Below are 124,425 nucleotides of genomic sequence, written 5' to 3'. Positions count from 1 at the left end.
GAGAACTGGATGCTCTAAGAACGTACCTAATCTGATTTATGGCATAAATGAGACGTAAACCTCTAAAATGTCGATAATGTGAAAGCGCAAAGAGCTAGTATCTGACATGTAGGAGTGCAGATACAGCAAGACCCTTTCAAATCTACTAAGTTAAAGTCCTGTCATCCTAGTATACTATGAAGATGCCATACAAATTCTAGCCTTATATTCTAATTTCTACTTAATTTCTACCAACTTACCATGGCCTAGTGGTAATGCTTATAAATTACAATCTTAAGGTCATGGGTTCGAGGGTTGGTACGACCGTGGTTTCATATCAGTAAAAAAAAAGTACAAATTAGGACCCTCTCCTACTAAACCTAAGCTGCCCGGAAAAAAAGAAGGAAAAAACCTCCTATCCCCTGTTATGCCATATTGACCGTTCCATAAGAGAACTGGATGCTCTAAGAACGTACCTAATCTGATTTATGGCATAAATGAGACGTAAACCTCTAAAATGTCGATAATGTGAAAGCGCAAAGAGCTAGTATCTGACATGTAGGAGTGCAGATACAGCAAGACCCTTTCAAATCTACTAAGTTAAAGTCCTGTCATCCTAGTATACTATGAAGATGCCATACAAATTCTAGCCTTATATTCTAATTTCTACTTAATTTCTACCAACTTACCATGGCCTAGTGGTAATGCTTATAAATTACAATCTTAAGGTCATGGGTTCGAGGGTTGGTACGACCGTGGTTTCATATCAGTAAAAAAAAAGTACAAATTAGGACCCTCTCCTACTAAACCTAAGCTGCCCGAAAAAAAAGAAGGAAAAAACCTCCTATCCCCTGTTATGCCATATTGACCGTTCCATAAGAGAACTGGATGCTCTAAGAACGTACCTAATCTGATTTATGGCATAAATGAGACGTAAACCTCTAAAATGTCGATAATGTGAAAGCGCAAAGAGCTAGTATCTGACATGTAGGAGTGCAGATACAGCAAGACCCTTTCAAATCTACTAAGTTAAAGTCCTGTCATCCTAGTATACTATGAAGATGCCATACAAATTCTAGCCTTATATTCTAATTTCTACTTAATTTCTACCAACTTACCATGGCCTAGTGGTAATGCTTATAAATTACAATCTTAAGGTCATGGGTTCGAGGGTTGGTACGACCGTGGTTTCATATCAGTAAAAAAAAAGTACAAATTAGGACCCTCTCCTACTAAACCTAAGCTGCCCGAAAAAAAAGAAGGAAAAAACCTCCTATCCCCTGTTATGCCATATTGACCGTTCCATAAGAGAACTGGATGCTCTAAGAACGTACCTAATCTGATTTATGGCATAAATGAGACGTAAACCTCTAAAATGTCGATAATGTGAAAGCGCAAAGAGCTAGTATCTGACATGTAGGAGTGCAGATATAGCAAGACCCTTTCAAATCTACTAAGTTAAAGTCCTGTCATCCTAGTATACTATGAAGATGCCATACAAATTCTAGCCTTATATTCTAATTTCTACTTAAGTATCAAGAAAATGTCCCATATGCATATTTCTTTTTGGTGCAAAGGAGACTTCAACAATTATATTACTTCTAAGTAATTACACTTGAAGAATAATCCAACCCCACTATCTCCCAGGAAACAAATCAGTGAACTCTAAGCCAAGAAATCAAGTATCCATATATATCTTCATCTTCTGCAAGCTTATCAAGCACATAGAACTCGCAAAACCTTAAGAAAATACAAACACAAAAAATGTTTAACTCTTGGCATGTCATCTCATGTTTTCTCTTCATTAGTATTATCCTCAAAGTTTGCTTAGCAGACAACGACAACCTCCATGATATCTGCCCTGCAGCCACCCCAACTTCAAAAACTTGTGACGCTGCGACTTTCATCAACGGCCTTCCTTGCAAGGACCCAGCAAATATAACAGCCTCCGATTTCAAAACCTCATACCTCAAACATCGTGGGGATACCTTTAACTTCCTCCTATCCTCTACAAACATAGTGACTGCAGCTGAATTCCCGGGCCTTAACACCCTGGGCCTCGGATTGGCCCGGACAGATTTGGAGGTAGATGGTATAGTGACCCCACACTCTCACCCTAGGGCTGCAGAGATACTCTTTGTAAGCAAAGGAGTTGTGACAGTCGGGTTTATTGACACCAGTAACCAGGTGTTTCAGAAGGTTCTAAGAGAAGGTGACGTGTTCATCATCCCAAAGAGTATGCTTCATTTCTGTTTCAACGTTGGATATGAGTTTGCCACCATTTTCTCTGTCCTCAACAGCCAAAATCCAGGTCTAATTGACATATCAGGTGCCGTGTTTGGTTCTAGCTCTGAGGCGGCCACAAAGATGAAGGAAAGAGTTGTATCTCTTTCTTCTCTAAACAAGGCTGATGCCACCAGCTCCCAAACAACATTTTCACACCAACATACAGAATTATAAGATGGGTTTAATTGCTTTGAATTTTCGTCATCTTGCTTTTCTTTTCCGGGGTGTGCTTGCGTGAAAGTGAGCAACTCCAAATGTAAAGTTAAATTATGACTTGATATTGTATGGTTGCATCTTCATGCCTAATTAGTAATTACATTCTTTTTCAGATATAAGAGAAGGTCACGAAATTTTTACTATACTGTTTCTTCTATACTAATTCAACATTCTCCAACTTATGGAAAGCAACGGTCCAACTCTGGTAAGAATATCTAAATAGGGGTTGATGTGCAGTCACATATTCCCTAAAAGGCTTGGTGAAACAGCTAGAAATTCTCCTTTACCCTCAAAACCTCAAGTAGGGGCATGTTGTGGTTAATTCGATCAAAAGACTCAGTTTCTTTTTCCTAAATAAGAGTCATTCTCCTTGTACAGGAAAAATGTTCAACCATAAGCGCATATACTAAGCGCTATGGATCTTTCCATGACAAAGAGCTCCATGCATTATGGTTACAACAAAGTATAATCCTTAATTTGGTAGAACGTTCAACACTTTAGATTCCACCAGTGAGTTTCAACAACTTCATCTAATCCTTCTAATGTGGATCTTTGAAGATCAATAATCATAAACTTCATCCAACAGGACAAACACTCTTAAATACTAGTGAAAACAACAGAGTGGAGGTTGCCTTCTCAATCAGAAAGCCTCTCTAAACTTTGTTTTTTCCCTAATAGAAAGTTCTCTCACAACAGTCCCCCTACCCCTCTCACAACAGCCAAAAAACACTAAAACATTGAAAATTTCGCAAACTAGGGAGTGGGGAGAAACAGAAGAAGCATAGTCACCAATCAGTTTTTTTTTTAAGCAGACACATAGGTTATGTTTTCTTCGCTAGGTCAAGTCTTGTCTAATTTTTCTAGTTTCGGGTCTGCTCTGATTCTTCTGGGTCAGGACTGGTCTGAAATTTTCTCGTTTGGTCTGGGCTGAATGTTTCTTGTGAACACTTTTTTGCCTTTTCTGGCTGGTCTGAAATTTTCTTATGGACTGGATTGGTTTGGTCGGATTTTAACAAGAATAAGTAAGAATAAGGTGAAGAGAACATAGCCTAAGGCTTACATCCACCACTCAAATAACGCAGTTCTAATCCTTTAACTCCAAGCTCCAAAGATGACCAATAGTTAACAACCACAATCATCAATAATAATGGAACCCACCTGACAAGGCATGGGAGATCATGTTGCACTCAGTCTTAAACTTAGCTAATCAAGAGTTCAAGACTACCAGAGGTCTGTTCTTCCTAAAGATTTGCAGAGAGTAATATTTTGGAGAGTTTAAAGGCCCTAAAGGAGATATATTTATGAAATTCATAAGTAATTAATTTAAATAAAAGCGACCAACTACTCCCATAAGCAATAAGAACATCTCCATTCAAGAATTTCAACTAACTTGTCTTATTTAGAAATGAATTAACATTAAAGGCCAAAGCCATATGTACAGCAATGTCCATAAACTCAGACATACTTGATCAAAGGCAATGACAAAGCTTTCGTCTTTTTACCAGAAAGAAACAGAAAATACATAGTAGAATTCTCAAGGTGAATAAATCAGGATGATTCACAATGGCATATGAACCCAAAGTTATTCAAAGGATGATTGAAAAATAAACGAATTCCGATTGATTCTACAAGAAATCGGCATATGCTTTTATTTGAAACATACAAGCTACTTCAACTAAAGAATGAGAAGTTTCTTCTACAAACAAACCACCTGAAACCACACAGCTGTAAGGTAAAAACCGAATAGACTAACCTCTGCATCAAAAGATTATGTCTTCGTCCTTCTCAGCAGCCAAGAAATTTTGAGCTGCATTGACTGATATCCCTCTCTGCAAAGAAATCTTTTCCACAACCTGATCTTCTGCAAAAAGTCTAGCAGCTGCAAGCTGTTTCTCAACCTCCTTCCTCTTGAAACCCTGAATCTTCTTCAATCTGAAAAAGTCTTCTCTTTCCAGCTCATCCAACTCTCCCTTAATGTAGCTGATGGTGTTTTCCAACCTCGGTTTCACAACGTTTTCAAGGGCATTCACCCTACGATTAGTAGTCTTGATAGCTTCATCAAGTGTTAAAAACGAAGTTTGAAGAGAAGCTAGTTCAACAAGAACCTCAATGGCTTTTATATAGGCACCGCGGCACAGCTGCACTTGCTGGCCACCTCTAGCCAATCCAGTAAGATCATTTTTGGTGTCTCCCTCTGTGAAGTACTCAAACTTGGGAAGTTTCACCCCAGCAACATTTTCTTGGCGAGAACGAACCTTAAGAGATGCATTTTGGACATTCTCAAGGACAACATGTTTAATATTATCTCCAGCAACATACTTGGCTTCAGTTAAGGAAAAAGCAGATGTTTTCATAATATCCCCCATAGATTCCTTCGTGGAGACTATCTTCTTAAGAATTGCACGGAACTGTACAGTCAAAGCATCACTCTTCTTCTTTAACAGAGCATGGCCTCTTGTAGCACCAATAAGACGGGCTTTGATAACCCCAAGCACAGTAACAGTTGGCACGACATTGAGGCGCTGTCCTGAACCCGACATCTTGAATTTTACAGAGATTCAAACTCCACAAGATTCAAAGGACCTACATTGTTCAAATAAAAGGATTGAGGGAAAAATAAGCAAAGGACTCAATTCTCGACAACACTGTAAACCTTTCGACTCTACCAACAACATAATCACCCAAGATCTATACTTGCATTCTTATCTTCTTCCTTAATCATATCTTCTAGTTAAAATTATGGGGGTAACATACATCTACGTTCAAGGGCTAACTGTTCCTGAAATCATCATCACATGATGCTTGATCAAACCCAGAACTATCATCATCCAAATTCAAACATATACATTGTCGACGAAACGAATAACATTCAACGTTAGGATATCCAATTTCACCTCCTCCTAACAATTCGATCAATCATGGGACCTAACTAAAAAACAACAAAACCAATCAATCCCAAAACAAGAACTAATCATCAAACCCCAAATCATTAACAATTTATTTTTCAATTCCCTCAAATTCTAACCATATAATATTATTTGAAACTAAAAATCTCAAACCCTCAAGTTAATCAATCTGTCACATCGAAGGCACTAACCTTTGCTGCAAACATTGAAAAATTGAAGACCTTAAAAATCAATCGCGCAAAATTTTACATCAGTTGATCGGTAATTAACCCAATAATATTTGAGATCAAACCCATAAACATCAAATCATCAAAATTCAAGTTTCGGAAGAACCCAGAACACAAAATCAAAAAAGGGGGCAAAATTAGTTGAAGTGAGATGAAAGAGAAAAGTACCTGAAGATAGGGTTGAATTGGAGATCAACGGTGAGTTGATAGCCGGCTACCTGAGAATTGACGCGATAGGATCCGCAGTTTTCTTTCAGAAGAGTCGCAGTTAGATCGGTGAAGCTCTAAGTTTCGTTGTAATTATACTCAAATTATTGATTTACTTAATAATTCATCTTTTGTCTGGTGTTTTCCTACCTTTAACTTCTACTGTTTTCATCCATTGTGCCTCAATCGTACCCAAATTTTTTTTAACTGTTCCGTCAATAGGAATTTTTAAATGGGTTGGGTCTAAAGATGGTTGTGGGCCGGGCCGGCCGGAAGCCGACCTGACCCGGTACGAAAAAAACACGCCCCGGCACGAGCACGCAAAAGGCACGGCCCGGCACGGCCCGGCACGGGCACGAAGTCGTGGGCCGTGGGCCGGGCCTGGGCCTTACTTTTTTGGAAAAAGCACGACAAGGCACGGCACGACTCGACCCGGCACGACAAAGCACGTTAAATTTAGTCAAATTAGCCTAGGCACGACGGGCCGGCCCGGCACGAAAGCACGTGGGCTTGGGCCGGGCCTGGGCCTTATTTTTAATTTTTCGGCCCGGCCCGGCACGACACAAAACAACGTGGGCATGGCGTGGGCCCGACACGGTTAGGCCCACGACCCGTGGGCTCGGCACGAAGCACGACCCGGCCCGGCCCACAACCATCTTTAGTTGGGTCCACACTAATTTATTATGGACCATAATTTAAAGGATTTTTTGTCATTTAACACCTTAAAAAAATCAGTTTTTGTAATTAAACACCTTACTTATTTTTTATTATATTTAAACACCTTAAAAATCTAAAAATTTATAAACCAACACCGCTTAACGATTTCCATAAGAAAAAAAACGTTGATTTTTAATCATGCTATAACTTCCAAAGCATAATTTGATGGTAAAAAGAGTTGTTTACCACAATATCATGCCTTGGGAACTTTAGCTTAGTTAAAAACTAATGATTTTTCTAACAAAAATTGTGAAGTGGTGTTGATTTCTAATTTTTTTTTGTTTTTTAAGGTGTTTAAAAACAATAAAAAATAAGTAAGGTGTTAAATTACAAAAACTAGTTTTTTTTAAGGTGTTAAATGACAAAAAATCCTAATTTAAAATAAAGTCAACAATTTATTCCTAATTTATTTTGGCATTTTATTAGGATTATTATTAAAAAATATATCATATTAGTGTCGTTGATACATGCTGTGCTTGAATAATGTGATTTTAAGTCACAATTCGCTTTTAAAAATATAGGATTATATGGTTTGAAGCTTTATAATCTTTAATAGTCTTTTAGTGCTTTGGAGTTTCCTGCTTGGTTGTCAAACTTTTCTCATATTGTGTCTATTTGGCTTGGCCTCGTAGACATAATCTAGTTTTGCGCTTATTTGTTCAATTCAATTATTACTTCTAGCAAAAAAAAAATACATAGGGTTACTATACTTCAAAAAATGGTTACTATGTCTAAGAATTTTGGTGTTTAATTTATTATAGTTAATACTCCGTATATGAACAATAAATGTAACTATGAGTGTAAAAATGGTGTTAGAGAAAATTAATGATTTTGGGTCCACGCTAATATTATTGTGGACCAAGTCTACGCAAGAATAATCCTTCAAGTCAAAGGGAAAAAAAGTTTGTATTATCTGTAAAAGAAAAAAAAACCTCTATTGTCCCCCCAAAAATAAAAATTTTAAAACTTGGTCCGGAAATTAATAGTCAAAAATTCGTGACGGGCTTGTGCTTATTTTTCATAAATGAGGCTTTTTTTTACAGTCGTAAATGAGGATTATATGTGCCTACTTTACGTGTTATATCACTAAGCGCGCTTCCTACATTTTAGGGGTTGTTTGGTTGACAATTAAAAATGTGAGAAGTGGAAATTTATGGTAATTTATAGATAGGGTAGTTGTTTGGTTGACAAAAAAAATGAAGAAGTTGTTATTCATGGGAAGGTGAAATTCCTACAAAACATGAGAAATAAATTACCTAGTCCATATTCATGGGAATTTCTACTTCCTATGTTGTAAACCAAACAGCTTAAGGAAGTCCCCATGAGTTTAACAAGAGAGGTAATTTTCCTTGAATTATGGGAATTAAATTCCCATATCAACCAAACAAGCTGGCCCTTAGTTAATCTTTTTTCTACGAAGTATAAGCCAATTCTTGAAGTATTTGATATCTTCATAAATTACCTTATTTGCCTCTAATTGTTCAATATTTAATTTTTTAAAAGTAAGTCAATTCAAGTACTCCGTATTCTTTACTTTAATTCGCTTAGATTAATTACACCTCCGTTTAAAATACTCGTAACGTTTTGACTTTTTATACTATTGTTGGTAATTTATATGTCAGCTAAAACATAGTCATGTGATATCTTGTTAGATTTGTCTAAATGTGTATTTTCAAAATATCTATTTTTTATAATTTTTGCTTGAATAAAATTTAAGATATTAACGATCAAAATTGTGAATTGATATGCGTGAAAATGACCAACATCTCAAATATCTAAACGGAGGAAGTATTTACTTTCACGACCACGCATGCATGCATAAACATTGTTTTTTTTAACATAAAACTGAGAAATATTATTAAACTACTTAAAGTATGTTACAGCAGTTATACATACACCAAAAGAGCTCCCACTTCGCTTAACTGTATAAAACGAAGTAGCAGGGAACAAAGCCCACCCAAAATAAAACTCTGTTCCAAAGTGTACCATAAACACACATATTAGCTACCTTATTAACATTCATTACAAAAGAAAGGATCTCCCCACAGATCAGATTACTCATTCAAGAACTTGTTAAGAGAGCAAACCAACAGAACCAGAACTAATTAGTGGAAGACCCACCCACAAACCTATCAATTGCAGCCTTATCCTTTTCAAAATCATTGATAGCCCTTGCTGGAACTTCAAAATGGGTGACATGTCCCACAACCATCTCCATTGCCATTGCTGCCAAGTGATGAGCAACCATGTTTTTGTGCCTTGGAACGTGTTTGAACACAATCACCCAATTCTCATTAATCTGGTTCCTCGCATCTGAAATAACAGCAGCTAGCTCGTGATGTGGATAAGGATTCACACCCGGATGTATCCAGCATAAAAATTAAAGATTCAGCATCAGTTTCCACTTCAAGCTTTGGCACCTTAAAAGCCTTTGCCATTGTAAGCCCCTCCCTCATTACCAAAAGTTCAGCAACCAATGGAGTTTTGGCATTAAATTTGCTTGAGAATCCAAGATACCAATCTCCATTTTCCCTTCTCAGCACGCCACCCCCTCCAGCCTCATCTATTCCCTTCCATGCCCCATCAGTGTTGAGTTTCATAAAACCAGGAGCAGGAGGAGTCTAAGAAGGACGTGGGTTATATATCTCATCCATTCTTCCTTTTCCTTTATCTTGAAAATACCAGAAGTTAGATGCCAATCCACATAAAAGGAATTATAAATAGAGAATGATGTAACCATTTTCTTCTCAAAGACTGCCATGTTTCTATGCTTCCAAATATGCCAGCAAGCTGTAATAAAAAGAAGTTTCCATTCACGTACTAGAAATTTTCAAGTTATATTCAATCCAATCCGTCCAGGAAGAGTTGCTGAAAAGATGGAAATTAAATTTATCTGGAATCTTTAATCTTTGGAATATATAATTCCAAAGGATTGCTGAAGACGCACAATCTCTGAAAATATGAATGTGAGTTTCCGATGATTGAGAACATCTGCTGCACATGGCACTTATGTCAGGAATAAAATAGTTTAGCTTTTCCGCAACAGGAAGTATTTCATTAACACAATTTCACATTAGAATTTTATATTTAAAGGGAGCCTTGACTTTCCAGAAACCTTTCCAAGGGAAACTATTAATGATAGGGGAGGGAGTACAAAGTCTGTATGCTGATTTTATGGTGAATGACCCTTTTTTGGATGGGGTCCACCTGATGAAATCCTCCATATTTGAGGATTGAGGAAGTGGGGTGGCTAGGATTTGTAATTTAATATTATTTGGTAAGAGATATTCTATATCCTTAAGATACCAAGAACCATTCCTAATTATATTACACACAAACCAATGAGCTTTATTATTTGGCACATCAACTGCTAACATTGTATAAATCGGCCCATCACCAACCCAATGATGATACCAAAGCAAGGTCGATTTACCATTACCAATTCCTATTTGAACACCCTTTTTTAAAATATCCCGCCCCTTTAGGATATCCTTCCATAACGGAGAGTTATAAGCTTTAGGAGTAACATCAAAAAAAGCTGCATTTCGAAGATACTTATTAGAAACAATTTTAACCCATAACTTTTGTGGTTGAGTTAAGATTGTCCATCCTAATTTAGCCATAAAAGTTAAATTCCAATCCTTTAAACTTCTAATACCTAATCCTCCCGTATTCATTGGTTTAGTAATATTATGCCACACTGTCCGTGGAATGTATCTAGACCTATCCACTTTATTCCATAAAAATTTTATATAACTTTTCTCCAAAATGTTTAAGACAGTAACTGGCAAGATGCAAGTTTGCATAGAATAAACAGGGTAAGAATTAAGGACAGACTTAATCATAGTGCATCTACCAGCCATATTAAGAAGCTTTGCCTGCCAACCTCTTATTCTATCTGTAGTTTTTTGAAGAAGATCAGCATAATTACTAATTTTTAATCTGTTTGCACTAATCCGAACTCCTAAATATTTCCCAAAGGAAGTACTGGATTTTAAATCATATCTGGACGCCAGATCATGTCTAATAGAATGGCACATCTTAGAAGGGAAAATAAGGGAAGATTTTTGTGGGTTTATACGTAACCCAGAAGCTATTCCAAAATCCTCCAAAGTTTGCATAATACAATCCAAAGTGCTAATGTTTGCTGAACCAAAGAGGAAAACATCATCTGCGTAAAAAATACGGGAAAGAGAAATAGATTTTGAAACCTTTAAAGGAGTCCAAGATTTACCCAAAACCCTATTTTCAATCATCAAAGACAGTCTTTCTAGACATAGGACAAAGATATATGAAGATAGAGGATTCCCTTGACGAATCCCCCTTAACGGTCTAAACTCCCTAGTGATTTCCCCATTCAGAGAACTGAAATTTTAGCATTAGAGATACAATTCATGATAAGATCAATCATAGTGCCTGGGAACTTAAAACCAACTAAAGTATCCCTAATAAATCCCCATTTCAGACTATCGTAGGTGTAAATTTTTTAAAATAAACATTGTTGGTTATAAAATAAGTGTATGGTGCAAATTTTTTAAAACGATGTCAATGCACAGCCCACAACCAATCTTTGAGCCCATGTGCCGTATCGGGTTTATAAGGGGTTCGTGCGGTACCAGATGGATTTTGTGCTATGATTAACGACCATCGAGCCAACCCCGCATATATCCATCTCCAGGTAAAATTGAAGGCTCGTGTAGAGGTGTACAACCCCAACATATGTCCATCTCTAGGTAAAATTGAGGGCTTGTGTAAAGTCGTACTTTCTCCGATTTTATATAGTTGCAACACTTTGCTTTTCATGCTTGTTAATGTATATTTTGAACAATTAATACATTTAATTACCAATAAGTAAAAAATATTAAAAAAAAATTATAAAAAAATGATTAATATACATTAAGACGAATGTGAGAAGATCCCGCATGAATATGTTTTTCTAAAGTATAGACCATAAAAAATAAACAAAGTAGATTACGTGAATAGTGCAAAAAACAAAGTGTTGCAACTATTGTGAATCGGAGTAAGTACATGACAACTGCCTTTGAAGTTGGGCCCATTTAAGAAGGGCTCATACATAGTTTAATTTACAACCTACATATATTAACTTGTATCCCAAACCTTTAAATTATGGGTTTTGAGTACTATGCCCCCGCATAACAGTTTCATCTATTTTTTTCATTTTTCACATGGTAAAAAACAAGTGTTAATTTTTTTTAGAATTCTAGGCTTTGTCAAATATGGAGTAACTAGATTAGATCCCGTGCACGCACGGATTTTGATGATTTTTTAACAAAATATATTACTGAATATCTCCCAAACTACTGCGCTCCCCCACAAGGCAGGTATGTGCGCGCGCACAGACCTGTAGTTGCTGGCTTGCTAATTTCCTGTTGTTCTGCTCGCCATGGAGCTGTTGGGTGGTTGGTGTCAAGGCTTGTTGTAGCTGCCCAACGCAAAGTATCGTATAGCACATAATGAAATCGTCGTTGCACGCATACAACATCGCATAGCCAATCAATAAATCTTATAGCACGTGACACAATTGTAAAGCACATTCATTAAATCGGATAGCATTTCATTAAAATTGTAAAGCACATCATTAATTAGTCTAACACATACACATATTGTAAAGCACATTTGTTATCGTCTAAGCATAATATCACATTATTTAACACGATAGTACTCCAAAATGACCATACGCAATAAAACGGAGTATAAAAGACACGTTTAAAGTAAAAACGGCTAAAATGTACGCAAGACGAGAAAAATATACGATTAATGCAAAAACGCGATAAACGTACTAAAAATGATAAAACTAAGTAAAAATAAGAATAAAATGCTAATAAAATTAAATAAAATCCTAAGCTAAGGGCGACATAAATGTGGCTCATCATAAACTCCTACCAAAACCCAAACACTATGAGATTAAAGTCCTAATCATATCAAAATTTATGTTTGATTAAGTCCTAACTACTATGTACATACGTAGTATATGATTCTTATAAGATTTGATAAGTTTTTATGATTATTATTATTGATATGCATCTTTTGCTGAATATGTAGACTATAGTGCATGGTAAATTATGATGCATATTTATACGGAATAGATTTAAAATTTGAACAGTCACTCGTGCACGTACCACACAAGTTTAATTAAAACATCCTAACTTATGTTGAGATTGAAAGACTAATAAACATGTCGACTAATATGTAATCTCTTTTCGTTAAAAAATTTAAATACGGTAATGGGTTATTTATTTATGTTTGTGGGCGAGAAAATTAAGTGCTATATGTTAAGTCATGTAAAATAGATTCAATAATAAATTATACTCCGTAGTAGAAAAGTGAGTACAATGTTCATGAGATGGGATTGTGTCAAATTCGTTTTAATTTTGTTGTGTAGTTATTGAAATTTCTATTTTTCATATGTTGAACTTTCGCCTATAATTATAATATTTTTCTAACACATATTAATAACAAAATCGTGCATCACACGGGCTTAAATCTAGTCCTATAAATTAAAAACATAGGAGTATATTGTAAACCAAAATTAACAATAATCTTTCACAAATTCTTGTTTATAATGGGTGTACAATAAATATTGTACACCGGAGTAAAAGTTGACTCAAAATGCTTAAAAGTTACATTTATATATGTAAAAGTTATCTATTTTTTAATGATAAATTTTTTCATTTGAATAAATATTATTTATTCAAAATCACTAATAATGTATAAATTAATCATTTAACCCTTTAAAATGTTTATCTATCAACTTTTTTATTTTATAATATAAAAGTTACAGAAAAATAGGTTAAAGTTACGAAAAACTGCATAAAAATTATCTTGATGTACAATAAATTTATTGTACACCTTGTGCGCGCAAGACCTTTTGATAATCTTTTACAAAATAATTATTGTGCACTTTAATTAATTGAAACGAAAAGCCTAAAATGAAGGGAAATTGTCGTAAAGATAGATGTTGATGTTTGTAGTTTGGAAATTGAAGCCGAACAACTTAATAGTTATGTAAATTGTAATCGAGGTGACTAGGTGAGTCAATCAACCTTCCAATTGAGGTAGAGCAATTAGAGGGGGAAAGCTACTTGTTAATCCACATTTAGCAAGATCTTTATGGATCTTTAAAAGCACTCGATCTACACTTTATAATTATGAGCAATGTGAGCCCATGCCTGTTTCCCTCTCTCTGTTAATTTTTGACCAATCTTTCTTTTTGCTTGATTGTTTTTTTGTGTATTAGAGAGTCACAAAGTCAAATCGATAAATGATATAGACGGGATTTTAATATCAAGTGTTGGGTATCATCCTTTGACCCTTTCAACACTTTACTAACTAAGCTAGCTAGTTGATATTCACTCTAGTTTTTTTGCTTGATTGTGCATTTTTTACAATTTTGATTATCTTGTGACTTAATATATAGATGCCCTTGATTTTCAGGTACAAATTAAATTCTCGAAGAACACATGTGATATTTTATTAACTGTTAGACTTGTTAACAATCTCCTATCGAACCGACTTGTTATATATTAGGCATAATGTGACTCTTAAGTAAATATCATGCATACGATCTGATAAAGTACCAACTTGTGGTTGTCTGGATATCAGAGTTTATTTAGCGGTGGGAAAAGCGTATGGACTAAGAGGAGAATTTGTTTTATTCTACAATTTAACAATAAAACAGGTCATAATCACTTGCAATATGTCTAATTTGAGAAGACAAACAATCAATCTAACATATGCATAAATAAACCAAAATTTGAAATTATTTTGTAAACACACACAAAAAAAAAGAAAAAAATCAACGATTCCTGACAATTGTTCCTTCAATTTAAACATTACATATTTACACCCTATTCTAATATAATGTTTCATATTCATTAAATTATATATATATAAAAAATTGTCTCCACTTGCACATAAAGTTGAGATAATATAAAGTTTTGTAACATGACTTCCATGCACGACATCAGGACGGAAGCTTCATCTCAATATTATACAAACAACAAAATTGAAAAATTCAAAGACCAATCTTATGCAAAAGTGTACGTCGAATTCAAACAACATAATTTCTTTCGACTTTCCTTTTGTGAAATTGAGAGGCGGTGAAAAAGACTCTAGCAATAATTCTTAAACAAAGACATGCATTAATTTACTTGATATATTGCCACAAATTCTCCGTTACAGGATTTTGAATTAATGGGTTAGACATATTGAGAAATATGGGGATAAGGATTACTCTCCCTTATCGTGCTCTTAACTAGCTAGTGGGGATTGATCATCAACTTTTAGATTGAAAAAGAGAATTTTTTTTCACTAGGACAAGCTTTAATTTGCTAGGTCGCACGTGCACCACATGTAGTTAGTACACATCGTGTTATTATAAGCATACATCAAAATTCTCGTTCTATCCTCCATATTTTCATTTATTTCAGAAAATATAAGTTTTTATAAGAAAAGTTTAAGAAAAATAAGAGATACCTAACTACTCAATTAAAATGAGTTTGGATAAAGTTTAATAAGTTCATTTATGTTTAAGACAAGACTCACAGTATGATTCAGTGGAGAGTTGAATAAAATAATAAAAACAATACAAATTTATAAAAACTACCTTATAAAAATGGATTTTTGGAAGAAATTATCTTATAAAAAAAATATTATAATTAACCACCTTATGAAAATATGAAAGAATTGTAAGATACTAACTTTGCTCGGATTTTGAATAATGATTCAAAATTTCGGGGTTGATTTTATTAGATGCATTTCGCATGATCTCTATTCTATAAGGGAACTCCTGTGGTCATTAACGTAAATGACCTTTTGGTGTCCCCCTATAAAATATACTCCCTCCGTTTCTTTTTGTTTGTTACGTTTGGAATTTTGCATGTTTATTAACGTATAATAAAGATTCTTTTTCTTTTTTATTAAAAAGATAAACCCAAGTAAAACCTTAATACACTAATCATCATAACAACCAATAAGATTGTTTATTTATCAAAATGAACCAATAATGAAAAAGCACACAAATTGCTAACTTAACATACTTAGGAAATTGTAAAGAAATTTAATGAGTTGAAAAAATTAGACCAATTAAAATTAAAAGTTGTCACAAAAAATGATAGTATAATAAATTTATAAAAGGAAAGATTCTCCCACGTAACAAACATTGTGAAACATACCAAAAAGAATACGTAACAAACAAAAAGAAACGGAGGGAGTACTATAATATATACCCCCTATTTTACTATAAATTGTAGAATTAAATGGTTGTTGAAATACATTAATTAAATACTCTGTAATAATCTCTATGAATATTCAAAGAGTATTCATGGGAGAAATATAATAACGGAATAATGTACTCCCTCTGTTCTTAAATATTAGTCTCATTTTGACATTTTCATTCGTTTCAACTCCATCTCAAAACGTAAATATTTCCAAATACATACCTTAAAAAATATAAAAATTTGATATTGTACTACACATTGAGACGAACAAAACAAGATCCCACCTTAATATATTTTGAAATTAATACGTATTGGAAAGAAACTATAAGATTATTTTCAATTGTAAGTTGTGACAAGATTTCAAAGGGACTAATAATCAAGAACATAGAGAGTAAAGAATTTCAAGCACTCATCCAAAATCAAGGAATGTATTATCCTTTTAATTTGAGTATCCGAAGTAAAAATTTGGACCCTTAAATTACTATTTTCTCAAGTTTTGCAAAAGATTTTATTTGTTCATAAGTAGACCAATTTCGCTAGTTTTTAGTGAAAGTTTGTGGATGAAATTGATAAGTTTATGTATGAAACTAGATTAGATTCCGTGCACGCACGGATTTTGATAATTTTTTTCACAAAATATTTAACTGATTATGTTCCAAACTACTGCATAGTTATAACATTTTTAACATATACCGTTTAAATTTATTCATTTAATGTGCATATTTAAAATGCTAATATGGTAACTTTATCAAAATATTGAGTGATATATTTTTCATTATTAATATAACGATTTGACTAAAATATTACAAATGTAGAATAATTATTATTACGTCGTATCTATTATTGCCATAATTTATAAACTAAAATTTGTTTCCATACATAAATAGTTTATAAATAAAGGTAGAGAATAAAATAAAATAAAATAAAATAGATACACTTTTTTTGGGAAAATGGTTTTTGACGGGAAAAAATCGCACCAGGAATTGGCACGTGTCATTCCTGATGTCTCTTTTAGTATATAGTAATAGATGGATAAAATTTTACTAGTTTTCCATCTACTACAAATAATCTTTTAAGTTTTATTGACTACTATTTGATTTTATGTTTTTAAAAAAGTTGTTTATGTTTATGCATCTTAACGGAAGCACTCAGGTCTTGAAAAAAATATACAAATTATTTTTGTTGGGTGTTACCTCTGTTGAAGAGTTTAGTCAAAAACATTATTGTAATATTGATTATGTGATACATATAGATTGGGTGGAGGAATACATGTGGTTAAGCAAACACAATTACAAGTAAATAAACAAACGACACACACGATTTTACATATATGTTTATTTTCTTAACTTTGGTATTACGTATTACTACGTACATTGTTGCAATATGAAAATATTTTGTAATGGAGATGATGTGAAATTTTTGTATACAGGAATGAACTTTGTGAAAAAAAGTTCTATTGTTTGAGATTATTAGATATGCTAACATACTTTGACGTTTTAATTTACTTTTGCAAGCATGGCGTGGGTAAGAGTAATTAAATGACATGTGAGATGCATATTATAAAGTCAATTCAATCCCAAAATTTTGAGTCAACATTTATAATTCTGAAAAATATATATAGTATCTGACAACATAAATTTTTTATAACGTAGTTAATTAAATAAATAAATTATAAGGTGTTTTTTCGCAAAACCATGATTTTATAAGATAATGTTTGATAAATTTGCGTAATAATTATATGGTATTAGATTGAAAGGTATTAAATAAGTTTGAGTGTTGAAGTGCTAATTTGTGTGAATCTGAAATAATCTTAACAACAGTTTATGAAGTAATCGTAGAAAGATGACTTGAGATATAGCTAGAAAAGTCTTAATATAAGACTTCATGTGAATAATTTAAAGTTAACATAAAGCCAAACACGAACATAATATGTTTACTGGCCTTACCCGAATTAAGTAGATACAAGCTAGCTAGGTTGGGCCATGCTAAAATGATAGGGTCAGCGATAATTGATATCGGTTATAAGAAGTAATTTTAAGATTATAGCACACCAAATAGGCAAATATCCATTTGAAGTACTCCTTACCTTTTTAACCGATCGTATGATACATCTCATAAACCAATACAAGCTGGTGAGTTGGTTAGTGGGTACTACGATTTGAAGGTCACATGAACGAACTCATTAACTGTAAAATGTTTTGAGTTAACTCAAGTATAGACTTGTTTAGTTGTGCTGACTAACATGTGATAGATGTTGGTTAACTACAACCCCTTATTTGTACCTAATTAAATAAAAAAATGTGATGAAATCATTGACATATATACACTACAAGAAATTGTACCATTAACGACTGAAAATTCCGTCGCCAAAGGTCAATAATTGTTGATTAATGACGAGATTTCCTGTCGCGAACCCGTCATAAATAGAGGGCCGTCGTTAATGAAAAATCCCGTGTTAACCCGCCGTTAACCCGTCGTAAAAGACATTTGCGACGGTTGTTCCCGTCTTTGTTTGGTTGTTAGCCCCGTCGCAAAAGGCTTTTGCGAGGGGATTTTTGACCCTTCATAATTAGGTTGTCGTTAAAAATACAAATTCTTGTAGTGACATGAGTATGGGAGATATCTTTCAAAAAAGGACCCCTCGCACCTAGGCCCCTACCGCGTGACTTCTCGATTATTGTGGAGAAGGGAAGTCGAAACATGTCTTTAAATCAGTTTACAAGAAGCTTTTGTTTCTCATAGGATTTGATGACCCCTGAACAAACCATACATTTTAAAATTAGACCCCCTTGTTTTTACCAACTGAACTACGCGCTGGATGGCATGGTATATCTTGATAATTTTCCTTTACTTTATTTCTATTGAAGTTTTTGAGTAGTTATTAAAATTGAGGCTGTAGGAGTGAAGTTGCCCATAAGAGCATCTCCAATAGTAAGCTAATTTGATAATTAGCTTGTTATGTCACATAAGATTTCAAGCTATTTTATTGTCTAGCTAATTTGTGCTCCAATGGATAGCAACTAGCTTGTTAATTAAATTAGTTTCACTTGTCCCACTTGTCAATTAATTATTTGACAACTTTGGTAGCTAGTTGTCAAGCAAATTAGCTTAAACAAGCTAATTTGCTTGGCCAAGCTAATTTATTATTTGCACTCCAATGGTCTAGCTATTAGCTTGAAACTTTTATAAATTTCAAGCTAATCCCTAGCTACAACCATTGGAGATGCTCTAACGTTCCTAACCGGCTAACCCTAGACAATCTTTCAATCCCTAGTACGGAGCACTTCAATTTTGGACTTAAAAGCTCATAAATGTAGTTTGACCAAAATTCTAACTACTCCGTATATTTCTCGTTTAACTTCATGTTCGAATACTCCCTTGAATACGGTACTTCGGTCTTCTTCTTTTTTTTTTGATAAATCAATATGAATAAATTCGATCTATTTGTGGATGAGTGTGCAATTACAAATTCTTATTTAAAAATCGTCTACAATATATATTGTAAATCGGGGTTAAACTTTAATTTAAATGTGTAAAAGTTACACCGATACGATGCAAAAGTATATTTTAGTGGTAAAATATTTCTCTTTAATAAAAATTATCCCTCTAAAATTTAAATCACTAATAATGTATACAATTAATTATGTAACCCCTTTAAAATGTTTATCCATCAAAAAAAAAAATTATAACATTAAAGTTAAACAAAATATGTTAAAAGTGACCAAAAATTGGATAAAAGATCTCTCTCAAAAAAAAAAAAATTAGATAAAAGTTAACGTACTTGATGTACAATAAATTTATTGTACACCTTATGCGTGCAAGAACTTTTGCAATATCTAACACTTATTGTAATTTTATACACAATATAAAATAGTATATATCAAGCAATCCATTGACCAAGTGAAAATGATTTCACCTTACAACCAAAATTAAGGTCGAGAGTTTGATCCCTAGGGTGCTTCATCTTACCTTACAAAAATAAGTTATTCTTGTATATAAACAGTTGGATCAACTCGAAATTGGAAATTAAAGAAAACAAAAGTTACATCCCGCGATGTGTGATTATCCAAATCTAAAGTTATGCGAGGGGTAAGCGCGGGTCGCCAGGTCGGGTACTCGATAATTGATCGGGTACCCGATAATCAATTATCGGTTCTGATCTGGATATGATATGTACAGATTGGTTAAGACTTGGATATGATTTGATTATATCAGTTCTGATCTGGACATATTGATACTCCGGACATGATTCTGATCTGGACATAATCCGTACAAATCAGTTCTAATCTGGATATATCAGTTCTCATCTGTACATATCGATTCTGATTTAGACATGATATGTAAATATCAGTTTTGATCTGGACATATCGGTTCAGATCTAGACAACATTTTATTTTTATAGAAAAAATAGTAATAATAACAATGATATAATAATAATAATAATTATTATTATTATTTGACTTTGCTATAGCTAGAGGAGTGGGGGCCCAGCTTGTATCTCGGCTTCCCACTAACTATTTGTAAATTATTTGACTTTGTTAGCATTTGATTTATAATAATAATAATAATAATAATAATAATAATAATAATAATAATAGTAATAGTAATAATAATAATAATAATAATAATAATAATAATAATAAATACTAATACTAATACTAATACTAATACGTACTAATAATAATAATAATAATAATAATAATAATAATAATCTGAACTGAACTTATTTTTTCTGATCTGATATGAAATTATTTTTTCTGATCTGATCTGATCTGAACTTATTTTTTCTGGTCTGATGTGATCTGATTAAATCTGAAATAAGTAATAAGGTCCTGAAATAAGGTGAACTAAATAAGGCCTAAATCTAAATTGATATTTATTGAACCGAACCGATAAGTTCGTGTAACCGAACTTTCGTATCGGATATCGATACCCTATATGATATCCAATTCAAAAAAGTTAGACTTTATTATTCCGAATATAGTATCATTCATCACCAATTATCAACATTGTCACATGATTTCAACTATATTACTAATAAAATAATTTTTACTCAAATATAAAGTGATTAATAAATTATTTAGCATTTTTATTTTTAGGGGAAAAATAAATTAAGTTGATAAAAAACAAAAAAAAAGCTTATTGGATCGTTATCGCGAATCTATTACTCTTAAAATGATATCCGTAAACGTACCGAAAAATAAATTTTCGAATTGACTACCCTATGTGGAATATCACTGTGGGGAGATCGGATAAAATCTTCAAGGCACGAAATAGAACGCTTTCCTAATAGTATTTTATCGACCCACGAAGGAACAATCGGGTTCATGATAACACTATTTAGATACAATGAAGAATCAATTGATCTTGTGTGTTCTCACAAAATCAATCCAACAAGAATTTGTGTTTATCACTCAAATGTCTCATTTTCAAGAAATAATTTGAAAGATGATTTCTCAAAAGTATGCAAGTATCATTTTTTATGTTCACCCTCTCGTAAATGTGTCATATATAAGTACTCCTTATGTATTCATGAAGAGTCATCGTTGGAAATAATATCCAAAGGTTACATCCAAGCAACCATCAGTCCATCACAAAACCGCTCATAAACGAACACTTTCTCAATTCGCCCGACGGGCGAGCAGAGAAAGTCGCCTGACAGACGGGCTTCGACCGATCGGGTGCGTGTGCAACATTTAATTTCTCAAGAAATTCGCCAGATGGGCGAGCTAATGCAACGCCAAAACCACCGTTGCAAACTTGCAGTATCCCAAATAACCGCTGCATCCGCTTGGAATAAACTCTAAACATTATACTATCTCCTCAACTCCTAATATAATACACACTTCACATTTAACTCATAAACCCATTTACTCTATAAATATTCCAACTCCCTAATCAATAACCATATAAATTCGAGTATCCATTTTTCGGACCATATTGAATTCCGGGTTTTAAATTTTTCGGATAATTTTACTCCGCCCTAATTTAGCCTAAATTCAACCAAGCTGTTTGACATGTATACTCTCATAGTCATATGATTCTGCCGACTTGAATAATAAATGCTAAAGAAAAAATTAAAAATTAAAAACCAATAGATCCAAAAAAAACTCAATCACAAAGTCTACAAGACAGAGAGAGAGAGAGTGAACTCAGTTGGGGGAGACGAGTCGAGTAGTGAGCAAGTCTCTCTCTATCTTTCTCTCTCCTCCCGCGTTAAAGCCAGCTGGTCTCTCCTGTGGATTCCTTGGTGGCGTGCATTGTGGACCTTTTGGGTCCCTCTCTATCTCTTTCTCTCTCCTCCAAATATTTCTATTTTCCTTTTTCTTTTTACTATTTAATATTCCCACCTTCTTCACTTATTCACTCTCTCCCTTTCCTCGTGCCCCCATTCATTCACTCACTCACTCTCCCCCTCCCTCTCTCTCTCTCTTCCCCCCTCCCAAACTCAATCATTCCAAAACCCAAAAAAAAGGGGCTTGTTTTCTTGTTTGTTTGATTTTAAATCATAATTTCCCTCAAATTACGCATCAAGATTCAATTTTGATGAATACCCAATTCAATTCAGTGTGAGAATTAATCTGGGTTTTTATTAATTTGATTTTTTTGGATGGCGAAAACAGGGGTTGTTTCTGAAGGAGATTCAATTAGGGTACTTGAGTTGAAGAAAGAGCTTAGATTATTAGTTAAAACTATATTAGAAGAAGAAGATCATAATTATAATAATAATAATAATGATGATTATTCCACAAATTCGTCTTGTTCATCATCTGTTATTGACGCCATTGATAAAGCGAAAGATCTTCTTTCTAATTTAAAAGAGATGAAAATGAAGAAAACGACGTCGTTGCGGTTAGATGATGGCTCTTTCTCTTCTTGCCCTCCTCACTTTTGTTGCCCTCTTTCTAAACAACTCATGCGAGATCCTGTTATCATCTCCACTGGCCAGGTTTGATTTCTATTTTTTTTCTCAAAAACCCAAAAATTTAATTTAATTGATTTTTCATGATTATATAATGCTTTGATTATTCTTGTTCCCCAATTAATCTTGATTATATGATTTATTCTTGTATTATTAATTTGATTTTGATACTTTTTGTTGGGTATTTGCTTCCTTAGTGTCATTATCAATGTGGAAAAATGCTGATTCTTGTCAGAAGTAAAGTAATGGTTAGCTTTATTTCAATGCAAAGGACCTAATTCTGTCTTTATGAAATGAATTATGCACCATTGAGTCGTATGGTATCTTCAATTTTTGTCATTTTGGGAAACAGTTTCAACTTTCAACCATATTTTTATGTTGAGCAAAACACAAAACCTTGGTTAGTCACACTAATGATTAATGTTTAGGGTGTCGGCAATGATTAAATGTAGTCGAGATTAAACCTCAATAGGACCAAACCAATTAAATTAGTTGACATCCACGATGCTAAATAAGTACCCTTACTCTTAGGTTGATTGCACATTTGTTTGTTGCTGACATAGTGACACCCGGAAAAATGAATAAACGCTAAATGGCTAACGTGTTCTTCATAGAACATCACACGTAATTAGTTACAGGATTAAGAAATTGCCTAACTCGAAAAAAGAATGCATTTGTTTAGAACCCTAATACAAGAATGTCTAAGAATTTGTCCCCTGTAGTTCTTGATATAATAATGTTTTATTATCTTAATTCACTTTTGTTGGCTGATTATATGTTTAAAACTTGAATGCCTTGTAACTTGGTCACCTGTAATTCTGGCTTTATTTTATTCCTTTTGATTTAATAATGTAATTTAGCTTAATCCACTTTAGTTGATTAGCAATTTGTCGTTGTTCGAACTGAACTATGTACTTTATTTCTGACGCAAGTATGATACTATGCAACTTTAATCTTTTAGTATGACTGTGATACTATTGTTTAAGACAAATCCCTTTTGTTCTCAACTATTTGAAGAATTTGGATTGTTAATTGTGTTTTTGTTTGATTGCAAACAGACTTATGACAAATCCTTCATCCAGAAATGGCTGAAAGCAGGGCACAGGGTATGCCCAATTACACAACAAGTCCTCTCACACTCACTCCTCACTCCAAATTACTTGGTGAGGGAAATGATCAGTCAATGGTGCGAAAGCCGTGGTATTGAGAACCCGGATCCTGTTGGGTATATAAACGAGGACGGAGCCAACGAGGCTGACCGAGACTATTTCTCATCCTTGATTGATAAAATGTCAAAGTCAATAGGCGAGCAAAAGGCGGCCGCCAAAGAACTCCGCCTCCTTACAAAGCGAATGCCCTCATTTCGAGCACTTTTTGGCGAATCAACCGAGGCTATACCTCGGTTATTAAAACCCTTAACACAACAAAGGAGAGGTTCCTTTTCGTCGGGGAGTAATGAGTTGACTCACCCTGATCTCCAAGAAGATTTGATCACGACTTTATTGAACATTTCAATCCATGATAGTAACAAGAAGCTTGTTGCAGAAACACCCATGGTGCTTAAATTACTAGTAGACGCGTTACAGTTTGGAACACCGGAAACAAGAAGCAATTCAGCTGCTGCCCTCTTCACATTATCTGCTCTTGATTCAAACAAAGTCCTTATTGGTAAATCCGGTGCGTTGAAACCTTTGATTGAGCTTTTAGACGAGGGACATCCAATGGCTGTGAAGGATGCTGCCTCGGCTTTATTCAACCTTTGCATTATTCAGGAAAACAAAGGAAGGGCCGTTCGTGATGGGGCGGTAAGAGTAATTTTTAAGAAGATCAAGAATGGGGTACATATTGATGAGTTATTGGCAATATTAGCAATGTTATCGACCCATCAGAGGGCCGTGGAGGAGTTGTCTGATCTCGGGGCAGTCCCGTGTTTACTAGCTAATTTGAGGGAAAGCTCGTGTGCTCGGAATAAAGAGAACTGCATTGCTATTCTCTACACAATATGTGTAAATGATAGGACTAAGTTGAGAGAGATGCGAGATGAGGAACGCGCGTATGGGACATTGTCACAACTAGCACAAGATGGAACTTCAAGGGCTAAAAGAAAAGCTAGTGGTATACTTGATAGATTAAACAGAGCTCATAATCTCACTCACACTGCTTGAATCTTGATGAAGCAAACATACCAGAATCAACAAACTGTATGTAAATTTTGTACCTTCTCCTGAAATCTTTGGGTTTTTTTCTCTCTTATTCTTTTTTGAGTTTTGTAAATTCTTGGATTTCTTTGTTTTGTTTTTTTAAAGAATAGATTGAGCTATGAACTACTCCTTATAAAATCTGTGAATAAAATAAGAAATCATTTAATACCTCTGACTATATATTTATGTTTTACTGTATGTAACAAGTTTTGGTGTACTGGTTTGTATTTTAGCTTTGAAGGAGCTATATATATATTGATTATTGATAGTTGTCCTTTTGCTCTAAAAGTAAACAAGTGTACCCTCATTTAAGCATTCAGATGGGTTTCTTGCCAGATTCTTAAAGAAGATACCAAATTGGTTCTTTTGAGTATTAAATGTTTGAAGATGTTTTTGCAGATATCATATTATTTCGACTTTTGCTTTCTGAAGGTGACAATAGAGCCAAAGGCTTAGTATTAGTATTCATTTGTTTTTAATGTAAGAAAATGAAAGAATTGGACCCTATTGCCATGTTACATACTCGTACATAATACACCGTTTTAAACTGGTCGTTACCTTCTAACCTAGTGTTGGGCTACGATGACGTTACAATTATAGAGCCCTGAAAAAAAGGACTTGATAAGGATCAAACATTCAAATCCATGATCTTGGGTAATATAAACCAATGCCTTAACCACTCATCCAATTTTGTTTTAATGTATATTTAGGGAATTGTTATTTACAAACTTTTAGGAAAGAATGCCTAAAGGTTATACCACTTTTATGCACCGGAACCAATTAGTTATGCACTTTAACTAATTAGTTAACCACTGAAACCAATTAGTTAAGACTGAAATTCAATTAGTTAATCAACGAAACCAATTAGTTATGCAACCGAACCAATTAGTTAAGCACTTAACCAATTTAAACAATGAAACTGATTAGTTAAGCAATGAAACTGATTAGTTAAGCAATGAGATCAATTATTTAAGATTTTATGAGTTTTAGTTAATAATAAGTTTAATTAAAAATAATAACTATTCGACTCATTAATTAAACTATTTGTCTTTATACCTTAACTATTTTGTTATTCTATTAGTTATGATTTTATTACTTTTAGTTATGTTTTACACTAGTTTAGTTAGTACCAAAAAAGTGGCCCATTATGCGGCCTTACACAAAAATTTCTATTTATTATTTTATATCTGAATTTTGGGGCACTGTTCTGTCACTCATCCTACGCGCTCTCAAAACCGCCAATGTTCAATCTAACCTTGAGACTGAGGTTCAATTACCACTAGAGACATCTTAAGCTTGCAATTCCCTTAACTCCCCCGACCGGGTTAGTCAATTACATTACTTAATGAAAAACCCTAATTTTCGAGCAGCTTCAAATCGAATTTTCGGATCGGTTACAATGTTAATTGCATTGAGTGGCTACAAGTAGAATAGAGATAGGAAGATAGGAATCAAGTATAATGTGTTAGTAACTTAGTATTGAATGGACACAAGTAGATCATGTATAGTATAAGGTGTTTGTTTGTGGTCCACTCAAGCCCAAAGGTGTCACTTCCACTTCATGTACTACGTAACACATCAAAACAAGTATTTTATGGAACTGTTGCCGCCAAACTTTATATATAAAAAAAAAAATTAAAATTTTAATCGTGATACTGTTTGATAATAGAAAAAGGGTGATTCTCTATTTTTTGTTTCACTATAAATGTTTTAGACTTTTTAGCGTAAGAAGACACAATTTCGGTATTAGACTATAGTATAAAGCAATAGTGGAGATTATCGTGCCGCACCATGATTAACAACTTAATTTATTTTCTTAGCATGGACAAATGTCATGTACAAAAATGAGTTGAATTATTAGCGCGGTTCAAATATATACGTGGTTCAGCCCAATAGCCCATACAGCCTACTTTAATTGGCAACATATAATATTTCATTTATTTATTTATTTATTTATTTATTTATTTATGTTTGGTAAGCATAATACTCCCTCCGTCCTTTAATATTCGACCCACTTTGACTTTTTGCACTATTCACATAATTTACTTTGACCCTATTTTGTTTTTAGTATATGAAAATAAATGTTAGTATATAATATATTGTTGGCTTCATCTTAATATATATTTTCAAAAAATTAATATTTTTATAAGCTTTTATAATATGTAGTTAAGGAAATTGGTGGTCAAAGTTGTGCATTGACAAACGTATCCGGTCAAAACATGTCGAGTATTAAGGGACAGAGAGAGTATTGTTTTGATTAGCTTTAATGGAGGATACAAATATAGTAAATTGTGTCATGTGCCAACGTATGGTGATTCTGATGAAGTAATCAAATGTGCACAAGGTAGATATGTCATCCCATACTATGAAGTACGTAGTACTACGTATTATGTACGGAGTATGGTGCTACATAACCACAATATATACCTTCCATCAAAAAGATTCATAACCACAATATATACCTTCCATCAAAAAGATTGGAACTTGTAAAAATTAAGAGTTCAATTTTTGAACATGAGAACATTGGAAGTTACTCTTAATACGTACTAAGTAGAAGTTAAAGAATAACTTATTAGAAGACTAGCTCAAACAAAATTAATTGTTCTTGCCAAATAGGACCATTATATTGGAGTGTTACTATCATTATTCTAGTTTTGCTATAGAATAAGAAGAAGAGTTATTTAAGAAGACAAAAGGTCCAGGGTAGTTATAATAGCAATTACTCCTTAGTCCTTACTAAGAGAGATGGAAAAACAGAGTGGTCCTTGTATCTTTAATCCAACTGTTGCGCCACTTACCTGTTTTTAAACAGGGAGTACTACTCCTTATAACACATTACTCTTCCAGATATTTCTCTCTACGGTACAACATGACGTACTAACACGAGGGCAACTCATATCTGAGGGTTAGGCGGTAATTTCACAATTATTTTGAAATTTTTTGAGTACCATATTTGATAATGAACACAATTTTTGAACTTCTGAGTACCATTTTCGAATTTTTATTTGAACTTATGAATACCATATTTGAACTTTTAAGTTCTGATATATTTTTGTTGAAACATATCTGAGATTGGAATATAGTTCCAAACCTAATCCACATATCAGCTGCAAAATGTATAGGAATAATTTAATTTTGTGAGGCCTCGCTTTTATAGAGATATATTTGGAAGCAAATGGAGGCCGTTTCTAGGAAAGATCAGCGTTAAGCATATACTCCGTATGATAATTATCCAAAAAGTTCCAACAAATTTAAGAATTGAAATGTGAAAATTAGAGTAATAATGCATGAAGTGGGAGTGTTGAAATGCACAAACAAAAATGTTGGGATAAATAATGCATTGTCCGAACGAAGGAGCCACAAAAAATTTGGATTTTGTTTGCGCATCAAAGAATGCCGACAATAATGAGGTGGAACTGCCTGCTTATTTGGACCCCAACCTCATTACTCATTAATTCATTATCTTCCCATGCATAGTCCAATTTTTAATTAACAAGTATGGTAAGTGGGCAGGAGATAATGAAATATCAGGCATGACATGTATTATGCCAGTTAAATACGGTCAGATAAGTATTCCAAACGGATTTAAAGTTATCCTAATATATAATAATAATGTTATAACGGATGTAAAGAAAGATTAAATAATGTAATAAAGAACGCAAAGATTTAACGTGATTCACTAACAATGTGTTAGCTACGTCCACAGGCAGAGGGGAGGAAAGTTTTATTGATCTTGATGAGTACAGATTACATAATACAACTAGGTTATGACATATAGAGAGTTTATATAGTACTCTCTAGACAGGTCCGAATAATAGGCCCAAAACAGATCACCCTAGTCTAGAATAACAGATACCGTAAAGAATAACAGATATCCAGATCCCCGTGCTGGGGCGTTGCAGTAAGGGGGCTTTACCGATTCAAGGCATTATTCTAACAAATAAATTAATGTAGAGTAAGTCTCTTATGACAACACTATATACATGGGACCGTTGATATTATCATTAGAAAACATAATTATATTATGACAAAGTATAACTATTTGATTGAAAAGTATAACTATTAGATAGAGACTTTAGTTTAATTAATTGCATAAGTATAACTATTCAGTAAAAGTTGGTTTTATATCTAAAACCGTCTTTTATAAATTTGTGTTTGATGTTTATCCTATCCGTAAAAGAATTTTGGAAACGGAAAAGCTCAATGGAGATCGAAGAATAAGATGCTGCTCCACTTAGGTTCTAAATGGCACTCCCCTAATCATACACTTGATAATGGTCCATTGAAAATAAATGATTATATAATACTATCTCCGTTTCAGAAAGTTCTTTACAGTTACTATTTGCACGGACTACAATGCAATATTTAACTACTAATATATTCAATTTTGTATGTGGAAAAATTATAAAAAGTTGATATTTTGAAAATACATACCTAGACCAATCTAACAATATCTTACATGTACTGTTTTGATGTATATAATAGGAAGAATTTACGGTCAACGTTTTCATATTTTAGATTACATATTCCAAAGCGTAAAGAACTTTCAGAAACGGAGGAAATATATCTTTTGATGCGAAAATGATTACTCCGTACTAATTAAGAAAATAGAATAATGGATGCATGTAGTAGAAGTTAATAACAAGACAACAATACTAACGGACGAATAAATACATCATAATTCATAACTCAAATTATTATTAGTACTTATTGTTTGCACTAAAAAGGGGCTTATTTCAAAAGAAAATAAAAATAAATAAAAGGGGCTTAAAGGAATTTAAATAAAATTTCCAATGCTTTCGGATTGCAAACTTGCGATTGACTTGCTTCATTTAGATCCTCACACTAATTGTTCTATTATTGAAAAGAACGTGCCCAACGTGGAATGTCAATATGTACGTTTGGTGAGCTCTCCACACATTGCAAATTAATTTTAAGATGAAATCCTAATAAGTTTGTATATAGTCAAACTGTCCTCTATTGATATCCTTTCGGTTACAAAGGATGTAAGAAAGATAAATTAAAAATGTAGACAAAGAATATAATACTTAACTTGTTTTATTAACAATGTGTTAGCTATTCTATCAAAAAAAAAACAAAAACAATGTGTTAGCTACGTTCATGTAAAGAGAAAAACTTTATTGATTTTGAGGATTACATATTACAAAATACAACTAGGTTTGACCTATAATTTTTATATGCTATTATCTAAACATATGCGGAAAGACTCACAAATCAGGCGTAAACAAATAACTCTAGCACAGACTAACAAATAGCACTTCATGGGACATTCTAACACCTTCCTTGCTCCTCGTATACCACTACACCTATATACTACTCCCTTTATCTCTAAAAGATTTCCGCAAAACACATTTTTCACTTTACTAAGGGAGAAGACAAAAGAAAATTAAGGGATTTAATTGGTATCATGTGTTTTTGCTAAACTAAAAAGAAATTGAGTCATTCTTTTAAAGACGGAGAGAGGCGTATACAACCGATATGTTACTTCGTTTTTGGTGCTCCATAACAAGGATTTGTTAGAATGAGGATCGCAAAACGAGAAAAGACAACCAAAACAAGCTATGTTGAGATGACCATTCTTTACCAAAACATGGTTTATGCATTCGTGTGTACCCTGTTTCTAAATGACCATATAGTTCAAATACAAAGAACATATTGTTCATATCAAAAGAATATATAGCAAATGAAAATATAGTTCAAATCCAAAGAACATATAGTTCAAATATTTCACTAATACATGTACGTTGAAATCATTCTATACGTTCATTAGATTCTCAACGAATATTCAAAAGGGTGCACAATGAGCATTGTGCACCCGAATGTATAATTCAAATTGCGATTAAATTCTTTACCTCAATAGAAAAAGGGAAGAGAGTTTGGGATGCATATGGAGACAACGTGGCAATTTATTAGAGATTTTCTCATTTCTCACTCTACTAGTCTATAAAGAGTCCGATCATTGAAAGCGTTTCATCAATGTTCCACATTATACACCTTGTCACCACTCAAAGAGAAAGAAAACAAAGGAAATGAAAATACACAAAGAAGTGGCAAAAGAGACAAAGGGTCTACCATGTGGAAGAAGGCACAAGTGTTTACATAAACAACCAACATTATTAATTGAGGATGTTAAGTTATAACCCTAGCTAGCTAACTTAGTCTCTTCCCTTTATCATTCATCTTAGGACATAATATTAGACAAGGTGGGCAATACTTTTATCATTTTTGCCTAACTACAATGTCTACTTATCCAAAACCTTCCTAACAATATGAACCAATGAAGATAGCATAAATAATGGACTAATGGAGCATCTTTTGATGTGGAATTGTGGATGAATTATTAGGGATATGGTCATAACATGATAACAATGTGATAAACTGTATGACAAAAATTAATGACCACGTAGAATAACGAGTGGAGGAAAAAATGCTAGAACTTTATTTTCAAGTAAAAGATGATAGTTAAGTGGTCAGATAATATGAAACAGGCAACGCCAGTTGAGTGATTAACACTACAAGTAATTATACCATTAATGACGGGAAATCCCGTCGCTAAAGGCCAATTATCGTTGATTAACAACGGGATTTCCTGTCGCGAACCCGTCATTAATGGAAAATCCCGTTGTTAACCCGTCATAAAAGACATTTGCGACGGTTGTTTCCGTCTTTGTTTGGTTGTTCCCCATCTCATAACCTTTTGTGACGGAATTTTTGACCGTCGTTATTAGGTTGTCATTAAAGATACAAATTCTTATACTATAAATAATACTATTTCATACCAAGGGTAAAATTTCTAACAAATAGATTTGAATTATTGAATTATTTATTTTGCTTTATTAAAGAAGGTGGGCTTTGTTGTCGAGTAATGAGTGAGGGGAATTTAGGTATCTAGTTATTTGGTATTTCAAACTGATAAATCAAAGCCAGCACATAGATCCTTAATTACAAATTTATAATTACCTTGGGGAAAATTTAAAAAGGAAAAACAATCCAATTTGGAGCAAGAACAAAAATCCAATAATGTTAGGATAAAGATTAAAGACCCTCATGAAACTGACATTGTTAAAAGACAGATTCCTCATTATAAAATGGAGACAAGCTAAATTCTGTTAATCAACAAGTATAGTAGAGTTGTTAATTATATTACTCTAAGAAAGGAATTTTATACTCCTTGATAAACAAGTTAACAAACCATGATTTCGTGTACACTGTTAGGGTTATTTGATCTTAGATATTGGGTTATACTTCGTAATGAGTAAAACTTAATGCTACATGCACATTCTCTCCTACTCTCCTAATTATGTGTGTCAGAGACAACTGTAACAATAAAGAGAACGGAGGTGTATAACACCCTATTTTGTTCACTTTATTTCAGGAAAAATAAGTCAGACAAGTTCAGTAAAAATAAGGTTTATATAAACACAATTTATAACAAAATTAAGGTGTAATAAGTTTTAATAAATTCAGGAAAAATAAGTGAAATCAGGTGAATAGAACACACAGTTAACCTGATCTCTTCGCCGCTTAGGAATAAGGTCCTATCAAGAATGGACTAATGGGAGCTCCAGCTTACACTGCTTGGACTCTAGCAGATAAATCATTGTGATAGTTTCAATTCTAGCTAGAGAGGTCTTATAATTTGGATAATATACACATGGGAAGACAACAGTCCCATAAATAAACATTAAAACTAAAATCAATGTACTTTGCAGAAACACAATTAGTGGGTCAGGTCAATAATTGGGTCAAGTACCTCATTTTCACATTGGATCCTCTTCCTGTCTTCCATATTAAGGATCACAGGTTTCAGGAACTGTTACTGTTATCTGTCATTCTTTACCAGTCAGATTCCTATCCCCAGATGTAAAAATGACATTGAAAAAAACAAGTGTTGGATATTCATTTAGTGAGTAATTCCAGTTGGTTTCGGGTTGGTTCAACTTTAAGTCGAGTCATATTCAAGTCTATAGGTCGGGTTTATATCGATACAGTCCATAGTTTAGACCTATCGTTAGGTTACCAATCACATTTTAGTGATTTTTATAAACTAAGACAATAATTGATCCAATAATGTTGGCATATAAGAGATCCATCATTTGTTGTATCCCATAAACTGTCTTTTTCCTAGACTGCAAAAATGAGGCATGTAGTGTGAGAACTGAAGATCATACCTGCAGATAATAAACATCAAATGAAATCAAAGAAGGTGGATCATATCTCAGAACACTACCAGTTACAGTCTTACAGATGATGTCAGAGGTTTCAGAAGCAGTAGATATTGCAAGTTATACATGCACGTGAACCAAATTGGTCATCAAATCAACATTATATCATTATATGGGTGCTCTATTATTATTACTTGGCTTCCATGACTTGGATCCTCGTAACAAACTCTATTCGAATACAATCACAATCTCAACCACCAAGCCCCCGTTGTCCCACCGGTCAATTTTTACACATAAATAAGTTTTAGCTGATCTAACTCAAGATATCACCAAGATTTCGGGGAAGGAAAACCGAATCCTACAGCTTCTTTGTGAGATGAGAACACTAATCTTACCAAACTTCAATCATTTCCTCTATCTACTAACTATCTAAGGCTCTGTTTGGTTGAGTGTAAAAAAATTTCAGTGTAAAATGATTTTCATCAAAAACAAAATTCCAAAATTAGTTTTCCGTTGTTTGGTTCCATGTAAGAAAATTCACGAAATGGAAGGAAAATGAAGGGGAAAGTACGTAGGTAGGGAGAAGAGTGTACAAGAGAGATAAGGAAAAAAGAAGTTCCTTCATTTTGAAGGGAAAATGGTTTTCCATCATTGGGAGAGCGATTTTACTCCAAAGGAAAATGAGTAAAATAGTTTTACACTCCTTGCAGACCAAACAATGTAAAAGTGAAAATAGAGGAAAACGATTTTTCAGAAAATATTTTACGTTATACCAAACGGAGCCTAACAGGTACTGGAAGAAAATCACTGCAATTTTTTTCATGAGTAAACTATAAAAGATACAAGTTTTGGCCAAAAATGTAAATTTGTAGATCAGGATTTTTATAAATCAGATTTCTCTGTTAAACCAGCAAACAACTCCAGTATATAACAATGGAATTTTCAATAACAAAACAGGAATTAGAGGCCATTCACTCTTGGTTTTGCACCCAAGGGAAAATTTTCATTTCATGTTTTCCCAATTCGGGTCACAAAAGTTTTCTGACTGTACAGGATACAAGACTACAAGCTTTACAATCCCCAGTCCTCAACTATGTCTCACAATAACTGTACAATTTAAAAGATAAATATGATCTTTCAATGACAGTATCACACTAAAACGTACAAAGAATTGCACCGGTAAAATGTGATTTGTAATAAGACCAGCATGGGAAGATCACGTGCCACTGAGCTCGGGTCACTTTTGGTTCAGACCAGATCCTTGTGACATTGAAATCAAAAAGTTGGGTTAATCACTTCTAATCTGTCCTATAAGCCCACCCATGATCATCTAGATATGCCTGAACTGCTTCTTTAATGGCGAAATTTGGTATCAACTGGGATTCATCAAGTGGTTCACGCGTGATTGGATCAAACTTGCCCACCTAAGAGATCCATTGAATGTCAACATCATGACAATATATGTATGCAATAAAAAAACAAATTTAACCCCCATAAAAGAAACGAACTGAACCTTCTCAAGATGGTCAAGGAGAACGCCTCTCTCATAAGTGACTCCACTCGGTGTAATGACAGGATCGCGGAATATGTCAAGTGTGATTCTACAGCATAAGTAATCAGGCACCTGAAAAAACATGATTAGTGTTTTGTGCACTAAAAACCGCCGAAGGAAGTACTCAAAGACATCTAAAAAAACTGCCATACAAGTGTTTAAGTACCTCAGAGGGGATGTCCTGTTCAGCAGCTTTCCTAAAAACACCTTCCAGCGCCTTTAACTGATTCATAAGGCCAACATCAGCTTCGTTAATAAATCCTTCCAACTTGGAAGAATCCATTATATGTTGCTCCTTAAGAGCCTCATCACATGCTTCTCTGAGTGATATACAAAATGGAAACCAAAGTGAACTTCAATATAAATTATGATACATAAAAGAAGTGATCAGAAAAAGCTAATTTAAAACATTGCATACTTCAACGTCTGCAATTCCCATGAACGGTGGCTAGATTCCTGTTCCCACAATAAATATCTTGCTTTTGCGAGCTCCTGCCAGATCTCCTCTACCATATATCCCTTTGGATTTGCACCTCTTCCTAGATCTAAAGCCTGAACGTCCAGAATACTCAGTATTTTCAGTGAAGTTACAGAATACTAAGTCAATAGCACGTAAAGTTTGATAACTTTATTCATATGAATCATATCATAAACACAATTAACAGGAAAAGAGAATCGCAGAAAAAATCATCAGGACCTGTAAGTCATGCAGCAAATAGAATGATCAACTGTTGTCAACAATCATACAGCACCGACAACTACAGAGTCAATACCTGTTCTAAGAATTATTGGGATCCACAAGTTCCTGAACAAATTACTCAACCACACAGCACAATCTAAAACCTCCAATTCTCGCTACAGCCACCCCTAATGACACCAGGAGCAGGATACATCCTGTCATACGACCATATACCCAAACTTTCAAAGTGGTTGTATACCTTGGGAAGTTGGGTACTTACATTCACCTTGACAATCTGATAGACTGAAAGCTCCTCCAAGACATCCCTCCCCAAGAATAAAAGGGGATAAAGGTGTAAAACACACTTTTGGTAAAGAAGTGATTCTTAACTGTTGAGAACCGCTTGAATGAATAGAAACTAACAACTACTGCAAGTCGAGCAACCAACAGTTATGCAAACTTACAGTCCCAAAATGAAAGCAAGTACTTTTTGCACAAGGACTTAATCTGCTACAACATCCTTTTGTCCTTAACTCCACATTTGAAGTTGTAAATATTATCCAACTAATGATGCACAAAATTTTCTTCCACAGAATAAAGACCAAGACACGTGTCTACCTCAGCAACTTACAGTACCTATTTACCATATCCACCATGAGACGACCTCACAGGATCTGTAACTTCCAAAAACCATTTTGATATCATCATCATAAATTCGTAATTGTTTCCATTCTGGACACATAATAGAAGCCTCCAATTTCGTTGAAAGCAAGAACACAGCCAATGTCCAATAAAAATTAAGTATACAATAGAAGCCTCCAATTTTGTTGAACACAAGAACACAGCCAATGTCCAATAAAAATTAAGTATACAATAGCATATGAAAACAGCCCTACCGAGAGTAGTGATTTTATGTTATATAGTTATTACCCAAACCTTCCCTGCTTTATGTACCCAAACTTGCCACAAGAACAATCTTGAAGTCATAACCACATATATATAAGTCCAAAATCCAAATGCTCAATACATAAAAAGCTGATAAAAACAGAACAGCAGAACCACATAAAGATTGTCCTTCCAAGAATGACAATACTACCAAATCATTCCTTGCTCTTCATATCGACACCAAACTATTGACCAAAACTGAGAGGAAACATGGCATCAAATCTCAACAGTAAAAGGAACACATAGAGCATCCCAAAGGACACACTTAAAAGGAACTCCAAACCATTAAACATTCATGTAATCATTGTTACTGATTTATAGAGACAATTATACAAACATCCTAGAACTATTAAATACTTCAAAAGTTCAAAACAGCTTAGCACAGATACTTGACCTGTACAAGTAATCAATTAGACAATGGATTACATCTTTGAAGACCTAGTAGCTAGAGTGGTTATTGGACAGTGTAATTCAATGAGTATAGGGTTAGGATTAAGGTAATGGACATGTTCTTTGTTAGAAAGGGTCATTAGTTCATTACAGGGTTAAAGTGATAGCCCTATAATTTGTAAAAGAAAATATAGACAAGGTCAAAATAATTAAATGTATAGTTACATATTCAAATGTACTAACTTTTATCTCCCTCCTCTTCGTTTTCTTGCTCGTTTATTAGCCCTCTCACTATTGACCTGATATTGACTCGTGTCCAAACTTGACAAAAACCGCATCATAAGAACGACCCTTTTTACCCAACTCGCCCAATAACCAGGTAGAAGTCTTACGACCCCCAACATCAATAGGAAGATCCCAAAAAATCTTTACCAAAGAATTTGAAAAAAAAGAGCCTTCATATCAAACCATCTTAGAAAAATTGCTCTTGCAGTGATCACATGAGCACTAAAACAAGTCCACAACCACCATTACACAGTACAAATCTAATACAGACCTCACACACGTTGTGAAAAGGTCGAAGATATGCACGGTTTTTCTTTCAAGTGTTACCTAACCCTAAGGCCCTATTCTTTTCATTTTTCACCTAAGTGACCTAACAACAATAAGTTTCATGTCTTACAAGTCCTAATAATTCATAACAGGTGCAAATAAATTCACACAAGGGTTCAAAAGTGTAAGTCACAACTAAAAAATAAGTTTACATAAGGGCCAATAAGTTAAACGTTTTCAGGTGCAAATAGCAAACCTTGAAAGAGTGACATGTACCAGAAGACCCTCAAAAGAATATATAGGGACATAGGGTAATGTTCTCAAAAATCTGAAATAAACATATACTCCCTCCGTATTTTTTTAGGAGTCACATGTTGACCGGCACAAAGGAAACATAGTTGAATTTGATATAATAATGATGCAAGTGGGGTAGTTGACAATAAAGAAATATATAAAAAAAACAAGAGGGTGTAAAAGTTACCAAAAATAGAATTATTTATGATTTCAGGGGGGTTATAGAAATAAAAAGTAATAACCAATTAGGGAGTGGGTGTAAAAGTTACCAAAAATGGAATTGTGACTCCTAAAAAAATACGGCTTGAAGTAGTAGTTGCGACCCCTAAAAACATACGAAGGGAGCATTTCATATAATAATTTCAAATTCCAGTTAGAGCCAAGAGCACATTGAGCAGAGCGGTCATGCAAAATTGCAGAGAGGGCAAAAGCTAGACTAAGTTCATTCCCGGGAACATGTGAAAATAAGATTAATCCCAAAGAACCAATTAGTTTAAAAGCTGAGCAGCTTACGAATAAAACATGAAAATGTCTTCCCACTTTGTAAACAACACTATCGGAATGGTATTTACAGTTGCACTTGTCACCTGTGTTGCTCCTTATTTTTTATATTTCATATACCGCTCATACAAAGATAACAAATCTGAGATGTGAAGCAACAAACGATCAAAGTCTGTAGGCCTGGAGTTGAATAGGTAAAAGGCGCTTCAAGGCCTTCAACTGATGGTAAGTAATGAGATTATAAGGGAAGGGGTAGAAAGGAAGAACAGTTGACCGACAAGTAACTATCATAGAGTTAAACCATATACACATCATTTAAGAAAAGCCAATAACATACCTTCTCCAGTTCTTTCACTCCTTCCTTATACTCTGTTCTCTGTAGCAACGCAAGACCCAACATATAATGTGCCTGTTATTGAAAAAAAGATGACGATAAATGATAAATAAAATCAACGAAAAAGCTCAACAATGTCTCTGATAAAACCCCTCAAAAAAAATCTCTGATAAAAACGTAAAACATATATTAAACAACAGAAGTCCATATCTCTATCTCCAGCTACATGATCTATCCATGCCTAAGGATAAATATTCACGAGTGGTGCAACAAGTCACAATCCACCGATCTTTAAGGGTTTAAATGGCAAAGCCCTTGACTGTAGAAGGAAGGATGAATATGAGAAATAAAAAGCAACATGCTAGGGGCTTCCAGTGGGAAGTGCCAAGAATTAATCAATGTGTTCTCAGTGACTCAGCCACCTGCTTCAGCTATCTTGGGTCTAGACAAGCCAACGCATAATTTTTTTATTTGAATCTTAACCCTTTTCCGGATGAGTAGAAAGGGATGTGGGGTGGGGGGTGAGGATGTTTCAAATGATTCGTAATCAATCAACCTGCAAACCCTTTGTCTTAGACAGTTCTACTAACAAAAATATATTTACCGTATACATGAAATGAGGCTATCCATGTCTTTGCCCATTGATGAACCTTGTTTTCTATATCGATAACTTAAATCAAATTTACATGGATAGCTATTGAAATAGATTTGTAGCACCGGAATGGTTACATAAGACCCTATCCACAAAAAAACAAGTATAATTGGTTTTTCTTTAGTAGACAGTTTATTCAACTTTAAGATTATATTTGTTAGTCATAAATGGTACTCCCTCCGTTTCTAAATAAGTGTCACATCTCCTTTTTTGGCGTTCCCTTATAAGTGTCACATTTCTATTTTTGAACATATACTTTTCCCACTTTTCCATACACTTTTCACACTTTTCCATACACTTTTCTCACTTTTTTATAAATCATGATTATTTTTACGGATTTTTCATGAAATACCCCCGAATTTTGCCGTAATTCACCAAATGCCCCTCGACTTTCAGAAATTCATAAAATACCCCTATTCCAATACTAAATGTACTTAATACCCTTATTTCAAAACTTAATCCACCAAATATATTTAATGACGTCATCAAACCTATAATCAACCCATTATCGTCTCATTAACCCAACTAATCTCTAATTAACACCCATAATCAACCCACCCATTAACAAACCAAATTAACCCACCCATTAACCCACTAATCCACCCAGAAATCAAGATATCATATCCAACAATAACACCACCATATCTCCTTTTTCACCCATGTCTGCCGCCAGCTGCTCCGCTACCAAACTACAATAACAACACCATATCTCCTCTTACCTCCTTCCCTAATTAATTAACCCCTTCCCTTCCTACAGACCTTTCCCCTTCATCTCTAATCCAAAATTCCAAATTCCGAGTTTCCAACATAGATTTTAAGAAATGGGCTCGGCCCGTCGGAGTTGGTTATAAAGGTCATTGGGGAGAGTGGGCTCAGTGGTGGAGTGGCGGTAACAATGGCAGTTGTGGTGGTGGAGATTCGGGTAGGTGGGGAGAGCCAATTGGATTGAACATAATTATCAGCTTTTCTCCAGGGAGGGATGTGCATACCCTTCTTCTTAAGGCTTTGATTTGCTGCTTCATAGAGAATACAAAAGGATTGATTTGTAGGTCTTTGTTGATCTTGCAACCTCGAATTCTGACCTCAAGTCTATGTCAATTATCAACTCTCTCTCCTCCCACAATTACATCCACATCCTATTCCGCAAATTCCCCAGAAATTCAATCAATTGATTGCACAAAATTAATCAAAATAATAATAAAAAAAATCCAAACTCCTGAATTCCAGGTAGAAAAAACGAACAACATAGCAATTACGTACAGCAAAGGGATCTCGACACACAACTGTAGATTTTTCGCAATTACATCTTCAGTATATGATTTCTTACCAAAATCTCTAATTTTCAGGCATAAACTACTCGTATTTTTTATTGATCTTCCCAAATTCATCTTTAATCCACAATTCCAAGATCCGAGTCTCCGACATAGGCAATTCCGAGTTTCCGGAATTTCAATTTCTAATTCGCACAAAAAATTGGTTGATTTTTGCCCAAAAAATTGATTGATTTTTACCGGAAAAATTGATTAGAGAAGCCGGAAAATATGAGAACTACCGGAAATCAGACAGTTGTTTGTGTTTATAATTAATGGTGGTGGTCGAGCCGAAGGTGTATGGGGAGACTTTTACGGCGGCGGCGGAGGAGAGGAAGAGGAAGGCGAGGAGAGAGAAAATGGGGGTGGCTGCCGGTGAAATCGTATTACAGTGGGTTAATGGGAAAGGAAGAAGGAAAGGGGTGAGAGAAAAGAAAAAGTAATTAAGGGAAAAATGGGTTAATGGGTGGGTTAAGTGGATTAATTAGGGTTGATGACGTCATAGGGGTATTTGGTACATTAAGTATTGGAATAAGGGTATCTTATGAATTTCTGAAAGTCGAGGGGCATTTGGTGAATTACGCCAAAATTCGGGGGTATTTCATGAAAAATCCGTTATTTTTACTTACACATTCTACACTTTTCCACTTTTCAATCCCCACATCCACTTTTTTTTTGTACTTTATTCAATTAAACAATTATCTACTTTATCCTTTTCCCAAAAAAAAACATTCCCAATCATTAACTCTTACACACTTTACAATTTTATTAATTACCGCGCCGGAGCCCAAATGTGACACTTATTTAGGAACGGAGGGAGTATATGTAATCCATTTGACATTAGAAATACACCGCAACCCCCTTATCCCAGAAAGATAGAGGCGCTGGAATAATTAAATGTTAAAAACAATCTTGTTCTAACTATAAATTATTAGTGGTAAGTGTGCCACACCAATGACTGGTGCAAAGAAAATAGAAAGGGGAACAGAAAATAGGTCAAATAAGTTTAATCAAGACAAAAGGCAAGAGTTGAGTCAAAAAATAGAAGAGAAAACAAAGCTTCATGTGAATTTCAATATTGAAATCTGTAGCACTACCAAAGAAGATAGCTGGGAGTCTGGGACATCAAGCCACCTCTATGGACAGCATAAAGGAAGTTGTTCTACTAGCCATCCCCAACTAAACGAGAACCGCATTGTCCATTCTTCTTCTATTTATAAATCTTAAAATTTCCCACTCAAATCTTAGTTCTGAAAGAAATTCCTTTATTTCAATACTTCTCATAGCAATTTGTGACTTGATCATGCCAGAACTCCTAGGCAACACTTAAGGTTGCTCCACAAGTCAGACAAGCTTAGTTGTACTTTAAAACTATGTGGTTGGACATGCCCCGAATTTCGAGATGCTCAACCCGAAAAGCTGTAAGGCAGATTAACCCGTGTTATGGGTCACTGAACTGAACAGTTACTGTTAGTACATTCAAGTCCTTGTTTATCAAAGGAGGAAAAACAAACTCCCATGAAAAGCATACTAATAATGCATAATGCCCCACAACTAATTTTCTCACTGAGATACATATTCCCATACTGTGTCCACTACTTGATAATACTGTATATAGGGTGACCATTTTTAAACTCAAAATACACAATTACACGTTACACCCTCACAATCCCATCTACCAATGATTAAAAAATGCTCTCATTTTCCAAATCCCACAAGGCCTACCATAATATTCCAGTTAGATAGAACTCATTATGCACAATCTTCAACGTTATGGAATGTGTCCCTTCCAAATGAGTGCCAATCTATTACTGGCTCTCTATTTTCAGCTCCCCACCCTTCAAGTTATTTTGAAATAATGAGCAGAACAAAACCTACCTAACAATGCTGAAGGCAGACGAACTCTAGGCAGAAAGAACAGCTAAATCTGAATGGAAAACACTAAAAATCTAAAAGCATTCAACAGGTTGATCTCCTCAGAAAGGGGAGGGTTTCGGATTTCAGGCTCTCCTGTGACTCCTTTCTGCCTCCAGCTTATTGACAAAATGCTGAAGCCAACGAAAGTCTAGGCACAAAGAACAAAAAATGCATCCAACCAAGCACTCAGCAGGATCTCCTCAGGAGGACAGGGGACCTGACTTAGGCTCTCCTGTCTACCTCCAGCTTACAGACATACACAAAGAGATTCAAGAATTTAGATGTATCTTAAATCTGCTAGTGGAACCCCGAACCCTTGGTTTTTTAACCCTCGGAAGATAACCTCTTAGTAAGGAAGCCTGGTATTAACGCCTTAGTTCTCAACCCATATAACATACAACATTCACGTATGGAATGTTCAAGTTTCTTGTAAATCGTAGCAGACTATAATTGCAGTAATAATAATAGAATAAAATACCAAAATGCATGCTTTCTTTCTCTTACCCTCCTCATCCAAGCAAAACCCTTTATTGTTGAAAGTGTTGACTCCATGATCTAGTGTTCTCATAGATGTCCTACCATGTATCTAATGAGCTGTTTCCTACTTTCTATCCTGCATAACATGTCCATAAAAGAGCATGGGGAACACCAAAGAACGAAAGGAAATAGCTACATGACTTGATGATTGTTTAACACAGGACAAATCCTCCCTTCAGCATAAAGAAGAGAATAAGTTCAGTCTTTTGAGGCAAGGGATTTAGAAAGTTATACTGACACTGTAAACATAAACTAATTATACTCCCTTTGCTTTCTAATCAAAAGGGACTCCATAAACCCAACAAAATATTACGCTTGACTCCATTCTCTTCCCTTTCCTCTCAAAGGACTTTCAAAAGCATCCAACTACTGGAACCCCCTTATAAGAGTAATATCTTGTCTAGTGTAGTGGAGGAAAGCGAACAACCCAAAGAAAGCATTCAACAATTTAAGGCGTTAACCCATCCATCTCTGTGTCACCAACAGCAATAGTTTGGAGTATATAGGGCAACCTATGGGAAAGTCATTTGCATCATCTATGAGCCTCTCACTACAAGCACAGAACATCTTTAACTAATTGTTGCAGCGCATTACAAAAAGTAACTCCCAAATACAGCACAGTGCTTTCTTGTCTAGGAGCTACCAGCTCATCTTGTTCAAATAATTTACTTGCCTTCGACGGTGACCTCTCTAAACTCCATCTTTCTTTTACATAAGAATAACATTTTCATTAAAAACTCACAAAGGGGAGAACAGCAAGAGGACAAGGTTCTCCTAGGAGAAACAGCTAATTTGTTTATTTAATTCTTTGGCTTTCGGTGCAAGATAGATTGCCAATCAAAAGCAGGATGCAAAATTTTGGTACCCAAGATAGTTTAGACAGAACTTTGTAAGGAAATTCCCAGGGAGTGCTGCACATTTGAAGATTTTTTAGAAATATTTCTTTTCTGCAGCTGTGTGGAAAGTTCTGTTATAGTGGTTACAGCCCATTGCTTCTTTCTGTTGGGATGAAATGCTTCACTACGTTGTTACCACGCAAAATATAGAATACTTCCAAATATGCAGAACACTTCTTGCCAAAAGTATTTGCCTAAGTGGGAAGAAAGGAATATCACAATCTCACCATAAAACTTAGCCTAAAAGTTGCTAATATTGTTCATTTTAGAGATGAGGCTGCTAGTTGGCTAGGTGACATGCAGGGGAAAGCGTCTTTTTTTGTTCACCTCAAGTTGTGAGTGTTAGCTCAAACCGCTTGGGCAATGAATCCTAAAACTTAAAGGTCCAATCAAAATGTCTCTTGGCAGCTAATCCATACTATGTATAAATCTCACTTTCCTTGTTGCTTTTTGTTTTGAAAAGAGGTGAGTAACTAAAAATATATTTCTTGTTACTCAATTCCTAATCACAATCACTCCTTAAAATGACTCGAGTTTACCAAAGTAACACTTGACCATAAACAATACAGAAATACAATAAGAATATAGATCATACACCCCAAGCTTCTTTAGAAAAACAACTTCCATCCACTTCCCCCCACGAGAGTTCAGCTGATTTCCTAACCAACACATCAACGATGAATAAATTCTAGTTGTGTTCCAAAATCCTACCAAGACAAGTGACTCGTTTAACATTCCAAGAAGAAACAGAATATTTCCTAACTTCTTTCTTGGTGCAATGTCACAAAGTCATAACCAAGGCAAGTAAAGTTCGAGTCTTGAGAACACTATCTCATTTTCCGGAAACAGAATTCCGAGACAAAATTACCACAAACTGCAAGCCAGCCATGAAAAATGAAGAAAAGAAGCTAATTACTGAAAAACCATTTAACAACCTTGACAGAGCCATTGGCAAGTAGTATTGCTTTTCGACAATCTTCTTCAACTCTTTCCCAATTACTACAAGAATAAAAGGAAAACTGCAATCAAAACAAAAACGAAAATGGACGATAAAATCACCAAAAATTAATGAATTTTAACAGATACATACTCTTTTTTCATATGGCATAGTGCACGATTGGTCCAATAAATCGGGATATTAGGGCATAAAGCGATCGCCTACAAAATTCCCACCAAATTCATCAATCAAAATGTTCCAACCGAAAAAATATCGCTTTGATTTTTCAATTTTGGTGTTCAATGAACGTAAAACATGATCTTGTTTATAAAAAAAATCAACAATAAGAAATGAAAAATCAAAAGAGGGAAAATGAGAGAAATACCTCAGTGTAAGCATCAATGGCAGCTCCAAACCTGGATTTCTTGAAGCAGTTATTGCCGTCTTGTCGCAGTAGCTCCGCCTGTTTGGCCACCGCAGACAAGGCCGCCGCTGGTGACATCTTAGTCTCTCTTCTTCAGTTTCTGTATATAGAGAGCTTCGAGATGATTCCAGGATGCAGGAGAGAAGACTAAAAGTTCTGACCCAGAAAATGTGAACAAGACCGAAACAGATTTTAAAGAAATGAAGAAAGAAGTTGGAGAAACGAAAATACGAATAACCGGAAATGAAATTGTGATACACTGATACGTGATTACGGATTTACGGGTGTGTCGTAGACTTGTGGTAGTTTCCAATGTCGAATTGTCGATGTTGTTTTAAAAAATGGTAAGAAAATTTTACGATATTCACTCGGTCACTTTCTTCCTTATTTATTTTTCCAATTAGATCGAGTTATTGGATAGATTGAGGTCTGATCGATACAGATTAAAACGGATAGGTTTATATAGGATCATTTTTAACGAGTCAATAATGGATATGTTGTAGTGGATTGTGTATCAACAGTGGACGGGGTAATAAATGAGTAAGGAAAAATGAAGAAAAAGTTGTTTATAAATACAAGTAATATGAAATTATACACATAAATTATTTATATCAAAACTGTTTCAAAATTATTGGGCTATAAGTTTGACTCTATATCGATCTTGTTCAATAAGAGCGCTATTAACTTAACCCTAACCCTAAATTCATCGTGCTACTTTATCCAATAATTAGGTCTAATTAAGTAATTAGGAGTATAATTATGTATATAGGGATAGTAATATCTATCAAGCAAGCTCAATTGGTGGAGTTTTTCTTGGGAGTTGGACTCTCTTATCTTCCCCATACTTTCAAACTTTTAGACGCATAACTGGGTTGACTATCGTGTGATAGGTACCAATTTACTACAGTTATTTATCTTAGTAAAAAACAATAGTATTACTATATATTTGTATGTTCACCCCATTTTCCAAATATAAGCCTGGTTTCCTCATAAATATTTGCTATCAACCTATGCTAGAGTATAGTCAATCTAGTCAATGCAACCATTGATCAAATAGATTGTTAGAATATGATTTGAATCGGTCAAGTCTATTATAACACTCCATTTTAAACGACTTTTCAGCGCTTTTTTCGAAGCGATTTTTTACGAGATCTTTAAGACTCATTCTTGACTCACTTTATGAAGCCTTAAAAAACACGAACCAAAAAGCACCTTAAACAATAAAACATGGAAAATAAAATAAAAATAAAAGGATTTATGATTATTATTCTTTTGCCTTGAAAAATAGGCCCAAGTAGCTTATTTTTAAGATAAAAGGGGAAAACTCATTAATTAACTAATTAGTGTCACGTCACTATCCCACCTCCTATTAGCGGACAACATAAAAAGTGATTTGTTTAAAAGTTAGGAATGATACATAGGAGGGGCACCTACCTAGGGTTATTTGACTCTTGAGAGATATGCTAGTTTGGAGAGTACTTTGTACTTAAGGTGCAAGACCTTGATGGGTATAATGGTTGACTTATTCAAGTAGTAGTCTTATATACACGCGATGTGTGCGAACTATATTAAAAGCAAAATTATGTTGTATAGAAAATATTATTCGTAAAGTTTTTCTACAGAAAAAATAGCCATCAAAATAATTGAGGGATAGTTTTTATTAGGGGTGCAAATGAGTCGAGACTCTCAATAAACTACTCGGTTTCGGGCTCGGTTAAAGTTCGTTCATATTTGTTTATTTAATAAATGAGCTGTCCTTGAACAACTTTTGAAGCTCGTTTAATAAACGAGCTTGAACATGAACATATGTATGCTCGTTTATTTATGTTCATGAACAATTCGTTTATTTATGTTCATGAACAACTCGTTTATTTATGTTCATGAACAAAGTCATCTATTTGCGTTCATAATCAAAATTTCCATACATAATTGTATGAGCATAGATAAAAACCGTATTCCGAATTTAATTTTAACAACCAAAAAAATAAATCATAAAATAAAAATATTTTGATTGGTAACAATGACGATCTCCTTTGTCGATTCATGTTAACCGACCCCAAATCATTTTGGGAATAAAGCTTTGTTGTTGTTGTTGTTGTTGTTTTTGTAGAACAAAAATATTTTGAATTGAAATGGCTAAATTAGTGCACATTCAAATGGTTAAACTTTAAAGTGCACAACTCGTTTATGAATTCGGCTCGGTTAATAAATGAGAGGTTCATGAACCGTTCACGAACACTAAATCTCTTAAACGAACCGAGCTTGAACATATATTTGAGCTCGGTTGAAAGCTCGGGCTCGGGATCGAGCTTGCCTAAATTAAATGAACATGAACATGAACAAGGTAGTACTCGGCTCGGCTCGGTCGGCTCGTTTGCACCCCTATTTTTATTACGGAGTATATGTGTTTGATTGAACTTTGTTAAAAACTTTAAATCAAAATATTTATTTGTGACAATATTATGTCGCATAATAAAAAACTTAAAAGGAAAAATAAATAAATCATGTGATTAATAAGGAGTATATTAGGGTTGTGATTAAGTATTTGATTGTGACTTTCCTTTTTTATTTTTGACCTTTTGTCTACTATGTTTAAATCTAATTGACTAATTTTTTTTTATGCCTTTTTATTTTATTCACAATTAATGTTAATATAATTTTAAAGTAGTGTTAAATTGATTGAGTAATTTCCTTTTATGCCTTTTTATTTTACAATTAATATAAATATTACGGAGTATTTGTAAGTAACTAGTAAGGGTGTTTTGGATTATTCTATAGGGAACACCAAAATGTCATTTACGATAATGACCTCAAAAGTTCCCTTATAAAATAGAGATAATTGAATTGTTAACTTATTTCTTGCAAACGGCCCGAAGTTGACTTATTTCAATTTTTTATGTTTTTTTTTTTTTTGAAGTAAACAATTTTTTATGTCATAACTATACTAATTTACAAAATGATTAGACTATAAGCTTGACCCTATAATACTGTAATAACCATGTCCAATGAGAGTCATGTATCGTTCCCTGATGAATTGTAAGGTGCAAATGAAATTCGATTACTCGCAATATTATCTGAGCTCAATGAAACTAAAAATAGATAGAAAGACGTCCATCAGAAACATGAACATAATAAAGCTCGAAAACTTAGAAATTTGTCACTCAAAATAGTTTTACATAATTGTAATGGATCACCAATACATGACGGTGAGGATAGGATAGCACCAATTTCTAGTAAGTGAATCTTGGGCACAAATTTCCCCATTTATTAGCACTCATTAATAATGCAGTAGAGTACATTATACGTAGTTTCATAATTAAGTATAATTAAGTAGTGTATATTGTAACAGACAACAGCAACATCTGTTACATATCAGTGAGTCTAGGGTGCCGGCCATGGCTTTCAAGCTTTCATAGCAGAGCAAGAGCAAGGTGCACGTGGGTGAAACCCGAGCTCCGACATCTTCTTGTGTGACTCAGCATAGTGTGCGAAGAACACCTTCTCATCCTGCATATATACATGCCATTTTAGTTAATTAATTAGAGCCCTGATCATTTTCTACTGCCAATTTTTACGATACAAACTATTCGACTCATAAATTTAACTATTTTGTTATTCTATTAGTTAAGATTTTATTATTTTTAGTTATGTTTTACACTAGTTTAGTTAGTACCAAAAAAGTGGTCTAACCGTTATACAAAAGTTTCTGTTTTAACTATAAGGACGTAACATATTAATTAGTTAGTGTTTCAGGGAAATTTCTTATGTACAACCGGTTGTGCAAGGGAATACTAGCATATCATGTTAATTACTCGTAGTACACACTACTAGGATAGCCGAATATGAAATGTATTATGTCATTACTGATCGGTGGAGTATAAAACTAATCTTGGGTTTCAACCATCAGGTTAAGCTTTTGGTTGAGTCTGTCATATGACAATTACCTTTGCATACAGTTGAACATAGCGACGGAAATCAGGATCCTCAGCGAGAACTTTATCCGAGGGGAATTTCACCAGTCCAGGAATGTCAGGCTTCCTCAAGTTTCTGATCACAGAACGAATAAGATAGACATTTTTAAGACAAATTAAAAGGAAGTAAATAATTCCTATGTTTACACAAACTAACAACTGGATTGTTGAAAAGCTACAATATATCTTACACATAATAGGAATTGTCGAACTTCAAAGGTTGTTCGGTGAAAGGACCATCAAAACCTGACCTATCCTTGTGTGCTCGACCCTGTAAGTTAAGTTCACATAAATTTCAATAATAAAGTAATCCAATAAAATTAAAATGGCATGGTATAAGGATTATACAGATCAGAAGTTGGTTACCAGTGTGTGAGCTCCAGATAAAACAACAATATCCCTATTGTTCAAGCCCATTCGGTAAAATATATCTTTCAGATGATTGGATCCTACATGGAAAAGAAGACATTAATTTATCAAATCCATGAGCTTAATTTGTACAATTAGTAGGTGAGTTTAATTTATTATTTATCGTGAATATAATGATACGGCATACCCTAATACGGGTGCCTGGGACTCATATATATAATAATATCGTACAGTAGTACAATTACGAGTATACCCTTAGTATCCTATATTATTTATGTATGTACCTCCATTGGGATTTGGAAGAGCTCCACTGTCTTGTTCATTCGGGGCATCCTATTGTAAACAATCATATATAATATATATATAAGGGTACAATTCATTTGAAAGTTAATTAAGTTGATACATATACATGTACGTGCTACATTTACCGGACGGCCGGAGACAAAAGGGATAATCGGACCTCCAGTAACTTCAACTGCAACCATACCAGCTAGCTGTCAATGAATAAAAATATTAATTAGTCGTCAAGAACTACGTACACGTACACGTACTAGTAAGAAGTAAAATTAAAGAAAGTCACCTGGTAAAGGTCAGCATAAGTAACCTTGGGGTACTTGACCTTCACTTGTTCTGAGACACCACAAAGTGGTAATTAAGTTGTGTTAGATACACACACGCGTTACGCGTACTATACAAGCTTAATTAATTAATACGTAGTACTACGTATTTGTTTGGCTCACCGCAAAAATCAATAGCATTTTTAACACCATTGTTGGGAGGATTGCTCAACTCATTCCTAATCGAACCATTTGGACCTCCTGTCTTTGTTTTCGCGTCATAAGTACCCGCATCATGAAATCTACAACACCAACAACCAAGTAATTAAGAGAATAAGAGCCTAATTATGTTGTTTCGAGTTTGATAGATTGATTTAATTAAAGGAAAAACTTATATATTTACGTTAGATCGTCAGATAAACAAAGAGTTAATTCTTCAATTCATAATTAAGGTAACATTAATTAGATATTAGAAACTCTGATGTTCAACCAAAATGAGCATTATTAAAGAACACAAGAATTTAACAAGAACAAACATATAATTAAGGGGTGAAAGGAAGATTACGTACGCTAAGCGAAGCAAGATTGGAGCAAACTGCTTATCGTTTTGCAGAAGACAATGAAGATGTCTACGAGCTCCTTCAATTTGTTTCAAGTACTCTTCATCCACAATCTGCTCTGCTTTCAACTGTGCGTGTGACATGGTAATCAATATTCAATATGGAGTACCACGTATTATATTATTGAAAATTGAAATGCTAGGAATGAATTATAAAATATGGCTTTGTGGTGGTCTTACTTATACAAGGCTAGCTCATATAAAAATAAGGCTTAAATTTTTTATTTCATGTTCAAACGTGCCACATTTTGTACAAGTAATAGAATATATAATGCAATAAAATAAAATAATTGTGTGGAAGCATCGAATTCCATTAAAATAATTGTATAGAAGCATCGAATTGTATAAAAGGATCATGAATTCGTGAGTCCCTTACTGCAACACCCCAACACGAGATCTCGCTTTTCCGCATCTGTCTAGAGAGTACTATATAAACTCTCTAGGTCATAACCTAGTTGTATTCCGTAATCTGTACTCCTCAAGATTAATAAAACATTCTTCCCCTCTGCCTGTGAACATAGCTAACACATTGTTAGTGAAGCGTACCACGTTAAATCTCTGCGTTCTTTATTTACGTTATTTGATCTTTCTATGCTTATGTAGATATTTAATATAATAATAATCCATATTATTAAGGGCATCAAATTATTCAAAGTTAAGTCTTTTAAGGGAACCGAATACAATTTTGTCAAAAACTTTGTAAAAGAAAAGAAGACAATGCAAGGGGGGCGTTTCGATACCCCAATATGGAAGAATTTGAATTTGAATTTGGACCAATTTTTGGTATTATATTGCCCACTTGATCATACACATACCGGTACCCAATATGGAAGTATCATATTCCAATCGACATTACACTTTTGAATATGGCCATACCGATTACCGCCATACACTTACTATTAACTATTTAGGCATTTTATGTCTGTGTCAAAGCTTACAACTTACATCTAGGTAGATACAGACATTAAAGAGCCTTGTTTGATGATCAATTGTTGGGTATTTAGTTATTTACTGCATGTTAAACAATAGCTAACTAAATTGATTAGTGGTATTACTCACATAAGTAGAAGGTGTGAGTCAATCTACTACTACCTCCGCTTTAAACATTTTTGCCCATTTTTATTTAAGTTTTACCCTTTTTTTTTTATTTTTATTCACATTTTATCAGCTCTCACCCTTTAACGCTTGGTTTGTGCACCTGTTTTAAACAAAAGAACATAGGGACAAAAACAAACAACTTGGATAAAAAAAAAAAGAACATAAAATTTAACAATGAGAGTATCTGCCATAAATTAAGTCTACATTTTCAAAAACCTTCGTTACTCTCCTTTGCATACTAACTCTCTTATTCTAGAAATTTCAAAAAATCTAACCATAAATTAAAACCCTAATTTTCATAAAATCATTAAAGAAACCTTCAAATTAATTTTATCATCAACTCCTAATTTACCTTAACTACAAGCAAAATATATATGAAAAATGGGAGAGGACAAGTGTTTAGAAAAGTAACTTGAGAACAGGCCCGGTGGTGGCCCTGTGCAACCTGGTCAACAGCACAGGGCCACCCAAAAATAAAGGGCCCAATCGAAAAGTCCAACTACCTATTAAAAAAAAAAAAAAAAAAGAAAAAAAGAAAATGCTCTTAATTGAGAATTGCGAAACAGACGTTAGGACTTAGGCATTCAATTCAACTTCTAGGAAATCGAAAATCACGGGCTTCATGGCATTGAAAAATGAAAATCAATCACCTCACCAACTTCCCAAATTTAATTTCCTACTTTCCTTCCTCAATATTCAATCTCCATAACTCCATTCAATCACCATGATTCATCTCCCCTAATTTAATTTTCTTTCCTATTCCAAAATCTCAATTCCAAAAATATTGTTTTCAATTTTCAACTGAAATTTCACATCAGATTATCAATTTGACCGAAAAAAAAGATTTTGCCATCAATGGAACCGATAATTTCGCAACAAACGGCTAGATTTTCCCCCTTTAAATTCTTCTACTTTTTTCAAACAAATCATCAATTTCATATTTTCATTCGAAGAAAAAAATTATCAGATTTAGATTTGGGGATTCATTGATTTGTTGAAGATGAAGAACAAGATTCACAGAGCCAAAGGTATTTTCTTCTTAATTTCGTCATTTTACAATGGAATTTCCGATTTTGTTATTTTACAATTGATTTTTTTTGATTTTTTTATTTTTCAATTGAATTTCCGAAAATTTTACAGTTCCTTATTTTAATTCGTTATTTATCAAAATTTCGTTACTTTCGATTTATTTTCTTTCAGAATTTCGTTCTTAATTTCGTTAATTTCGATTTATTTTCGTTCAAAATTTCGGTATTTTCGTTCTTAATTCGTTATTTTCGATTCTTAATTTGTTATTTTCGTTTCTTAATTCGTTATTTTCGTTTTATTTTTGTCAAAATTTCGTTATTTCGTTATTACTGACTTTCGTTATTTCCTTATTTCCTTCTTTTGTTTTGAAGCTAAAGAGTAAAGATTAGGAGAAGCCGATAAGCCGATAATATCAGGTTGCATCGGTCCATCTTTTACTTTTAGTAATATTTTGCTTATCGCACTTTTTTTAAATATTAGGGGCCCCATTTTTTAGATTTGGACAAGATTAGAACAGGGCCTCCGAAAAGTTCAAGACGGCCCTGCTTGAGAAGCTATGAATAAAAACGAATTCAAAAGAAAAAAAAAATGGAGAAATGTACCGGATTAAAGTCGTAAAACAACACATAATTCAAACCTAAAGAGCATATATGACTAATCGACAATTATAATAGAACATAAAATGTAATGAAAATAACATATATATATATATATATATATATATATATATATATATATATATATATATATATATATATATATATATAATATATATATATAGAGTTCAAATTTAAAGAGCATATGCATTGCAAACCCTTTTTTTAAAAAATAAAATAAAATAAATTCATACATGAAAAATCATACGACATCTATAAAATTAAAGATCTGAATCTATCAAATATATAACAAATCGAATTGAAACTCATTTTCAACAAAACTACAATAGTTGCATGTAAACATCTTATATAGGCTCTTTCACATCGTTGTTTGATACAACGTTCAACGAGGGGATCTTTTGATTTGTTGTAGTTTAATTTTGAAATTAAATATGATTCAATTGATTATAAACATAGAGTTCACATTTGTCACGACACCACACTACTCTTCATCAACGAATCATTTTTTCCTGAAAAATGAAAAATTTCCCTCATGCAAAATAAATCTACAATCCTATAACCTAAGAAAAAAATTCTCCTCAAAGGAGAAGAAAAATCTTGTCTTTCAAAGGAGGAAAGTTCCCCGCACAAAGAGGAAGCTAGCACTTTAATTTTGTGTTTCCTTTTTTTTTTTGATTAGTTTTGCTTTCAGGTTTACAATAATGCTTCATCTATCCTTGTTCGATGAGCATTTCTCCATAGAAAGACATCGGTTATTCTCCTCTTTTTGCGAGAGGATTTTTTTTTTTTTGTTTTATAATGTCCATGATAGCAGATCTAGCTGAAAGACTGACGTAAAATTGGTTCATTGGTAAAATTCTGTATGGGACCATAACGCGTGGAAAATTTACAAACATGTTAAGAAGAAATAGATGAAAATCATCCTCACAACTGTAACCATCGTTACATGATCACTCTGAGAAGGTTATGTATTCCAGCGACTTGAGTGAGAGATGTGCCACATTGCAAGATCTCAACTTATCGTAATTTTTTTTTTTTTTGACATAGGCTCAAACTTGCATTATATATGTAATGTTTTTTTTCTTCTTGCATATCGTAGTTATGATGAAGAAAATATTCATTTGATTAAATTTGCTTTTTATTTATTACAATCAAATTTCCTTTGTAAATAACTTATGACTTTTAATAATGAACTTACTTTACTATTAAAAAAATAGTTCTGAATAGTTCCATTCCATTGCGCATGTATTATGTATACGTTAATTTGCATGTTCATCGATACATGATTATTATTAAGTGTAATAGATTAGCATTTTAATAGAAGTACATAATACATTTTTGTATGGAATACAAGTATATAGCAAGTACATAATTAATAATTAATAATTTAATATGAGTACAACTCCTGGGAATTATTTAACTTAGCTTTTAATTATTAGTCCCAAATACAACGTGAAGACAATTAATTAAGGATCCATTATACTACATCTCAGATTCTCAGTCTAGCTAGGCTGCGATTTCAAGCTTTCACGACCGGGCTTGGTGGGCGAAACCCGAGCTCCGACATCTTCTTGTGTGATTCCGCATAGTGTGCGAAGAAAGTCTTTTCATCCTGCCATTTTATAACATAAGTACTCTTAATCAGTTCATTTTACGTACTAGGGAACACATGATGTACGAAAAATAATGATTAAATTGATTTTGGCACACCTATGCAGTACTTAATTGACATGACTAATAAACTATATAAGTTGTAAGTTGTAAGAATAATGTATTACCTTAGCATAGAGTTGAACATAGCGACTGAAAGCAGGATCTTCCACAAGAACTTTGTCAGTGGGGAATTTCACCAGTCCAGGGGTGTCACTCTTCCTCAAGTTTCTGATCACCATATAATAATATGATTAATCAGTTCAGTTATAATCTTTTGAATCAACTATATTAGGATATATGATAAGTACATGCATTAATTTATCTGGATTTCAGTAACATAAAAAAAATTTAAATGAGATCTTACACAAAATACGAATTATCGAATTTGAAAGGATCCTCGGTGAAAGGACCATCAAAACCTGATCTATCCTGATTTGCTCGACCCTGTGTATAGTTTAATACGTATATAAGGAATAAAATTTTGAAAGGCCCCAACTTTTAATGAAAAGTAGAGGGTTTTTTTTGTTAATATGAGACGCATCGGAGGGAGTAAATAAATAAATTATCGACGTACAAAATAAATAAATTATGGACGTACCAGTGTGTGAGATCCTGATAGAGCAACGATATCCCTATCGTTCAACCCCATACGATAAAATATATCCCTAAGATGCTTGGCATCTACAACCACAAATGAACAATCCACATTAATTATTACCTTAATCATATAGACTACTACGTAGTAATGGATAAATGTTATAGTATTACGGAGTTTAATTGTTTTTTCCACAAAATGAAAATAGTCATTTTGGTAAATAAATTATACGTAATAGCTAGTTTGGTAAATAGATTTTAAAAGTATCCATTTTGATAAATAAAATTGTAAAAGTAGCTAGTTTGGTAAAAGATCCGTGAATTAGTGTTGTCAATTAATTTGCTATGTACCTCCATTGGGGTTTGGAAGAGCTCCACTGTCTTGTTGACTTGGCGCATCCTATATATTTTGAACAAGGTTTAGGGTGAGGTTATAGTAAAAAAAATACTTGGAGACAAAAATTACAACATAATTCGTTAATCCATTTAATTTGAATTAATGTTCATGTTAACGTGTGCCACTTACGGGTCGACCCGGGAAAAATGGGATCTTAGGGCCTCCAGTAACTTCAACAGCAATTACTCCAGCAAGCTGGTCGAATAGAATAACAAAATATGAGAAAGTAATTAAGAAGTGATCGAGCCATACTTTACGCAGTTACCTCGTCCTGGAACTTCTTAACGTTTATTATTTATACAGACTCTAATATAATTTTAACTATTAATTAATATATTCAATTTCGTATGTGAAAAAATTATATAAAAAAATTGATATTTTAAAAAATATTTCAATAAGAATCTAATAAAATCTCACAAGATAATACTTTGATAAATTTGACATTTGGTTATGAGTTTGGACACAAATTTCATGAGTTAAGAACTTTCATAAATTAGGGGAGTTATTCATATTAATGACTAAGAAAATTTACCTGGTAAAAGTCAGCATAAGTAACTTTGGGGTGTTTACCCTTCACTTGTTCTGAGAAAGTATGAAATTAAACAAGTTATTTATGGTATATAGGCAAATGCCTTCACGCTCAACCGCGCGCGCACATACACAACATAACAACTAACATGAAGGGAAAATAGCATAATGTAGCTAGGTTTTAGTTAGATGATTTACCGCAAAAATCAACTCCAACTTTGATACCGTTGTTGGCAGGGTTGTTCAACTCATTCCTAATCGAACCATTTGGACCTCCTGTTTTAGTTTTGGCGTCATAAGTACCCGCTTCATGAAATCTACACCACCAAAACCAAATTAGAAAATGCTATAAACAACATTTACAAAAGAGGGGTAATTAAATAAAAAATAGTTTTAGTTGTAACATGCGCATAATTGTTAAAGAAGTGAAGAAGAAAACTTACGCTAAACGAAGCACAATGGGAGAAAACTTCTTGTTCTTCTGAAGAAGATCAAGAAGGTCTTTACGAGCTCCCTCAATTTGTTTCAGATATTCAACATCTACAATGCTCTTTGTTGTTGCTGCCATGGTGAACTCTTAATAATTTAATTAATTAAGCAAACTTTATATTGGAACACAATATAATTGACAAACTGAGGTATACAAATATGGCTTCATCGGTTGGCTATTTATATAACTTATGAATTTTTTTTACTCCAAGTTGTCACGTGCTTTGTAACCATGTGTACAAATTCATATTCATATTATAATTTAAAATAGTGTAAGATAATGTTACATTTTTCATGGGCGGCTCTCGATAAAAGCATCCAATTCTGTTAAATAATTTAGAAAGTTGGTCCAATTATATACTTGCACTCCGTATTGTTTATGTAAAGGTACAGAATTTCTCAAGCGACCGGTTTAATACGCATGTGAAAGTGAGAATGAAAATGATAATAAATTTAAGTATTATTTGAGAAGAAAATAAACTATCATAATATTTATGGAAATGAAACTTATCTCAAATTTGGTGTTTTTTTATAAATTTGCATTTTCAGCCAAATTAACCGAATAATAACAGATGGTGATGTAAATCTATGAAAGAAAAAGGATAATTTAGAGTGAATTTATAATGGCCAATGGAAATATTGATTTTCCTTGAGATTTTATATACAAATTCATTTCTTATCGCTTTTATTTATGACCATCTATCAAATAGACTGCGAATTATTTTTACCTTTGTAAACAAGAATTACGAAGTACACATGCTTAGTGCCTATATTAGTTTTTACCGGCCTGTTAAAGTAAAGTAAGTTTCATAAATCGTTTTGGTAAAAAAGAAAGATTCCCTTGATAAATATGACTCCATTCTTTGATTTTTCACTAATCTTTCACCGACCCGTCGTTTTAATTGACTTTTCTAACAGTCAACCATAGTAGTTGTTGACTTTCTTTTTAGGGTAGGGAGCAAAGTGGAGTAGATCAATGGAAATAACCAAAGTAACAATATTCTAGAAAGGAACAAATTAATAAAGCAGATGTATCTTTGTTATGCAGAGTACTTCCTCCGTCCCTTAGTACTCACCGCTTTTCTTTTTGGGCCGTTCTTTAATATTTGCACCGCTTCTATAAATGAAAATTTATACCAATATTATATTATTTCTCACACTTATTTACTAACCCCACCTACACCCCTATTCCATACAAAAAACCTTTTAAAAAATCACACCCCAATCACCACTCCCCACCTCTTACACATTCTCACTAATTATATTAAAAAAACATCCCACTATCTATCAACTAACACCTATTAAATTAATAGTGATTGATCGATTATTTCACTACAAGAAATTTGTATCTTTAACGACAACCTAATTCGGGTTAAAAATCCCGTCGCAAAAACCTTTTGTGACAGGGCTAACAACCAAACAATGACGGGAATAACCGTCGCAAATGTCTTTTACGACGGATTTACGACGGATTTACGACGAGATTTCTATTAACGACGGCCCCCTTTTATGACGGGTTCGCGACAGGAAATCCCGTCGTTAATCAACTATTATTGGCCTTTCGCGACGGGATTTTCCGTCGTTAGTAGTACAATTTCTTGTAGTGTTTTATTCTTTATTAAAATTAGAAAATTAAACAAATTAAATACAAAAAATTATAATATAATTATTAAATCACCAAATAAACTAAGAGAAAAAATATCATTAAAAAAGGAAAAAAATAATTACTCAAATAACTATTACTTCGTATGTACTTTGAATTACAATCACGTGCATAATAAATTAGTAATAAATAATTGTAAGACGGATACTAAATTATTGTAACTTAGTAACACGGTTGTAGTCGAGTTGTAGGTTAAAGCGTAAAATGTCACTTTTTCATGACGGTTAAAGTTGTAGGTTAAAGCGTAAAATTTGATGGAGGTACTTCATGCTTGACGTTAAATAATGAAAATGCATGGTCTTTTAAATAAATATTTTTGCATCGTCCTTATAAAATAAAACAAGCCTTTAACTTAAATACTTCTTATTCTATTTTATTTGGGTGGCTTGGATGTATCCTAGTATTTCCGGTTAATCATAGTCGACGATTATATTATAAATTTTGTTATTTCCAAGGTTTTTTTTTCCTATTTGACATAAGCTTAACTTGTCTAAATAAAAAGTTTACAAATTACAACCTAAAACTCATTAGCAATGTTTAGGGAGCTAAAGAAGACTCATATACATTCAAAGTTGCTTATATGAGTTCTGTTACATATACAAACCACTTGCAAATGCCAAGAGAAATTACGGAGATAGTGGCCACCTCGTCCGTTGGTCGTTGAATGGTCACATCGTGCACATCCACATCCTCATTGCCTTTCCACTTGTGTTGCGGCTCGGGTAGGTAATACCTCAAAGACCCCTTAACTCTCTGGAACTTATAAGACGAAGAAAGAGAAGGATGGTATAAACACGAAATGGTTGACCTAACATTTTGAGCAAAAACTCACACACAAACTAAGCCACAAAAAATGGCCAAGTACCCAAATATTTATACTCAGAGTCTCACACACAAACTACACAAACTGAGGCCACCAAAAATGACTAGATACCCAAATAAATGGATACTCGGAGTCTCTCCCCTTTGACAAGGAGAAACTCAAGCTGGACAAGCTATTAACCATCCTAAATCCAAACTTCCAATCCGTGGACTATGGACCATGGTGCACATAGAGCATGGTGCACCATGTGCAACAAAAGAACACATGTGCATAAACAAAAGAACATGACACTACGACAAAAGAACATGCAATATAATTTTTTACTTTTTTGTTATAAAAAATCACAATTTATTAAAAATATAAAAAAAAATATGTCCATGTTCTTTTTACGTAAACGGATGTTCTTTTAATTATATACTAATGTTCTTAAGGTGCACCATGCTCTATGTGCACCATGGTCCACCTTCTAAATTGCGTCCAAACTTCCCATAAGTTGTACAGTTTATCTAAGAGCATTAATTTGTAATCTATGAATTTGAGGTAATTAACATCTTAAAATGGAGTTATCAGCTGGTTTAAATCAGGTTTTGAATAATTATTGTTAACTCTTTTGAAAATGGCTTCAAGTTTCGAACCATACAAAAAGTTCAGAGTAGGTCTTCAAGCTGTTACAAACTTACAATGAGAAATTGTCAATCAAGAAGTCGAAACTTTCAGCAAACACACTTTGAGAAAGCCAAACAAATGAGGAAATTGGATGACATGATGAATACAATCATACAATTTGATTGATCTCAAAGGTTTTTATTTTTTTTTACAACATTGCATAATCTACATGCTTTCGCGCGATTAAATTAGAAAAAGAATAAAAAGCACCCATTTAGTGTACAAACATTACATTCAACCGGATCATTCTCTACAATTCCCAGCCAAAGCTGAAGCTTGATCCTTGCATTCTTCCTCACTGTTTGCAAGCGAAAGATGTTCTCGAATGCTTTCTACAAGATGAGGTGCCTCCTCATCCAATTTCAAAGATAGCCGCCTCAAGCTCTACAAAACAGTTCCACTTCTTATCAGCTTTGTTTTACTAAATAACGATAGTGGTATGAAGCCATTACACGAGTAGAAAGTAGTCATACCTCTGTATCCCACAAGCGATCATGCAACTTCCGTGGAATTATATGGATGTGTGTCTAAAGATGCCACAAAAAATAGCACATAACTTAAATCATTTGATAATTACAACTAGAACTAATAACTTAATCGAACAAACTAAAAACACTCACTTTAGAAATAATAACATCTGTTGGCCCTAACTAAAACAGTCACGTTTTTGCAAACCAGGGGTTGATGGATTGTAAAACTTGTGTGGTCATTAAAAACATCAGAGTGAGGTTTAACAGCATTTTACTCACATGGAATATGACTTGGCCAGCAGCAGCACCGTTGTTGACCACAAGATTGAAGGAATCTGCAAGATTCATATCCGGTTATGTCATATTCGAACTGATAACCTTGATTTTTAGTAACAGCAGAGAATAGCCATATATTTGGCGTTAGAATCACAGTACTTCCCAAGTAGATTAGAACATATGCCTGTTAACTGGATGCAGAAGGTGCACATGATCTAAAAATAATAGAATTATAGTATGAAAAGGATGATGTCACTATATTCATGCTGCAGCCAGCATGGATGACATGGGAGAACAGAAAGAACAATGAGCCAGTAAACTAAGGCCTCAAGTGGTGTCACCTAAGCAAGGAAGATCAAGCAATCCTAAAATCAGAGTCTGTTGCAAGTACAGGATTCAATATTTTCCAGGGACATCCTGCCACAAAATTGAAAAGGATGAAATGGCTTAAGCCAATCTTTTCAAAGAACCCATCAAATCTTCTGGTAGGGAATTTTTCTTCCTTGAAGGATATTTGGCTAACACCCCATTGCATTAATGACAAAAAAGCTTGCATTTCATCCAAAATAAATAAAAAAATAAAGGGAAATTCTACATGCTAACCTTGTGTTTTGCAAAATTCTAAAGTGACCTTGTGATTTGCAAACTCCCCAAACGTGACACTATGAGCAAAATATATTGTTCAATCCTCTAATGTCCCCGTATAAGAAAATAACCTTCTGAAAAGGGGATTGATGTACCTGTCTCCGGACCCTGTAGGGATAACCATTATTGAACATACGGCCAGTCCAACTAATCCAAAACTCAAGGTAATAAGAATGAACACTATGAACCCCACCTATGGGCTATGGCTTAGCATGACACAATTGAGCTCTTAAGTGGCTTCATCTACTTACATTTGTAATTACCCATTTTTCTTTAGAAAAAGATTAAGCCTCCTCAATTCCGAAGAACCAAGGATCCCAATTAGAGCCTTATGGTTATATACAATTATGCCAAAAACTTAATGTTGTGTTTGTTGCCTATAGCAATATAATTCTCTTCTGCAGCAAAAAGTACAAGCAGCCAAAGAACATAGTGAAAAAAAAACATGCTAAGGTTCATACATTTGATTACGATTTGTTAATATATTTCTTACTTACCAAAAAAAAAAGAAAAAAAACATGCTAAGGTTATTTAAAAGGGGGAAAGGGGGTCAAAATGTATTACCACAGCCGGCACAACCACTACAAAAGGTCAGTAAAGGGCCCTGAGGACTTACCACAGCCTGCAGCTTTCTTAATTGCATTGCTAATGAAGGGTAGTTTTGAGCACATGGCAGCCATCACCTGCAGCACAATCAGCTCAGATGTTGAGCAAGAGAACAATTTGTAGAACGGGTTTCAGGTATTATTCTCCATCAGCAGAGCTCTAGAACTTTTAGCAAATAAAATGACATGAAATGAAATTTAGATATGTAGTATCTTTTAAAAGGATTGTTGTTGTGAGGAACTAACATAACTATTTTGTGAAGAGAACCATCAGTGATATTTTATCTTGCATGATTACAGCTTTAGCCATATTACAGTGACAAAAGTTAACAGACCAGCACTGGCTATGATCATGATTTCTGCATGTAAGTCTTATGTCTCTTTTTATGTCTCAATCAACTGAACTCCTCCTTTTCCCTCGCCCCCAACTACGTCCTCTCCCTCATCTTATTCTTCAATTGCAACAATATGGGGCGTCATTAGTGAAGGGGAAAAGCAATCCTACCAAGTACAAAGCAACGAGACTCTTGTTATTATTATTTATCTAACTGAAAATAGCATTTCAACGGGAGTAAATATATGCAAAATAGGATGTTCATATTACATTAAAGAGTATGTTTTTTTTTTTCTGGTAGGATATATTTAATTGCAAATTTATTTATTTTTTTTTAAAAAAAAGGGTTTTCTGATGTCAAAATCCAGCTTTTTATGATTTGATGGCCTCCTAGGTCTTAATTTACTGGAAATACAATTGCATGCATCCTTGTGCAAGTGTAATGTTAAGATCAAGTTCACCATCAGCCCCTTTGCTTTGCACCAAATGGAAAATGCAAATGAGTAGCACCTTTTGATTTCCTGGAAAAAAATAGCATTGGCAAGATTGGGGATTCCAGAAACTGAGATTTGGAGACCAATGGTGCCAATTCAACAGCTAGAGTCTCATATACAATTACATGTTCCAAGCAATAAAAGAAAGCGGTAGACAGAAAGACAGACGGGTCTGGAGGAGAGAAACCGCAAGGAATGATAGATAGAGATCAATCATTCAATAATGGCAGGTCATATTTGGAATTAGAATAGGAGGAATGGGAGTTTATAGAAGGGAAAAGATGGGGAAGATAAGGCATAGATAAATCACATGATAGCCAACTTAGGTTTGTCACCTTTTCTCGTTGCAAAGAAGCCAAAGGTATAATTGTGTAACCATAACTATAGTAAAAGGTAGTTATCCAACCCAAAAAGTTATACGTTGTACGTAGTAGTTTCTCTACCCATTTTAAAGGTATTATTTGATGAAACAATCCAAAATAAAAGAACAGTTCAATCCTCAAGAACTTATTCACAATTTATAATTGGGTAAAAATAAGAACAGTCAAAAGAAAAGAAGCCAGAGGAGAAATGCTTGGATCTCATGTCATGCAACACCATATATGGTTCATTGATACGCCTCACACAGAAAATAAATGTCTGAAGAGTCTCAGTTTTACTGGATATATCTTGGTCCACGTATGTTTTATGTGAATAATTCAATTACATGGTTACTTTACTGATTGGATCAATACACAAAAATTACTTACTTAAGGGTCAGCCTGTGCAGTAGCTCATTGAAGCAGTTCCTGACCAGACACATATTCTACTATCAATTATATTGTCTTGATAAAGGTACAAGTGAAGGAGGTAGCAGTTTACCACATCACAACTAAGTACTGCAGTTGAAAAAGATGGAAATCAAGGAACCTACTAAATTCTTCCTCTGTATCAGGCCACGCGTTTGAAAGGAATAAAATAGATTAAAGGCACTTTAACTAACGAAACCAAATTATTCTGAGTTTTGCCATTAGGTCTTAGCAATGAACAATTGCGACCTAAGTCCAACTACGGCATTAACAAATTGCACATACACGAGCTTCTATCAAAGAATGCAGATCATGTATCAGTTAAGGTAGTAAGAGAGAGATTGCGCTAGCTCTCAATCAGTTCAACAAGAACCAGTCACCGGTTCATTTAAAGGAACCTAACTGGAGCAGAATAGTTCAAAGACCAGGAAATCCGGACCTTTAAAATGATTGAATTGGCCACTAATTAAGATCGGAATACAATGAGTCAGCCATAACAATACTGAAAAACAGTGGAGCAGAAACTTCAAACATACTTAAACTTCATCCACCAAGAAACTATCACAAATCTGGATAATACAGACCTACTCTCAAACAACATCAACCTAATGAATATGGACTGGCCACTGGACCCAGTAGGCTCTCTGGTCGAGTAACTCTCTAAAGCTGCGGGTAGATAGGTCTTCTCCACATCCCTCGTGGACAGGAAGAGGATATGCAGGTGGTAAAGTTCATAAACAGTAGCTTCCAAGGTCCAGATAATGTAGTGAATAAATCAGGATATGTCAGGAAATTTAGATGGAACACATTCACACAACAACCAAATAATAAAAGTATGACCTTAACTAAACATATCATCATACAATACAAGCATGCAGTAGCATTTTGTCCAGATTTGAACAGCAAGGCAATGATCAATCTATGGCCATAGAGACTGAATGAGTTCATAATGTTTGAAGGGTTACTTACAGATGGAGGAGTCGTATCCAAGGAACAAAAATGACGTTTTGGAATAAGAAGAGAGTGCCTGTCAATCGAAGCATGAAAAAGGAGTAATTAACAACATGATGACAAAAGGACACTTAAGGGAAATTTTGCCAGACTTAAAGCACTATAAATTGATGGTACCTTACCCACGACTGAGTGGACTTGTATCCAAAATGCAAAGGCACATATCATCTTCGTAAAGCTATGAGAAAAACAAACATAATGACAATTATGAGTTGACCATACAGATGAAGATGACAAGCTCTAAAAGAATAATAAAGCAACATTATTATTCACAAAATAGCACTGTCAGCAACAGTAAGTCTCCTCACAAGAACACTAGTAAAATCACCAAGAGCAGCTTGATCAAGGTTCATCATTAAGGATTTATTCTCTTCACATTATAAGAAGAAAAAAAAAGTAAATTTAGGGGAAATAAGTTCTAACAAGTTCAGATAAGTTCTGATGCGAGCTACCTATGTTCAATTCACAACTACAATAAGCTCATATACGTCAAAGTCAAAGTCAAACTCAGGTGAAGATAACACACCCTTAGATGATTAAAAATCCCCACACACATCCGGTAATCCCCGCGGCCCACGCTAACTTCCAAAACCTCTGCCAAAGTCATTGTATGGGAGTCCGAGTATCAGACTTTCAGTCATGAACTCATGTATCAGACAATCAGTCAAGAATTCAAACTCACACAAATATATTACACTTGCAGATTGAGGGATCTTCCTGGCTTTCTCAGGAAATCAAAGTCCCTTCATACTCTCATAGTAAGTTCCCTTTTTGTTAGTCTCTCCATTCTATATCATCTATCCACTTTCCTCCTCCAAACCCACCCCAAACAAATAAACTACCATTCCCAAATCCCAATTGAGAATATTGACGGCTCGTTTGGAAGGCTGTAATAAATGGCAGAACCAGCCAATTAAAAGTTCTCCGGTACCATTACCTGGCTTCTGTTGCCAGTATAAATGTGCACCAAAAATAGCTATAATAACCGATAATGACACAGACAAGTAGACAACTACTCCAACAAAATACAGACATACCTAATAAGTAATGAATAACATCTCAATTACTGCGTCAGAAACAATTATGATGAACAACAAAATCCCAAAATTCAAGCAAAACACTACACACAATACTGTAATAATTACCACCCACCAATATTCACATTCAAACTGGGTAATAATTGTTGTAATTATACCTTGAAAGCGGGGGAATTGCCGCAAATAATCTGGCAAAAAACACAATCTTTTTTAGAACTGGGGTTTTTCGCCAAATCCCTAGTTTGAAGCTGAGTGGTTGTTGACTCAGAAGAGCAATTCGAAGTAGATACGATTTGGGTATTGCGTGAATCGATGTGGGAAGGACAGAGATGAGAACACAATACAGCTATACGACGTCGTTGAGGAGCTTCAAAATCCATACTTTTCACTGGGTTTTTTGGGGTTCGGGGGAGGGAGAGGAGAGAGAAAGAAGAGGGAACAAAAGGGAGGGATTTGGGGGATTGAATGATTGATTGTTTCTGGGCTGCTTATCCACTTGAAATCAATGAGCATAGCTGCACAGATAGGAATATAGGATTAATACAATTGATTTCCGTTAAACTGTGTCCTCTCTTCTACACACTATGAGATAGGTTGACAATTTGACATTGACAGCAAACTAAGGTGTCGTGTTATTCATTACGGCGTACTCCGTACATTAAATCAGTAAAAGTCATCCAATATATGGTGTGGCTTGTGGAGTTGAGTCGAGTTAGGTTGTGGTCAACGATAGGAGTCTGACACGACATAGTCCACATATATGGTGTCGAGTTGAATCAGGTTAGGTTATACTGTTGTGTGCATCGTATTTTCTAGTTAATACTCGAGTTTGTAACTTTTGTAGTTCTGCTTTGTGGTAATAATAAACTCTTAATCTTAATAGTCATAATTATTTGACATGATAATTATTTGAGAATTTGCTATTTGCATTGATATTAGAATTTACTTTTATTTCCGAGTCTCTATCTCCACTTCACAAAATTTTATTTCAATCCGATTTGGAACCTCTGATGCAACACATTTTCTTTCTTAAACAAAACTATAATTTGAAAATTTAAAATATGTTTTTCTTCCTAAAGTAAAATCAATGTAGCTAAACTTTTTCAATCAACAAAAACCATTATTTATTTTAAATTGAGCTCTAATTAAGTTTACAATATTAGTAAATATTCAAAAAAGTTTAAAATATTAGTATTGAACTGTTAGCTTTATTTTTTCATAATTAACCAATAAATTCATTTATCATTGGATTGTATAGGTCAAATTAAGGCAAATGATCATCTCTAGTGAAAAATAACATGGGTATTTGTTATCGGTGTTCCATCCACACTCCTCCAGACCTCCACCATACAAGATTGTATTAGTAGCACATTGAGAAACCTCCGCATCATCATCACCTTTTTCCCCTCTCTCTGTTTGAGTTAACTCAAACTGTAAAAGTTCACGACAAAACTTAGCTGCATAAACTGTTGGAAATTCTCATTGGGAAACACAAAGGAAAAAAGGGTGAGTGAAAATTCAAGAGTCCCACATTGGAAAAACTCTTCATATTCCTCTTGTTTATTAATTGGGGAATGAGTGTAACTCTTGTTTAAGAAAGTGTGAGAATGGTATGGGTGGACACATCACACACGCGCGCGCGCCGGGCCGGGCGCGGGCCTTGGGCCTTGGGCCTTGGTACTTGGGAATGCGGTTCGCGGGCGTGGGGTGGGTTTTGTGGGTCAACCCTGTTCTTTTTGGTAACTGGACCGGTTTGCGCAAGTCACTGTTACGGGAATCTGTATTGATTACGTAACCGTTGGATTAAATGCCATTAATTACGTCCGTTACTATGATCAATGTTTTTGACCGCATTCTGTTAGGACAGTGGGTGTCCACGACGACGCAACAATTGTTCTTCGTTCAGTTCATCGAATCAGATAAGTTTGTTCTAATTTTCGCTTTTACCGCAACATAAACCACCTGAGTTGTGTTGTCACGCCATCACTCCTATTCGGAGCACATAGTAGTCAATAGACCTGTCAAAAATAGACCCGACCCGAACCCGACCCGAAAAAAACGGGTCTTGAACAAGATTTTTCAACCCGTAACCCGTTTTTATCCGAACCCGATGAACCCGAACTTTCCGGGTCAAATCGGGTCGGGTCGGATCCGACCCGTCGGGTTCAGTGATAAAATTAAAGAAATTTAATTTTTATTTTTAAAAATTGGAAAATACCAACCTAAATCTAAAGTCAGTTATTCAGTTTAGCCGCCTCCTCTCAAGTCTCAAATACTCTATCCTCTCTCATCCTCTCAAGCTTTCTGATTTACTGGAGAAGTCGGGTATAGGTCGACCGTCGAGATTTCTAAGATTATGAAGCCGAGATCTATGGAGAAGGAATTGAAGAGCACTGTGAAGAAGGTTCTCGGTACTTGTATTTCTGTTTAGTGTACTGTTTGATGGCAAGGATCCTAACTCCTAAGGATTTGCGGCCGAACTTGTGGCGCCGTCAACGGTGTCAACTTTGAACATTTTCCTGGTGGTTAACTGGACGACGAGGAGGTAGCGTTTGGTGTTACATAAACAACGCCGTTGAGCCCACAGTAGGAGTACAGTGAGGTGAAACCCACTGGATAATGTGTGAAGAGAGGCGATTTTGAGAAGACTGAGAGTTTGAGACGGTGCCGTTTTGATAGACATTTCAGGCGATGTCTTCTTCTTGAGTATACGAAAGGACTCCTACTTGTTTTAATTGTTCTCATTTATTTAACTTTTATTTATAGTTTTGTCACTTTGTGAGGGTTGTAAAGTGAATGTGTTAGAAAAATGGTGGCTTGTCAAGTTCTTATTTTCTTTAGAAAGCTTTAGTTTTCTTCTGGTTCTGTCAAATTGTCACTTTACTTCGAATAATTTTTTTTCTTTTGGGTGCCAACTTCGTATAAATTAAGTGAACCGGAAATAAACAATAATGGTAGTGTTCTATTCACTTTAGTTTTACTCAAGTCAAAACTTATACTCGAGTTTGTGTTTGGTATGGTAGAGTTTTTTTTAGGTGGGTGTTTTGTGGTAGTTTTATTGTCACATACGAAGTATATATATACATATATTTTGGTTATGACTTGTTAATACACGTCTATATACCAAAACAAACAATAAAAAAAAAATTAGAAAAAAGGCGTAATAAAAGCTCTAAACCCGTTGGGTCAATCCGAACCCGAACACTCTGGGTCTTGAACAAGCATTTGTCAACCCGAACCCGAAAGTGACCGACCCGATAAAACCCAAACCCAAAGTTGAACGACTCTAACCCGACCCGACCCGACCCGTTTGAGAGGTCTAGTAGTCAATATAGGCCTTAACCGATTACTATGGGCATCAAAATCAGGAAAACATGTTTAACCGAGAAAATAAGAAAATGGGGCTAAGACTCAAGACAACGTCAATAGGATAGTTTTGGGGAATGAACGAAACTAAAATTGCATGAGATCATTGACTAATCTATGAAAATGACCCTAAATCTTTTAACGTAAACTGGATTACTTCTTCAATAAAACATATGTGGTTAAAATTGTCGATTTTTTTTATAATCAATTTGAAATATTTGTTACCGTTTGTCTTAATAAAATAAACATCAAACAAGTCATATAAATATTCTATTTCCATGACATATACCATAATAAAATAAATATTATTTTTGTCTAACATGTTTTGCAACCTTGAACCACCTAACTTTTTTCATTAAACCCATGCCAAGGCCCATGACCTAACCCTTTGGGAATACACCTTCCAAACAAAAGAGTGTTCCCTAAAGTAAACAAAAATACTCATCATAGTTTCCTACATTTATTGACCAACCCCATTTTCTCTCTCCTTTTTTCGACAATTTTTTTAAAAAAAGCTTATTCCCATTTAAGAGGTGTCACCTTCTAGAAACAGAGAACCACATTACGTATTCCCTAACATCACCAATTCTCCTCTTCTTCAACATATTCCCCCATTTCTTCGCACCCTCCTTTTCCAAACTTCATTTCTTCCTCACCAAGTCACAAATCTAGACTTTATTTACCCTTTCCACTTATACCTCTAAAAACCCATCTGAAAAAAACAGGGGAAAAACAGAGATGAAAGAGCACTCAATTGTGCAAAAATTGGAGTTAAATCAACTGAAAGTGTTCGGCCCAGTTGGAAGAGGAGCAAAAGGGGTTGTTTTTCATGTAAAAATCGACGATTTTAGTGAAGATTTGGCGCTAAAGGTGGTCTTGAAATCCACCATTAAAACCAAAAGTGAGAAACTCAGTAATGGGGTTGTTGAAGTGCAAAACAGAGTATTTTTTGAGCAGCAAGTTTTGAGGGAATTTAATCATCCCCTTCTGCCTAAACTTAAAGGGGTTCTTGAAACTGAGAATATTTTCGGGTATGCAATTGATTATTGCTCTGGTGGTAGTCTTAATTCTTTGAGGAAGCTACAGGTTGAGAAGATGTTCTCTGATGATATTATCAGGTATTGTACTCCGTATTTAAGGGTTTCCTTATATTGTTAATGTTCATCGTTTTCGGTTTTAGTTACGTTTGTGTTTGTATTTTTTAGGTTTTATGGGGCTGAGATTGTATTGGCATTAGAGTACTTGCACGAGAAGGGGATTGTTTACAGAGATTTGAAGCCAGAAAATGTGTTAATTCAAGAGAATGGTCATTTAATGTTGGTAGATTTTGATCTTTCAACCAAACTCGCTCCAAAATCGCCGAAGAATCGGCCGAGTTTTGAATCAGTGAAGACGGCCGAGTTAGAGAAGAAGAAAACCCAGCTGCCCAGATTATCTTCGTTCTACAAATGCGGTAAATCTGGATTTTCGCTGGAAGATTCAGTCAATTCGGAAAAGTTACAACCTGTTGCACCGAACAAATTATCGTTCGAGTCAGACTCGGTGGGGAAATCTAACTCGTTTGTTGGGACGGAGGAGTACGTGGCACCGGAGATCATCTTAGGAAACGGCCACGACTACGCCGTGGATTGGTGGAGCTTCGGCGTTGTTTTATACGAAATGTTGTACGGTACGACACCGTTTAGAGGCGTAAATAGAAAAGAAACTTTTCACAGAATAATTTCTAAGTCACCTGATCTGGTCGGTGAAACGACAGCGTTAAGGGACTTGATCAGGAAATTACTTGAGAAAGATCCAAAGGTGAGGATTTCATTGGAGGAAATCAAGGGTCATGATTTCTTCAAGGGGGTTGATTGGGACATGATCCTACGGCTTATAAGGCCTCCCTATATTCCTGATCAAGAAGAAATGGGAGAGGAGAGTATAGATGGAATTAAAGCAATTGATGTAGAGTCAATTGTTTATGGAATATTTAAAAAAGAAGGTAATAAAAATTGTGAGGAAAATAATGATTTAAAAAATAAAATAAATGAAGAAAATATAAAAAGAGGTGTGTGGGTTGAAGGGTTGGAGCAACCTTCAATGTCAAGCAATTTTTTGGTGTTCTAACTTTGCATATTCTTGGCTTGTTAACCATTTTTGCTTTTTTGTATGAAGCATTCAATTCATTGTAGTAGAGAAAATTCAATTTATTAAAGGAGGTCCTATAAAAGAAAAAGGAGGGATAGCATGTTTTTTTAGTTTGTTACAAAGTACTCCCTCCATTTCTAAATGTTGTATCCATTTGGAATCTTGGGGGGTTTTTAAGAAAAATAGAATCTTGGTTTGTATGGATATAAGTGTAATGATTGGGTGTAAGAGAAATGATTGTGTGTAAGTGATTGGAATAAAAGAAGGAGAGAGAAAACAATGGAGATATTTATTATTATTACTAAAATAAATCAGATTTACTCAAAGGATTTATATACCGGAAAATTCGAACTAAAATATGAACAAAAAATCGACCCAGAAATTTCGAACAAAAATCAACAAAAAAAAAAACAAGAAATTTCGAACAAAAATCAACAACAAAAAAATATGAACAAAAAATCAACCCAGAAAATCAAGAAAAATCAACCCAGAAAATCAATTCGAACAAAAATCAAGAAAAATCAACCCAGAAAATCAAGAAAAATCAATCCAGAAAAATCAACATAACTCAACCCAGAAATTCGAACAAAAATATCAACAAAAAAATCAAAAACTCAAGAACAAAAACCCAGAAAATTCGAAAACTCAAGAACAAAAATCCAGAAATAATTCGAACATAAATATCAACAAAAAATAAAAAACCCAGAAAATTCAAAACCTCAAGAACAAAAACCCAGAAAAAAATCGAAAATACAAGAACAAAAACCCAGAAAAATTCGAAAACTCAACCCAGAAAATTCGAAAAATCAACCCGGAAAATCAACAACAAAAACCCAATCTAAATCGAACAAAAAAAAATCAACAATTCGATCCCAGAAATTCGAGAATTCGAACCCAAAAAACAAGAACGCGAACCCAGAAATTCAAACCCAGAAATTCAAACCCAAAAAACCCAAAACTCGAACCCAAATTCGAACCTAAAAAATCAACAAAATAAAATAAAAATCAACAATTTTACCATGAATCCAAGATTTTGAAGATTCAGAGGTCAAATTCGACCATGAAAACTCTAGATCTAGAATTTTTATGGTCGAATTTCACCATCTAAAGCTTTAATATAGAGTTTTTTTTCCCGGAGATGGTGGTGGAGGCACAAAGGCGGCGGAGGTGTGGTGGTGGTGGTGAAGGCGGAGAGGTTTCGGGAGGAGAGATAGTGAAAAAATTGAGGGAGGAGATTGAGGTAGGAGAGAGAGTGAAAAAATTGAGGGAGGAGATTGAGGGAGGAGAATCGGAGATTGAGGGAGGAGAGAGAAAATGAAATCAGAAGAGGGAGGGGAGGGAGGGACGTGAAATCAGGAGGGAGAGAGAGAGTGAAAATATGAGGGAGGAGAGAGAGTGAAAGTGATGGGAAGGTAATATGAATTAAATAATTATTTTTGGGAAAATAAATTGATTAAATATTATGGGTGGGGAAAATTAGGTGGGAATATGGGTAGAATCTTTAGGTATTATGGTAATTAGATTGAAATGTAAGGGTATTTTAGGAAAAAATATATGTCCAAAAATAGAAAAGATTCTAAGTGGATACAACATTATAAAACGACTAAAAAGGAAACGGATACAACAAAAAGAAACGGAAGGAGTACTATTTTGTTTTATGGGTATATCCTCTTATATATAGAGTATAAAAAATGGAGGATTCTATTTTTTCCATTCTTTGTGTCATAAATTGGTTAAAACGTAAATGCGACGTCTCCTTTTCAAAAGTAGAAGAAGTCGCGGAAGAGTTGATTTCTGTTGTAAACTTTATGGCACTCTTTGCCTTATTTCAATGAAGCTCGAATGAATTTTTCAAAGGAGGCTGTTCAAGCCTAGTGTTAGGCCTTTTTCTTTTCAACTTATAGGACCTTATCTTCAAACCCTATAAGTTCAGATAAGTTGAATAAGGTCCTATACGCCTATAAGTTCAAGTCAAGATATATTAAAAACATAATTATTAATATAAGAACTAAATAATAATTGCTTTATTAATTTATATTTATTAATACTTACAATCTGCTATTATCAATATTCTAATGGTTAAAAATTTAGTAATAATCTAATAAACTTAAAATAAAGTATAATACGATTTAATAAGGTCTTATAAGTTGCTATAAGTTAAATAAGATTTTATAAGTTCTAATAAGTTCAAGTTCTATAAGTTGAAGAGAACACACCACTAGGATCAAACACCCTCTTTCAAAAATTCAATTAATCTCCAAGACTAATTAATTGCTATCATTAAGTCATGACTAGCGCCGTCCAAAGAAGCCAACGTCAAAACTCAAAAGTAACATGACCTGTGCTTTTAAGCATGTACGTACTACGTAGTATCTTGCAAAGTAGTTGCATACGTTTGAGGTTGTGCGACCAGTCGTTCGGTAAAGGCGAGCAAGAATTTCTAACAATTCGTGCCTCGCAGTACTAAACTGTACTACGGACTACGGAGTATAGGCGTATAGCATAATGTCACATGCGGTTGGTTCGACTTACATCCCCAGAAGTCCAGAACTGTCACACACCGTGCTCGACTCGATAACGATAACAAGCCCCGCTTGCTACGCAAAGTCATGCCATCTTCAACAATAACCTACACTTTCTTTGTGCCCAGACATACTTCCTCCATTTTTATTAACTTGCATCATTTTTCTATTATGGCATTACTCCGTATCATTTTTCTTTTATGGCATTACTCCATATATATTAGACTATTAGTTACACTATATTTTTTATTTTATGTATTCAAACACTAAATACCCACTTTACCCTTACTCGCATTTCACATTTAACATTGTTGAAGTTAGTGCTTCAAGTTAGTGGTTAATTAGTTCCTTGATTTTAGGAATCATTATGCTAGGTTGTAGAGTCAGTCAAGTTAGTTGATAAACATGGGTTAAATTGTTGTTAGTAGTGGATGCATTAACGTGGGTCACTTATCCCACTTCTTTTTTTTCCATTTTTCAGTTATGTATGCCTATATAATAGGCTGATATTATTTGTTTCATTGAATGAGAAAGCAATACTTTATTTTCCAACGTTTTTCCCTCTGTTTTGCTTTCTTATTTCCAACAAACATTGTTACCCAACTTTCCTTTTCTTTTATTTATTATCACATGGGAAATTTCGATACTTACAATTTTGCTTAATCTTTGTTTGTTATCATATGGGTAAATTTAGGTTTAGGCACGACACCCTGGCCCCGCTAGCACGAGGGCACTTGGATCAGGGCCACATTTTTGAAATTTTCGTCACGATTTGTAAAAAATGTGTGGGTTCGACCAGGGCCACGACCATCTTTAACACCCACTATACTTGATATTATATAAATATCGTAAAAGTCAAATTGTGACAAGGATTCAAGAAAGGAGGGAGTATAACAAATAACATAGGCGACATATTTCATATTTGTGCTTCATGCCTTCATGTGCATCTTTTGATAACTTGGCCATTTGTTTTTCTTACGCCAAAGCAAACGACCTCTTAAGTTATGCTCCCATGTTGGCCATGTACATACAATGATAGCAAATGACGAGTAAACAACTACAGTACTTACCTAACTAACCTCTATGGCTGTACGAAAAGTGTATGTAGAAATTACACTAATACAATCAATTATTAATATTACCATGAAATTAAACAAATCAAGTATCGATAAATTTATGTTAATTGATGTGAGGAATATTCCCAAAACCTAGCTCAATCATTTTTTTCGGATTAATGTACGGAGTAATAATATACGTAGTACAATCCTAATGATTATATATTTATAACAATATTTTTGTTTTAAAATCTTATCTCACAGTGCTAAAATATTCTGATATCTCTCTCTTTTTACAGATTCGGGATAGTGGATGCACCGGATCGGAATCCACTAATGTTTAATGTGTACTTATACATTTGAAATATACTTCAGTTGATGCCTTGATGTGATGCATATAAGTGCGTTTTCTAATCTTTTATTTTTCTTTCTTTTATAAGTATGAAAGATTAGAGAAGACGAATGAACACTTAAATAAAGTAGTACGCAATATAAACACTAGCAAGAAGGGTTATGTTATTGGTCGTTTTGTACGACGTGAGGTCGACGCTGGAACAAGTCATCGCAAGTCAGTCTGTCCTCGGATCCTATTAAGGAAGCAGTCAAGGTTGGTTCCTATATTCAAGGAGCCATCATCTCCACTATATGTTTGTTGGACAAGGTCAAGGAAGCTAGCAAGGATCAAGCAAACGGTTAGAGGAAATCAAGGGATCAGTTGAGAGTATCAAGGGACAACTAACGGCATTATTCTGCCTCCTATGCTTGACCTAGTGCTATATAAAGACCATCAGTCTACGATGAGAGGACACTTTCAATCTCCATCTAGAACGCCTACAATGAAACCCACGCTTCCCATGTTCTGCCATTTACTCCACTAACACACGTTATCCGAACGGCTACGGTATATATATATATACTATCCCTTCATGCTCCTATGATCCGATGGCTTTTCCCGTAGCTCCTATAACAAATATAAGTTAGCCTTCCTCTTATCTTCCACATGGGTATTCCACCAAGATATTAACCATTGTCGTTCATCTTTAGCCAAGGTATATACTAAACCAACTAAACCAACTACCCTTGCATTAAGCCTACTGCCCTATTATAAAGCTCTTTCACAACGAGTCTTCCCTGAATGTCTCGTCCGCTTACGTACTCCCACAATATTTGCCACACCTACTTGTGTTTACCCTATTATATTAGCTATATTTACGTTCTTGCGAATATACAATGTAATTGTACTCAATAAGGCTTTTTACGCCTATTACCTAGTGGATTGGTGGACTCATGGCCACCCGCGGTTTTTATCCCTTTCGGGTTTTCCGCGTCACCATCTCTTGTCTCGTCTCTCTTTATTTCCGCCCTTTATTTCATGTCATTTACATACTTTATTTTATCTAGTCGTCTATGTCCCAACCAAAGGTCGTCCATACGAAATTTGGCATAAACAGTTTGGCGCCGTCTGTGGGGAGATGGCTAGATTTATCTTCAAACACATATCCACAAATATTCTCTCAAACACAATATCCGACCCACTTGGGCTCACCAATAAATTTGTCGTCAGGCTATGGATTGTTGTCATACTTTGTCGCCACCATGAGATGGAGCTACGTCAGGGCACATGTCATCAACATGACAGGTGTCGTCGACGGGTCAGGCGTCGTCGACGGTCAGGTGTCGTCGACGGTCAGGTGTCATCGATGGATCAGGTGTCGTCGACCGGTCAGGAGTCACCGACGGGTCAGGTGTCGGCGACGGTCAGGTGTCGTCGACGGGTCAGGTGTCGTCGAAGGTCAGGCGTCGTCGACGGGTCAGGTGTCGTCGACGGGTCAGGTGTCGTCGCCAGGCTCGTTAGTCAATGGAATATGGAATGACGTCAGGGTACATGTCGTCGTCAGATCAGGTGTCGACATCAGCAGGTGTCATCGCTAGAAGTGACGCGTCTGAGTGGTCGAATTCAACCTAGATGATGCATATCGTGACAACAACGACACCAACGCTTGATGACATCGAAAATAGGTACTAATATTTATAATATTCAAATCTAATCGTTTGGCCTCGTTTTCGAATACGTGACAGGTTTCGGTCTAGACGACACGGACCATCATGCAGATGTCACCACAAACAAGATACAATATGAGTTGTCTCGTACCTTGATAAGACCTCGAGACGATTTGATCACTTGACGTCGCGAGAAGTATGGTATAAAACTCAACCCCAGTGAATTTAATTTAAACTAATATTGTTTCTAGTCCTTGTTGTCACTAAAACAGATGCGAACACGTGACGTCATCCACCAATGACATGACGTCAACATAGTTTCGTCCGACGTCACCTCCACATCAGTCGACGACGTCTCCAAAAACGAAGGCGACAAATGGAGATTCAACAACAAATTGTCGGCAATACTAGATTTTGTGGCTAACTTCAGTCTAAGTATCAAATAGGAGAATTTGTAGTTGTCCTGAAGTCGCCACAGGGGAGCATATAGTATACTCTATCTCATTTAATTTTCATATAGTATACTTGATTTTCTTTTTATATATAGTATACTTTGCTTGTTTTAATTTCCAAAAGCACTTTGAAATATATGCTATACGTTGTTATCCTACCTTTTGTACTAACATCGTCACCACTTGTCGTTTGATCATGTCGTGTCGCCAAGTATTGTCTTGTCTACAGGTATTGACGTGTCGCTTGGCTAGGTCATGAGTACATTAGGGGACCGACGTTAGAATGCAGGTGACAAGGTACTGTCTTGTCTACAGGTACTGACGTGTCGCTTGGCAAGGTCGTGAGTAAAGCAGGCGACCAACGTTAGAAGTGTTACACGAGGTCACGACACGACATGAGGTCACGACGATACAACATGACGCCACGACAGCAGGACGCGACCATTCTGGTTACCCCTATGACGACAAAGAAGTTTCTCGGCGTTAAACATGGTACGTAGAAGTGATTATCGAACATCTTTATTTTAACAATATATTTCTTCGTAAGTTCGCCAACAGATCGTTGATTGATACATGAATATCAATGGGGGCTAAAGGTACGAACATACTTTCGAAGTGAGTTATCTTTTATTTATAATATACACGTATTGTCGCTGCCACGTACATCGCAGATCGTGAGGGTCATCAACACAATCGAATGGTATGAGTGACTCAATTCATTTATTAGTGACGTCAAAATTTTATAAACTAACACCTCATATCCTATTGAAATTTTCTCATATATCATCCGTGATAACTATTTTTCATTTACTAACGACATGCCGCGACTATACGCGTTAGTATGTATATTAATGACAACAGATTACCTTGATCATGACGGTATGCCCCGACGCCACGAGATGGCAATGACCGATGACACGACGCCACCAGACTACCGAGAAAGCTAAGGAAATCGGAATGTCGAATAATCATCATCAATGACCATGATGACACATGAGTAACTTCTAAACTATTTTTCACACACTTTCTCATTTCAATTCATTCATTGTTGTTCTCTTGTATTAATATGTCTCGTATTCAACGTTCATCAAGTTAACTAATAAATTTTTGCATCGCACCATGAATGTCTCAATTTTTCTAATGACTAAACCATTTTATCAAATCGTTTTGAGGTAATTTGACTTGACAGGACGTTTAGAGGTTGCATCATGCTGGCACGCATGTACGACGTCAAATATAAACGAACGTCATCATATCTGTGGCCAACTTCAGTCATGATATCTTCCTAAAGCCGCCACAGGGGGGCAAGATAGTACATACTCCCGTTCAGTTTAATATACTTGTTACAACTTTGAAATTTAACTGACGATGTGATACAATTTATTTTCATGATGATCTTGTCGTAAGATTTTGGTAACAGGTACGACGCTAAGACAAATGTACGGACACTGGGGCTAAACCACTATCACATGTCGAAATAGGCGGATAAAGAGAAGTCATTGGGTTTCCCAAAGACGACAAGTGATAAGACGTCAACCGATTAACAAGAAAGAAAGTCGACCAACGTTGGAATGGATAGTGTCAAGACCAGCGATGCGTCAATCTCATTCAACGTGACGGGACGACGCCAGATGTGACGACGATGATACAAGCGATGACAATAATCTCAGGAACGAAAACAAGATCGGCGACGAGAGGTGCCACGACATCAGGAGAATGCTGTTGATTGTAGAATCGTCATCAGGGGACAGTCAGCGACACGACGTAATTTCGTTACACGTGCCCATATTAAGTAATATCTAACACTTACTTCGTGCGTTAATTAATTTATTACATTTTTCACTACACTGCGATTAAAGTTCAATTTCAATTTTTGTCATCTGTCGCTTTGAATATCTCTTTCCAAACGCAATTATATTATATTTATGTTTCATCTTATTTGTTTGAAAACCAACACTAACATCGCATCAAGCAAACGTCCACCTCTACCTTTTGTATTTTCTACGGATCACTTCTTAACGATATCACCAACGGCAACAGCAGCGAACGACGTCATCAGAAGACGACATCAACAAACGACGCCGTAAAATACAAGCGACGACGCCTCCAAGGTCACGACCCTTAAACTAATTGGATCCCAACGATGACATGTCGCTTCTAAGCGCAACTACTACAGACAACCCAGGTACTATTTATGCGCACATAACTTCGTTCTTTGAGTACCTCACAGGTGACATCTATTTCACAGCGAACAGCAGAGACAGCGTAAAAGCTATCGACATGTATGCACCCCCGACGCTTGTCCAAACGCCTAACCAATCGCCAAATACAAAATAGAAAAACACATGTCTTTCCCCCTCAACACTGACGAAAAACAAAGCAAGCCCAGAATGCTCAAAACCTACTTAAATTGTTGTTCTAAAAATCCCATAGGCTAAAGTCTTATGCCATAGACTACACCATCAAAACATCTTATCCCTTGTCCTCATGTTATAGGAAACCTCACAACCCTTCGAATCTTCTTGACATTCGTCATAAGGTTGCTTCAAATCATTCACTCCATTCACTTGTAACTTCAACTTAGTCTCCTGCTACTTACCCTCACACGACATTACATCCGACTAAAATAATTCGACATTATGCCCAATCGACGCAACTTCCTTCTCTAAATTCTTCGCATGACTACGAACAAACGAAAAGGCTTATATCGCCTGCATACGATAGATGTCACACAACAGCAACAATAGAGGCACGCCTGTAAACATCAGATGACCGACTGAGATACAACAGTTGGCCATGGCGCCTGTAAACATTAGACGACAGACTAAGATACAATCGTTGGCCATGACGCCTGTAAACATCAGACGACAGACTAAGATACAACAGTTGGCCATGACGCCTGTAAACATCAGAAGACAGACTAAGATACAACAGTTGGCCATGACGCCTGTAAACATCAAACGACGGACTAAGGTACAATAGTTGGCCGTGACGCCCGCAAATATCAAACGACAGACGAAGATACAAAAGTTGGCCATGACGCTAGATACCTAACTAACGTTGTGTCTTAACATATATGTTTTCGCACAGGTTTTTTGAGAATTACATTCTGTTGTATCACGCTCGTTAAGAGGAACGATTCTTTCACAAGATGTCAGGTTTACGTCTAATTAAGCTAAGGACACCAACGCCAACATGAAGACGCCAATATACGCATGATGACATCAAGTGCTGTCAAAAATCATGGATGACACCAAGTTACGACGCCACTGATCAAGATTAAGTATGGAAGACGACGGACAAGACGAAGACAATGACAGATTAGCATCGACATCAAATGAACGCGGTGACAGACTTTGAAGATTATTTTCCTAACTTTCGACTCCCTACAATTAGGAAAATGGGGGCTATTGTTATTGGTCGTTTTGTACGACGTGAGGTCGACGCTGGAACAAGTCATCGCAAGTCAGTCTGTCCTCGGATCCTATTAAGGAAGCAGTCAAGGTTGGTTCCTATATTCAAGGAGCCATCATCTCCACTATATGTTTGTTGGACAAGGTCAAGGAAGCTAGCAAGGATCAAGCAAACGGTTAGAGGAAATCAAGGGATCAGTTGAGAGTATCAAGGGACAACTAACGGCATTATTCTGCCTCCTATGCTTGACCTAGTGCTATATAAAGACCATCAGTCTACGATGAGAGGACACTTTCAATCTCCATCTAGAACGCCTACAATGAAACCCACGCTTCCCATGTTCTGCCATTTACTCCACTAACACACGTTATCCGAACGGCTACGGTATATATATATATACTATCCCTTCATGCTCCTATGATCCGATGGCTTTTCCCGTAGCTCCTATAACAAATATAAGTTAGCCTTCCTCTTATCTTCCACATGGGTATTCCACCAAGATATTAACCATTGTCGTTCATCTTTAGCCAAGGTATATACTAAACCAACTAAACCAACTACCCTTGCATTAAGCCTACTGCCCTATTATAAAGCTCTTTCACAACGAGTCTTCCCTGAATGTCTCGTCCGCTTACGTACTCCCACAATATTTGCCACACCTACTTGTGTTTACCCTATTATATTAGCTATATTTACGTTCTTGCGAATATACAATGTAATTGTACTCAATAAGGCTTTTTACGCCTATTACCTAGTGGATTGGTGGACTCATGGCCACCCGCGGTTTTTATCCCTTTCGGGTTTTCCGCGTCACCATCTCTTGTCTCGTCTCTCTTTATTTCCGCCCTTTATTTCATGTCATTTACATACTTTATTTTATCTAGTCGTCTATGTCCCAACCAAAGGTCGTCCATACGAAATTTGGCATAAACAGGTTACAACTTACAAGTGTTATTTTCATTAATTTGTTCATTAGACAATAACACCATATAAATGTGCAAGATGATAATGAATGTTCACGTACTTTGATTGTAACAAGCATGCAAAGTACAACTGTACAAGAGACACCATGTCCATCAACCCTTTATGCCAAAATTATGGAGCCCCTTGTAGAGTAATGTCCTACACTTTGGCCATGTTCTGTTCACCTTATTTCCACTTATTTTAGGAAAGATAAATTCAGATAAGTTCAGTTAAGTTCAAATAAGATAAATTCAGGAAAAATAAGAGTTGGCCAAATATAATTTATAACTAAAATAAGTTTTGATAAGTTCTAATAAATTCAGATCGATATGTTTATTTAAGTTCAGATAAGTTCAGATAATTAAGATAAATTCAGCAAAAATAAGTGAAAATCAGGTGAATAGAACGCAACGATCGATCTAATTTGATCATTCTTCGCACAATCACAATGCCTCTGACACAATCATATATAACACACAATTATCCTCTAGTAAGTCAATAAAAATTATGGCAATTTTCTATAGTCGATTGTGCGTTGCGCAAGGTAACGTATAGAGCTGTCAAAAATCGACCCGACCCGAAAATAATGGGTCCTGAACAAGATTTTGTGACCCGTAACCCGATTTTATCCGAACCCGAACAACCCGAAAAGGAATGGGTCAAAACCCGACCGAACCCGTTTTAGACCCGACCGATTGAAAATCATTGTATTTATAGTAATAAATGAGATTATGAGAAAATTTAAGCATAAAAGACACGTTGTTTTTACTATTGTTCTGTGTAATATGATTTTAATTTGAATTATACGCTATTTTATGATTGAATTTGACAAAATATAAACTTTCGTAGGAAAATTTGTTAACTTGTGCCAATATTTTGTATATTTTTCACCTAAATTAATGAAAATATAATGCGCGTTTTAAAATCTCTCAACCCGTTGGGTCGACCCGAACCCGAAAGTTCAGGGTCTTGAACAAGCATTTGTAAACCCGAACCCGAAAGTGACCGACCCGATTCAACCCGAACCTGAAAGTAAATTTTCACAACCCGACCCGACCGACCCGTTTGACAGGTCTAGTAACGTATAACCCACACTCATTTTATTTATTTGCTCATTTGATTATGCGGAAGCTTCGGATGAGCAAAAAGTTAATTTTAGCTATATCTTACAATGTACAACCGATTTAAGGTGCACATTATCATACTTAAAAGTTATAACCATACAGTACAAAGCAGAGGTTGTTTTTCGCATATCAGATATGTGTGGAAACACACATATCAGCTAAAAGACAAATAGCTAAAAGACAAAATAGGAAGTATCATTCTGTAAAAAAAAAAAGTATCATTCTCTAAAAAATAGTACCATTCTATAAAAAAAAGTACCATTTTTATTTTTAAAAGTACCATTTCATTTCTTTTTTGTCTTTTTTCCTATTTTGTCTTTTGCTATGATATGTATTTGAAAGCACATATCTGATATCCGAAAATACTTCCTCGTACAAAGCAAGTATGGGAGAAGACTCTTGTCAACAAAAAAAAAACGACGAAACCTCAAAAATGAAAAAATCCCTCTTAATATTTTCTTCACATTATACTTTTCAAGCGTTTATTTTGGGCTTTTTATTTGCCCATACTATTCTGGTTAACTAAAAGGCAAAACCAAAGGCCCAATTAGGAAGTAACTTGTTACACACGATTACACGAGTCTAGTATGTATACCACGTGGTATTAATTACTCTACATTTCTTTAATTTTGGGCTTGCATTTACAACGATCTGAAGCCCATGAAAGGGTAAAAGAAAATGCACATCCCTCGTATAAATTATCCATGAGATTAATTAATACTTGACAATTAAGTACTCGACCAGTACATAATATCTAGGTAAAGTAAACAGTAAAATTTCTTTCGAAAGCTTGAACTACAACCTACATGATGTTTCTCAATTCGAAGTTAATCAATTCATTTAAATTCTTTAACCAATAATTTAGTCAATTTTGACAATGATATTCGATGAATCCACTCATTATTTAAATGCTCCTTAATTATACAGATCGAGTATTCAACAACTATAATTCATTTAGATATTTTGAATTATGCAAAATATCCATGTATGATGTCATTTTTGAAGGAAATGTGCACTTGGTTCAAGTTTGTATTTGAAGAATTTAAGGAGGAGTCTAACTAATAAATGCGGTTCAGTATTAATTAAACAAGTTAATTATTTAGTGAGACCAAGTGGTCTGAATGCCTAGCTAGATGTCGCTTCAGTTCGATCAAGTGGAATTAATAATATTAAACCACAGCTTACTCTTGATTGAAATCGTAGGTAACACAAATAGTGCGTGAATGGATCAAATATTTAGGTGAATATAATATTTATTAAATATTCAATTAGTGGATAATCGGACATGATGGATGTTGGTTTCAGTGGGAGCTAAACAAACCATCAAAAGGAAAAGTCGAGAATATTTGTCTGAAACGAAGATATTGCCGGAAACGGAAATATGGTTCTTATCAGAAATGGAAATATTACCATAATCGGAAACATTACCGAAAACGGAAATATTTTTCGGAAATGAAAATGTTAACGGAAAGGGAAATGTTGTCGGAATCGGAAATATTGACCGAAACGAAAATATTGTTCGAATCGAAATGTTGCCAAAAAAGGAAATATTATCGGAAACATAAATACTGCCGGAAATAGAAATATTGCCCGAATTAGAAATATTACCTGAAACGAACATCGAATTGGACACACGAAGGCCGGCCAAGCGCCAGCGCATGGGCTAGTTCCAACGCCTATGGTGTATCACGCAAGCACCAGCACACAAGGCAACGCCCATCACAATCAGTGTTGCGCCAAGGCCTGACAGCCGCAGATTCTTAGGCGCCAAGTAACTTGATATGCAAGTTTCTTGGGCCATAAGCAACTGATATTTATTGAGATTTGGATTCTAAGTATCAGATTCTTAATCTAACTAAACTTACTTGTTTCCTAAGTCATCCCTAATTCTAGTATCATAATCCTAATACAACTAGGTTAAGAGGATTATAGAATAATCCGTACACTATAAATATCACCCTAGGGTGAAATATTTATAACATACAATTCACACATCACACCAAACCACGCGTGTGACTCATAGATCAAGTGAGAGAATTGTGACTTTACCTGAAAGTGAGATCACGAAATCCTAAACACCTTATACTGAGATTCTAGTTGGTCGAATTTAAGGCGGACTTGAACGTGCTGTGGACAATCTACGGAGGGGGGACATTTGAAGCTCTAGACTTTTTCTTGTTCGGTCAGGGAGCATCTAAGGGTAGACATGCATCACATAGTATGTATTCCTAAATTATGCTAATTGATTATGTGATTTATTTGGATTCTAAAATTGTGATTTTTTCGCATGTCAATTAGATTGTTCATAACCTAACAATTTTATGCCGCACAAATAAAAGTAACGCAAAAGAATTATTGATCTGTAATATTTTAACGGAAAGGAGTAAGTTAAATCAATCATGTACTCTTAATAATCGTACTCTTACATCATAACTAAACAAATTTAATGGTTAAAAGTAATATGGATTTGGGCATATACTCCCTACTTAATACCCCATATAAGTTATTTGGGAAAATGATTGTATAGAGAACTTTAGTACATCAATGTGATATGGATTATTTGACCATTAAGCAATAGGCATCCAAAAAGCTAAGCATGGCATTACAATGAGGTTCTAAAGAATTGGTAATGAGATAAATATTACGGCAATTCTAAGCTTGTATCATGGTACCATGATACAGACTTATGCACATTAAGCTCACACCATGGCGTAGACTTATGAATTCTAAGCTCCGTCCATTGTACGAGCTTAAACTTCATAAGTTTATACCATGGTCGAAGCTAAAAACTCATAAGTCTGTACCATGGTACAAACTTAAAATTAATAAGCATGTACCATGGTACAAGCTAAAAATGCATAAGTTTCTGAAATTTTTTCCGGAAAAAAAAATAAAAATTTCGACGTTCCACCTGTAGACTCGACTATGTAAACATTACTACGCATTTTTTCGCCGGCGACGTGGTGTCGGTGGTGGACGGAGGTGGGAAGGTAATAGGGTAAATAAGGATGGTAAATTTTTAATGAGGGTAAATCAAGGATGGTATATGAGTAAATTAAAATAGTGGGGTGCCTTTCAGTAATATGGGGCGGTAAATAGTAAGCTGCTAAAACAAAGTTCTCACGGGTTCTTAGTCCTTTATGATTCTTCTCCAACTCCGCAGTTTCAACTTCCTATGTTCTTGATTCGTTTCCTCAAGTACCCAGAATCAAAATTGGATAATTCGATATATATTGTGTAGAATTCAAGTGTATCCATCAACATCAATTAATTAATTTGTGTTCTAGGTTTTGTTAGACACTTAGACTAATCAAGAAATGATCCCTTGAAAAGTTTATTATAGTACGTAGGATTTTGTCAATTGCGTTTTTTTAACATTGGATTGGGTGTAAATGCATGGTCAATTTTTTTAAAGAAATAAAATTACCGAGTACAAAATTTTTAACTGATATATTAGCTATGGCTACTATGTCCCAATTAGACGATATAGTGCGTGCATTCGCACAACACAAATAGCATTATGAAGTGTAAAGACGTAAACATAACATGGAATAGTTATTAATTAAGACAGGCCAGGAGAACGGGAGATAATTAAATCCAACATTCATAATATCAATAACAACATAACTTAAATTTAAGATGTAGTACGCACACATCCACATACAAATACATGCACATACACATACGAATTATACACTAATACACTGATACATTCAACTTCAATTTATTTATTCGGACATATATTATATTATATTGGAGGATATGATGGGATTGGACGTCGGCGAATATTATCATAGAGGACATGTACAACTCTTTAAAAGTTATGAGAGGATGTCCGACTGATGATGAGATGATCGATCGATTAAGTACGTGAAACAAACGGAAGCCTTACACATCTATATGGGGCGGTTTTGTCATTCAGATGTGTCTCCGTTTGTTTCACGTACTTAATCAATCGATCATCTCATCATCATCCGGACATCCTCTCATAACTCTTATAAGAGCTATGCATGTCCTTTATAATGATATTCGCCGACGTCCGATCCCACCAGATCCTCCAATATAATATAATATAATATAATATAACTCATCCTGATTATGACAAGTGAGAGCACTATGAATAATCTCTTCAAGAATAATGCTTGACAGGATTGGGTCAGGGAATTGATGGCGGCTGGTCACCCATTATGGGTTCTGGTTTTGTAGCAACCACCATTAAACTTAAAAAAAACAACCAAACTCACTGCCCTCTTCATCTCCATTTTAAACTATTTGCACTTTCTTCTTATTTTTATTTTTATTTGGTTTGATTTGTATGTGTTTGATGAATGATGATGAAGAAGAGGACCCCCTTTTATAGCCTCATGCATGCAATGCAACAAATTCGTTATTCAATTCGCCGCCACCTAATTCGATCTAGATCACTATGCATGCATTTACTAATTACTAGATAAACACACGGTAGATACGTTGTCACTTTCAACCCTAGCTAGGAGCAATTCTTAATCAATATGGAGTAATTGTTATATACTTTCTCTATTCTTTTTTATATGACACAATTGAGGTTTTGACACTATTCACACTAGCTCCTTTGATTTGATTTCAATTTGTGATTTATATTTAAGAAAAAACATAGTCGTGCACCGGCTAAATATTTTCCCATGTTCGATCTCCATTTCGGAAAGTTTTAATTATTACAGAGTATTTCACAAAAAATATAAATTGATATAGATCGTCACCATATGTCCATATACATTCACTGATATTGATACATGGTAAACTTATGTCAGTATGTCCCCATGGTGATGGACCATGTAAATTAATTTCTTGTCTAATAAGTTAGGTTGGAAGAAAATTGTTACTCCGTAAATGATAAACTAGGACGTACCGTTGCATGGACGGATCGGATTATATTTAATATCTTAGATATTTTTCTGCAATCATGTAATCATGGCTCACATCTCCATAACTACATACGTGTTGGACCGCTCCAAGGCCAGGATTAATTTTCCGGGGAATTGAAATCTTTTAACATTTTCAACTATGTAATGAGCTCAATAATATTTTGATCTATTGGTTAAAATTTAAGAAGCATTTAAAATATATAGTTTGTTCCGGGGTTGAAACGATAGTATGAGCGACCTTGGTGTCTTGAGATCTGGCCTCGTACGGTGCCTGCAAGATGGACTCCGGGCCAAGGGGGGTCCCCGAGGCGGAGCCTCCGACGCTCAAGTCAGTACAATTGATGTATAAAATGAGGTGTTTAGGGGAGAGAGAGTAAGGTGGCTTCTCTAGGGTTCGAGAATGACCCCCTTTTACCTTGCCCCTTGAGGGGTATATATAGTGTCTTGTTGGGCCTTTTGAGGCCTTGTTGGTGGTATTGGGCTTTAGTGGGTTTTATTGGCTTTTGGGTTAAAATGGTAGGCCCATTTTAACACCCCAACATAGTTAATTAGGTTACATATATCTTTCTTTTCGATTTGTATAGACCTTGTTCATTAAGAAAAAAAAACATACTTCGTAATTCTAGCTTCAATTCTAAAAAATGAATCTTCAACTTGAAGAGTCAAAGATCTGTCGCTAATTGTACTCTTACAATAATAAAATCTCATTAAAAAAATATATATATTCTTGTAAAAATAAAACAAAGAAATTAATTAAACCTCTTGATCTCGAACCAAGCTAGGTGCGAAGAAAATAATCATCATTATTTATCGTACATACTTAGTACTTAGTAGCTGAAAGCAATCATCATTCTTTATCGTACACATATACTTGGTGTTGGGTGTTAAAATGGGCCCACCATTTTAACTCAAAAGCCAATAAAATCCATTCAAGCCCAATATCCCTTACAAGACCTCAAAGGCCCAACAAGGCACTATATATACCCCTCAAAGGGCAAGGTAAAAGGGGTCATTCTCTAACCCTAGAGAAGCCACCCTACTCTCTCTCCCCTAAACACCTCATTTTATACATCAATTGTACTGACTTGAGCGTCGGAGGCTCCGCCTCGGGGACCCCCCTTGGCCCAGAGTTCATCTTGCAGGCACCGCACGAGACCGGAACCCAAGATACCAAGGACGCTCCTACTATCGTTTCAACCCCGAAACAATTTGGCGCCGTCTGTGGGGAGACGAGTACGAAAACCCATGAAAACCCACTCTTTCATGGCTACTGTGTTCAACCACAAAAATGGGTACAAAAAACCATATAAGCTCGACCAAGATCTAACTACTCCGGAGACCGCATGGTCTACACTTCAAAAAGGTTAAAACCTTCCTGATTGTGTTTTAGATCGGCCGAGGCAATAAATGATAAAACGCTCCTGGAGCACCGAATTGAGCATTAATTGGCTCCTAACTAAAAGGAACAAAAAAGAAGATGAGGGTACAAGAAGCAGAGTAGTATATCAAAGGTTTGCATAAATAATTTGCCAACCAATGTACCACCTATCATCTACGAATACTTTGCTCCAATTTTACCATCTACGCGACTAGATGCAAGCTAAGGCCCACAAAAATAGAATGAGGCATAACTCTACTGAGAGCTCATTAAATTGTGGGTATGAGTGCAATTTCTATCCAGAAGTAGCATCCGAGCATACGGATCACTACTCTTCATCGCTGACATATAGCATCAGGCCGACATATCAAAAGTGGAAATTCATCTCCTGAAGTAGAAAAGTCTCCCCGGGGTCTGGACCAAAACCTCCCGAGGCTGACCGTAGACAAAGTGGAAGCTACTACAAAGATACTCCATGACAACAGCTTCAGTTGATGCCCACAAGGTGTTCGTCAAAATGCCGGAATGAATGTCAGCCTTCCAAAACTCAGTTCAGAAGCTCGATTGATGAGGTTAGTGCCGAAATCAAGCACACCAGCTCCAAGAGCTTAGTACCGAGGTCCGAGATCATGCTCCCGAGGTCCGAACTCCCGAGGTTGACCCGGCGAGGTCAGCCCATCGGAGGTCAGAGCGAATTATGTATGTTGAAAGAGCATACGAAGAAGTGAAACACTTCACAGCTTTGAGCTTGCAACTGGGCTATGGAAATGAAGTTACCTCATGGTTGAGTTCATAATAATCAACTTGGTCGTGAAAGCTACTACAAGAGAAACTTCATGACTACAACTTTAGTTGACGCCCACAAGGTGTTTGGCAAAATACCTCAAAGACTAGCCAAAGGTACCCCGAGGTGACCTCCCGAAGAGCTTCCCGAGGTCCAAACTCAGTACCGAGGTCAATGCCGAGCATAGCTTCGCTTCCGAGGTTAACTCACACGAGGCAAGTACTCAGAGATCCGAAGTTGGCCCGCCGAGGTTAACTCGTCCGAAGGTGGAGCCACGGTCCGAGCCCTCGTCCCCGAGGCTAAACTCAGTACCTGAAAGTTACTGCCGGGGTCAGCAGCTCCCTAGCTCAGCACCAAAACTCAGTTCAGACAGTTCCGAAGCTCATTTGCTAAGGATGGCCGAGCAATACAATGGGCCGAACAAACTGACTCAATCTGGTCTAAATACAAAAACTGAGTGGCCCAACCTCAAAGCTAAGTATTCTATTTATTTAAGCTTTGTACTATATTTCTTGTCAACATTAATAATTTACTTGACTTGATTAATTTGATAAAATGCTAAGATTCTTGGAGACTTAATTTGGCAGACATTGTCTAAATTTCTAAGTCATTTTGCAAGAGCATACACCTCAAATTGTTCATCATGTTCAAAACGAATTATAAATTCATGTTTGACAAACATAAATACATCAAATATTGAAGATCAAAATTGTGTAGCAAGTCTCCGAACAAGTCTACGGATTTGAATAACGAGGTTAAAAATCGCTCAAAGATTACAACTCGAACCAATGTTACAATCCGAGCCGAAGGTAAAAAGCCGCTCCGAGATTACAACTCGAACCGATGTTACAATCCGAGCCGATTTTAGAAGCACGTTCTTAAACAGATCTCCGGATTTGAAGAACGAGGTTAAAAATCACTCAAAGATTACAACTCGTATCGATGTTACAATCCGAGCCGAAGGTAAAAAGCCGCTCCGAGATTACAACTCGAACCGATGTTACAATCCGAGCCGATTTTAGAAGCACGTTCTTAAACAGATCTCCGGATTTGAAGAACGAGGTTAAAAATCACTCAAAGATTACAACTCGGATCGATGTTACAATCCGAGCCGAAGGTAAAAAGCCGCTCCGAGATTACAACTCGAACCGATGTTACAATCCGAGCCGATTTTAGAAGCACGTTCTTAAACAGATCTCCGGATTTGAAGAGCGAGGTTAAAAATCGCTCCGAGATTACAACTCGAATCGATGTTACAGTCCGAGCCGAAGGTAAAATCCGAAGGTAAAAATCCGAAGGAAAAAACCGAGCCGAAGGTAAAAATCCAAAGGATAAAACCGAGCCGAAGGTAAAAATCCGAAGGTAAAAATCCGAAGGATAAAACCGAGCCGAAGGTGAAAATCCGAAGGATAAACCCGAGCCGAAGGTAAAAATCCGAAGGATAAAACCGAGCCGAAGGTAAAAATCCGAAGATAAAAATCCGAAGGATAAAACCGAGCCGAAGGTAAAAATCCGAAGGATAAAATCGAGCCGAAGGTAAAAATCCGAAGGATAAAACCGAGCCGAAGGTAAAAATCCGAAGGTAAAAAACCGAAGGTAAAATCCGAGCCGAGATTACAACTCGAACCGATGTTACAATCCGAGCCGAGGTTAAAATTCTAAGCTGAAATTGACTTTCACTTGGAAGTGATCAAAATCAAAACCCAACCCATTTTTCAAATAGAATTGGGTCTGGGGGGCATTTGTTGGGGTGTTAAAATGGGCCCACCATTTTAACTCAAAAGCCAATAAAATCCATTCAAGCCCAATATCCCTTACAAGACCTCAAAGGCCCAACAAGGCACTATATATACCCCTCAAAGGGCAAGGTAAAAGGGGTCATTCTCTAACCCTAGAGAAGCCACCATACTCTCTCTCCCCTAAACAACTCATTTTATACATCAATTGTACTGACTTGAGCGTCGGAGGCTCCGCCTCGGGGACCCCCCCTTGGCCCGGAGTTCATCTTGCAGGCACCGCACGAGACCGGAACCCAAGATACCAAGGACGCTCCTACTATCGTTTCAACCCCGAAACACTTGGTAACGGAAAAACCTTAACCTTAAACTCATTTTTCATATGAAGTACCAAACCAGCTTTAGGAACATGTTTAGTTTCTTTTAACTCTATATGATATGATAGTTTTGTATAATAATCGCAGCAATAATCTTCATTTGGGTGAAAACCATCTGTTTCCCCATGCAAATCCTCGGCCCAGAACTGAACACAGAAAACTTATACGACGGCTCATGTTTGATCATCCCTTGTTCCGATATCCATCTTTCAGGCTTAAACTCGTTACAGTCGTCTCCCCATATCGATTTCATCCTTCCCATTGCATACGCGTGAAAAACAATTTGTATATTTGGATTCACTCTATGTCCACTTGGAAGGATATCTGGCTCAGTTGGTGTTTTGAGGTTTGATGCTATAGGAGGATACAACCTCAATGCTTCACATAATGCAGCATGAAAATAAACTTTTTACTTTTTTCCAAGTAACATCGACCAAAAAATGGTGGAATTTGGGATGGTTGAAGAAAGATTGAGCCACATTTCGATGATAACGCCATAGAGAAGAATCTGTATTAAACATTCCTTCTCCAAGGGGTTCGAGAATTTCATTTAACTTGGCGCCCTTGACATAATTTTCAAATTTCTTGCTTAAAACATGGTTAATGTTGGTGGGATCAACAGTGAATAGAAAATTCATGTTGGTGAACCAAGGGCCTTTTAAATGGAAATTGAGATCAGAGTTTTGCATGAGTTCAATTATGAAATCGTTGATTCTGTGAGTGTTTATAAGAAGTGCGGGAAGCATTCCAACAAGAGGCCAGTTTGTTGGAAGACCATTTTTGTTGCGAAAGAAGCAGCAAAAGAATACAAAAGAAATGATCAATGTGATGATGATCATGTATGCCATTGTTTGCTAAACTTCGAAAGCAAAAGGGGGCTTATGCTTGATGGTTCATGCTCAAGGATAATAGTTTTTTGTACAGTAAGGAGTTTATATTTATTAGTCATTTTCTTATGGATTTGTAATTAAAGATGGTAATGGTCGTACAGTAGAGTCAAACAAGCCCCCTCTCTCTCTCTCCCTTTTTTTCTCTTTCCACTCGTCTTCTAGGGTTTTAGTTTTCTTGGCCGTTTAGATCTGAAATAGTCTAATTCTGTATTTTCTTTGGCGAGAACAGAACTTTAGGCAATTCCAAAATCTGAAGCAGGACATTAGTGCCATTGTTCATCAAATCAAGCTGCTTACTTAAAATAGATGTCTCCAAAACCAACCGAGTCCGGATCCTCTAGAGTTTTAATAAAACTCTACAAAGTAGAGTTTTAATTCAGTTGAACCCACTGAACTCTTACTGGCACCGCCCCTGTATCCAGGCCCGATTCTGGGGCGGCGCGGGTGCGCGACAGAACAGGGCCCCCAATTTAAATTTAAGATATAATGCAATTAACTTCTCAAATATACACAAAAGTAAAGTTGGAGTATTGGTTAAGGATTTGAGTTAGATGTCATTGGTCTTGGATTCGATTCCTGCAACACGTATAAATGTTGTTGTCTCTTTGATGTTTTTGTTTTCTTTTTTTTGTATTTTTTTAAATACGGAGAAAACAATGTGCAATTTTCCAAAATACTTACATCTCCCAAATTAAAGGATTACGGAATATATCTAGTGAACATTGTAGGTATTGTTTTCTTTTTTTTGTTTTAATACGGAGTACATAGGAAAACAACAATGTCGACTCATTCAATTTAACCATTTACCAAACTTCTCATCCAATTTCCCAAAAAACTTTCATCTCCCAATTACTCCCTCCGTCTCTTTTTGTTTTTTACGTTTCATGGTTTTTACGCGATTTAACGACTATTTAATGTGCATTGATATTCCTCTACTTTTTTATTTAAACAAGATAAATTACGTTTATTTATAATGTTTTCACTTTTATCAAAAATCTGACATTGGGAAAATGAGAAATATTTAATGTCCAATGGATTTAATTGGTTAAAATAATATTTGGGCACAAATTTTGATAGAATATTAATGTATTATGTGATAATATAAAAGGAAATGTAAAGAACAAAATGAAACACCCAAAATGGAATACGTAAAAAACAAAAAGAGACGGAGGGAGTAATAGATTACGGAATATATCTAGAGAATATTATAGTTAAGTTTTTTTTTGTTTAATAAAAGCTGAATATGATTAAAATAATGAATCGGAGGCCCATTTTAAGAAATTGCACAGGGCCCGCAACTGCGGCGTAATTTTAACCCCGGCACTGCCTGTATCCTACCCTTGACCTACCTTGACCTATAGGATCTAAAAAGTTAAGATCCATATCCAAATTTTAGTGTAAAGTCTAACAAGGTCTGGTTAGGATCCTCGCTACCATTCCTACAATCCTACGTAAACGCAATCCTATAGTATGTTTGGACTTTTTGGTAATGTGTCAGCGAACCAGCATGTGACTGCGCGAGCTCAGACGCTCAGTCTTAGGATTTGGGCTTTTTAACTAAAATTATTTGGTCTTTTACTGGGCTTGGGCCAGACCCTCGACCCCCTAATCCCTATATAGGATTTGCAAGTGGTGGTGTAAAACCGAAATTTCAGCTAAGAATGAATTGATTGCGGCTTCTTTGTCTTCGTCTTGGACGTCGCTTTCCGTGGTGGTTTCGTTAACACTTAACAATGATGTGATCATTAATGTTAACACAAGTTCTTTTCCATTGGTTAGAGCTAGATCAGCCCTAAGTTTTAAGACTTGGGATGACATCATCAATATTATCTTAAGACAAGACTTCCATAATTTCACCTATTTATTTCCCTTTGTCTTAATAAAGTCTTAATTAGAGTCTTGGTTTTTCAAGACTCAATTTAAGACTTGGACACTCACATGGGTGATGTCATCCTAAAAGTGAGTGATGTCATGTACATGTATTGATAAATCTTAATTGAGTCTTAGGGGTGAAGAGAAAAATTTAATTGAGTTTGTAACAAGTCTTAGCGCATAAAAAATTATTAAAAGTTAGTAGAAAACTGATGTGACATTTAAAGTAAGTCTTAAGATAAGACAGGGCTGAACATGCTCTTATCTCTTCCTAACCAGATGCTGCAAAGTCTTGGGTGTTTCATCATCATATAATTTTAGATGACCTTCTTAAGCCTTTCGACATCAATTGGATCCCTTAAGCCCATGGTGCAGTGGCTTACCAACTCCGAACTCGGGCCTTGGAGCCTGAAGAATAATTGGCCGTTGGATAAACATTTTTTTAAGGTAAGGAAAATAATAAATTAGGAGCCCTCTATTCGAGGTCGACTCCTAATAATCACTAGAAAAAGTTGAAAATAACTTAGGACTATAATATAGTGTACTTATCCCTAACTAGATGTCCAACATTTACAATTTAATCTAGTGCTCTGTTTGCTTCTCTGTAAACGTGTTTGATCGCCCAAAAATCAAAGGAGCCTAAAAGAGATTTGATGTCGACGATGATATTTTGGAGCTTTCATGGAATATACCATATTATTTAACTATTTGTTGTCACCTTCAATGTAGATCCTTTTGATGTCGAGATGTACATAATGCTTCTTGAAGGCCTTTATAAAGTATTGTTGCTTTTGCCATAAAAGCTTATGTTACCCCAAGCATGAACTCTAATGTATTGAGGAGCGCTAGTCAAGCTTTGGTCACGGCCGCTAAATTGCATGTGTAGTACATATACATATACTTCATTACTTCCTCTGTCCCATCTCCGAGGACACATAAAAAAAAAAAAAAAAAAAAAAAAAAAAAAAACAAGCACTATATTATGGGATGGAGGGAGTACGTAATAGTAATAATAATAATAATAATAATAATAATAATAATAATTATTATTATTATTATTATTATTATTATTATTATCCTTGCCGCCAATCCTATATTAACACGTTTCGTTATAGTTTTAAAAATCATGATTTTTGGAACTTTTAAACGTTGGATTAACATAAAGGAAAAAGTTGACTATGTTTTACAAGTACATGGGTACAACCGTACAATGTGGAAGAATTTAAATGCACGAGTACAACGTACGTAGATATCAAAGAAATACAGGAATACGGACAACATAGAAAAACCCTAATTAGAACAATAATGCATAAATAAAATGAAAGCTTGCATAGCAAAAGCTATGGTACGCAGCGGTTGATGAAGATCGAACATAAATCATGAATCATGCAGTGGAATTGAAGGACGTCTGACAATTTTAACCTTAAATCCATGCTTCATTTGAAGAACAATGGAGACATCAGGAACAACTTGATGTCCTTCCACTGCCACAATATCATACTTTGGGATAATAGCAGCTATTACGATCTTCATCTGTATGAAAGTCATACTCCTCCCTTGACAAATCCTCGGCCCGGCACCGAAAGCCAAAAGCTTGTTCGATGGCTCGAGCTTAAAATTCCCTTGTTTCGTTATCCATCTCTCGGGCTTAAACTCGTTGCAATCATCTCCCCATAAAGATTTCATCCTTCCCATTGCATACATGTCGAAGTAAATTTCCGTATTTGGACCCACTTTATGACCACTTGGGAGGACGTCTGATTTAACTGAAGTCTTATGGTTGAACAATAGTGGAGGGTACATTCGTAAAGATTCACATAATGCAGCATGAAGATAAACTAGCTTCTTGTTGTTGTCACTAAAATTCTTTACAAAATCATCATCTTTGTAATTACTTTGTGTTATTAATATAGCATCTAGTTCCTCTCTAATCTTGGCGGTAACTTGTGGATACTTTACAAGAAGATAAAAGAACCAAGTAAAAGCAACGCTAGTAGTATCACCTCCTGCCATGAAAATGTTAATAATTGTATCCCTTAAAAATTTGTCACCCCCAACCCCAACCCCATTATTTTTACTACTAATAATGGGAATTGTGGCATTTTCTTGGTCATCCATATATGATTTCAACAAGTCAAAGCTTACGCTTACCTGATAAGAGGAAATATTTTCGGATATCAGATATGTGCTTGCAAATGCATATCATAACAAAAGACAAAATATGAAAAAGGACAAAAAAGAAATTGAATTGTACTACTTTTTTAAATAAAAATGGTACTTTTTTTTTTTTTTACAGAATGGTATTTTTGGAGAACCAAGGGCCCTTCACGTGGAAAGTTAAATTTGAATTTTCCATAACTTTTATGACATAGTTGTTGATGTCATGGACATTTTTCAGGATTGCTGGAAGCATCCCAACAACAGGCCAATTTGTTGGGCACTCTTTTTTGTTGCGAAATATATAGAAAACTAGAATAAAAAACGATAGGAGAATGATGAACAAACCAAAGTACTCCATCGATATATTTTTATTTATATTTATAGATGTGTTTAGGAATGCTATCTCAGAGTTTATAGCTTTGGAGTATGGCCGGTGTATATAATGGAGGAGTTAACTACGGTCTTTTTATAGCGGTCGATCGATCGGGTACTATCAACCAAATAATTTTTAATTAAATGCTACTGAACAATACTCTAAATAATTGAACTCAAATTAGATACATATATGGAGTATTTGTTTTCTTGTGTTAATAATTTTGGAGGGAACATTTAAATTAATGTCAGTGGGTATGTGGTTCTTGTACACTCATCTATCGTGAAATTAATCTCCCAAATCTGGAGGATTAACCATAGCCTTTGGAACTTAAACTGGTCCAAGAGTAGCAAAAAAAATCATTAAGGCATTTTGACCTTTATTGAAACGTGATTTAATTGCTATTTGTATTTTGTTGATTGAGGGGGGTCCTATAATAAACATCTAGACTCGTGAACATATATAGCAGTGTTACATATTACTATATTAGTCTTCATCTTATGTGTGTAGGATATCTCACACATGGAAGAAATATGATGTTTTGGTTGTCTTTAAATATACTCATGTCTTTCGAATATTGAATATGAGATGGCTTGAGTTATTAAGCCAAGTGAAACATTAAGCTTGGTTTGCTAGTATTGGGTTCCTAATATAGCTATATATATTATTAATCAAGACTTAGCACTTAGCACGGTCCATTTAATGACATAGATTAACTTTGAATCCCATCAGCAATATTTAGGACAGAGATTAACTCGTCCTAATCTAGTTTATGTATTTTACGTTTTCATAATTCAAAGTAGGAGTATAGTTTATAACAAGCAGGACTGCATTATTCGTTTTAATGTGTTCATTTACCTCAATTTTATTTTTCATTTTTTTGTTCTCGAGAAAGATATGAGTTTTCTTCACTTCATTTCGAACTTTCTAATGTCCATAATTTCACATCTAAAGGATAACCGTAAAATTTGTTCCTTGGTAGAGAATTATGCCTATTGTACTCCATATTAATTTTAATATTAATGAACAAAATGAAAAACAGGACGAAAAATTTACATATTGTATTAACGCTAAATAATATATTATTATTAATATTAACATGAAAATTGTATTAATTTAATTAACATTTAATTTTGTATTAATATTTTGATCTGGATATGATATGAGTAGATCGATTTTAAACTTTTCATAATCCAGATAGATCAATTCTGATATGAACATGTTGGTTTTGATATAGACAAATCAGTTTTGATCTTGACATATTAGTTACGTATTATAACCTAAACGTACATGATTTGAATATATTAGTTCTGATATGGATGTACTAGTACAAAAATGATAAAGGTCGCAACATGTGACCTTTAAGCCGTGTCACAATGATGACATGACTTGCTTATGTGTCATGATTTAAATTGGAATCTAAAATATTTAACTTATATAACCTATTATACATGTTACATAAAAGGTAGGAAAATTTTAATATTATAATTTGTTTCCTTTTTATATCGACAACCTTATTTGCATATTTTTATAGTAAAAATATTGCATTGATAGTAAAAGTATTCAGATGACGCCTATATGTGCCAATTAAACTGCGACAACTAAAAGTTATCGCAATTTGTGACCTTTATCATCACCCGTACTAGTATCCTCTACTATCATGCAATATGCCATAAAGATTGAGGAGAGAAAGGATGTTGTTATTAAGGGGAGGCAACAACACAATCCATAAGGGATAAGGGTTGGACCTCAAAAGATCAATTTGCATGGCATCAATACAATTAACACAGAAGTAGGAGAAAGGGGATTATGAAGCGAGCAAATGGGTGGACATCCCGTATTGTGATTTGAGGTCCCTCATTGAGGTAGGAGCTTATGAATTTAAGCTCTTTCCATGGTACAAGTTTAAATTGCATAAGCAATACCATGATCGAAGCTAAAAATTCATAAGTCTGTAACATGGTACAAGCTTAAAATTCATAAGCCTGTACCATGGTACAAGCTAAAAATGCATAAGTTTCTAAAAAAAAACCCTCTTGTGAAGACTCGGCCATTTTGTCGCTTACGACGTGATGGTGGTGGCCGGAGGTAGTGGCCGGCGATGGTGGCCAGAGGTGGTGGCCGGCGGTGGTGGGAGAGAATTGGAAAGCAAGATTAAGTAAGGGTACTAATGGGAAATAAGCTAGGGAAAATAATATGGCATGGGGCAGCTTTTAGCGCTCCACTTAAACAATTATATATAGGTATGTGTTCCTGATTAAGGGGTACAAATTAGTTAGGTACTCCTTTCGTTTCTTTTTGTTTTTTAGGTTTTCCTTTTTAGGTGTATCAAAATGTCACATTTCCTTTTATATTATCACATAAATGCTTTAATATTCCCTATCAAAATTTATGTCCAATGATTATTTGAATCAATTAATTAAATTCATTGGGTTATTAATCTCTCACACTTTTCTATTGGGACATTATTTTTTCTCATTTTCCCAATATCAGAATTTTGATAAGAGTGAAACATTATAATTAAACGTAATTATCCTTGTTTAAATAAATAAATTAGAGGAATCTAATCGTTAATAAACGTACAAAAGATCAAATGTAAAGAACAAAAAGAAACGGGGGAGTAGTATATATAAAAACTTACTTAAAAGCTTGACAAATGTTACTATGTTAGAGCTTTTTACAGAGGTAGGTAACTCGATCTATTAAAAGGACCCTCTTCATCCCCATTCCTCTCTTTTATAATCAAACACAAAACAGAAAATAAGCAGTGAAACAAACAACAATAATGGAGATGAATAAAGTGGTAATTAATTAAGCTTGTTTGTTTTGGTAGCCATTTTGGTACGTGGTTGCTGCAAAACCTCAACCTATCTTGGCCTCTTGGGCGTTCGCTATCAACGCGAATTCCCTGACCCACTCTCAGTCTCTCAGCCATGCATGGGCCTTACTGGCCTTACTGTTATGACGTTGCAATTTTAATCTACACTAGTTGGTCCGTGCGCTAGCGCGCACGGTCCCCCAAGATATAAAAAATTAATTACCAAAACGCAATGTAAATCTCGAGTCTAATTAGTATGCGGAAATAGGTTGAGGAGTACAGTGTTGGCAATGATGTTAGGCGTGCAGTGGAGGCATTCATCATCGTTGGCTCACTTGTCGATTGTAGGGGAGGTATATACAAATGATAATCACATCATTACATGCTTTCACATTTCAAACTTAAACCTTGAGCTCACTATATGCTCATATACTCATATACTCTTATGTAATGCACTTAGTTTGAATTCTTTATTTTAAAATCGCATCAATGTTAACTACTTGTAATATGTATGACTTAATGAGGTTGGTCCCATCGAGAAAATTACTGGCAAAGTCAAGTACAACAAGTTCAGACAGTTCAGTAAAATCAAGTTTGATAGGGCTTGAGAAAGAATTATTCCTAAGATCAAGCACCTGAAACCTGGTGGTGCACTGAGACACTCACATGAAATTGCCCATATGCACATGCAATGTTTTTTGCCTGTTTTACTTCACGCTTAGCTGCCTTCAGATATCTAGCTAGAAGCAAAAATTGTATCTTGCAAATGAGCACCTATAACCTCAAATTAACGGTGGGTGTAGACGATCTGCTGGTGTCCTTAACAGATCAGATGGTGAAAGATGAGGGCCTTGGATATGTGCTACCCTCTGATATCGAGTGTTGATAGAAAGGTCTCGTACGTACTCAATCGTTTCATCTGATCATGTTTTTGCTAAGGAACCTTATGTGGTATTTCCAGCAGCAGTCCCTCGGGATTGAAGTCATGGGAGGCTGATGAATTGTAGGGAATTGGTGAGGACTTCGCTACAAAGTTTGAAGTTTGTTGTTGTCTTGTGCTTCCACCATCAATTTGATTGGCATATAAATTACTCTAAAGTCTTTTCAAAATAACTTATTACATCATGAAGAAGAAGAAGAAGAAGAAGAAGAAGAAGAAGAAGAAGAAGAAGAAGAAGAAGAAGAAGAAGAAGAAGAAGGTGGGTTTTAATCACACTCGAGAAATAAATAATAGAGCACACTAAAACGTAAAACTAAAATTTCAAAAGTTGCGCGCACTGTAAATAAAATATAATAACATTTCTTACAACTGCAAACTATACGTGCTGGTTACATTTCCTAGTACAACCAGTCACCTATGCCGGATTCAGCTCTTCAAAGACTTATCTGCCTTAATCGGTTATACATGAGAAAGAAAAAACATAGAACCCAACCTATCTTCATTACACAAATCAACACCTTACCCAGTTATAGTCCTAACATTAGCCTTATTTCATGCCTTAACCCTAAAATATTTAGCTACAAGAATTTGTAAGTATCAATAGAGCAAAGAAAAAACATTAACCCATGCTCGCCAGTTCCCTCACTAAAGGAAGCGTAAATTCTGACAGGAAGGAAAATCATTTTATAGATTATTTTTTAAAAAGTTTTAACACATTTTCCACTAACTATATTAAAAAAAAAAAAAAAAAAAAAAAAAAAAAAAAAAAAAAAAAAAACCCTTATCAACTATCACCTAATTAAATATGAAATCGATTACTTTTACACCAAAAATACCCTTTTGGAGTCTCCTTAACCGCCTAGAGTCGCATGAGGGGCGACTCCTTAAGAGGTGACACAATCGATACCATCTTGACGTGTCACATGTGACTCGACACTACAGGGTGGTTTTTTAGTGGCCTCTTATGTTGGAGCCGACTCGTAAAGAAAAAAATTCCATGTATATAGATTATATATTTTTTATGAGTCGTTTGCTTCTTTAAAGGCGACATGTATAGTAGGGTATGCCTCTATGGTGTCGTTTGTTTCCTTAGAGGCGACACCTAAAGTAGTATATGGTGTCACCGGCTTCTTTAGAGGCGACGCATAAAGTAGTCTACGGTGTCGCTTTCTTCTTGAGGTGACACGTAAAATAGTTTATGGTGTCGTGTGCTTCTTCATAGGCGACCCAATAGCCAATAATATGAGATATACTTTCAGCTATTGAGTCGCATCTTAATTAGAGGCGACATGGTTGCTACTTTGTTTTTTTTATATCGTAAATATATTGTAGCCTATGTAGGACTCGAACCTACATATATGCGCAATGGCACATTGCTCTACCAATTGAGCTAATAGGCTTTCACGAATAATTAATGGTAGTACTACTTTACGTATAACTCTGGAAAAAACATTAAAACTATGACCAAATTAAAAGTAACAAGGCACTTAAAGAGAAATAATAAGGAGCTATTAGTTTTTTCTTAAAAGGCGGAGTAAAAGACAATATAAAAGAGATATTGTTGAAAATCTTGAAACCCATAAATTACTCACCATTATCACTTACTCACCATTATCACTTCTATAATGCGAGTAGTTGAGAACTGGTACCAACAAAAATGTTTTGACGATCTGCTGGAAATTGTTTTTGCCCGATTTCCGAGCGATCTTGCTTGCCTTAATTACTTGGAACAGTGGTTTCTGCTTCTTCTCTGTATTGAATACATACTATTCTACTGCACATGATACAACAATGTTCCAAAATCAGAACTTTGAAAAGGAAATATCCCCATCATCCGAACAAATAAACAAAAACTTAACAGGCATATACTACTATAATAATTGCAGCTAAAGCACAATGAGCAGAAACATGAAAGCATTATAAACAGTGCTTTTTAGGTGGTATAGTTAAGAAGACGAGCCTTTATTAGCAGTCTGTCAACTCCCAAAGAAAGCAGAGCAGTACTTCAGCAGCATCAATGCAGCAAATGATTTACTTTGTGCTAGCTACAACCAACTGTTTAATTCCAGTTTGAAAAGTGAGTCTTCTAACTTCAGTAACATTTATCCATCTCTTCTTCATGACAAATAGTTGGACCTGTTTAAATGTGCGTGATATAACCAGCTGCCAAGCTATTATTGATCACGAGCAAGCTTCAACAGACTCATTTACATAATTACATGTATTGAGGGGGTATTATACAATATTGATATCTAGTCCTCATTAACACACGATCTTGTCTTAAAGACCTTCATTTTGATTCTCAGACCACTTAAAATGTGCAGGATATAACTGTCAAACTGTCACTGATCTTCATTTTGATGCAGTGAGGGACGAAAGCTAATCCGTATTCATTAACACCTGATAAACAATTCAGAATATCAGAGACTCAGAGTTATATGCAGAATTATAGAAAATGCAGTTGAGAATTTCTTCTATTTAAATGTTTCTGACTTGATAATGCCTTGCCTAGTGATTATAAATGGACCAAGTTCCTGACGCATTTCAGGTTTGGAAACCATGGATTCCTCTTCGTATCTAAAATGAAACCATGGCAGTTAGCTTAAGTTATTGTTCTTGATCATTTTTACCTCAATGAAATACCTCAACCGCTCAACGCATCAACTAATTCACCATGAGCTTAAGACAACCTGCCAATCTTTGCAAAGCTCAACAATTTTGGTAATAATTAGGCTTTGAACATGACAGTGGGAAGCCCGCAACAATGTGAACTTATTCAATCAAATAAGGACATTACAACACCAAAGTCGCAACCCATCCCTGATCATATCTAGGTAGAGCCCAAAAATTTAAAAAGTAAACAAAATAGGGGATGCAGATAGATAAAACAAAATTACTATATTTTATCACTCATGGGATCTCTTCTGCTGATACATACAGAAAAAAAAGGAGATAATCAAACAAGTTATAAATCATAAAGAGTTTAACCAAAAGATGCCATCACCCGCACACGCAGAAAAATATACACAAACTGATGGAATCGGATTGACTTCTGAGTAACAGAATAAGTGAGACTGAGCTCACAAATTAACAAAGAAAAAAAAAAAGAATAAGAAGAGTGTATCTCTTGAAAAGCATATATGAAGAATTTCCCAAAAATTAAAAACAGAACCCTGATCCCCCAAAATAAGGTACATGAAGCTAAGCTTGCAAATTCACCTGAATATATAACTATGTTAATCAGACAAGAGTTTATGCGAGATGTAAACTCCGGCATACATATTAGGTAAGCATCCAACAAACAACCCCTCCCTATGTAAGAGGAAAGGAGGTAGAGGGTGTATAAGAATTGGTCCCAAGTCCCAACACGCCTAGTCTCCTAACAATTGGAGCTGCACGGTCATTATTAAGGACGTTTCCTGCAGTGTACTCTATGAACAATGTGGTTCAAAATCTTATGACGTTCAACTCTTGTGAACTTCAGGAGCACAAGAAGAATATACTTCACATTTGAAAATTCAATCACAAAACAAATATATGAATCACCAAGGTACATTGAAAAATCCACCACTATTTGGGTGCCTGGTTAAATGTTTACTATGCACTATATCATATACGCCAAAAGTGAGACATAAAGACCAGTTAATTACCCCCCACATATTTTTCCTGATGGCAGTTATTCGACTTTTGATTTTTTCTCTTATCTTCCAAGAGAGCCTTGTTCATTTTCTTACATGCACTTCTAGTCTCTGCATTCATGAAACCTAGTAAGAAGTCTTGGAGAAAGTAAGCTTGGCCCTACTGAATAGGTAATACAATAAGCTCGTTTAACTTTCTGGAAATACACAATGAATTTCAGTTTCTATTGTGTCCTGAGATGACTTTCAAGTTATTGTCGAATTACCAAAGTTGCAAGGCATGCAAGTTCCCTTTCTACTTAACCATTTGAGGCTCTTCCCAATATAACCATCTGCCCACCCAAAAAGATAAGAAAATAGTCTCAATCAAGAGCCAAATTTAATATCCTAAATGCGTGAACAAAAAGTTAGATCAGCAGAGATGCAAATGATTCGGTCTTGTGGAAGCCATATATAAACCCGTGATACAGATGCTATGAGGAAATTGGAGGTGCAAGAATTTACAGGTTGATTAAAAGTACCAGCACAAAATAGGAAATTGAATCAAAGAATAGTTGACCAGAAACTGAGTTGAATTGAATGATCATATACACAAAACTTAACAATCATAACGAACAATATACAGAGGTTTCCAAGAAGTTGTAACTGATAACAAGAACAACAATTGAGCTACACTACAATCTATTTTGCACACAGGGACAGGCCTATAGAACACATTAAAGGTGATAATTGAAAAGCAATAATGCATCACACAATAAACACGTTGTAAAAAAACACAAGAGAAGTAGAGAGGTAGTAAGACTTACTAATTCTTCAACATGTTTAATTGGATGGCTGATGCAGACAACCAACGGTGTTGTGTTTTAACTTCGGCAGACAAGCGAAAATCTGGTATCAAGTATTGGGTACCCTATTAGGGATCCGTCCTTAAACCATGCGACTTCACCCAATCTGACATCGCTCCTTGACAAGTGTTCGGGGAATACACAGCGCAGGGCACCAAGCATATCCCACCTAGAGTTGATGACCTTGAGCTCACGCCTCACGGTTCCTGGCGAAGGTTTCAGGGGTCTTCTGATAGTCCAGCAGTATCCCATGATGGGGATTTCACCAGTAAGGTATGACGTGGTCTGCTCTGAGAAGGGGCCCATGTACTTGGGACGGTCAGGACATTACCTGCATTTTAATTACAGAAGTTATTACTCTTCATACCAAATAAATAAATTACACTTCATTCATATCATATAATAGTGTTTAACTATAATTACAATAATATGCTGCGAAGTAGATTATGTATTAAAATAAACAAGAATGGTCTCAACAGAGAGCACTTTGTTTTTCCAAAGCAGTATCTTTCTAAACATGTCAAATAAAAGATTTCGGTATGGGTTTAGAAACTATCAATGAAAGTGGATAAACCGTCCAAAACTGAAGACATTATATGAGAATGGATATCACCTCTCCTCTCCACCATCAGTACCCTCCAAATCCATTACTATAGTGCAAGGCTCAATGCAGGCACAATTTACTAACCAAATACCTATGGTTGCTGATACCTAGAGAAAATAGTATTCATTTGTCAATATGACTGGTATAGAATTGGTAATAAACACAATTTGGACAAGAATACATCGAATTACCGTCCTCTAAATGTATCCATCTCCCTGAAGTTGGTTCCAAATGATTATTCAATAATGTACTTTTACTTATAGTAGCAAAAGAAAGAAATCAAACATAATGATGCCATGTTTTCCATATAAGACAACTGTGCAGAGGGTACATAATGTCAAAAATAAATGAAATAAAATTAGAGTAGAGTAGTTTGGAAAAAACACGAATTAAAATAAAAAGAAGTCAAATGACAGCTAGTACAAGAGTATAGCTATGAATATTAGTCACAATTTTAACTCAATCGACATAGCGAAGAAACATTAGTCATAAGATACACGAAGTACATACGTCTTAAACTGAAATAAAAAAGATCAATCTATTTTTTTTTAAAGTGTATGTTCCATGGTTACAAAACAACATGCATTGAGGTATAAGCTTATTAGAACAAAAAGGTAGTACATACCACTACTTTGTGGACTCACGATGTAAAATACGACATATGATTATATGAAAGCCCACATCGATCAGCTGGGTAGAACATCCAGCTTCATTATCTGAGAAAGATAGACATAAACTTAGGATGGCAACACATCGGTGACTCCAAAAGCCTCACGATCAATCAACATAAACATGCACATAATGTTCTAATAATCTTCTTCAAGTTTGTGGTTTGGAGAAGAAAATATCTATTTACGATAAGCAATAAGCAGTGTCGTTCCACCAGGGTCTCTCGAGGAATACACAGTTTTAACACTTAGTGTGATGCAAAACAACATGGGGTGGAGCATATTAGAGCAAAGCAACATATTGCTTCGTCTCTCCAACCAGTATATTTAATTGTTTAAACCAAGCTACCAAATTTCATGTGTTACAGTAGAGCATATTAGAGCAAAGCAAGATTACCCATACTCAAAACTAATGTATAGATATGAGAAAACTAAGAGAATCAACAAACGTCTTAGGTTTCAGAACAAAATACCATACGAGTACAAATGGGGTGGAGCATTTACTCTAAGAACTCCATTCCATGGAAAAGTTGAAAGCATACGAAACAATCCATGATGATAGATTGGATACTACCACAATACTGTCCGCTGACCCTTTTATGTTCAAGGGGTATATCTAGATCTTAAAGTAACATCTACTTTTTTAATTAATCTCATTTAACTAACTATAAAATTAAACCTGTAACTTCTTTCCACCTTATGTATTAAACTAAGACTAAAAACTGAAAGTAGCCATACCTATGAAATGATAATACAAGTTCCATCCTTACGCCGATTAGATAAAAAGCAACATAGATCTGCAGAAGCAAACTTCGTTATCCCACTTAACCATCTACCAGTTATTAATAACTAATTCAGTTCATTAGGTATAATGCGACGGAAAATGTACCAATTAGTGCGATAGAAGGACTGAAACACCTAGAAAATGATGCTCCTGATTGAACAAACAAACAAAAAAACAAACAATAGAGTAAATCATTAAAGTGAACCTCGGAGAAATTGTTGCAACAAAAAATGCTAGCTAAAGCAAATCTCAAACAGAAATGCGAGCCCTGTCAACGAGCTTCGGAACAAAATACCGCCCAGATTGGCAATGGGAGAAGTGCGGCGGGGCTGCAGAACACAGGGTTGCCACGCGGGCATAAGGTGCTAGAGAGGATCAAAGAAGTTAGTAATGGACGTTGGCCTTTGGAAATTGGACTATGGTTCAAGCTCCGTCTCACCCCTGTCAAAAAACCCTATAAAAAAATTAATATACACACAAATCATAGAAACAGTAGCAAAATTACGCATGGTTTTTAAGAAACGAAAAAATAATAACATCAATTAAACAAACAAAATTGCCTTTTAAGTATTAATTTATCTCACCTAAGACAAAATTTGGTCTTCTCCTCTTCTTCCCAAGCACAAGCCCTGGACTCAGAAACAGAAACACTCCTCCTACCAATTTCAAATGCCTTAAACTCTTGGATATCTCCTCTTCCTCTTCTTTGAAGCTCCAATTAGTCGTAAGTGAATCAAATGGGGTTGATCCAATTTGGAGCTTGGCAAAATGACACTCTTGTAATTGAGTCATGTTAATTGGGCTAGTGGGCATCAATGCTAGTGGGCCAGACCGGCTAGCCGGAGTGTTGTGACGGGCAGGCAAGGAACTCTTGAAGGGTGTGTGACACCTTGAGGTTGTGGATCTGCCTAAAAGGGTAATTTCAGTGCCAAAATCTATGTGTTTCACCTCTTGAAATGGGATCACTTATGTACTTGCATATGCAGTAGCCTTATTATTGTTGTCAAAATTGTGAATTTGTGACTTTTGAACAATAATGCCTCTTTCATAGGCTCCGAGTATCTGAAATTGGTGATATAAGGACTCATTCATCTGTGAATTTGTCTGCATTTTCACAAGATTTATTTTTACTGTCAAATTAACATACAGATTGACAAACCAGCATTTAACAACAATCAAATCGTCAGGAAAAAGGAATTCAAAACTTGAGAAAATCATAATTCTAATGCAGATAAATGTGCAAAATTGCAAGAAAAATCTGTAAATTAATTTGCATGTTCAACTTTGTGAAACTATTTTTCAGTTCATTGATCAAAATTATTGACAAATTTATATGCAAATAACATAATCATCAAATTCTACTTTTTCCTTTTTCCAATTAAGTTTCCTGAATTCTATAAAATGGGTTTTCATTTATTAATCATTTAAAACGGAACCCACTAAAAATAATAAAAAAAGCTGAAGAACTTCACAACTAAAAAGTTGAAAAGGAAATAATTGTTTAAAACGTAACCAGCAAGCCTACATTTGAGGAGAAATGGCATACCTTTTAGAGGCAAATCAACAGGAATTATGACCCCATTGAAAGTGATAGCTGAACTAAGTTTTTGTTGCTGTTGCTGATAATGGTGGTGGTCATCCATAGAAGCACCTGTAGCAGAAGCAGAACAATTAACAAACTTTGGAACTGTCGCTTTTGCAATCTCTTCTTCCTCAATTACCATGATTTTTTTTGGATCTTCGATCATTGAAAATACCCAGTAGCAGATAAACTTATGGTTTTTAGATAATTGGTTTACATTCTTTGTGAGCTCAATACTTTTTGCGCCTAGCTGAAACCAAGAAACTCCTGCAATAACTGAAAGAAGTATCAAATCACCCTTGATTTTGCAAATGTAGTTGTATATAGATCATACTAATGACACCAAAAAAACTGATATAGCTAAAAAGATCCTCAATGAAGCTCCAAACATACAGAAATTGGAAATAAAAATTAATAAGAAGAGAAAAATTGATCTGTAATGTGAAGAAAAAGTTGAATAAATCGCATGACTATGCATCTATGCCCCATCCTGCAAACATTTCCTACATGATACATTGTACTAATCTCTGCCAAATGGTTAGTGTAATGGTCTCCAAAGTCCCACTAAATACAAAGGTACTCACATTTAAGATTACGTAATAGAATCATTGAAATTTGAAACAGATCAAATCAATTTCAATATTTTAGAGCTGAACAAAATTCTTAGGGTTTCTGCTGTAATTAGCGAATAATAAATTTAAAAATACAAACAAATTTGAAAATGGTAAAATGATTTTTGTAAAAGAAAACTTACAGTAACAACATTAAATTGCCGAAAATCTAAAACAAAACACAGTCGACTTCCCCTAATCCCATTCGATTACTCCTAATCAATTTTATTTAAAGAATAACTAAAATCCCAATATAATTCCAATCCACTTAATTGAGTATAGTCTAGCGCACTCGAATCTTAATTTGCTTAAACCAACTGTAATGATGCCCAACAAACTGAGTTTGACTGATGATGGAAAAGCAGATATCCTATATATACATAAGAATGAGATGAGGACTCACCTATACATCACATGAAACGAAATCCATAGTCCCGGATCATTGTTACTTTGAAATACTACACAAAAAAGACCTGTTTAGTATGTATATTCGCCCAGAAAAACCAATCAAGTCATGAATCATGAAAAAAAACAAACGACTAACCTTCGTTGGGGGATGGCCATACAGAATCTCATCAACAATCAACTTTCATCAAATTGATAGAAATTCGCGAAGATCTGACCGTGTTCTGAAGAATTAAAACCCTAATTTTGCAGAAATCTTCAGAAGTTCATCGATCACTTTGTAAGAATTTAGAGTTACGAATTGAAATTGATATTTAGGAGTGAGAATGGTAGTTGATGGACAGAGTTATGAAAACAGAAAATGAAAGTTCAAAACCCTAGAGATAGATGGCTCGAATGGCTGAGAGAAGGAGAGTGCGTGTGTAGAGAAAATGAAGAAAATTGATATCATAAACCCTAAAAAACGTAATCAACAGAGGAGAAAGGGAAAGAGTCAAGGAGAGAAACCTTGAACTTGAAGCAACTTGAAGCTCGTTGCTTTCACCTCCGCATCAGCCAATCAAAAGATCTAGAAGTAGAAACCCTAGAAAACGCGATCGAGATCAAATTCTAGCTCAACAGATCCAAAATCAGATTTTTTAACACTAACATTAACCTTAAAACATCAAGAAAGCCGATAGTTTTTTGCCGGGGAAAACGGCGGGGCCGCACCGACGCCATGGGAGATGACAGCAAACCTTGAAAGAGAAAAGGATGAAGGGAGAAGGAGAGGCAAGGGAGAGAGAAAAGAAAACAAGACAGAGGGGGTTAAGGCAGCCCACAAAGCAACGTGGCAACAGATGAGCAAGATAGCACAAATGTTAAATGGGAGAGGTTTAAGGGCACTTTGGTCAATGAACTATTGAATGAATAGTCAAAACCAAGTTCTCACTTTTAAAGGTTGTAGGATGCAATGTTCTACGTTCTTTATGTTTTTAATCCTAGTTCATTGTTATGACGTTGTGTTAGATAGTAGACACCAATCTTGTGCGCCAGGAAATTAAATAACTACTACTATTACGTACTTCCTCCGTTTCTGAAAGTTCTTTACGCTTAGGAATATGTGTCCAAAATATGAAAACTTTGACCGTAAATTCTCACTATTATATACATCAAAACTTTACATGTAATATCTTGTTAGATTGGTCTCATTATGTATTTTCAGAATATCAACTTTTTATATTTTTTTCACATAGAAAATTGGATATAATAGTAGTTAAATATTGCATTGGAGTCCGTACAAATAGTAACTGTAAAGAACTTTCTGAAACGGAGATAGTATCTTGTTGTGTTCGGAAAGATCGTGTTCAAAGTCGTTTCCCAAGAAACAACAGCAAGTCTTGCGTGTGACGCGCCACACCATCAACTAACGGTGCGACGCATTCACATTGGGGAAGTAGTGCGCCGCCCAGCTAGCTACTAATGGTGTTTATATATAAAACGCAAGAACATATATCATGGAATTGAATTAAATTAGAGCTTTGATGCGTGCATTGATCTTGGGTACTACCCTTGGTTGAGGCAATTTTTTTGTCCTTTTTCCTTCTCTTATTTTGGACAACGATACAACTTTTTTCATTTTTTAAATTATTCACATCATAATTCTTAAATTTTTGGTGTTTATAATATCATTCAAGATTACTCACATAATACTTAGGATTATTAATCTTAATTTAAATAGTAATTATTTTTTTAAGTGGTATTTTATCATATAAAATGTTGCGAAGTTACTTTAATTTTTAATCAGGGTTACATGTTGTATGTTAATACTTAATAGTGTTACTTTTAAATTTTAAGTACAACTACCACTAATATTACTTAAGATTACTTATATTCGTAATTGGTTACTTCTATTTATAATTCCAGTTACTTTGTAGTCTTAACAATGTTACTTTTAATCCAGTTAATTAGTCACATATAACATTGGGAAGTTACTTTAGTTTTTTTTTTTACTAAGCTTATATTTTGTATGTAAATTGTGTTACTTTTAAACCATATGCACAACCACTACTTATATTACTAAGGGTTACTTACTTACTTATATTTATAATTTCAGTTACTTTAATAGTTTTAGAATAGGTATTTTTAATCCAGTTACTTAGTCACATACTTCGTATAACATTAGGAAGTTACTTTAGTTTTTTTTACTAAGGTTATCTTTTGTATGTTAATGGTGTTACTTTTAAACCAAAAGCACAACTGTAACTTTTTTTTTAGGGGGGGGAGGGGGGGAGAGGTCGAACAACAACTACTTGTATTACTAAGGGTTACTTCTATTTATAATTTCAGTTACTTGTATAATTTTAGAAGAATTACCTTTAATCAAGCTACTTATTTACTTAAAACATTAGGATGTTACTTTACTATTTTACAAGGATTACTTTTTGTATTTTAACGTTGTTACTTTTAAATATTACTCCTAAAGGTTGCTTCTATTTATAGTAATTGGTTACATTAATATTTCACTGGGGTACATAGTTTTTGTATGTTAATGTTAGTTACTTTTAAATATTCAAAAGGTCTTGCGCGCACTAGGTGTACAATAAATTTATTGTACACCAAGATAACTTTTACTTATTTTTTTGTAACTTTAACCTAGTTTTGATTAACTTTTATATTAGTAAAAAAATGTAGATAGATAAACATTTTAAAGAGTTAAATGATTAATTTTATAAATTATTAGTGATTTTGATGAAACAATTTTTATTAAAATGAAAAAATTTATCATTAAAAAATGGATAACTTTTAGACATTTTGAGTTAACTTTTACTTTGGTGTACAATATTTATTGTACAACCATTGTAAATAAGAATTTGTGTTAAATATTAGGCGCAATCATTACTAAATATTACTAAAGGTTACTTCTATTTATAATTTCAGTTATTTTTATAATTGATTGTACAACCATTGTAAATAAGAATTTGTGTTAAATATTAGGCGCAATCATTACTAAATATTACTAAAGGTTACTTCTATTTATAATTTCAGTTATTTTTATAATTATGGAAGAATTACCTTTAATCAAGCTACTTATTCACTTAGAATATTAGGATGTTACTTTAATATTTTACTAGAATTACTTTTTGTAGGTTAACGTTGTTACTTTTAAATATTAGCTACTAAAGGTTACTTCTACTTATTGTAATTAGTTGCTTCAATTCTACTTTTCGTATGTTAATATTTCACTAGGGTGATTTTTCGTATGGTAATTTTATTATGGAGTATATGTTTCTTCTATTTGTATCTGGTTACTTCTATTTATATTTTCAGTTACTTTTATAAGTTTGGAAGAGTTAGTAAATGTTCCTGTCAGTCATCGAACCCGCAACGTCTTACGCCCAACGGCCCAAGAAAACGTTTGAGTTGGTTGGACACTACTCCAACAAGCATTCATGTGGTATAATATGTATTCCCAGTTTATTATATTTGCTTAGGCGCGCAGAGTTGCATTGATTGATAATCAATGTGAACACGTCATACAATCAGCTTAATGCTGTGGCTTGCCACATACTCCCTCCGTCCCATAATATAGTGCCTGTTTTCCTAAAATGGTGTCCCTAAATGATGTGCCTATTTCTATTTTAAACCATTAATTTTTACTTTGAAAATTGTATTTTTTGACTTTTATTCAACCCATGTGCTTGATTTTTGTCTTTTTTAGGCCTATTTATTATGTACACACCTTTAATCTCTAATTTCTCTCTCCATATAAGCCAACTAACATGTACTTTATCTTGAAAGAACAAATAATTATTGTTTTTATTATCAATGTTATACTTTACCTTAATAACCGTGATTTTGGTCAAACGGGCACTATATTATGGGACGGAGGGAGTATAAAACTTGAGGATAAACCAATACCAATCACAATGATTACTATTATTAATTATAATTTTAAGTACGTGTCATCATCAATCTATTAATTAAGGGGGCATTTTATCCGGCAGTTGCAGAGGGGAGAGGGCTAACAGGATTGGGCCGTGGTGTATTTGGGCCGTTTCTGGTCTGGGTTTGAGCATGACGCAGTGACGCTGTATCAAATGTTTAAGGACAGGGGTCGGGGTGTGCACAGTCCAGTCCGGACCAATGGATTTAGTCCTCAGTCCTTGGAAAATGCGATTTTGGGTTTCCAATCCGGTCCTGTCAAAACCCACAAAATTTTGCTCGAACCGCTGACCCGGAATATATTTTTTAAAAATAAATATTCATATAGAAGAGCAAAACTAATTGCAGCCCATGTACATTAATCCTCCAAAAAAAAAAATACTTATAATACTCCGTAAGTGAAGAAATGGAGATGAAGAGGGTGCATGTTAGTATGGTAGTTTTGGTAGCAATATTGGTGGTTACCACCGCACCTGAACCCGTGTTAGGCGTCCGCGAAATCCCGCACCCCCTTACAAGCATCATGCTTCAAGGGGTTGGCGCTGATAATAACAATAATATAAAGGCAAATTTGTCAAAAACTACCTTATAAAATATGATTTTTGCGAAAAACTACCTTATAAAAAAAATGTTGTAATAAACTACCTTATAAAAAATTTATGTTGTAAGATACTACCTTTTCCCAAATTACGAACGTTTGATTGAAATTTCGGGATTGACTTTACCATATATATGTCACGTGCCATTTAATTACGTCTTTCCCGTTAGATGTCGCGTAATATGCACCTAGTAAAGTCAACGTCGTAATTTTGAATTAATGCTCATAATATGGCCAAAGGTAGTATCTTACAACATAAAATTTTTATAAGGTAGTTTATTACAACATTTTTTTTATAAGGTAGTTTTTCGCAAAAATCATATTTTATAAGGTAGTTTTTGACAAATTTACCTAATATAAATGGTCTCAGTTGCAGAACTAGGATGGAAGAATGCGTCCAATATCCAGGGGACGAGACTAGGTCATGTTGCGAACCCTTAGCGTGCATGCCAATTGCCAGTGGGTTTATTCAAATGGTTATGTTTCCCCGATCCTTTTGGTGCTTAGGCTATGTTTGGCAACATTAGCTGAAATGTAGCTGAAACTGATAAGTTGCCTGAATTAATAAGGTATCAACTGAAATTGATAAGGTGCTGAAACTGATAAGATAGCTGAATTAGAAACCTGTTTGGTAAAACTGATTGTTTAAGATATTGATTTTTTTAGCTAATATTTCATATACTTTTATATCAATATTATTTATTTTTATTCTATTAATACATAAAATAATAATACTTCGTACATGTTATTTTAATTTGGGTCGTTAAATTTGGGTCATTGAAAACAAATCAAAATTTAAAGAATGGTAAATGGACAAGATGGGCCACTTGACTTGCTTTGGATTTCCTTCCTTTCTCTCTCAGGTTTTTGTTTTAGGATGGCAATTTGGCAATGTCCTGCTTTTTTCAACCTCCCTTCTTTTCTTTTGTCTGTAGTAAGGTGGAGAACAAAAAAAATTCCTCTCATTTACCTTCCATCAGATCTTCAAATTTGTTTGTTTTAATCCCAAAATTTGTCAAAAAACTTGAATCTCACCTCTGAATCACTCAATCACTCTAAAGTCCTAAACCACCTTATTTTGCTGAAAAATCGGAATTAGCATAATTGGATTTCTAGGCTTTGAAGAACAAGGAAAGAGATTGTGATTGAAGAAATTGATATGAGATTTGATGATAATATAAGTTGCATGTTTCCAGTGCAGAGTATTGGTTCCAGTATTTTGTTTGTTACTTGATTAATTGCTACCTGTTTTGGTTTCTCTGGTTTTTCTATTTTTTTTATTTACAGAAAATAAAGATTCCATGACTGATTTCGTGACTGATTTACAGACGTTAATCCTATTAACGTTTGGATTTCAGTCCATTTATCCACCTTAAATTTTATTTCAGCTTCTTACCAAACACTCTTATTCATTTAAGGTGACTTAAATTATCAGCACCTAATCATTTAAGTTGACTGAAAGTGATCGCCAAACAGACCCTTAATTTATAATCTTTAATCTATTCATCTTCAGCTATAACGTAATTAATATGTATGGAGTAATTAATTAAATAAAGGCATACTACTTCATTCTGTAGGAAATGTGTATCAGAGCCAACGTGACGCAAAGGTCACAGGTTCGAATCTCATCCACCCCTCCTTTTAAAGTGGAATATTTCGCGCTAGGTATGAGGAGGCATATGATGCATCCACACTTCAAGCCCAAAGGGCTTTCATGTGAGGGGCGTGATAGAGTATAAAAACTAATACACAAATTCTTATTTACATGGGGTGTATGATAAATATTGTCCACCGAAGTTAAAGTTAACTTAAAATACTTAAAAGTTACCTTTATATAGGTAAAAGTTATCTATTTTTTACTGATAAAATTTTTCATTTTAATAAAAAAAATTTCTTCAAAATCAATAATATTGTATAAAATTTATCATTTAGCCCTTTAAAATGTTTATCTATGAACTTCTTTTTAATAATATAAAAGTTAGAGAAAATTGGGTAAAAGTTAGAGAAAACTGGATAAAAGTTATGTTGGTGTACAATAAATTTATTGTACACCTTGTGCATGCAAGACCTTTTGAAACTAATACACAAATTCTTGTTTACATGGGGTGTACGATAAATATTGTACACCGAAGTTAAAGTTAACTTAAAATACTTAAAAGTTACCTTTATATAGGTAAAAGTTATCTATTTTTTACTGATAAAATTTTTCATTTTAATAAAAAATATTTCTTCAAAATCAATAATATTGTATAAAATTTATCATTTAGCCCTTTAAAATGTTTATCTATGAACTTCTTTTTAATAATATAAAAGTTAGAGAAAATTGGGTAAAAGTTAGAGAAAACTGGATAAAAGTTATGTTGGTGTACAATAAATTTATTGTACACCTTGTGCATGCAAGACCTTTTGAAACTAATAATAGTAGTTGGGTCATAAAGGTTGGATTATTTAGAAATATCGCATAGGTAAGCTTAATTAAAGAAAATCGGACATTGGATTAATAATTACAAAATTTCCTTGACTTTGTAGCAGGTAACCGGTCATCCAGGCTTAATAATAGTAGTTGGGTCATAAAGGTTGGATTATTTAGAAATATCGCATAGGTAGGCTTAATTAAAGAAAACCGGGCAAATGTTGGATTAATAATTACAAATTTTCCATTTTTTAATTAATGAAAGGTTTTTCAATGGCTGCAAAGAAAAGGTAGTCACCATAATAGTATTCAATCTTAGACCCTTTATTGTGAAAAAGCCAATCTTGTCCATTCATTAGTTTGACTTAAAAAGTAAATAAAAGAAATGAAAACGAATTAAGAAAAACATAAAATTTGTAAATAACATTGTGAAACAGACTAAAATAAAAAGTGTAAAGATCATTTTAAAATGGAGATAGTAATTAATACATAACATTTCCAAACTCAAGTGTGTACTTCATTACAAATTAAGACCCGGCCTTATTACAAGATTTATAAACGTAGTAGTATAACAATGCCTTAAACCTCATACAATGCGAAAATATAGCATAAACACTTGATATGAGAACAATTACCGCTATGAAATTAAATCACCAATATTAAATTATTGAACATACATATTTTGCGTAATACAATTTAATTTGAATTTGTTACTGAGAACGAAATACCTTAACCTTAAACTCATCCTTCATATGAAGTATGAAAGAGGAATCTGGAACATGATCATGTTGTTTTACCTGTATATGATAGTTTTGGATTACAATGGCAGCAACAATCTTCATTTGGATGAACACCATCTGCTTTCCTATGCAACTCCTGGGCCCACCACTAAACACCGAATACTTGTATGATGGCTCATGTTTAATCACATTTCCTTCTGATATAAATCTTTCAGGCTTAAACTCGTTGCAGTCATCTCCCCATATCGATTTCATCCTTCCCATTGCATATAGGTTGAAGATAATTTGCATGTTTGGATTCACTAAATGACCACTTGGAAGGATGTCTGGTTCAACTGGTGTATGGCTTGTAAAAGCTACCGAAGGATACAATCTAAGTACTTCACATATTGTAGCATGAAGATAAATTAACTTATTACTGACTTCTTTGAAGTTTCTTAGAAACCTATCTATATTATTTTTTTGATCTTTCAGTGGTATCATTATCGTGTTTAGTTCCTCTTTAATCTTTTGTAAAACTCGTGGATTTTTCGAGAGAAGGTAAAAAAACCAACCTAAAGCAACACTGGTTGTTTCACCCCCGGCTAGGAAAAAGTTGGTTATTGTATCCCTTAAAAACTTGTCGTTATTTTGAATAACTAGAGATTTTGTGTTTTTGTTCTCATCCAAGATCAATAATGTCAATAAATCAACATGACTCACCTCATTATCAATGTCTTTAGATGATGATGATGCTCCTTGTATTAATATTTTTTCCTTTTTCCTATCTATGCACTCGTAAATGAAATCATCAACTATTTTAGTCTCTTGTTTTAACCTCTTCTCTTCGCCTACATTCAACCACCTTTGAAATTTCCAAATGCATGTCGGAACTACATGACGAGAAATCCCCACTTTCTCCATACTAGGCACAGCCTTTAAGAGTGGAAAATTAGGCAACTCAACAGTTAAAGATGATGGATCATGGTCCATCATGATGATAGACATGACATCATACATGAACCTCGAGAATACATCATGCAAATCTATCTCAATTCCATCTTTACATACATGGTCAAGGATCGGGATGAGACCACTCTCCACTTTTTGAAAAGTTGTATTCACCAAAAGTTGGTGGAATTTAGGATGATTGGTGAAAGATTGAGCTACATTTCGATGGAAAAGCCATATATTAGAATCCGTATTAAGGATCCCATCTCCAAGGGGTTCAAGGATTTCATTTAACTTGGCGCCCTTTCCATAATTTCCGAATTTCTTGCTCGACACATGGTAAATGTTGGCAGGATCAACGGTAAGTAGTAGGTTCATGTTGGTGAACCAAGGGCCTTTTATTTGAAAAATCATATCAGATTTTTCCATAACTTCAATCATAAAATCGTTGATTCTGTGAGCATTTTTAAGAAGCGCGGGAAGCATCCCAACAAGGGGCCAGTTTGTTGGGAGACCATTTTTTTTACCAAAGAAGTAGCAACAAAATACAAAAGAAATGAGCAATGTGATGATAACCATGTATACCATTTTTTGCTCAATTTTTATTTCTTTCTTAGGTTGGGGAGGCAAGGCCGAAGGGGGCTTATGATTCATGTTCAGGGAAAGAGCCCTTTATATAGGTGAGTTACTTACATACTTCCTCTGTTTCAAAAAGATCTTTACAGTTACTATTTGCACTAACTCTAATGCAATATTTAACTACTAATATATTCAATTTCGTATGTGAAAAAATTATAAAAATTTGATATTGTGAAAATACATATCAAGACCAATATGACAAGATCTTACATGTAACATTTTGATGTATATAATAGTGAGAATTTACGGTCAAAGTTTTCATACTTTGGACACATTTTCCAAAACGTACTTAAAAAACATTCAGAAACGGAGGTAGTAGTACGTATGGTCTTATTATATCATTTGCTTAACACTTTGTTTGGATAAGGGTAAATGTTGGAAAAGGGAAGGAATTGAATATAATGTAAAGGGAGGAGAATAAACTCTCTTGTTAGGATAAAAGGTTTGGATAAGAGAGGGGAGGGAAACGGAGAGCATAAATTTTTGTTTAAAGGTGGTGTACAATAAATATTGACATCGAAGTGAAATTTGACTCATAATGTTTTAAAAGTTATCCGCTATAATGTAAAAGTTATCTACCACGTTTTTTAGTGACAATTTTTTTGCTTTAATAAAAATACACTCTTCAAAATCACTAATACGGAGTAATGTATAAAGGGTAACTATGTAACTCTTTAAAATGTTTTTCCATAAAAAATATTATAATATAAATATTAATCAAAACACGTTAAAAATTACTAAAAAAAAAACACTTATGTATAATAAATTTATTGTTCACCTAGTGTGTACAAGACCTTTTGAAAAAGAAAATCATTTTCCCTTCATTTAATAAACAAAATCCATCCAAAATTGAAGAGGTTTGGAGGAAAAATGAAGCTCGTCTTCCTCCTCCCCGCCCCTTCCTTTCTTTCCCCTCTCTTTCCTCCTATTTCTCGAGTACCTTCTATTGTACTTCATCTTGTTATCAAAAAACACAATACTCCCTCCGTTCAAAATTATTTTTACGTACACTTTTCATTTACATCTGTCCCACATTAGTTATTTACATTTCTGTTTTGGAAAAGACCGCATAATTATTTTAATATACCTCTCTTTTTCCACTATAAAAATGCTAGGGTACATTTCTGTTTTGGAAAAGACCGCATAATTTTTTTAATACCTCTCTTTTTCCACTATAAAAATGTTAGGCTCCCACATTCTGTTACATGCGATTAAAAAATACTTCACTATCTTATCTCAGTTTACTTTTTTAATAAAAATAATTTTCGATTTTTACACCAAATTAAATACCCCCGAGGTTTAACTTAATTCACCAAATAACATATATTTTTAATAATTCAACATATACGTACCCACGATGTTTTAAAAATATTCACGACTTGCCCCTGTCGTTAAGTGACCTTTAGAATTTAAGGGTTTTATCTTCTTCGTCCCTCCTTCATCTTCTCTCTCCACCTTCTTCCTATTTTTCACTCCCACTTCTCTAAGATCCCCCTCCATTTTCCATGGCTGCCAATTCTCTCCCCTCCCCCTTCCTCAAAGTATTTCCTAAAATTCAAACAATTTTACCTACCTAATCTGCTCATTTATCTCCTCCTCCAACAAAAAGCAACAATAGTAGCAACTACAACAATGGCAACCCCAACCTCTCTTCCCTCACCTCCTACCCTAATTCCTCCACTCAACAAATCGACAAAAAAATTATACAGTTATAATGACATTTAATACTCCAAAGAAAAAACTCAATAATCTCTCACAATGTAATTCAATTAAGTTGTCCTAAAGGAAAGGAATACGAAAAAGTAAACTTGAAATTAAAATTAAATTAGCATAAAATATGAAAAACTCAAAAAAAACATAAATTGGTAAACCCATATCGAATAATCAACCTTATTAGCTTCAGATTCGATTGACGATTTGCTGGAAAACTCGATAGCTTGATCTTAAATCTTGTTGGAAAACTCATTAAGTATTGAGAATATCATGCTATTTATAGTAAATTCTACACCTAGGGTAGTCACATGCATATGTTTTCTGTTTTGTTCTTTTACTCTTCCTAGATAGCCTGTTTTGTAGTGATCCTAGTGGATCTTGCCAGCTTTGTTTTGGCCTCTTGTATACATGTAATTTAGGGTTGTGCATAGACCTTTGTATATAAGGTGAAGGCAGGCCTTTTGTGCCGTTTTGAGACCTCACAAACACAGAAATACAAAACACAAAAAACACCAGAATTCCTGGTGAAGAAACCACTGCATCATAACAGCAAAACTCTTTGAATCTTTCTTCATGGTATTAGAGCAGGTTTAAACGTTCTTAAATCTTAAAGATTTTGAGAGTTTGCTGTTCTGAAATAACAAACCAGCAAGAAAAATCAAAGCTTTCGAAACAGAAACAGAAATGGGTGAAACAAATTCCTCCTCAAAAAATAATCTGAATCCCTACAAAGATCCTCTCTTTATTGCAGTAAATGAGAGTGCTGCAACACCAATTGGAAGTATCTTGTTTGATGGAAAGAATTTCCTGAATTGGAGCAGAAGCATCAGGATTGCTCTTGGTGCCAAGAACAAACTGGGATTCTTAGAAGGGAAGCATCCTAAACCTTCTGAAGGTCCTGATGAAATCCAGAAATGGACTAGATGTGATTATATGGTGAGGTCATGGTTGTTGGCCACCATGAAGCCTGAAATTGCAAGTAGCCTTGTGACTATGCAATCAACTAAGAGGTTGTGGGAAGAAATTGTTGAAAGGCATGGGCAAACAAGTGCTCCTCTTCTCTTTCAACTGAAGAAAGACATGTGGGAATTGCAGCAAGGGTATCTCAGTGTAAGTGAATAGTACTGCAAATTGAAGGATTTTTGGGATCAAATCTCAGAAATTGAAGACATACCAGAGTGTTCTTGTGGTGCTCTGGCAAAGTGCAGCTGCAGCATTGTCAAAAAAATGATTGAGAGGGAATCATCCACCAAGCTCATGAAGTTTCTCATGGGTCTCAACTCTGATTATGAGCAGATGAAGACAAATTTCCTTGGGATGGATCCACTGATTCTTGTGAACAAGGTGTACAATCTAGTCATGCAGGTTGAGAAACAAAAGCAGATCACGGGAGAAATCAGTATTGGGAGTCAAACAAGTGCTCTAGCAGCAAACAGGCAAGGAGAGAGTCTTGGTCCTCTGATGAACTTTAATAAGAGAGAATACAAAAAAATGAGACTTGAGAAGATTGAAAGAGATGCAAAGAAATGTCAGCATTGTGGAATGAAGGGACACTTAAGGGAAGAGTGTTTTAAGCTAGTTGGATATCCTGACTGGTTTAAGAACAATCCAAAGGGAAAAGGAAACACAAGACAAGCTGCGCGCAAATGCAACTAGAAGTGAAGAAGAATATTCTGGAGACAACCCCCTGGAGTTTGGAAATGCAGGAGGTAATGCAATGAAACATGATGACAAGTTCATTTCTTCTGTTGTACAGGAAGTGATGAAAGCAATTGGTGAGAAGCAGAATGCAACAGCTAGCAGTCACAGCAACTTTGCAGGTAAAGAAATTCTTTCTAATGCAGTGAATCATTATGATGACTCTTACTGTAATACATGGCTCATAGATTCAGGAGCTAGTGATCACATGACATGAAACAAAAGTGTTCTTACTAACATGAGAACATTAGACAAGCAGATAAGGGTAGGATTACCTGATGGAAATGTCAAAACAGTTAAAGAAATAGGAGATGTGAAATTGAATGATAATGTGACTCTTTTTGATGTGTTATATGTAAGTGATTTCAAACACAACTTGCTGTCAGTGAGCAAATTGGTTCACAAAGATGACCTGAAGCTTTTATTTCATAAACATGGGTGTTCTCTTCAGGGCCTTTCCACTGAAGATAATGTAGTGTTTGGAGAGAATGAAAGTGATCTGTACAAGCTGATCAACTTTGAAAGTAAGCTCACAAGAAGGAGAAAAGGAAGGGAGGAGGTTTGCTTGGTGAAGGAAGAAGGAAAAGAATCAAAGAGCTGTAATAAAATAGAGAAACTAGATTTAATTCATGCTAGACTAGGGCATGTTTCTATTTCTAAGATGGAACATTTGGATTTTTGCAAATGTAAAGACTTAAAGAGCTATTTCTGTGACACTTGTTCAGTTGCTAAACATCACAAGTTACCTTTCTCTCCAAGTAAATCTATTCCTGGAAATGTTTTTGAATTGATTCATGTTGATTTATGGGGTCCTTACAGGACTAAGAGTATTACAGGTGCAAGCTATTTCCTAACTATAGTTGATGACTATAGTAGAGTGACTTGGACACATTTGTTGTCAAACAAGGAACAGGTTAAGGGAATCCTGGTTGGTTTCCTTGCTCATATAGAAAATCATTTTAACACCACTGTTAAAACCCTGAGAAGTGACAATGGAACATAAATTTTTCAGAATGAATGTGCACAAATCTTTGCTCAAAAGGGCATTACACACCAAAGAAGTGTGCCAGGTGTACCTCAACAGAATGCAAGAGTTGAGAGGAAGCACAGGTTTCTGCTTGAGACAGCAAGAGCCCTGAAGATCCATGCAGGACTGCCTGCATATTTATGGGGTGAGTGTATTTTGGCTGCAACTCACTTAATCAATTTATTGCCTAGTGCAGTGATTGGTTGGGAAACTCCATACAAGAGAATGATGAAGAAAGAACCTGACTATGATCATTTGAGGGTCATAGGAAGCCTGTGCTATGCAAGTCCCCACAAGAAACCTACTGATAAATTTGCAGCAAGAGGAATAAGGTGTATCATGATTGGATATCCTCATTGTCAGAAAGGGTATAAGCTTATGGATCTGGAAACTAGAAAAAATTTTGTGAGCAGAGATGTGGTGTTCAAAGAAAGGATATTTTCTTTTCTTCTTAAACAAGGAAACAATGATTTTGCAACTTGTTTGAGAAACAATTTGTCAAGTACAGAAACTGAAAATGATATTGATTTCTCTAATATCTTCACTGAAGAGTTTGAGCAGGAAATTGATCAAATAGAACCAGAATTGGAGGAGATGCAAGAAGAAAT

General features: G+C 34.9%; 11 protein-coding genes and 1 long non-coding RNA gene across 27 annotated transcripts; 3 read left to right on the top strand and 9 right to left on the bottom strand.

The window, feature by feature from the left end:
- Positions 1 to 1,680: 1,680 nt before the first annotated feature.
- LOC110802328 (germin-like protein subfamily 3 member 4) lies at positions 1,681 to 2,624 on the top strand. The gene has a single exon (XM_022007776.2). It carries the CDS (start codon positions 1,744 to 1,746, stop codon positions 2,437 to 2,439), a length of 696 nt encoding a protein of 231 aa, XP_021863468.1. The 5' UTR covers positions 1,681 to 1,743; the 3' UTR covers positions 2,440 to 2,624.
- A 1,303-nt stretch (positions 2,625 to 3,927) lies between these two features.
- LOC110802353 (V-type proton ATPase subunit D) lies at positions 3,928 to 5,971 on the bottom strand. The gene is made up of 2 exons (XM_022007812.2): positions 5,783 to 5,971; positions 3,928 to 5,064 (listed from the first exon to the last, which is right to left on the bottom strand). The coding sequence occupies exon 2, from the start codon at positions 5,019 to 5,021 to the stop codon at positions 4,242 to 4,244; it is 780 nt and encodes a 259-aa protein (XP_021863504.1). The 5' UTR covers positions 5,022 to 5,064; positions 5,783 to 5,971; the 3' UTR covers positions 3,928 to 4,241.
- Positions 5,972 to 21,930: 15,959 nt separating this feature from the next.
- LOC110802327 (U-box domain-containing protein 9) lies at positions 21,931 to 25,068 on the top strand. The gene is made up of 2 exons (XM_056828173.1): positions 21,931 to 22,726; positions 23,758 to 25,068. Exons 1-2 carry the CDS (start codon positions 22,388 to 22,390, stop codon positions 24,862 to 24,864), a joined length of 1,446 nt encoding a protein of 481 aa, XP_056684151.1. The 5' UTR covers positions 21,931 to 22,387; the 3' UTR covers positions 24,865 to 25,068.
- An 8,978-nt stretch (positions 25,069 to 34,046) lies between these two features.
- LOC110802354 (E3 ubiquitin-protein ligase CHIP) lies at positions 34,047 to 45,266 on the bottom strand. The gene is made up of 8 exons (XM_022007813.2): positions 44,968 to 45,266; positions 44,736 to 44,803; positions 44,581 to 44,644; positions 38,337 to 38,408; positions 35,057 to 35,190; positions 34,805 to 34,958; positions 34,600 to 34,710; positions 34,047 to 34,510 (listed from the first exon to the last, which is right to left on the bottom strand). Exons 1-8 carry the CDS (start codon positions 45,082 to 45,084, stop codon positions 34,385 to 34,387), a joined length of 846 nt encoding a protein of 281 aa, XP_021863505.1. The 5' UTR covers positions 45,085 to 45,266; the 3' UTR covers positions 34,047 to 34,384.
- A 2,857-nt stretch (positions 45,267 to 48,123) lies between these two features.
- Positions 48,124 to 50,832, bottom strand: LOC110802362 (L-ascorbate peroxidase 3). Its single transcript, XM_022007817.2, has 9 exons — positions 50,473 to 50,832; positions 50,087 to 50,205; positions 49,927 to 49,976; positions 49,775 to 49,840; positions 49,631 to 49,679; positions 49,344 to 49,426; positions 49,169 to 49,248; positions 48,951 to 49,053; positions 48,124 to 48,513 (listed from the first exon to the last, which is right to left on the bottom strand). Exons 1-9 carry the CDS (start codon positions 50,604 to 50,606, stop codon positions 48,409 to 48,411), a joined length of 789 nt encoding a protein of 262 aa, XP_021863509.2. The 5' UTR covers positions 50,607 to 50,832; the 3' UTR covers positions 48,124 to 48,408.
- Positions 50,833 to 54,493: 3,661 nt separating this feature from the next.
- Positions 54,494 to 57,090, bottom strand: LOC110802381 (L-ascorbate peroxidase 3). The gene is made up of 9 exons (XM_022007832.2): positions 56,882 to 57,090; positions 56,637 to 56,755; positions 56,443 to 56,492; positions 56,040 to 56,105; positions 55,865 to 55,913; positions 55,518 to 55,600; positions 55,284 to 55,363; positions 55,045 to 55,147; positions 54,494 to 54,878 (listed from the first exon to the last, which is right to left on the bottom strand). The coding sequence occupies exons 1-9, from the start codon at positions 57,004 to 57,006 to the stop codon at positions 54,786 to 54,788; spliced, it is 768 nt and encodes a 255-aa protein (XP_021863524.1). The 5' UTR covers positions 57,007 to 57,090; the 3' UTR covers positions 54,494 to 54,785.
- A 3,089-nt stretch (positions 57,091 to 60,179) lies between these two features.
- LOC110802318 (adenylylsulfatase HINT3) lies at positions 60,180 to 66,380 on the bottom strand. 6 transcript variants are annotated; one of them, XR_008920760.1, is made up of 10 exons: positions 65,898 to 66,377; positions 64,825 to 64,880; positions 64,661 to 64,718; positions 62,087 to 62,153; positions 61,566 to 61,578; positions 61,429 to 61,487; positions 61,167 to 61,242; positions 60,829 to 60,884; positions 60,553 to 60,606; positions 60,447 to 60,463 (listed from the first exon to the last, which is right to left on the bottom strand). XR_008920760.1 is itself a non-coding variant. In XM_022007764.2 (9 exons), exons 1-9 carry the CDS (start codon positions 66,117 to 66,119, stop codon positions 60,323 to 60,325), a joined length of 726 nt encoding a protein of 241 aa, XP_021863456.1. In that variant the 5' UTR covers positions 66,120 to 66,371; the 3' UTR covers positions 60,180 to 60,322. The 6 variants fall into 6 exon arrangements, 3 of the variants coding, with proteins under 3 accessions (XP_021863456.1, XP_021863457.1, XP_021863458.1); XM_022007764.2 differs by lacking the exon at positions 61,167 to 61,242 and having other exon boundaries at positions 60,180 to 60,463; positions 65,898 to 66,371; XR_002537121.2 differs by lacking the exon at positions 61,167 to 61,242 and having other exon boundaries at positions 60,378 to 60,463; positions 60,700 to 60,884; positions 65,898 to 66,380.
- A 3,284-nt stretch (positions 66,381 to 69,664) lies between these two features.
- LOC110802347 (serine/threonine-protein kinase OXI1) lies at positions 69,665 to 72,298 on the top strand. The gene is made up of 2 exons (XM_022007804.2): positions 69,665 to 70,223; positions 70,311 to 72,298. Exons 1-2 carry the CDS (start codon positions 69,844 to 69,846, stop codon positions 71,212 to 71,214), a joined length of 1,284 nt encoding a protein of 427 aa, XP_021863496.1. The 5' UTR covers positions 69,665 to 69,843; the 3' UTR covers positions 71,215 to 72,298.
- Positions 72,299 to 91,997: 19,699 nt separating this feature from the next.
- Positions 91,998 to 92,813, bottom strand: LOC110802360 (noroxomaritidine synthase 2-like). The gene is given in 2 exon segments (XM_056828141.1): positions 91,998 to 92,351; positions 92,353 to 92,813. Coding segments are annotated over 2 exon segments (795 nt in total). The 5' UTR covers positions 92,794 to 92,813.
- Positions 92,814 to 95,848: 3,035 nt separating this feature from the next.
- On the bottom strand, positions 95,849 to 97,299 carry LOC130460699 (alkane hydroxylase MAH1-like). Its single transcript, XM_056828139.1, has 2 exons — positions 97,213 to 97,299; positions 95,849 to 96,858 (listed from the first exon to the last, which is right to left on the bottom strand). The coding sequence occupies exon 2, from the start codon at positions 96,823 to 96,825 to the stop codon at positions 96,085 to 96,087; it is 741 nt and encodes a 246-aa protein (XP_056684117.1). The 5' UTR covers positions 96,826 to 96,858; positions 97,213 to 97,299; the 3' UTR covers positions 95,849 to 96,084.
- A 5,479-nt stretch (positions 97,300 to 102,778) lies between these two features.
- LOC110797554 (uncharacterized) lies at positions 102,779 to 110,979 on the bottom strand. Of its 11 annotated transcripts, none has more exons than XR_008920743.1 (9): positions 110,275 to 110,977; positions 110,134 to 110,188; positions 109,084 to 109,395; positions 108,122 to 108,641; positions 107,643 to 107,978; positions 107,492 to 107,550; positions 106,711 to 106,801; positions 105,443 to 105,812; positions 102,779 to 104,747 (listed from the first exon to the last, which is right to left on the bottom strand). It is a non-coding gene; the product is annotated as an uncharacterized lncRNA (long non-coding RNA). The 11 variants fall into 11 exon arrangements; XR_008920750.1 differs by having other exon boundaries at positions 102,779 to 105,812; positions 109,084 to 109,188; positions 109,259 to 109,395; XR_008920753.1 differs by having other exon boundaries at positions 102,779 to 105,812; positions 109,084 to 109,188; positions 109,337 to 109,395.
- A 6,561-nt stretch (positions 110,980 to 117,540) lies between these two features.
- Positions 117,541 to 119,372, bottom strand: LOC110802333 (alkane hydroxylase MAH1). Its single transcript, XM_022007781.2, has one exon. The coding sequence runs from the start codon at positions 119,326 to 119,328 to the stop codon at positions 117,781 to 117,783; it is 1,548 nt and encodes a 515-aa protein (XP_021863473.2). The 5' UTR covers positions 119,329 to 119,372; the 3' UTR covers positions 117,541 to 117,780.
- Positions 119,373 to 124,425: the final 5,053 nt, after the last annotated feature.

Source organism: Spinacia oleracea, chromosome 1, assembly GCF_020520425.1.
Source record: "Spinacia oleracea cultivar Varoflay chromosome 1, BTI_SOV_V1, whole genome shotgun sequence".
Classification (NCBI taxonomy): domain Eukaryota; kingdom Viridiplantae; phylum Streptophyta; class Magnoliopsida; order Caryophyllales; family Amaranthaceae; genus Spinacia; species Spinacia oleracea.
Note: the sequence above shows the minus strand (reverse complement) of the source record. Positions and strands in the feature narration are given on the sequence as shown.

Bases quoted from the DNA above. Each gene is read 5' to 3' on its own strand.
- LOC110802328 (XM_022007776.2), top strand. From the start codon at position 1,744: ATGTTTAACTCTTGGCATGTCATCTCATGTTTTCTCTTCATTAGTATT.
- LOC110802353 (XM_022007812.2), bottom strand. From the start codon at position 5,021: ATGTCGGGTTCAGGACAGCGCCTCAATGTCGTGCCAACTGTTACTGTG.
- LOC110802327 (XM_056828173.1), top strand. From the start codon at position 22,388: ATGGCGAAAACAGGGGTTGTTTCTGAAGGAGATTCAATTAGGGTACTT. The intron at 22,727-23,757 runs GTTTGATTTCTA...GATTGCAAACAG, and splicing joins TTATCATCTCCACTGGCCAG to ACTTATGACAAATCCTTCAT.
- LOC110802354 (XM_022007813.2), bottom strand. From the start codon at position 45,084: ATGTCACCAGCGGCGGCCTTGTCTGCGGTGGCCAAACAGGCGGAGCTA. The intron at 44,645-44,735 runs GTATGTATCTGT...TTATTCTTGTAG, and splicing joins CTATGCCATATGAAAAAAGA to TAATTGGGAAAGAGTTGAAG. The intron at 34,711-34,804 runs GTACTTAAACAC...ATGTTTTTTCAG, and splicing joins AACAGGACATCCCCTCTGAG to GTGCCTGATTACTTATGCTG.
- LOC110802362 (XM_022007817.2), bottom strand. From the start codon at position 50,606: ATGTCACACGCACAGTTGAAAGCAGAGCAGATTGTGGATGAAGAGTAC. The intron at 49,977-50,086 runs GTGAGCCAAACA...GTGGTGTCTCAG, and splicing joins AAATGCTATTGATTTTTGCG to AACAAGTGAAGGTCAAGTAC. The intron at 49,841-49,926 runs GTGACTTTCTTT...ATTCATTGACAG, and splicing joins CTTATGCTGACCTTTACCAG to CTAGCTGGTATGGTTGCAGT.
- LOC110802381 (XM_022007832.2), bottom strand. From the start codon at position 57,006: ATGGCAGCAACAACAAAGAGCATTGTAGATGTTGAATATCTGAAACAA. The intron at 56,106-56,442 runs GTAAATTTTCTT...CTATTCGACCAG, and splicing joins CTTATGCTGACTTTTACCAG to CTTGCTGGAGTAATTGCTGT. The intron at 55,148-55,283 runs GTAAGATCTCAT...TATGGTGATCAG, and splicing joins TTCGATAATTCGTATTTTGT to AAACTTGAGGAAGAGTGACA.
- LOC110802318 (XM_022007764.2), bottom strand. From the start codon at position 66,119: ATGGATTTTGAAGCTCCTCAACGACGTCGTATAGCTGTATTGTGTTCT. The intron at 64,881-65,897 runs GTATAATTACAA...TTTTTCTCATAG, and splicing joins GCAATTCCCCCGCTTTCAAG to CTTTACGAAGATGATATGTG. The intron at 64,719-64,824 runs GTAAGGTACCAT...TTCGATTGACAG, and splicing joins ACAAGTCCACTCAGTCGTGG to GCACTCTCTTCTTATTCCAA.
- LOC110802347 (XM_022007804.2), top strand. From the start codon at position 69,844: ATGAAAGAGCACTCAATTGTGCAAAAATTGGAGTTAAATCAACTGAAA. The intron at 70,224-70,310 runs GTATTGTACTCC...TGTATTTTTTAG, and splicing joins TTCTCTGATGATATTATCAG to GTTTTATGGGGCTGAGATTG.
- LOC130460699 (XM_056828139.1), bottom strand. From the start codon at position 96,825: ATGGATGACCAAGAAAATGCCACAATTCCCATTATTAGTAGTAAAAAT.
- LOC110802333 (XM_022007781.2), bottom strand. From the start codon at position 119,328: ATGGTATACATGGTTATCATCACATTGCTCATTTCTTTTGTATTTTGT.